The sequence below is a fragment of the Lepeophtheirus salmonis genome, chromosome 5 (genome assembly GCF_016086655.4).
Source record: "Lepeophtheirus salmonis chromosome 5, UVic_Lsal_1.4, whole genome shotgun sequence".
Taxonomy (NCBI): Eukaryota; Metazoa; Arthropoda; class Copepoda; order Siphonostomatoida; family Caligidae; genus Lepeophtheirus; species Lepeophtheirus salmonis.
The window spans coordinates 27,452,353-27,596,531 of record NC_052135.2 but is presented as its reverse complement, the minus strand read 5'-3'; the positions used below and the strand labels follow the sequence as shown (position 1 = coordinate 27,596,531).

Here is a 144,179-nt window from a genome sequence, read left to right as displayed (position 1 = left end):
GGTAACAAGCACTTAAAACAGGAGGCGCCTCTAGAAAATTTGGGGCCCAGGAAATGATATTAGATACAAACAGGGCTGCAGCTACCTAATACGCAGGGTGCGTTGTACCCCAAGTTCCAACAGGACCCCTGAAAACTAAGGTTGCTTAAGACAATGGTTTTCAAAGTGGGGGCCGTGAGGAGAGGCTAAGGGGGATACAGGAAGATGGAGAATTGAGGATTTAGTGTACACACATACATAGTTCATATGTTTCGGATAAAAGGGGCCTCAGCTCAAAATGTTTAAGTGTAGGGGGATCTTGTCATAGTAAAGTTCGGAGAACCCTGGCTTAAGAAATATTATAGTATTAATACTATACTATATATATATATATATAGTATAGTATTATACTATAGTATTAATATTATCATATTATAGGGGCCCGTCAAGCTTAGTAGCGCACCTGGATCCATAATTTACCCCACCCATCCCCTCTTTTATTTACACTGTCTTGTGCCTAAAACCACACTTTTACAGATCCATAAGAAGCTCTTAGCTATTTGGAACTCAAATGCAAATGTATCCCTGTCGATGCAAAAAAAAATCATTTGAAAACGCTGCAATTGCAGAAAAAAAACTCAGGAAATTGAGTTATTCATTTTAGCTAATTTATTTTCTATATAGCAACAAAAGCACAGGAACCAAGAACGATGAGCAATAAATTGCAGTCTCGGTTCGACTTTGTCAGTTCAGGTTCTAGCTATTCAAGAACAGGAACCGCTAGACCGATAAAGGGACAACCTTACTAAAACCAATAAGTATAATTGGTTTATAAATTTGGTTCTGTTAAAAAATTGTAATATCTGTATAGAGAATGAATTTATTTCAATTTAATGGATTTATGGGGATAAAAAGAAGCATTGAATAGAAAAAAGCAAACATGAAAAAAAGAAAATTTTGAGGGATCGATAAAAATGCATGTTCCCATCACATGTTGACAAAACCAGTAAATTTGATGTAAAAATGTGGCTTTCCATACCCTACAATTTGTTTCCAGGCATCAACTTTGTACATGCCCAGTTGCATTCAAATAAGTACTTTATTTTTATAATTTACTTTTCTACAAATTTAATTCATTCATACTCAGTTACATTTTTAATCATGGAGTTCATAACATCCTCAGGGGGAGACCTAAAGCTTTGTTATGAGGGCTTTATATATGTAAAGCAAAAGAATTTAGATAACCAAGTAACCTAATACGACCAATCGACCCTATCGAATGGTTTTATAATACCATGTGTATTTGCCCTCCTTCCAAATAAGAGACATTAGGGTGCTTAGAGCGCTGCATTCTCTAAGAACTAATTTATTACCTCAGATATTTATGATAGATTTTGAAATGTCATCAATGAATGCAATCAAATTAATATTTCCAACATTAAACATTAAAGGCTTCTTCAACTTGACACAATCTTTATCAAGAAAAGTTCAGCAATCAGGACTTCAAATTGAATATGTGGAAAATTCTGATTTAAGTCTTAAAATTAGAATACTAACAGCTTTGGCTTTCATACCACCAGAAGAAGTCATTGAGGCATTTGAAATTCTTACAATGTTATGCCCAAAATATCAATCCCAGTGGTTGATTAGATGGTCGCCTTCAACTTCATGGTCGACGTCAGCCCTCTTTTCCAATATTGATGTGGAACGTCTGGGGACTGGGGAAGGCCGCCTCCTTAAAGGTGAAAATACAAATCAATTAATAGAAGATTAAAAAACATTGTTGAAAATTATAATAATTTAACTAAATTAGAATTTTTAAGAGGCGGAGCTCTCAACATTCAGTTATAATTTTTTTTTTTTTTTGTAGAATAAACTAGTATTTTTCAGATTTTATTGTTTCAAATTTTAGGTTTTTTAATATTTAAAAACTCACTTGTCTCTCTTCAGTCCATACAAATGAAATCAGCTATGAGTCTAGGAATCTTCCATATTTTGACTCACAAAAACCAAGGTAGTTCAGCTAATGTTGCAGAATTGAACACTTTTGAGGATTGAGTCGTCTTGAGGTGATGATCCTTTGTCTTCAAGAAGATGACCACATAGTTCAATACTGAGCCGTAAAAAGACTATTCTAGGAGGAGCACCAAGAAAACAAATTCTTGGACTAAGAATGGGGCATTATTAACAGAAAACTAATTAGTAATTGGCAACTGAGCTAACTTGTAGCACTGCGTTGATATAGACGTTGAGTTCCACTATCTCCTCAAGGAGTTCTTCATATACACCCTACACAATTGCTGATATGAAAGCGAGGACATACAGTAATAAGGCGTAGCACTTAAAGAGACCCAAATGAGTGTTGAGAACTATGAAAAATGATTTGACTCTTTGTAGCATGAATTGGATAAAATTTTACCGAATAAGTCCCAATAATATCCGGAGGAACACAAGCTCCAATCAAGCAACCTGTTCGGTTTAAACATTATTTCTGATAAGAATTATAAAAAATCATATGAATTTTAAACTCATATGAATTTTGTACAATTATAAGGCCATAATATTTGTCGTTGTTGTAATATTTTCTGAACATTACGTGGTATTTTAGGCAACTCTTCAATTTTGGATAATATTTGAAATCCTAAAAAATTGTTTTTGAGCAAAAAATGCAGATGGATTGACGTGATATATAAAACTCAAGAACTAAGTTGATATATGTTTAAGAGTTTTCTAAAGTAAAATTTTAAAAAAGTATCAAACTAATCATCTAAACTGATGAATTTACCCTTAAATTAATTTCAACTTCAGATCGTGTTTGTAAAAGATTATATAGTAAGTTTTATTCAAATAATATGAAATATTAAATCTTCCATTGATTTTTGAATAATAATTTAATTAATTCATAACGATGATTATGTATTTATAAGTTAGTTTCCGAACAGTAAGAGATATGAAACTCCATATCTACTGTATCGATTGCTCATATTCCCAATTCTTGAGTTAAAAGGATAAAATAATACAATTTTAATTAATTACATTTAGTCGAGCAGGAGTTAGTAAAGTTTCATTTATTTACGCTCGGAGTTGAATGGATTTTGAATTATAATAAGTTTTGTTTAAATAATATGATATTCACCATTATTGTTGGATTAATAACGTAATTAATTCATTGGGATGAACAAGATTCTTATATTTGTCGCCGAAATTGAACTAATTGGAAACATCAGTGAGACTTTATCGATTTCTTATATCCCCATTCATGAGCTTAAAGGATCAAAATAATATAATTTTAAGTAACTAGGTACATCTAATTCCCATGAAGTAATAATTAAGTCTGACGAGCTTTTTTCTCACGGAATCAGTTTGGAACACATGGAATATGTATATATAATTTAGGGTCGCAAATTTTAAAATACCTGCAGATTCGGAGCCGGTATCTCTAAATATTATAATTCCAACCTCAAGAAACTATTCGAATCATACTCTAGAAATTAAATTTTTAGTCCCTAAAATAATAAAGCAGCATAAACAATTTAATAAAAGTACACACACCTAATAATCAATTGTTCTTAATTTATAGTTTGTAATAATATTTTGTGATTTTGGCTCTGAATCCAAACATTTGAATTATTTGATTCCAAATCCATTTGACAAATTGTGCAAATATACTGACTTTATAAATTAATCACATTAGTATTGAAAGATCAATTGAAGAATATTTCATATTAATTATTTATTTGAATGAAACTTACTACATAATGATCTTGCACAACCCCAAACTGAAGTTGATACTTTATTTTTGAAGGACAAATACATCAGTTTAAATAATTAATTTAATAATTCAGTTCAGTAAAAATAATATTTCACCCTGAATACAGAAATAAAATGCACATTAACTTGCTACAATATTATAGATACAATTATAATATTAAATACAATCATTTTTGGATATAGACACATAAAATTAATTCAAGATACATTTGACAGTTTATTCACTCTTCTATTTGCTCCAGGATCACTATGTTTTCTTTCGTTTTCTATTTTCTTGCAAATTAACAGAGGAACTTTAAACTATGAAATTATTTGTTTTCTAAGCTATTAATTCAATCAGTTTAAAAATCATAGCATAATTTTACTACGCACATAGCACTTAAAAACAAGGTCCATTATATATATTAGTCTTCCTGCACTTACGAGACATTAGAAGAAATGAATTCTTCAATTTTCCTAATCATCGCTTTTTGTTCCACATTATAGTCTTTCCACCTTTAAAATAAGCTATGGCGTTATGAATTACATTAACACATCACAAATATACACAAGCCTTGACAATGGAAGCTTCTTATGATAAAGATCAGGATAAAATTAAGGTTTTGCTCTAAGAGTAACCTTTATTGGATATGTGAAAAATTATTCAGTTGATTGGAGGAGTGAAACGAATCTATTTGTTCATTAAATGATTCCAATAATTTACTGCGCCTTGCTTCAGACGACGCCCAATTCATATTTCACCCCTAGCAAGAGTGTGTTTCAGTTACAAATATTGATCGAACTACATATATCTTTTTTTTAGTTTACTTCATTTTACTAGTCCATGACATGTAAAAAGCCAGGATTTGTTATCTGATAGGTCGTCTTCTAAGTCCTTATTCACAAATATAATGAGGCCACACTTGAATTATAGTAGGTGTATATCTATTTCTACATATGTTTAACCCATAGATTCCAAAGATTTTGGAGTGTCGTTTCCACTCCTGCAGCTTATGACACAGCATTAATCAGAGGAGGGAAAAAGTCCTTATCCTGCAAGTCCACGTCGAACCTCAAGTCATGTAAAAGTCCTTGAATATTTTTATCGCATACTCACTTTTCATTCAAGCTCATTTCAAGTTCATAACTATGATATGGGGTCTAAAGTGTCATGCTTTTCTTGAGTGCACAATATACTAGCTTCGGAGTCAAATTCCAGTCGCAAGTCCTAGTCAAGTCTCGAGTCTTTATTTGTGAGATCATCTTCAAAATATGGACTCAACTCCAAATATAGGCCTCAGTCCAAGTTCCCACCTCCGCCAGTAATCGACCATTGTATCTTAAATTATACATTTATTGTACTATTATTATTATAATAACAATTAATAAATCATAAATAATTGTATTATTGAAACTCCTATTGACTATTTCATATTTGACATTAAATAGGTGACAAGTGATGACGTCAAGATAAGTCCGAAACATCACTAATACTTACGTCATTAAGTTGAATCAGGGGAAGGACAGTACTCCTAGGGTCTAATGCTTTAGGGAGTATTAAACCAAGTAGCGGATCGAGTACCGTTCTTTGCTTTAGCCTGAGGAAAGAGTATCTGTATTGTCAATATAAAGCGTTACTTTAACCTTTAGGTCAATATTTGCCATACTATTTTCACAGATGTCGCTTTTCTATACGTCACAAATTTATTTATTGTACGTATGACGCAAGGTTAATATAAATACATTTATACATGTATTATATTAACCTTGAAACTACGTAGTATTAATAAGTTTGAATAAGTAATAATACGTATATAATTTATTATATTCTTAAATATTTTATATTCGCATATTATTATAAAGTAAATTTGAAACAAATTACTCCAAAATAAGGGAGAAATCTTCTTCTTTCTAAAGATATTATTTTATCAGAGGATACTGTTACCTCAGAAAATCTTCCCTCTAGTACTATTTCTTTAAGCCATTTTCAAATTGTAGCAGATTTTCTAAAAAACTTAGTTTTAAAACCTTCTTTCAAATTTGAAAAATCTAAAATATAAGTCAGTAGATATGATAAAATGAAGGTTGGGCCAGTTTTAAATTTTTGGTTTCATGATGTAAGTAAGACAATTAGATATATGGTCGAAGAGAATGAATTTGATAAGAATATTTTAGTCACTGCTTGGTTTATTGATACATTAAGAAAATGTTATGATTAAATTTGTTCAAGAAAATTAATATTTGCTATTAGTCATAAGGATAAATCTCTATTTGAAGAAGCTATTGGATTTCTTATGAAATTTATAAATATAATTAAACAATTAAAAGTTAATTTCAAGGACTACCTATTGTATCAGTTAGAAACCAGCTCAAACTGGATCAATTTTAACAACAATGTCTATTATTGACCTACAATAAATATTAATTAATCCAAGTTTAAGTTTTGTAATGACTGCTCATTTCTCATCAGACTGTATTGAAAATATATTTACCATGGTAAGAGCAACCAATCCTTCTCTTACTGCTAAGGAGTTAAAATATATTTGAAGGTTAATATGTTTAAGTCAATTTATGAAGGATTTTAAATCAAGTAATTATCATTAGGATGATTCATCCTTCCTGGCTGAGGTATAAGACTTTAAAAAATCTTATATCGATCATAACCAAAATTTAGTGAAACATGATTTTATTCCACAATTCATATCCAAACTATGAATGAAACCATAACTATCAATACAAAGAGTCAATATATTGTATTACTAATACAGTATTAGTATACAGTATACAGTATTACTTAGCAGGTTATATTATATATAAAATTGAAAAGTATGATTCTCATTGTAAATCTTGTCTACATATGTTAAAAACAGCAAAAAGTGATTCCTACGATGATAAAATCACAAAAATATTGCAGATTACACTGGAAATAACCTCGTTTATTGTTCACATAGAGTATTTAAAAATATTATTTTACCAATGGATAATTCAATCTGAAAATTAAATCAATCTTCCTATTAAGGGGAAAAGAAAAATTTAGCTATTAAAATTAAAATAGCAAGTTATACAATAACTAAAGATTTTGACCAAATACCTCTTTGTCACTCATTAAAAGACAAATTAATGAATAGATTCATAAGATTGAGGTTAGTAATATTTGCAAAGACTTTAAAAAAGGAACAAGAAATTAGAAATGACGGTAAAGATAACGGTCAACATAGTTCTAAAAGTATGGCAATGAGATTGGCTGTTAATAAAATAAAATTACCAAATAATTATTTTTTTTATGTTGAGTTAAATCATGCTACTCCTAATTGCTATTCATATTGTATCTCGGTCTTATGTGGGAAACAACCTCGATAGAGGTATCCCTTCCATCAGGAAAAAAGATTTCGGAGAGTCAATTCCATTCCTTCAGCTTACGACACAGCATTAATCAGAATAGGGAAAAAGTCATTATACTGCGAGTCCACGTTACATCTCAAGTCATACCTAAGTCTTTGAATATTTCCATGATCATTTCAAGTCAATAACTAGACGAGTAATTTAGGGTTCATAGTGTTAAAGCTTTTCTTGAGTCCATAATATAATAGCTTTAGAGTCCAAGCGGAGTCACAAGACTTAGCTATGGAGTCCAAGTCAAGTCTCGAGTCTTTGATTGTGAGATCGTCTTCAAATATGGACTCAAGTCTCGAGTCCAAGTTCCCGTTTCTGGCAATAATTGGTCATTGTATCTTAAATTATACATTTATTATTATAATAAATAATAACAATTATAAAATGATATGTCAATATGTATTAAATAAGGAAGGCAGAGACTTGAAACTTGCAGAAACACGGCCCTCTTTTCTGTTGGGAATGGACCACCCCTGTCCCGCTAGGGGGGTTTCTGTTTTGGAATTTTTTTTTATTTTCGGGACGGGGACTTATTTTGGTCTTTTAATCATTTTTTGGTTCCCTAAACTTGTGGACCATGTTCCCCATAGTTATTTGCTCTCTGACTCCCTTTTTATATTCTGTTCTAGTACAAATATTTATATTCATATATGGAAATTTAAAAAGTTGAGAAATATATATATAAAATAAAAACAATGTACAATAAAATAAAATGTATCAAAGGGATAATCAGAAAGAATTTTTGGAATAGTTTAATATTAAAATAAGAGTTTAAAACGGCATTGGCTCCCACTTGTCCATCATGTTATTAAGCATCAGATGGCTGTACTGATGTCATTTATAGAAATACATATAAAAATGTTATGAGTCATCCATACCAAATGACGATCAAGTTATCAGTAAGAAGTATACATAAAATATTTACTAATTTCGAAATTGAACTCTGAATTTTGTACTATCTAACAGTAAGTATTCAATTTTTTTTTAAATCTAACCATAAAATATGATTCTATTTTAGCTAAACATATCAAGAATTATGATGCACAACTCATTAAATGGCAAAAACAACTGCTTAAACAGTCACAACAACGGGGGTAGTAGCTTTGGATGGTTCGCCACTAGTTTGTCCGAGACTAGTTTCCTCACTTAAAGACTTGGGTATGATCATTAGGTATTCCATCTATGACATTGTCAATAAATATTCCTTTTTTATCACTTAAGGCTTAGCTATGGTTGATAGGCTCCAAAAAATGGTGTTCAGAAAACTCATAAAAGGCAAAAACAACTGCTTAAATGGTCACAACAACGGGGGTAGTTGCATTGGGTGTAGCAATATAATTAGCAATTAGCAATATCCTTCATGATAATAGTATGTTGTTATATAAGCATAAATAACGGGGGGGAAAAAATCTTTTTGGATGCTCTTAATAAGTAGTAATATCGCCGGATATTACTAAATAATTAGCTTTTGCTCTAAATCTTTAAGACAGATTTATTTATAACATTTTTTTATTAGTATATTTATTGTCTAATTTTATGATTTTGATATTTATTATTATTATTTGGATCAATCTATTATTTCAATATTCTGTATATATAATTTATTGTTATTAGTCATATGATTCCAATTGTTTAATTTTGTATATTTAACATAAATTTATGATGGTATATTTTTTAGTATGTAGATTATATTTAATTAAAGCCTTCTTTTTTAAACCTGGAACTTCAAATATATTTCGAAATACTCTACTTTGTCGTTTCATTAGCTATTCTGAGAATAAGGTTCATAATGAATTACAATTTCATGGAGTGTGACGTTTTCAAATCTACTGTAACGGATAAAAAATGTCTAAGTAGTATATCTTCATTAAACATTTTGCTAACAAATACTTTCGTTATATCCTTAAAAATCATAATAAAGCAGGCAGATGATAATCACATCAGTATTTTAAACAATGATACCATATTTTTTTTTCCCCTTCTCATTGCACGCGTTTTTCTCTATAATATTATCAACTTTAATTATGGGACTTCTTCCGTTGTCCTTGTTCTATCCTTCACCCCCATCTATACATATATATCTTTGGTACTCTAATACTAAAGCACTCCGCTAGGGGTAACATATATATACAACATCATCCCTCTTTATTATATGAATCCCAGTGTATAATAAATAAAATATAATAAAATATTTATTGTAATAAGGGGTGAAATGCTGGGGTGGTAGATGGCCTGGGGGGGTGAAATGTTTGGGTATAATTAGCAATTGATTAATTACACCATGCAACAGCATTTTAGCCCACAGGCTGAAACCCACATCTATTATTGTTCTTAAGTCGTAGAATACGAATATGACCATTAACACTTTCAAATAATACAGCTTTGGCGTTTAAAGGCTTTTTATTAAATCAAGTTTTTAGTATTACTACGATTCAGTGGCATATTTCGCTATGAAAGCACTATATAAACGAAAATCAAAGTAAATAATAAATTGATACAAATATTTCAACATTTGAAAAATGAATTATTTATTACTTTATCTTGATTACAATTAATAAAAAAATGTATAAAACCAGAAAAAAATCAAGTAAAATGAAGAACCTTAATTAGAAGCTTATATCTTCTTTTTTTTTTCTAGTGCTTCATATCCTAGCTTAAATTACAAGTTAGACCTTATATTTCAATTTAAAAAAGGTCAATTTTAATTGATTTTTGGTCAATTTAGTTTTTAAAAACGTGATTAAAAAAAAGGCCTTAAAGGCCAAACCTGTATTGGTTGAAAAATATTCAAGAAATCGCCAATTTTTGTGGGCAAGGAAATTTTCCACGTAATTTTAAACACACTGTACATGTACAGTGTTTATGGTATTAAAACCAGTATTGTTAAAAACAAAGAGTTAGATTCAAAGTTAAATATAAAAAAATTTCATGAACTTCAGTATTTATTCAATATACACACATGAAGGTATTCTGTTGAATAGGAAGCGAAAAGTTATGATCTGTAACATTCCTGAAGGTATGAGAAAGAAAGAAATGCATTGTTATGGTTATCAGAAAAAATAGAATTTATGTGTCTAATGTCTATACATGAATACGTAAGAAAACAACACTAATAAATTTATGTGTTTCTTAGGTACACACATATTTATATACACTAGGGTTATAACGACTCACTTGGTAGCTTTGTATAAAGCCTAGACATTGAATTCTTCCTATGTTAAACTACATAAATATTGTGTTTTTTTTGTTCGATACAGGAACAATTTCTATGGCTTATGTTATCTTCTAAATCCAATCAACCATTTATATAAATACATACATACTAGTAATATGAAACTCTTGGTATGTTGGTATGAAGTGCAATGTCCCGTATATTTTTATAGTATGTATACTTACTAACAGTATAATATTTTTTTTTTTACTTGTTGAAGTTGGCGTACTCCATATGTAATACTTTTCAACATTGTTCATGTACACAGGAACATGGGCACATATAAAGAGTTGGAATCTTAAATTTGCTTAATTTCTTAAAATTGAACTTCTACAGCAATTACCTACAATTCAAGTTAAATATTTTGGTAAATAAGTCTCAACACAGAAATGTAACAAATAGCTATGTACTTGTACAGGGCCAGTGCTAGGATGATTCTGTGTTTCAAATTTTTCGACTTACATTTCATTTTTTCATACTCAAATATGTTATGACTTTTTCTGAAATAAGCCTTTTCATTTTGCCCAATATTAGTAAAGACCAGTAGAATATTCTGGAGTAGTTTGCCCGGCATTGTAAGAGATATTAAGAAATTAAAATTAATTATGAACGCTTCTTCTACATATAAAACAAAAAATAAATACCATAAAATTCTAAGACTTATTCTCGCTTCATATAGGCCTGTATCTTTGAATTTTTTTTTTCAAAAGGACATCATAAGGTGAGAGAAGAAAAAATATTCAATCAGCGACTGTCGTTCGTGTTGAGTATACCGTGACGACTAAGGACCCCTTATAATACACCCCTGCCCATGGGTTATGCAAGTGAACCGCTGGTCCAAAAGGTGGGTCAAAACCCACTACTCCCGAAGATCAAAGACCCTCGATATTTTAGAAAACTCAGGGGTTCTACTATGTTTTGTATTATACTTAGAGGGCTCTATAAAAGGTATGTGAAGCATTGGTGGCAGTTAATGACCAACAAGCGGAGGTTTTAAGTTTGTTTTAATACTAAAATGTATGCCAAACAGGTGAGCAATTTGAATAAAAATGATAAAATGTAGGTATATCCGGATGACTACAGCAACAAGTAATGATGTAATAAAAAATTTAATTAGAATTGTTGATCCTATTCAATAATATTCGAACTACACAGTCTATATATTTTATATAAATTTAAGTTGTTTCTTCAAAATAAACAAAAACAAAAGGCTTATTTCAAGATAATATTTAATATCAAATGTAATAATTTCAAAAAATCTATTTTGTACACAGATTTTTGTTATATAAATAATTTTATATATATCATAAACATAAACAAATTAACCAAATAAACTCGTTGCAACATGTAGTTTTATTATGACTAGGTACCAACTGTCCACCTCCACAACCTGTTGTCCGGGATATATCACAGGAAATTAGAAGGGAAAAAATAAGTATAATATATAAGAAGCATTGTATAAAAGAAATTAAATCTTGTAGGTATCTAGCTTAACTCCTATTAAAATAGAAAAAAGCGGGAAGTACTTTATATATAATGTCACTCTTTTATTATTCTTGAAGAGAGAACGTCTAAGTATTGAGTGAGTAGCTACATGTGAGTGTGCTCATGAAAAACGATAGGTAACACGAAGGATTTGTTAGGGTCTATATTATTAGAGCAAAATTTGAATGTTATTTGATGCCTAATAATCCAGGCCGAGTACTCCACTGTATTAAACAGTTTTACAGAATACTATACTGTAATGATATTTTTAAACATTTCTTTTAACAAATTTGAATAATGTTTCTTTATAAATTAATTAATATTAAAAATATATACTATGTGTGTCTATTTTTTACAATCAAGTCTGGGGTCTAAAACAAGTTGCCTTAATAAAAAAAAGAGCAATCCATGATAATTGAACAATTATTCAGTCGAATATTTTGTCATTTTTGCAGCTAAAAGCTGACTCATTTATATATTTTATCATTTAAGGTCTCAGATATCGAAAACATTATTATTTGTATAGTTCCGTGGATGGAATGTTCAACATTGAGCCACACTGAGAACTTTTTCATTTGCCTACAAAAAAGTGACGTTTTTAATTTATTACAGAAATAAAAAAGCCAAATTCAAATGTCAACCATTGCTGAACGACCAAACAAATTAAGTAAACATTGATGCATTAATCAATAGCAGTAATCATCTTAGTCACTTCATGCCTAATCAACTACATCAGAATTAAGAAATGACATTTTGTATGTAAAGGGAAGGCATTATATTGTATATTTAGATGGTATATAGGTGATATAAAGAAATAACATGGATATCATATTTCATATACTTATAGGATATGATGTAAAACTCCAATTTAAAATAAATAAATTTTCTCAATCAATATTGTAATAATAATGAATTCAAATGCCAAATATTTGAAATTAATGAATGCATTTTGAACAGCATTCACCCTTTTCTAGATCATTTGTTCATTTTATTTAAATATTCCACAAAATGACAACCACGTTCAATTCTTTCCCAAATTTAGTTGCCTACGAAACGAATAATTACTTGCGAGTTGTCCTTTTTGAATTAGAGATGACACTACTGTTTATACTTCCAGCATAAAATTAATATAATTGTTGCACATATTGTAAATTAATTTCTACCCCTTATGAAAGGAAAAAAAATGAAAATGACGATGAAATTAATGAAATAAATTATGATTGATGAAAAATTTAAAAAATACTTTAATAAACTTCTTTACTCTGTATTGAAAGATTTGAAACTGCTTTACATAAGTTCTCGAATAATGAATTTGAAGTAAATGGTTTTCAATTTCTTAAATAAAACCTAAATATACTGTTAATCAAATTGAAAAATAAACCGTTATGAAGCAGTAGACATAGAAATATGAAGTTTTTCCACTAAAAACTAAGATAGTTAATACTTAATTAGATTTGCGTGCAATAAGGATTTATCTTTTTAATTTAAGGCAAACAAATCTCAAAGAAAGCATGATCATAGAAAAGAAGTTGAAGATTTCGAATCAAACCCCATCCAAATACGGCAGAATCCATTGAACAGCACTGACATTTTTATATATAACTAATACTGGTTTTTATTATTCATGGAACATCAGTGATATCGTTCTTGCAAAAAAATAGGGATCTCTTAAAATTAAATAGATAAATTGTTGATGACGTCATATTTGTTTTGGAATTGTGAACATCGGTATAATGACGTCATATAAAGTTAAATATGTCACAAAAATCATATTTCTACAATAAATCAATCAGGAATGGGGAGAAAATCCATGCATAAATTGAAGTATGTGAAGCCAATTTTATTTGAAATATTTTTTTCCTTTACTATCAGTGATTCCAGTACTTCCTATATTTGAAATATGGGACGAAGTAATTTGAATTTTTCAACTGAAACTCCAAATTCTTCTCAGCATTTACAATTTCAGATCCTATGAAGAATTGCAAATTCTGCCCATTCTTGAACATCAAACAGTACATTTAGAGTAATTTATGATATCTTTATTCTTGTCCCTAACATACAAAAAGTATTCTTTTAGCCAACTAAATTTAGACAAAAATTGATAACGTGGTTTTCGTTTCACCACCTGATTTTTGCCTAAGGAGGTAAGAATTGAACGCCGTTCAAAGATGTTTTCCGTTAATCCTTCAAAATTTTCCGTTCAGGCTTTCAATCGTTAAAAATAAACGTAAAATGAACTACCCTCATTTTTCGCTGAATAAGCATATTTGATTTTGAATTATATTATTTTGTTTTGGGATTGTAAACATCGGTACAACCACGTAATATAAAGTTAAATTTGTTTCATAAATCATATATGTAAAATTCATAAATCAGGATAAGGGAGAAATCGGTTGATAAATTGAGGCTGAAAAATCTGTCTACGATTTGAAAACGATTAAACTTCGGTCTACTGTCCAAGATCACGGTCTAGACCAAAATAGTGGTCTAAATCGGCTAGAAAAAACCACTTAATACAAATGATTAGAAAATATTTAGTCTTGGACAAAATATTTTGCATTCTAACATCATGGGTGAGATTTGAAAGGTGAATCAAACTGTGTTAGTTTTTTATTTGATCGAGAAGAGATATTTAAACACTGAAAAAGGAAAGCTTTCTTCCTTAACTTTTCAAGATTTACTTCCGTAGAGTGCATTTATTTTATATATGAAAAAAATATTTTTCCTGCTTTAAAATATAGGGAGATATAGATTTAAGCGTCTTCCTTTCGGTATCTCCATTGGTCCAGTGGTATTCCAGGCACGATTAACACAGATGTTATATTCCGTCAAAGTTCTAAAAGTTAATATAGATGATATCCAAATAACAAGTGAGATAGACCATGAACATGACAAGCGTTTGGGGAAGGTCATTGATATTATGAAAAAAAATTATATTAAGTTAAATAAGGAAAAGTATGTGTTAAGATTGGAGAAAAAAGATACTTAATGAGATTGGCTCAAGTAAGGAAAATATAGACCATGGACTCAGAGAGAAGATAAAATATTTGTATATAATTAAGAAATTATACTATAGAATTGTGTTATAAGGTTAAATTATTATTAATACTTTTATATAGACAAAGTTATATATTTAATAAGTATTTGTAAAGGGGTTGCTGTGTACGTAAAATTTATATGGTACCCCTGACGCCAGAATATTAAGAAAGAAACTAGTCAGTAATCATCTAACTTTAAGAGACTCAACAGCTTCAAACCAAGTAACAAAACTCGAACGTGACCTTGGGAGATACAATGGTGCAGCGTTTTAATATTTTTTTCGAAAGATGTCGTTTTTCATATGGCGTCACTCTGTTATTTTTCTAACTGATGTAAACTCATTGACATTGTTTATCACTGCATTATTAGTCAAAGTGAGTCATAACTCATAAGTAAGGTTGATAATTTTGGTAAGAATACAAAAACGTGCTAGGAGAAGGGAAGAAATACTTATGGCATGATTGATTAAATAATATACATCTTCTTCTATCAAGAATGTTATCATTCCCGCCATTATTATTCAATGTTAATATAATATTAGATGCTGATAGTCCATAGAGAACTGAATAAAATGCTTAAAATAACGTCGCCTTCTGTCTGGATTTCTGAAAATGGAGGCCCAGGAATTTAGAAAATACTTACTAGATGAGAAACAGATGGCTTGTCGGATTTATTGATATAAATGTGCCTTTAGTTCCCTGTCTAGAATTACACTCCACTCATTATCCTCATCTCATATCACTGTATGGATATTCATCTATAAAATCAAGTTAACGATGAATAAAATCAATGAATCGATGAATAATCATCAAGTCAGACTTTAATTATGATCTCACAAAGATGCTTATTGTATTTATATAACCTTATCCATTGCTAATCATCCTACGTTCAAAAAAATTATGGAGAAATACACCGGTAAATTCTTCCCTTCCCGAGGAACCATCATTAATTAATAGAAGATGTCGGTAATTATGTCAGATATTCATTTTTTTTTTTTTAAATCTAGTCATAAAATATGATTTTATTTTAGCTAAAAATATCAATAAATATGATACACAACTCATTAAATGGTCACAACAACGAGGGTACTAGCCTTGGATGGTTCGCAAATAGTTTGTCTGATACTATTTTCTTCACTTAAAGACTTGGATATGATCATTGGGTTTTCCAATATTACATAGTTAATAAATATTACTTTTTTATCACTTAAGAATTAGCTATGGTTCATAAGCTCCAACAACTGGTGTTCCTTTAACTTATAAAAGGCAAAAACAAGCTGAAATGGTCACAATAATGGGGGTAGTTACATTGGGTGTAGCATTATAATTAACAATTGTACGTATCCTTCATGATAATAGTAGATAAAAGTAGTAAAAGATCATCACCCTTTTTTCCTAAAGTGGAAGTTGCTATATACAATTATGCACATGATAGATATATCTCAACGGATGAGATCTAAATAATTATTAATTGTTAATTAAATGTCAAAATCATAAAATTAGACAATAAATATACTAATAAAAAAATGTTAGAACTAAATCCATTTTAAAAATTTAGTACAAAAGCTAATTATGTAGTAATGTCTGGCGATATTACTCCTTATTAAGGGCATCAAAAAATATTATTTCGCCGTTATTTATGCTTAGATAACAACATACTATTATCAGGAAGGATACGCATAATTGCTAATTATAATGCTACACCCAATTTAACTACCCCTGTTGTTGTTTGAATTCTTGCTGTACCACAAATATGGACAATGATGCATCTTGAATACTTCAAGCCTCACTCCCAATTTCCTTATTACTCATAACACCAAATATAATTAGAGAACATAAAACCCATCATTACATCACGTACTCGGTAGTGCTTAAAAAGTATATCTTATCATCATTAGACCTAAGATACAAACATAACCTTTCTATTTGAAAGAGCATTCAAGGATGATGTTTAACAAATTGACCGGAGTCTGAAAGTATAGAGATGCATAATTAAGATTATTTGATGATGCAAATAAAATATATTAAGTATACCTATATTAATCGAGAATAGTAGAAACGGCAAAGAACAATCAAAATAGTCTAAATGATTTAGTATTAAAGGGGGTGAACGTAAATACAAAGTCATGTGGATCCAATATAAATAGAAGAAATCAAAGCAGTAGAAGATCGTGGAACAAGAGCCAAGAAAAATTGTGTAGACAGTGGTTTCCAATTTCCTCATAAGAATGGGAAAGTTTGCCTTGTGCAAAAAGTGTCGAATGCATAAGATGTGGTAAGAGAGACCACTATGCAAGAGTGTGCAGGTGTCTAAAAGAAAACTATATTTCTATCATCAACTCTATTCAAAAATTTGAACCGAATAAATTACCCATCGAGACATTACGATGGGAATTACTTCAGAAATATCATAGCTACATATGAGAGTGGTGCAGTTGTATTTGTTGTTGGATAGAGAGTTCAAAGTAAATATCGACTCCAACCCAATTAAAAGAGTATCGTTTAGAATATATCCTTAACTTGATTTTTTTATTTATTATTTACACATGAAGGAAGAGGGATTGTTTTATACTATTAATATATAACTTCCCTATAGATAACTTTATAAATGTATATTATATTCTGTAAATTTATGCCACACAAAATGTATTTTTAGTTAGAGAACATCAAACCCATCATTACAGGAAGTATACTCATAACTACTTAGTTACCACTGATCATAAAGGATGAATAGATAACTTTGGCACGAAATCTAAAGAATAGAAATGAGGCAATAAAGTAACAAATTATTTAAAAATATTATTAATATTTACGTGCTGACAATTAAATGATAACAAAACATTCATTCCATTTAGTGATCAACAATTCCTTCAATTTCTTAGTACTTAGTTTGGACCTCCTTTTCGTATACATAATATTCATCATACAAAAGACTCTCTCAGCATCACAATTGACAATTGGAGTATTTTTGACACACTTCCCCCAACCAAGTTGTTAACGACCCATCAACCTGGAGAAGTTCTTCACTATATTTTTCAATAAACTTGGAGAATTTGAGATGATCCAGAATATTTAAAGAGATGTTAAAAGACACAAATAACTTTGCTACGTCGAAATTGAATGATGAACCGTTTAATTCTCCTTCGTCTCCTTGAGTCTTGTGTTTCTTGAAGATGATGTTGTTGATGTGATGAAAGGTTTTGGAGTGGCGGATTACTTACCATAAAGAACGAGATGGACACGAGAAATCGCAAAAACCATAAGATATACTTTTATCTTCAAAATCATTATTCCACACATCAGTACCCCTGTTGTTAGACACCCATGAAAAAAGGCACGTTTTCTTCGGCATGATGATGATACACGTGAGAGAGCAGTAAGTTGAAGTTACTTTGCTGATGATTAATACAATACTTATGATAATTTGTTTAGAAGATGCAAGAGTACCAACTTATTTTATACCTTTTTTTTAAATAATATCTTCAAACCAATCAAATTCGTTCTTTTTCTACGATTCCAACAACTCTAAATATTATATTATTATTGAATAATAAAGGCAGGAATGATAACGTTCTTGATAGAAGAAGATGTATATTATTTAATCAATGATGCCATAAGTATTTCTTTTCTTCTCCTCGCACCCTTTTGTATTCTTACCAAAATTATCAACCTTAACTATTGATAAAGAGGGATGATTGATGAAGCGCGTACGCCTCACATTCTAAAATTGCTCAGGGGAAAGAAGAAATTATTTATTCGTTAATTTTTCCGTAATATCCTACCAAAGAGAAGTTTTAACACATTTATGATTTATGACTTGTTATTATAATTAATAGTGGGTTAACAAAACTCCATAACATTTAGATAACATCATAACTCCTAATTATATACTGACATCAAAAATGTCTTGTCGCTTCTTCATATTCGAACACTTTTTTTACAAATGCAGCTGCGGCGGCTGCTATCAATGTTCAACGCTTTTCCTTCAAATAAGAAAACTATCTACAGATCAGTAGATGAATCACTACATATATAGTATAATTGTTGGTAATTTTCCTGCACACAATTTCTCTGCTCGTAATTTTCTACAAATGACAATTTTCCTGAGGGCGATTTCCCGATGACAATCAGGAACCCTAATGATCTATCTATAATATCTTAACGACTAAGAATAGGAATGCTCTCACAGCCTGGCTCTCTTCTCGGAATGACACTAAAGGATACAAACACAATAATGACAGAACAGTAAAAACCCAAAAAATAGTCGAAATAATCAAAAATATTGAATAAACTAAACGGATAAATATTAAACAATAATACAAAAACCATTGCATTTATTTTGTTATATTTTAATTACTTTCTTCTATAAAACAACTTTTAATACATTCTAAAAACTATTATAGGAAACATTAAACTATAGTCTCTAAATAATTTATTTGTGTAGATATACAATTTCCTCACATTAGTAATATTCCAAATTAGTGAACAGCAATTTAGTAATTAAGTAGATTCACTTAGTTTTGAAATTGCAATAGTATTCGATTGAAGTTAAGAAGTCCCTTATATTTTCTCTCTCACATAATCACGTAAAAGTTCCCATGAACTATAATAAAGAATAATAAGAATAAACTTTTAGATATAATTAGATGTTAGTTTTGTATTTATGTATTATAGCAATGAATACTCTAAGAAAATGAAAAAAAGAGAAGCTTGAACTGTGTGTTAATTTTACCAAGGATGTTTGATCGTGCTGATTTATTAATTAGTTAGTTTATCTTTGAATGTTGAGGATCGTCTTAGACTTTTTTCAATGACTAAAAAGTAAATAAAAAGTGAATAAAAGTAATAATAGAGTTAGGAGTGAGGCTTGAAGTGTCTAGTCCAGGCTGTACATAATTATATGTACAAACTACAGACCATACAATACGAACTAAGTTTATAAATTGTACGGATACTATATATAATATATTTTATATAAATAAAATATGTAGTAAAACACGTTATTTTTTTTAAAGTACATAGAACTTTAAGTTTTAGATAGTTAGCTACATATTAAAACCAATAAAATCCAACTATACTTCACTTTTAATTTTTACGACAATGACTGCTCTTAGTAACATGACACCTTTTGATTTTACAAAAAAAACTACATAAAAACCCCCATAGCCTATTAAACAATTTGAACAATTGATTATAGATTTCTGTACATCAATTCTAAATACATACATACTATGTAATAGTCCTTATTATCCACAACGTGCTGACGATTATTAATTAAATAATATGCTGAAACAACTTTTTGAAGAAATTGCACTTGTCGTTATTAATTATTATTGAGTATTCTAAAATCATACTCTAATCTTTAAATTCTCAGTTGAACCCATGGTTCCAATCGGTTTTTTAAAAAAATTAATAATAAGTCGCAAGATCTATTGAATTGTTTACATAGATATACAAATATTTAGGTATATAATTTACAATGCACATATAACATCAATCTGCATGAATAATTCATTTGACGTAAATAACAATAATATATGTACTTATAAAATACATTAATACAAAAGTGGAATAAAACAGTTACTAGGCGAAGGTTTATCAAGGAGGTGTGGTAGGTTGATCAATATCATACAAGTTTTTTTATTAATAATGTATCCTACTGGTTTTTAAGTTGTTTCACTATTGACTCAAGTTACGTATATATGATCATTGAGTGGAAAATGCCATGCCCAATTGTGTAGGAACACCCCCATTATTAAAAGAGTAGGAGCCGTAATTGCCTCCTCGCGCAAAAATAATATGGGGCCATCCAATATTAAATATAACAATGAAATGATAATTATTGCTTTTAAAAGGTAGTTAAATTAAAAACATATTCTTTACAAAACTACAACTAAATTAAATGATAAAACTAAGGACGTCCTTGCATAAAACTACGACCACGTGATCAATTTATGTGCCGTGTAGTTAACCCATTACTTCCCGAGAGTAGAAATCGATTAAATATTTCAATGAAATTTTGTTGAGTAACTTCTATAAGTACATATATTACAATTCCATTTTTTTTTTTCATCAAAAAAATTAACAATTGAGCCGTTGATGGGCACGTACATATATGTACGCTTGGGAAGATCAAAAACAAAAAACAAAACTAACAACAAATAAACAAAAATTTATATTAATAAATTAATATGATGCAATAATAATAAATAGAGTTATGAGTCATAACCCAATATATTATCACTTATGAGTTATGACTAATTTTTGTATTTTTTTATTCTAAGTTAACTTTATTTTGATAAATATAATAAAAATATTTTCTGATATACATTGACACATATTATTTACAAGTTTTGAATATGATATTTTTCAAAACAATTAGCGGACAAACCCACGTCACACTTTATGCATCTTGACGTACAATATGCACAAATGTTTCATTTATTTGTTTTGACAATTAGATGTCCTAAATTGCCGTAACGAACAGAAGAAATATTTGCTCATGTTTTAAGTTTGGCAGTATAGTGGTGTTTATATTTTCACCATGATTGGGTACCTAAGATTCTGTACAAGCTCGTGTAAAATCAAGTAACGAAATCTTTTGTCTCTCATTTAAATTTAAAATTCCACCACTTTTTCTATAAAGACGCAAGGCTTGAACCATTTGGACATTTAGAAACCAATTATAAAGGCACCAATACCATTCTTTCCTTCGTAAACTGATTGCATAGTTTGCAATCATATTATCCAATAAGTCAACTCCTCCCATAGTATTGTTGTAAACTTTGCAAAGATGAGGCTGATTTACTTCAAGGTTTTTCTTCACATCTCTGAATTTTCGTCTGCACTTTCCAATAAAATTGCTTACAATATAAACAGGTCCTCCGTCCTTCCAAACAATAATTACTTTATAATCATCTATATAATTGCACTCAATTTCCCCTTTTTTCCTTGATTACTTTTTTGATGGGATGGAAATTGAATGAAGTCTATTGGATCTCAAAGTAACTAGTACTCCAACTTTTTGTTTTGTCCCTCAAATTGTCCGTGAGGTCAAAACTAGTAAAAAGGTTATCCATGGCCACCTTCGGATTTTTGTGATTTTTCAATTAGTCCATAAACAACATCAGGACCTTGTCCCAATCCATAACCATTTAACTACGTTTTGGCTCCTTCATAAGGAATGCAATGAATACCCTCACCCGAAGATGTAGCTAAAACCCAAATTTTAAACCCAAATCGTGTTGGTTTTGCTTTGACGTATTGTTTCATACTGTGGGGTCCAAAGTACTTTACCATAGACTCATCCAAACAAATATATTCAGACTTTTCCACATATTTTTTGCAGTCTCGTTAATGGTTTCAATGAGCATTGCAACTTTCCAAAAGGGATCGTTCAGATTCGGATGGTCATTGTTGGCAAAATGTGTGTACCGTAGAAGTTTATCAAATCTATTTCAGGACATTGCTTTTTTTTATTAAAGTGTTACTTGAGTCTTCCCGTCTTTGCCCATACATATTTCTTTGGGCTGCTTTGAGACAGCCACTTAAGTACATGATGGCATGAGTCGCTCGAATTGTATTACGGTTCACCTTGTCACTAAAAGTTGGATTGTTTGAGTGACAGGCATATCGTTTCGTCTCCAGTGATATTTTTTCTAATTGAATTATTTTAAGAAGTTGTAAGGAGTTGTGGTAGAATCGGCATCAAATGGAATTATGGACTTATTCCATTTTGAACTTTTATAAGGTGGAATTTTACATTGGAAGCGATATTTGGAAACGGATTGTTTTCTCATAACATTTTTAATTCGTTTTAGTTTTCCACTATCAGTTGAAATATGGTTTTCTCTTTTTACTTGTCTACAAATAAAAATCAAAAACATTTAATGTGCATATATGTTTATATGTAAAAGTAATTTGTTTTTCTACATACATGGATTGAGTTTCATCGAAATTAGGGTTATCTAAGTCATCTTGGTGATGAGTACAAAGCTCAGTATCTGAGCTCAACAAACCTTTTCCAAGACAATTAGGATATTTTTCAATTGCTTCTTCGTTATTACTATCTCCATCGGTTTGCTCATAAGGATCTTTGGAGGGAATTAGATAAACACTTGTAGATGCATCTGGAGGGTCATCCTCCAAAATTAAAAGAATCTCTTGAAGATTCAACTTTTTTTCCCTATAATTATTAGGTATAATAAATTTCAACATCGATGTTAATTAATTTATATTAAGGTTTCTTTAGATTAATTTCAAAATTAATAACGTATGCAAAAGTAGGAACAACAAGGTATTTCTAGGGCTTATTCCCAAACGTATATATACCTACGTACAAATTAAGACATTATTATCTATTAATAATTATAAAATAAAACTTTAGCAAAAATAATTCATGTATAAGGTGCATACAATACTTAATTTTAAAGCATTAAAATCAATAATAAAGCGTATGTTTGTACCTTTATAGCTCAAAATGTTCGATCTTGCTCCAGAAAGATCCATACTGCAAAGATCTACAAACTATACTGCACTTATTGCGTACAAATTAAACAAAAAAGGAAAAAAATGATATAATAATGATATCGGTGGTCATTATGTTTAATTAAGAACAAACAAAGTGATGTTTAGAGTACATTTTGTGGATAAAAAAATAATTTTAACGTACATATATGTACGTGTGGGAAGTAATGGGTTAACTTCAAGACAATTTTTTTTGTTCACTAGCTAGTGAACAAAAAATTTGTAGAGGGTTGAGTATACTTGAATATTCCTTTATAACTAACTAAAAAACCCCTTGAATTCCCCCTTTAACTGAATTAAAAAGGTGAATTATTCGAAAAGAAAAAAAATTGTATTCGTCACGAGAAAAATGATCAAATAACGTCATCTTTAGTTTCATAAAAAGAGAAATATTGTGGGGAGATTTCACGAAGACAAAAGAATTTACTCTATGTAACAAGGCTGTTTTACCGTTTAGTTTGTGGCTTTGGTTATTTATTCCAATTACCAAATCACAATAAAAATTAATCTTAATAAAAGTTGATTTTTTCACTTTTGTCTGAGTGTATTTGGGTACATACAGCAGTATGCATATTTTTAATATTACAAAAAATAAAACATACTAATATAGTAATGAATCTTTTATTACATTAAACTCGTATATGCGGCCTGTCACACCAAAAAGCAAGCTAGCAGGTTTTTTTTCAAAATTGGGTGTACTCTTCGACGAATTATTCCCAATTTCTGTCAATAAATTATTCATATTAACCATTTGGAGAACCTGCAAATTGTACTTAAAGTAGCCAAAATTGAATGACACAATAAAAAAGTGACAAATTGACAGATTATATTTTAAAGAACATATCGGGGCTAATATCTTAAATAAAATAAAGGTTCTAAAATATTCTCAAAATTCTTAGGTATCTTCAATTATCCTACAAATTTGAAATATAAGCCTATAATTAACTCAAATATGTCTATAAAATCTTGGGCTATATCTAAGATGTGAAGTAAAAAATAAATTGAGAATTTCTCCGTTTCTTGATTTTTGTTCAATGATATTTTTATGTAGACACACCACATATATATAAGTTAGATCCATCAATTTATTATTGCATTCAAATATATATTTTAAGGAAGAGTCCTTATTTATGTTATTTCTGTTCTATTTCTGTAGTATTTCTGTTTAGGAAATATATTCTAATTTCGATAATGCTCATTTTTGAGCGCCTAAAGGGGGGGGAGGGGTCAAGGGATTCACGAAAAAATTATTTAATAACGCACTAAAAACGTGGCCAAAAATGAACTCTACGATTTGGACTAGAAATTTTGGTTTAGATAGGGAACTTCGACATTGGATCAATATTTAATCATTTTCAAATCGTAAACCGACGTTTTTGAAAAAATATATTGGTCAATTTTTTTTTTTATCTCAATTGATAGAACAATTTTCACACTTATCCAGATTATGCAAAATATTTAACTTCATATGACATCATTGTGCCGATATTCACAATTTTGAAATCCACATGACGTCATCAATTATTGATCTATGGAATTGGCGTAGACTGAATTTTAAATGATACTGATCCATACCTCTTTTTTTTGTAAGAGAGATCTATACTGAATTTTTTTTTAGACCAGTCCAGACCGAACATCATTAAAGGACCAAAATAGTTTCGCCTACTAAAAAACATACAGGTATCAGACTGAAACTCAAAATAAACGTTACTTTTATTGTATTAGGCAACTTCAAATTAGTATTTAGACAATTTTCCCCAACTATGGAATCACTAAATTTATTAAAATTGCTGTGAATAATTTGCAACCTAACAAAAGCTAATTCGAATTAAACCAAAAGTGAGGTAACACGTGTTAAGCAAAGTAATCTTCAAAACGAATTTGTGTACCAATATTACAATACATCAATTATTATACAGTATTGGTACAATAATCGTGCACACATATTTTTAATATTTTTTGACCAAATTGGAAGTCTGTCAAAAAGTTATTTCATTGTTTTTTTTTCACTATATATATATATGTTTAAATAAGAAATATTTTTAATTTATTTAATATATTCACTTTGTTTTTGAATTACAGCCTCCAAACCGTTCTTCAGAGCGTTGCAGGAGTCATGAATATAACTTTTTGGGAATTTTGTATTCCCGTAGAATAGAAGTTTTAAAGAGATAATGATAGGAGTATAACCTTTATCAGAAGGCTGCCAAATTTCCTTATGCCCAAATTGTATATTCGATGCCAACCAATGCTGTTTTTTTGTTTGTTTTTTGGAGCCATGATGGGTGCAGAATCTATGGCCATCATCTCTTATGAGTTAATCAATATCAACCATCAAAATTTTCTGTTGTAATGCGTTGAACGTTATGGCTCTTTCCAATCAAATTAAAGATCATATTTGCACTTACTAAATTGGCAAAAATATTTGCAAAAATTTAAAAAAAATAACATCAACTATTATATCCCAATCTCTTGGATCAATATTTATATTTCGTTAAATATGCTTTGTAAGTATTTTTCAATGTCAGAGGCAAAAAAAAAAAAAAAAAAAACGCCCTCAACTATAAATAAGTTTGTGAATCCCACGCTACATCCTTGGAAAACTATTTAGGTAGTTGATATTGTTTATCCTAAGCTCTGTTACATATGGAAACAAAATTACTCGTCTATTTTTTTATTTATTCTTTTTTCATTGTTCACCAGCATTTCAAATAGCTGATTATCATTCGATACAAAGTATTTTTGACAAAGAACCTCTCATAAATAAATACCTATAATTTATTATGTTGGGGTTGAAAAAAAAATTCATTTAATGTTTTTTTGTTGAACTTTTTATCTGCAAATAAGTTTTTTAAGGATTTCCAACAAAATAATAAATAATAATTAATTTAGGAACTCTAAAAACATCAGTCAAATTTTTCTCTCGAGATACATCATTAGATTATTTGGTTGGTTGTTTATTTACAAAAACTAATGATTATTTTGCGACCATAAACGCGTTGTTAGTCAATTCTTATTACATTTGGGTATAAACCCATAGTCATAACTGTGCAAAAGATCTGAGATCTGTTGCTAAATTACTTCAAAGATCAGGGTTGTTGGTTCGAGACCTTCAACAAATAACTATACAAAAGACCAGAGATCTTGTTGCTAAATTACGAAAAAGGTGATGATTGTTAGTCCGAATCTTAAACAAAAAACTGGGTTAATTGAAATTGTGAGACCAGCTTCTGAGATCTCCCCACTCGTTAAGAAAAACCGTCAGTTAGATTTAGAAAAAGAAACTTTTGATGACCCTTTCAATCCCGAAATACAAATCTCCTCCGATAGCAAGAAAGATCTATTATGGTGGGAAGAACTAACACTAGCCTCTGCACCAGTAAGAATAATATTTAATCCAACGCTAGAAGTTGCTTCCTTGCCAAGTTATGACATTTCATTCTGTACCATTTTGGGGCCATTAATATTCTGTTAGTTTGCTGATATTCAGTGGTGTATAAAAAATGTATATCCTGCCGCTACATTAAAAATAAAAGAAAACAAAAATGAACTTAGTAAACCTGACAGTTTGAAAAATGTTTGGGAGTAAAACAGCTTAACTGTCATGACGTTTCATTAAATCAGATGCAAGAAACCCTAAGAGAAAGGAAATAAACATAAATCCCACTTCTTATATAGCAAGAGAATATAATATATATATACATATAATATAACTGAAGCAACCATGTGTGAGCAGATATTCGTATGATATTGATGTTGGATCAGCACACACACTATACAGTTAATTAGTCCATAAAAAACATTTTAGGGTTTAAGCATATTTGTATATCTAATTCAGAATAAGTGTGACTATTTATTTTATTTTATAATTAATAACTTCTATTAAACCAATCAATATAATAGTCAATTAAAGAAAATCATCATTAGGCACAAACTATCATCTACGAATAATCAAAATTTCTCAAAAATTACTAAATTATTAAAAAAGTTCCACAAAGACAATTTCATCTAGGTCGTTCACAGGTTTCCTATCAATAATCTGAATGATAATAATCGAAAAACAATTACATTTTAAATAAATAATAGGGAAAATCTATAGTTTATTTGTCCTTTAAGAATTTCTACATTCTATGAAGCTAGCGGAGTGATGAAAAAGCACCCAAAGGAACTGTCCCAACTCCTGTGAAGCCATCTCCTAAAAGAACGATTTTTATCAAATATGACATTAATACGGTATACTTATTTAATTTCTACTATTTTGTAATAGCGTAGCTATACATTTGTAATCCTACGAAGTTGTTTTTTATTCCAAACGAGTTGGAAAGATGGAACACAAATTAAATTACTATTATAATATACTTTACAAAATCTCCATTTGCAATACTTCGTAAACTTTGTATTTTAATACCGGCCGCTATCGAGTAAAATAATATTTTATTAATTATTAATTAACTATTTTAATTTTATTATAAGCTCGTGATTCATCACACCAAAAGCCTTGCTTAATAAATTCCTCAACTGAACTGTCATTAGCTTTTTTTTAAAGCTACAACATCCCCTCAAAGCTATGAGCTTTAAAAAACTTTAAATAACTGTCATTTGCATGATCTCTGAACCACCTATTTGCAGTCTAAGTTGCAAAGGGGGACAATTCCCCCTTAAAGTTACAAACAATTTATTTTTTAATTCTAGTCTTATTTACATACATATCTGACTGGATCCAGTCTCCCGTCTGAGAAAAACTTGCTAAATTAATTCGACTTCTGACAAAGCCTAAATTTGAATTTTTCTATATTAAAAAAGAGGAGGAAAATAGAAAATCGCCATCTATTCATTAGCTCGAACTTAATAAAGTTAAAGAACTAGCTCTAGCTATACTCGCTAAATTTATTATAGCAAGGGTCTTTTTTGCCAGTGTTTTATTTGATAAAACTATCCAGACACATTGAATCTTTATATTTATTAAGGATCATTTTAACATTCCACGTATCTTGATATTAAAGTAACGAAGAATTTAAATGGGAACCTTACAAGAATCTGATCAACAACTTATCTGATGATAACACCTCCGGCTTTAATTGATTCTTTACTAAAGTAACTTTTGTTGTTGCAAATGCGTTATAGGAAGACGTGGAATGTGATACTAAGTAATTCATTACCACATTCTCTGACACGTTAAAGGGAAATAAACCCTTTCCGAATTAAAAACTTAAAAAATGTTTAAAACACCGAGGTGTAAGTCGTCTTAGTTGAGGAACAAATATTAGAAAAATTATATTATTTGCCTTAAATTCGAAGCCTTTATGTAATAAAGGCCACTCTAAATCAACCATGCTATCAGAATCTCTAATTCTGTGAGGTTCTGAGTGTCAAGGCACGAGAAAATTCTCCTCGCTCTCCCCAATCTTAGTGACTCCCTTGATACCTCCTGCAACTGTAGGAACAATTTTGCCCCTATTCACTCGGGAGTTATCAGAAGTGGGGGGGAGTAATTTAGTTTTTCCGTCTGCTTGTAACTCTTAAATGCAGTGGAACTGTAGGTAAGAAGTTACCCGTCTTCTTCCACTTGATGGAGTACGGATCTAAGATCTTCACTTGATCGTTTGAAATTTTGCACCAGTTGTAACAATTTTGATAAAGCCATATATTATATTGTCAGAACAAAATGTAGAATAAGACACTCAATAAAGACAGGTTTCATGATTCCAATATTTTTAGGCAAATTATTTTCAATAACAATGTAAATGAGTAGTCTTCGTGACTACGCACAAACCATATTGCCCAATCTCTACTTCAAACCAAGGTTATACCATAACGCGTGTACGGTTTAACTTCCACTACACTTTTAATATTGACGTCATCGTAGATGATTGGTAATGTATTTTGTCAAAATCTGTTTTTCTTGCCCAGCAGTCGGTGAAATACGTTAAATTGAGAAAATTCTAGCAATAGTGACGCCATAAACTATGAGTGGTTGCGTGTTTTGTTAAAATCTGCCTGTCTTGCCCAGCAGTCGGTACAATACATCAGATTGAAATTTCTAGCAAGCCCGATTTCATGATGGTCTAACATTGTATTTCTATTAACCTTGCTTAAAACTTCAAATTTATAATATTGCAACATATCCCTTTTTATGAATGTGCAAACAGTTGTTTTTCTCATGAAGCGCACATAAGGAAATAATTAAAAATATGTAAGATTATTTTTTTATAAAAAATATATAGCATTTACCTAGATAAAATTGGAGGACAAATTATGCTGAAGCTGTAAATAAAAATGTCGATTTATAAATAGGAACAACTAGGAGGTTAACACATGCTCTTGAAGATATTATGTATATTTGTGTTGGCATTACATGTATAAAAAAAATTATAACGTGAATGTTAAATGAATGTTTAAGAAGCCTAGCTGGTGATAATACATTATATATACATATGTTTACGGTAGATAACATCTTCTATAAGTATTGCACTCTTTGTTATTGATTATAAATAGGATCGTAAATCGTAACTATATACGTTATAAAATAAAAAATAAACGTAAAACTAACATAGCAATCCTGACAATTTGAATAATATTTGAGAGTAGAAAGCTTATCTTTCACGACGTTTCATTAAGTTAACTTTCAGCATTTATTTAGATGAAATAGATTCATACAAGTTCCACTCAGTATCTAGCAAGTAAAATAGCCAATAGTTACTCCGTTATTAATCCTACTCTCAATCCAACAAAGACTTACACTTACAACTAAAGGTGATATTTATGTAAGAGAGTAAGGAGAAGGAGGGAGCAAGACATATGTTAGAAAATGAATTATTACTATAAAGAAGAGAACCTTCTACATTTAAAATAACATTAGTACAGAGAAAATTTTGTTATTATATTTAAATTTATATATATATTTTTTTTATTATGTATGTTAAATCAATTTACTCAAAAAATAGGCGATAATTCTTCTTTTAGAGGGAGATATTAACACCGCACATCTTATTAAATAATGAGCAAAAAAGTAGCATGAACCATTTTTCGTTTTTTAATTGCTATACTTAGTTTTTTCTTTACACAGATCCCTTCTTTACTTATAACTCCACCAACAAATCATCAACGTAAGACTAAATTTTGTGTTTATATTTAAAAATAAATAAGGGAAACCTCATTGGGAGGGTCGGGACGGGTACTTTTTTTAAAAATACGGGAACAGTAAGTCACACACTTACACAGATTTATGTATATCAATCTTGATGAGCACTACGACAAAAAGATAAAAACTCTCTTTTATGTTCTGCAAAATGGTTCACATACAAAAGTATATGAACAATAGAAACCTAAATAATACAGTTTTGATTTTCATTAAAACGGAAGATAAAAAAACTTCAATACTAAATATTTTCGTTTTGATTATGTATATTTAGAAATTATACATTAGAAAAAGTAATTAACAAGTATTTAAATATTTCAGTTTGCTCTTAAGATTGCATTTAGTAGATCATCCTTCATTGATGACCTATGGTCTCTTAAATGAATTTCAATGGAGAGAAAAATCGATGAATTTAGGAAATAAATTGCATTAAAAACAAGGTTGTGCCCAGTTCAGGTTCAGTGGTTCTATCGGTCTCGTTTCTTTCCTTTAAATGATATTCCATACCAACAGGGCTGCAGCTACATTATATTTAGAGTGCGTTCCAACAGTGGCCCTGAAAACTCGTACGAAGAGGGCCTCAGTTTAAAATGTATTAGTGTAGGGTGAGCTTAGCTAGTGAAGTTTGGGAAACCCTGGCTTAAGAAATATTATAGTTATCATATTATAGACCCCTGACAAGGTTAGTAGCGAACCTGGATCCATAATCTACCCCACCCTTCCGTCTTGTATTTGCATTGTTTGGTACCTAAAACTTGGAATATTCTCTATAGAAAGACGCTGTATTTTGGACATAAAAAGAAGGGCATTCTTAGGGAGCGCATTCCCAGAGGTAAATATGATAGCTTTGAGATTCGTAAGAGAATTTGCGGTGTTTTTATAATAATGGGGAAAATTGGATTAACAGGTCTAAGAGAAGAAACATTATTAGGAACAAAGCACACATTATTGGTATTTGCAGATTTGTCAGAGTTCCTCCTGGAAACGGGGGAATTTGAAAATGTTCTACAAGCAATATTTCAATCGTATTCACTAGATATAAAAATTGGCTGGTACAGTAATCTAGCGGTAGTAATTATTTCATAAGTGTGGGACAAATTCTCGAGACCAAAAAAAATGACAGTTCTTGTCCCTAATGAAATTTTCAGAACTGGATTTTACTCAAATTAAGGAACTACTTGGCGATGACAACGACTATAATTCTAAAATCCTACTTCCTGACTGGAAACCTTACTAAATGGAGACAATTTCATCTATCGGAGAGAACAGTGCTGTATAGGTATTTGTTGCTGAATATATTGGGGTTTCTCTCCAGAAAAAGGTTCAGTGTACATCTTGGAGAAGATGTATAAATTTAATAAAAGATACTCCTCCAGAGAGTATAATTAGGTTTGAAACAGAATCAAGCCAAAAGAAAATTGAATTGGGAATATTCATCAAATATATCCTCCTTTTCACATGTGTGCATGCCTTCTGGTAATTTGATTTTATATTTGATCGTGAAGAAGAAAAAAACCCCTCTAATGAACTCTTAGAATCCAAGAAAAAAAAAAGTTTGATGTAACTTTTATCAAAATAATGACTGAGAGCTCAGATATGGTTGTTGAGATCATTTGAACACAACTTATTTTGACCGTTACTTTTGCCTTAAACTATTTTGCCTTAATATACAAATAAATTAGGTTCATACGTCGTTATTGTTTATTTTTAGTTTAACTAATTTAAACATAGCGGGTACTCCGGCTATATCTAATAAAATAATTTCTACCTATTTGACTGCAGTAATTGTAATTGTGTAATTGTAATTGGTAATTGTGGATCCGCAGAATTTAAAAATCAAGACCCCTGATTAGCTTGGAATGAGGTATACAAGTATTTACTGAGACTTAGACTTGTGATTTTATTTAACTTCCAACATTAGTTTCAGTAATCCAAGAGTTTCAAAAGCAACATTGATCTAAAAAATAAAATAAGTTTTGCAATTTTATGTAAAAGAAAAAAAAGTATTAGATAATTTTCTTTAAGATTATTATATACATCATATTAGAAAAATAATAATAATAGGTATATGTAGAACAGTATTAAAGCTAATTACTAAATGCATTCCCGTATATTCCTCCTAGAAAAATGGGAGTCCTTGAATGGAATCTTTTGCGAGATCTCTTAGAATCTAAATGTCACACCGGATTACTTCATTTTTAAACACTCTTTTATGACTGAACTGTTACTTAACTGTTAGCATGATCAAATATGAGTAGCACATCAAATCTATGTATCATGGGTGCGGGTGGTTTATGCCCCTCCCATATTTTCCATAATTCATGTAGTGATATCCTGAATGCCCCCTCAGTTTAAAAATTAACTACTGTTATATATCATACTAACAATGAAATATTTGCTAATTATGAATATTTTTTAGTTAAATGGACATAAGAAAGATTCTGAACTTTCTAAAATTTGAATTGATTTTTCATGATAAAAACAAATATAAAACACACTACAATAACGTAATAATTACAATATATCAAAAAATACATATAGTTATCCAAATGTATTAATTTTGAACATCATTTGGAATACAATATAAAGTCAAATCTATATAAAATCAATCCCGACAATAGGAAAAATTTGCTTATATGCAACTATTTCTCAGACATACTAAATAAATATTCAAAGCTTCATGATGTTAAAAAATCTGGATTAGTGCAACTTCTGGTCGTAAAATTCTTAAAAATCACAACTTTAATTTTTTTTTTTTTAATTCCTAACGAGCATTATTTTTTTCTTTTCTTATTTGTCCTTTTTATTATAATGTTCCAAGAAGATTCGTTCAATACATTGAACATGACAATCTCACTAATGAGGAAATTGATTTTTTTTTTCTAAAATTTTTTTTTGTAAAAACAGAGAAAAATGACTATATGAAATGCTTAGATATTACTAAAAAATTGTCTCATTTCATTTTATAGGTCACATACTTAAGTAATCAAAAAATGGCATTTTTTATTTCTTCACTTCTAGTAAGAGCAACATTTTGCTGAAACTGAGGAGTTACTCTTATTATTATTTGACTGGATACATAATATCTATATTAATAAAGCAAAGTTTTATAGGATGTTTGCCGTAAAGTCATTTTTGAGTATACCTTAAAACTGCGTAACTACTTGACCTAAGAAATAATAGTGTAGCAACGAACTTGTGTAGCTAAAGTTCAGTGCCTCATATAAAAAAATAATTTACATTGATATAGCTATATTGGGTTGTAAATGTTAAACATTTTTTAGCGTCTAATTTTTGTTGTTCTTGGCAGCCTGAACAATGTTTTATATCTGTTATAAATATTATTTAGCTCTTGAGAAGATAACACCTTTGTATTGAGTCACTAGGTGTGAATTTGTTAATCAACCCCAGATGATTTGTTAGAAAGTTATTTTCTATATTAATAAATGTAATCCGGCAAAGTTTCTCTGTTCGTCGAAGTATAATAACTCCGAACAATGTCGAGTACTACAGCTATTATATTTATTTATATATAAATATAATAACAATATATATATGTAATCAATGAAGTGGTGAACATTTTCATAAACATTCTCATAAATCATCATATTTCTTTGTTACACATTTTTTAGTGAATTCAAATGCATGTCATTTGTGCTTCTTCTATCAAAACTATTTGTAATTTATAAATGTACAAATGCCAAAATGATAGTTTACTTGATATAATTTATATAAAAAATGCATTAAGTATATAATGCAAAAAAAAATAAAAATATTATGCGTATATAAATGGTTTTTGAAGATTGCTTTTATGTTGACGTGCCACATGTCATAAAATAAAAATGTTTACTTCATATAATAAAAAGTGTTTTGGGTCGGGAGAGGCCTGTTGAATTCCTTACTCCATCCCTCAAATTATTGTTGTTGAACATAAGGCATAAGGGCAGTGACTTAAAACTGATCTTGTTTAGTTTGATCAAACTCTTTGATTAATCTGTAGCACCTGTTATGTGCTAAATTATAAATTTATAATTTTTTTGTAACTTTCAAAAATTAACTTTTTAAATTTGACACGCTATTTAAATTTACCGTTCAAAATCCTTCAGATATAAATGGTGGAACATTTATTTGTATACATTTATCGAATAATATTTTACATTATACTTACAAAGAAAAACAAGCTTTATTTTATTTTTTTCTTAAAAGATATATACCCACAAATGAAGCAATGACTGTTTTTTATTACTGTTTAACCTTGATAATAGGATAAAAACATATGAGCAACAACTTAAAAAAGGGCGGTTCCACTGTTCTATACTTTGTGTTTGCTAATATTACCTTATCAACGTAAAAAAAAAGGATTTTTAATTTCTTATTTTTGAAAGTAAATTAATATACATATTTATCAAATTATCAAAGCTATATTTAATAAGTAACCAGTTAATTTGTTACGGAGAACTAAGTTAATGTATCCAATAAATAAGATTAAGACATTGAAAAAATGTTTTAACAAATCATAGCATCAACATTTCTGATTACGTGCTTGTTTGCATGCTGGCCCTAAACATATGGAATATCGTCGTCGAATATGAGAATGCGCCTTTTATTTTCCACACACGCGATGAGTTTTTGAAGGATTATATAAACTCGATGTTTTTCGAAACTCACCAGTCACTTCACTCCTTAAAACTCAAACACTAATAACCATGAAAACCTTTGTCATTCTTGTATGTTATGCAGTTTTATCAACTGCTGTCATATTGGACAAAGAACCATTTAAAAGAATAATTCCTGCCGATCGTCTCAGAGGTATTTAAATCCTAATAGGACTATTTCGTATATTAAAAAATATCAAATCATATTGTTTCAGATTTCCCTGGACACTGCTTCGCTGCTACTTTATGCAAAAACGTTAAGCCCGGTGAGACCTGGTCCTTATCTCCTTTTTGTGGAGAGTCCAGATGTGCCCCACTTTTAGACAGTAAGTAAAAAATAATTCAAACGAGTGAATATCTTAAATTAGAATTACCATTTTAATTTAGAAAAAAACCGCACCATCTTGGCTGAGGAAGTTACTGACTGCGGACCTTTGATCGATCTTGAGAAGTCACCAGGTTGTAAGTTAATGAAAGAAGATACAGATACTACAGCCCCCTTCCCTGAATGCTGCCCTGTGTATGACTGTGAAGAAGACACCGAAGTCATTTATGCCAATCCTCCAAAAAGCAAAAAAAACAAATCTGAATAATTTAATCACTCAAAGCTATACACCAAAAACATGCAACCATATTTCTCTCAAATTACAAGAATGATATACGGCACAAAAATACTCGCCTTCTGAGTGAGAAATATTTGTCATTTATTCTCATAAAGCAAGAAGATACAAATATTAAATAATATTATTTAAAAACTGAAATATAATTATTTTTATTTCACTTAAATTTAATCACTATTTAATGAATTACAAGAAAGGTTAATACGAATATAAAATAAGTTAAATACTTTTAAATAATAATAGCAATACGAGACACAAGACTGTCTCTTAACCTTAATAATATTTCACATGGTACGCACCACTTATTAATTACCATATAATAGGTCCGTAATTTAAAAAAAAACAACAGTTGAAATTGAATATTTTGGGTCCTTTGATATTGAATCGTTTAGCTATATGCATGCATTTATATAGAAATCCCCATGTCCCAGAAGTGAGCCGATTGATAGATAAATTTAAAAAGCAAACATACAAGACAAGTAAAAGCAAAGACGCATTTGCTTCCATTGATGAAGAGAAAAAAAAAATATTCAGCAGAAAGTAGTATACATTAAAAAATATATAAATATAGAATTGATATGAGCTATCCGATATATAATTAATTGAAGGACAAAAAATTACAGAGGGAAGAATGAATTATAGTCATAATGTTGTACATAAATAAATTTTATTTTTTCTTTGATCCCACTTTTTCCTTCCTTTTCTTGATGTGTTTCTTCACCTTGCATTTCCTTTTTTCAGCATGTGAATCCTTAACGGCCTTTTTCCGCTCCTACATGTTAGAAAATACATGAAAACTAGTAAGTATAAAATAAAAAACATACACACTTTTTTACTATCCGGAGATTCAATCCTAGGACGACGACTACTTCGAAATGGGATCTTATCCTCATCTTCAGGTGAACTGTTTTCGTCATCTGAGTCTGTATCACCTGAAGATGAGACACATTCGTCACTTCCACGTCTAACTCGGATACCAGTAACCGATTGGTATGAAGGTTCATCACCCTGTCCATTTTTAGCTCTAGATATTTCCCGCTCAGGTTTATCCACTTCATTCAATCGCCTGGGGATAAATATACGTTTAAAAACTTCTTCATCCATTAAATCTTGGGCAGTTTGTTCTTCCTCTGTACGAGAAGATGCTTTAGCATCTAGTTCTTCCAAAACAAATTCCTCCTTTCCACTAATCAAGGGATCAACGACGAAATCAAAAAGTTCTTTGACGCTGAGTACATTCACTTTTTGGCGACGAAAAAAATCGTTGATGTTGGTAATATCCTTCCTCAGAAATTCTAGAGCATGAGGATGTTCATGTTCAACAGATTGAGAAACATCAATGACGTAGACTTTACCTATAGAAAAATAGATATATGTAAATCCAACATATTGAACCAACTTACCTTCATGATAAAGCAAGTTGTATTCACTTAAATCCCCATGAACTAATTTGCACAATTGATAAATTTTTCTGACAATGAGGGATAAATCCCAATAGAGCTCTCTAGCCTTTGACTCTGATATATCAACATCATGCAATCTGGGCGCAGGCCATCCCTCTGAGCCAATGAAGCTCATAAGTAAAACATGGGACCGAAGTAAAATTGGTTCAGGGCACGGAATCCCAGCATTGTATAGCCTTGTTAGATTCCTCATTTCTTTTTCCGCCCAAGTTCTAACCATTTTTCGTGGATTTTTTTTCCCATATCCTATACAATAATTTGTTACTATCATATGAAAAAGTGGAGGGATAATTTTTTAATTCACCTTTTCTGAATCGAAATTCTCCTGTAACATATTTGTCTCGATCTTTAAAAACTAGAATTGAAGTCTTGTATATCTTTACGGCTTTGTCAACCACAGTTTTATCTGTACAATGATATACATTTGCCTCTTTACCAGTAGAGATGCATCCATTGATTTCTGTTATGAGACCTCTGTTCAAAAATTTGAAAATAATCATTCGGGTTCGAGGATCCAATACTTGCTCCATTGTTGCTCTGTCAGCTTTATCTTTGAGCCGTACTCTACATCAAATAAATATATTGGTTTTTATTTAAAGCATTAAAGCAAAACTATTACATTTACCTTTCTTTATCTGCCTGCTTCGTATGCTCAAGGAGATTTGAGACGGCTGACCCGATTAGTTTTGGTCCTGCATATTTTTCCACATTAATTTTATCTACATATTTATAGAGAATCTTGTCAGCTGGTTGGAATTTGGAAACTTTATTGCTCATGGATTGGGAATTGGGAGCTCTGGAAACAATGAGTCTGCCCTTTTCATCCCAATGATCCTCATTTTCTTCCTCATCAAAGTCGAAGTCGTCTTCGTCATGGGATGAATAAGTGGGCGTAGATGATGAAGAGGCGATAGGAGCAGGGTAGGCCTCCTTCCCATTGTTCATCTTCAGAGACGACAACTCAATCCTAAAAGAAACACATAAACCGGATTAATTGGTTACGTCAAATACAAATTGCTAATTAGTATTCGATTATATTCGCACAGTATACTTACCTTATGCTCTCGTCTTCCTTGAAATCGTCTTCTGCATCGCTAAATTGTCCGTCCATGATACTCATGTTTAATTTTGACGATCTAATAATTTAAAATACATTCAGATTATGAACTACGTACGTACATATTTAATTAATAATTGTAATTTAAATGCTATTTCTCCGCATGCGCACAATAGCCAATAGCATTAACACATAGCTATAGCTCGATAGTCGATAGCAACAAATCAATAAGTTCTATACTATCTCGAGGAACACCACCTCTAACCACGCAACCTGTTGTGGGGAAAACATCATTTTTGATGGATTGACTAAATTATTACAATTCTATGATATATCTAGATATATGTTGAATTTAATAATTTTTGAGCATTTATCTTAGAAAATGTAATTTTATTCTGAGTTAAAATTATGCAATAAGTAGAGGCTTTTGGCCTCAAGAACAATTTTTTAGGGATTTCAAATATTATCCCAAAAAAACAGAATTGATTAAAATACCACTTGATGTTTGATATAAAATTACAATTATGATAAATATTATAACGATATAATTAAACAAAATTTATAATAGTTTACCAACACGAATTTCTAACAAAATCAGGTTGCGTGATTAAAGCTTGTGATCCTCCAGAAATAGCTTATCCCATATATATTCCTACTAAAAAATAATAAACAACAAAAAACGTGGGATACTACGGGGTTATATTGCTCAAGATACTTAGAGACTTGTATCTATGTATCTCGATCTCGCTAACAGAAAAATACGCTATTATGTATTTTGTTGTCAGCTATCGATTTTCTCTTCTCACTTGATATATCATAGCTATTTCATTATTTATTATTTTTCATAAATACACAAAGTAATAAGTTATTCTATACGTATGCTCTGTTTCCAAAAAAACAGAAATACAATTTCTTGTTGCTCCCTCGTCGTTCATATAATATATATATTGGCCATTTCATTATTTCTATGAAGGATATTTTTTTCATAGAAATAATATATATGTTGTGTAAGACAATACCTGGATAAATAGATATGATTAATATCATGATTGTGATAAGGGGCCAGGAGAACTGGACGCTCCGTGAGGAGCATAAGGGAAGAAGGTACAAGAAGAAGGGGGCAGGAGGAAAGAAAGTAATACTCTGATAAAGGGTTAAAACAGAACTATATTCTAATAATAAAATATTGTACATTAAAGGAGAATACTTAAAATATGAGATCAACATCAGCTTTATATTTATATGTCACATATTAATAATATGTCATTTATTTTAAAAAGGGCGAAGAAAAAATATGACTGATATTCTGCGAGTATTTAAAATATAGATAGGAGTGGTATGATTCACTAATTTGACTAACTACCAGATGATTTCGGGCCATTTTTTCTGTTTCTTTTAAAAAGAAGGGTTGCGGGATACAAATAAATGACGTCATAGACTGTGATTGGTTGCGTAATTGTCGAAATTATCTTGCCCAGCTGTCGGTACGATACATCAAATTGAAAATTCTATAAAGTCCGATCACATGACGGTCTCGATTTTAGGAAAAATGGCAAGATTCTTTTAAACTGATATAATATCTATCACCAATATAGTATATAATAAGATTAAAGAAAAATAAACAAACACAACAGTGCTTCCAATGAAAGGAGTGCTTATCACTTAATTCTCAGTTATTTATTACAATATCATTAGACTATTCATATTGGACAAGACTCTTGGATTGACGGACAAGTATTTGCAAAATACTATCCAAGAGCAGCGATTTCCACTTCGTTATGATCCAGGATGTGAACCAGTGAGAGGTTTCCTGCAGGTAGTCAAAGTTCAAGTCGTTGGAGAGTGCGAGGGGAACTGTAAAGCTTAGTACAGTTGGAGCAATCTGAAATTTCAATAGAACGATGGTCTCTTCATAAACCTTCTTTCTTTCCCAAAGAGAACGAAACAGGCTTCATTACGTAGTTATCAAAAGGACTCGAATTCTCGAAGTTGTTTATCTAGGACTGTGAGTTCTTACTTCCAATGTATCAAGCCATGTATGAGAACCATAAAAAGTGACTTATAGACTCTTTCAACGAATTTTTAAGTGTATTTTTTTAGTTTGATACAATGACATTTGAATATGTAACTACGTTTGTAATAAATAATAATGGTCTTCAGTGATATTTATCAGAGAATATGAATGTTATAACTCTTTCATTTCACTTTAGAATGAGAATCCAGCTCCAGCTTCATTAACTTGTAAAACAAATATTAATGTGAATTCCTGACCTTTGTCATTGTTTAATTTCATCAATTAATCTATTTATTGAATAAATGTAAATGCATATTTTATGACGATGAAAAGGCTCTAAAAAAATTTATTCGACACTCATGTAATTATCTAATTTGGTTAATTTAGGTACATATAGTTAGAGCCAACTCTATGGGAAGGTTTCATGCTATCAAAGATTTCAGGTGCCTTAAATTTCTCTTAACTATGTTGTATTTCCAAACTCAGGTTTACCTTTCAACTACAGAGAAATACAATCTTTTTTATTTCTTTTGATCATGTTGAGTATTATTCCACTTCGGGTGATCATAAATTGTTACTTAAATAAATACACTTATATTTTTTCAAAGGCCCTTAAAAAGTTCGTTTTATGAATAAATTATATATCAACAAATTTGTAATTTCAATCGTTATTTTAGGCTTATGGATGTTTAAATAATGCGTAACTTTTAAGTAATTTAGATCTTATTCCATGGGAAAAAATCAATAATAAAATCATAAAAGTAATAGATAATATCAATACATAATAGATGTATCAATTTGGGATAAAATAAATATGTTTATTTAAGATAATCACATCATGAATATGATATATTAGTTATTATTTTAATGTTGAAACATATCAAACATAATACACACAAACAATTGGATAAATGGAGCGACACATTTTTAATTTTGAAGTGTTTTTCATATGCTTAGATCGATCTTCCTTAATTAAAGACAGAAATAGTTTCATGTTCTTTAAGAAATAGTACAAAAGAAGGGATTCGAGATACTTTATCCTCAACAGGAGATGCTTGAATTCCAATTTCTACGGGAATGATGGCAGATTAAAACTTTATCCGAAGAAGAAACCTTGACCAAGCTAAGCCTCAAAAGAGAAGAGTCGACTCCTTCAATCTTCTATGTGTTTGCTTGTAAATCCCTATAAAATATAAGATCACTCAAGAAATAAAAAATCAAACAAAAATATTTAAAGATGCATATTTTGTAAATAGGGCTTTTAAAAAAATAATAAAATATGGAATAATTTTCTATGATATTCCTTATCATTGAATGATGAATAACTTAAAAAGGTCTAAAGATAAGAGTGTCGCTTTTCATCATTTTTCACCCAAAAAAAAGAAAATATCTCGAGTTCAATAAAAGATACAGGATCAATGAAACCAGTTTATTTATAAACAAATTACAATTGAACATAAATATAATTAATTGTACTTTTATTATTAAAAATTTTAAGAAATTCTTCCCTTGTTTTAGACATGAAATCGGATATTGTAACCAGCACCTGACAGGAACTGGGATATAGTCTTATGCCCAGCGACATAGCTTTCGCATAAGTTTTTAAGCTATGTTGCTCAATGTATATCCTTTTGCGCTTTATTTAGGAAGTTGACCAATCGCTTCTTGAACAAGGGTGGTGGAAACTGTCGATTCTTCCTTTGATATGGCGGTATGCATTTCCAAATTGATGGGTAGTAGTGTCAAACGAGATGAAAGAAACGGAAGTTCCATCTTTCATACTGGTTGTTAGTCCTCGTGAAGTCAATGATAGTGGCACGATGGATGTTCCAGAGTGCGGGAGGAAAGCGCGGAGGAATATGACACAATACACCTCTGACATCATACGGAGCGGGGTAATGAGCAAAGCGATTTCTTTCCTCTCACACTCTGGAACGTCCATCGTGCCACTATCACTGACTGCCCGAGAACTAACAACCAGTGTGAAGGATGGAACTGCCGTTTCGTTCTCTTTGGACAAGAAAGAAGGTTTATGAAGAGACGAAGACCATCATTCTATTGTAATTTCAGAAAACTCCAACTGTACTGAGCTATACAGTTTTCCTCGCACTCTCCAACGACTCGACCTTTGACTACCTGCAGGAAACCTCTTAGTGGTTCACATCCTGGATCATAACGAAGTGGAAATCGCTGCTCTTGGATAGTATTTTGCAAATACTTGTCCGTCAATCCAAGAGTCTTGTCCAATATGAATAGTCTATCATGTCTAATGCTATTGTAATTAATAACGGAGAATTAAGTGATTAGCACTCCTTCCATTGGAAGCACTGTTGTGTTTGTTTATTTTTCTTTTATCTTATAATATATTATATTGGTGATAAGATATTAAAACAGTTTAAAAGTATCTTGCCATTTTTTCCGTTTAGAGACTTTTCCTTTTTTTTATCTTGCCATTTTTTCCTGACACCAACGGTCTCACCTTATATTTCTATAAACCTTCCATAACCAATGCTGTAATTAATTAATGCATATTAAGACGAAGAAATTACCTCTTATACAAGTTACAACTTTGTACCTTGGATTAGTTAACATAGATGTTAAATAATAATCAATGTCTGGACAGCATTGCAAACTTGTACACAATTGGAAAATGTTCTTATTTCAATTCATTGTTAAAATTTTGATGATTTGGTTTAGATACATATTATGCCACGTGGCCTATAAATAATAAGGAGACAATTAATTAATGAATAATAAAAAAATCTACATACTGACTAAGAACCTGCTAGCGACTTATTTTTTTCTTTAAGATGCTATTAGAAATATCGATGAGGTTACACAGTAAATCTGGTGCCACTCCAGATAGTCTATATAACTTATAAGTCTAATCAGGACCCTGTGGCACTAATATTCACCTTGTCTTTAGCCTGGTACCATATAAAGGAAGGCTTTTATCATAAAATTTTATTTTTTTACTGTGTCTAAGTAGGATAGTATAAGAATGGGCATACATTTAAGAATGTAAATGTGATTATCAAAGAAAATAGAATAGCTTCTTCTACTTTCGTAAGACGTGTGTATGTGAAATTGAGTAAGTTGAATAAATTATTATTAAAGTAAGTATTCTATTTTTTCATAATAATTGAGTTCAATAAAATTATTGTTTTAGTACTAATTTATTGTATTAAGGTTTTTTGGGCCATTTGATATCTGTCACAAGGGGGCGCTGAAATCTTGTGACGTAACTCTTCTTATAGAGCTCAAGGCTAGTACTCCCTGAGTCCTAAGAAAATTAATGAAAACAGCTGAAAGGAAAATACTACATCTTTGTTTGTTTTGAACAGATAATACTGAAATAAGCTCTGCAATTACTAACACTTCACTGACCTGTGCCATGTAGCAATAATTATATTAATATAATTAATCCTTATAATATTATATTTATACTGTCAATTGTATTTCCAGTGAAATTTAACATGTCGGAAGATAGTATAGAGGAGTCCAAGGGATTGGAGTGTAGTATATATCAAAATTATACAGCATCTGAAGTATTCATTCAGGGCCTTGCAGGAATTGTCAACCAACAGGATATTGCATCCATTGTTATTGCTCAAAAGAAAATGTAATTCTCTCTATTCAATGGTAAACATAAACTTAATACATTTCGTCTATTTCAGGCTTCAACGTTTTGAAAAAACAAATGAAATGTTGGCCAATTGTAATAGTCTTTCCATGACTCGGTATGAGAAATCTTTGAAGGACTTCAAAAATCACACTAAATTAGTTACTGACATGAGAAAAGACTTGGATTCCATCTTTAAACGTATCAAAGTAATCAAGTCAAAGATGGTTATACGTTATCCAGAAGCTGTCAAAGGTGAGGAAGTAAATGCAATATCTCGTTTGACTTGGGATCCGTTACATATTTATTCATTTATTAGACAACTTAGAGTATCGAATTCAAATTTAAAATTAATATCCGTAATCATTGATCCAATTGTATTGAGAAGAATGAATAGAAAAATAATTAATTTGGGAAAATATCTCATCAAATATGTAAAAAATTTAAGGCTCTTGAATAGTTGAAAAGTAATTAATTAGTTTTCCACCCTTGAGATAGTTCATATCAAATAAATTTATTTATTATGTTTGTATTTGATCTTATCAGAAGGTTATAATGAATGATAAATTTCACAAACCAATTTCTTTAATCGAAAGTTATCTAGAACTGTCCCAAATCTGGTAAACAATATATTTTATAAGTTAAGGTTTTTCTCGTTAAGGAATAATTAATATCTCTTTATTCCTGAGTTTTAAATCTTCTTTAATCATATTTCTAAGTTCTAATATACTAAGTCCGAGTCAAATGTTAAATAGACTTATGTTTAAATCCAAAGTTGCAGTCGATATATATCATTCCAAGCTACTCAAGATTCTTGATTTCTAAAATTCTGCTACTGCACTATTATCAACAATATTTTAGTCAAATAAGTAAAGTAAGTAAGTTCTAAATGTATAATTTGACATTTATGTGATAATTGAACATTATTTTGAGAATATAAAACTGAATAAAAATATATATAAAATTTAGATAGATCCATTTATCAGTTTAACCTGAAATTATTTCTGATATAGACATAAAATACTTGATAGTTGTTGAATGGAGACATTTGGAATAAAGACGTACGTAGTAGCATGCCTTTATTTATTTATTGGAAATCTTCGAACCATCCATGGTGCAGTCTGTAGGATTATACATCACACTAACAATAACAGTTTCATATTCTCAAAGTAATGTTTGACGGTCCAACAATTCAAAATTTTGTCTAATTAAGTATTTAAGACTTACTTACTCTACTTATTTGACATTTGTGATAATAGTGTAGTAGCATAATTTTTTAGATGGAAATAATATTAATTAGCTTGGAATGAGATATATATACTATAATTTAGCATTTAATATAGATCAAAAGATAATTTTACTTAAAATTTTACTCAGACTTCTTCTTCGAGATAATTTAAAAATATACTTATAAATTTGAAACCCAGGAAATAGGAATTGTATTCCATATATGTATCTAATTTATGTATAAAGAAGAAGAAAGCATATCAATAACTATTTTCAGGCATTTCATAATTATTCTATGGTGTGTTTTAATTTTATCCTAAATGGAGTTGCAAATTATGACTTTGTGCTTGAATGATAATAAGAATCATATGTTGCCTTCATTATAATTTTATTTGCCATTATTTTTTGTACTCAGATAACTAATTGTAAGTTGATAAACATTCGAAATTGACTTTTTTAAACTTATTTAATTCTTAAGTTATATGGTAATTGATAAATGCTAGAGATAGAACGAACTTACTAATTTTCAAATAATTAATTTCAAATTCAAGTTGAGCCTTTCAAACTTACTTATACATTTATTAACCTATGTATTTACTAAATAGGTGACTATACGAGTAAATATATAATTTCACTTCACCTCGTAGATATACAATTGTTATGTCCGCATCCCATTTGCTCAGAGAACAACAACAAATATTACTGAAAACATCTCTTCCTATCCCCACATACCCCACTATATCCGTTTCTTCTCCTGTCGTGGCTCCATTTGCTTCAACGTCAGAAGTATGATTATTTGTTAATTATTTTTTGTTTCGAATAAAGTATGGAAAATCAAAATTTAGATCCTTCCTATGATTACTCCAATGTTGAGTAGTTAAATTTATCATTCGAGGGAGTTGTGGAAAATAATTGGGCCAAAACCATCGAAGCCGCCAAACAGCATGGCTTCAATCAAAGAGCCAGTGGCTTTGGAATATCGTCTACCGAAAAATATTGATATGGCAACTTTTCCTTGGTTCATTCCATTGATACTGGTGTTTCAAGAAACCTATGTATAACAAGGTAAACCTCATTTCTGACATCTTTGATATCAAATATAAATCAGGAGGACATAAGTGCTTTTTTACCTATTTATTCGATTAAATAATCATATAAGAGCCTGTTAACTCTTTTTGAGGACCTTGGCTGACTTTTGACTTATGGATTTTTATTATGAAATCAATTCAAAAATGATTTTTTCCTAGAAATATTGTCGTGGCCTTATCTTAAATTGACAACGATATAGAGCGTTTTTGGAGAGGCTCATTTTTTAAAATCAAAGTTCATACTTTCAGCTATCCAATGAGATTCTTATAAACTTTTGAATCTATTCGTCTTGAAGCTACGTGCCTCTTTATACGAAACACCTATATTCCACTTTAAACAAAGATTATTCAAGTTAAAAGTATGATGTAGTCATTTTAAAAATAGTTTTAGAATTTTTTAACATTCACCTTTAAAATATATTAACATAATTTATCCTAATCTTCAACACTGAGGTATTAAAACAGCTTTGAACCTTAAAAAGAGTCAAAAATAACATAAAATGTATGCCCTTTTTCTGAAGGCCACGAGGCTATGAGAGAAAAAATAAGACCATATTTGGAATCAGGGAATCAAATTGTACTAAGTTGAGCATATGCTGTTCTTATGCATAAAAAAAAAGTGGGATTTTGTTGGATAGTGTAATCAGATCAGACTCCCCATCAGTAATTGCTACAATCTTTAATCCACTTACTACTAGTAAGGAAGTTTTAAAATGTAAAGAAACCATTATCATAGGAATGAGTGAGAAAAATATACATACGGAATGGTGCAAAGGATATGCTGACATTACAGGAAACGAATTTGCAGACCATCTTGTGAAGAAGGGTAGTGAGAGCCAAAACCAGTTTTTCTCCCAAGCTACATAAAGAAGGTAATTCATGACTTCTTGTATCAATATTGGTGTGACCAATGTAAAAAAGATCAAACTATGAAACATACACACTAGTCAACATTAGATGTTGATCTTGGCAAGGGGAATATTATCAGAGACAAAGGTATTCATTAGATTGGTATTGAAGACGCCATCACTGTAATCGTTGGAGGGAATGATGTTGAGCACCTTGTATATAGCTTTGTCTTCCTTGTTGTTTAAATCTACATTCTTTTTGTGTATGGTGCACTGTCCATGCTGTTCTAGAACACTCTTCCTTTTGGCTTTAGCGATAAGTTGCAAAGCTTGTATAGCAAATACTCTGTTTCAGGCACACAAGTATCGAGTGTCCACCTCCTCATTATTTCTAAATAAGTCACTCTGAGATGTAACGAAGAGGAGTTGCTCCTTCTGTGGATTAGAAACCATGACAAATATTCTACAAGGATTCAAGGTATTAGGGAGGCCTAAGCGAGGAATATTCTTGCAGAGTACACGGTGAAACTAGACGTCCTAGACAGGCTCATAACGATGTCGATCCGGCAAGCGAACTGCAGAAAAATTGAGTTTGGTTGTGAGCGTCCTTCTCAATCCTCTTTGCGATTCTGTGTTAAGGGAAGGGGATCCCAGGTGGTTTCGAGAAATATATGGAGCAATTGATCCATATTCTTGGATACTTCACAGATGTGGGATTCCTACTTAGATCGGGAGAATGGACGGACGGATGTGTATAGGAAAAGGATAGATTGATTTATTTTCGACACCTCGGGATCTTAATGTCCTTGCTAAGTTAGACGATATGAAAGTCGTTAAAGCTAACATTAAAATTGAAGATCTAGTAGGATTTCCATAAATAACTCCCATATTAGACAATGACCCACTAGATGTTCCTTTTGAAAACATCGAATTATCGATATGAAGCAAATAATGATGTGTCTTTGCTCAGTATTTACAAAATCCGAACATACAACCATAATATATGTGACCTCTATGAAGACAATTATAACAAAGATTGTTTGAACCTGTAATCTTAAAACGCTTTGTTAAAGATTTAATCTTAAATAAATTACGTTGCTAAAGAGGATGAAGCTCGCCAGAACATAAAAAACAAAACTTATCCTTTACACTGACTTTGTAAAATGATGATTTAGACTTTTAGATAAATGTTCAAGCTTGACTCCAGTCTCAGTCACTCTGACTGCTATATCCAAATGTTCCATAGCTTCTCAATGGTACAATAAGAAGAATCATTTGAGCTAAGAAGATGCTCCGATCCTTCTCTCAATATTTGTAGGAGTTTATTTTCTATATTTGGTATTACAAATCTTCTAGCATTTTCTTCATCAATTAGTAAGTCTTTAGTTTATTATTAGTTATCTCTAAAGATCTTTTGACAAATGATACTCTGTCATAAAATTGACTGATATATCTATAATTATTTTTACAAAGAGGTAAATCAATTAATTTGTGAACGAACTATCAGCTTCTATCATACAAACGTTCCATTAGCTTCGTAGCCTCGTCAGAACACTTTTCATTGATAGGTAGCGAGACTACTTTACCCAAAGGTTCTCCCTTTAAACAGCTATTCTTCTCTCTATCTTGAAAATTCCGTTAACGCTACATCAAATGAAGCAAACTGAAGCCTTGGAACCGCATTAAGTACAGAGGTAACATAACGAAAATTCGTAGACTGAATGGATACAAGTTCCTTTACATGTTTCAACTCTGCTTCTCGTTCACCTTTAATTGATTTTCCTTCAATCAACTTTATAGCTCTTTTTTCTTCCTTAAGCATCTTCTCATACTTGTTTTGTATACTATTGTGTTAATCTACTACGTCCGACACAATCTTCATATTTGCTGATTCTTCCATTGCATTATATGATTGGGACGACCGCCCATAAGCAAGACTAATAACTCAATTAACAGACCGACTGAATGGAATTTTATTCACCCACCCTAATTTCACTTTCTAGATTATCACATGCCTCTAAAAAAAACCTTTTTATTTTTGCTCAAAATAGACAAACCTTTACATCTTTAGTGGAGCCATAGTACAATAAATATACTTTACAGAATAATCTTATGTATATTTCATAAATACACATACAAATAAAGAATTACAGGGGGAACAATTAGAGGGTCAAAATTTCTACCAATGAATTGAAGCCAAGAATATAATTTATATTTGAGTGCAAAATTCAAAACTAATCTCAGTTTTTTTCGGGGTCGTCAGGTTTCAGAAATATTTGAGATTATAGTAGTTCGGGACTAATATCGTTCACAGACATTTTTCATCTTTAAGACCATCACCAAATTCAAGTACAATGATTAAAACTGATGTAAAAGGGTTTTTTCATTATCATAAAAATGCTTGTATTGATTCTGTATCTTGTTCTGACCTCGACATATTCCCATTTTTTAGGGTGAAAAATGATGAAAAAAGACACTCTTATTTAAGCACCTATATCATCATAGTGATAACGAATATCATAACTTATATTATAGAAAAATATTCCATGTTTTATTTTAAAAAAATACCTATTTAAAAAATATGCATATCCAATGATTTTGGTTCGATTTTGTATTTTTGAGTGATCCTATTTTTTATAAGGGTGTACATTGTACAAGCAAATATGCAACATAATGATGAAAAATGTCTCTGAACGATAATATTCCCGAATTATTATAATCTCAAATATTTTTGGAAACCTGAAGACCCACAAAAAAACTGAGATCAGTTTTGGATTTTGCGCTCTAAGATAAATTATATTCTTGGCTTCAATTCATTTGTTAGAAATTTGGTATTTCCCTAAGTTACGGATGACTGGCAAATGGTAACCCGGGGTTACTCGAGCAAGGAGACGAAAAATAACATTGACAATGGTCAATGTTATTTCTTCTTATTGTTTAAGCCCCAGGAGTAACTTTTTGTGTTAAAACTCAACCCCCTATCTAGTCTTCTTGAGCTCCAAAAAAAGAACTTTATTGTTTTGGGTATAGAATAAGCCCCCTTATATCTCAAAAAATCAGGACTCTTGTCTTAGCCTGACCAAGGTTGAAGGTGGAACCCATGCAAAATTTCAGCCTCCTAGGTCCAACGGTGTTAGCACCCATTTAGTACACGCACAAACTCTATTATATATATAGACATAATGATAGACAATAGCGAATCAAACGAAACACGTAAATGAAATAATTCATTTCTAAATTCAAACCGATGTTACTTGTAAATTGAACGACGATAATACTTAGCGATCGCGGGTTCCAATCCAAGACTACAAATCCATAGAAAATCACGACAATATTTACTCAATCGCTGCCATCCAGCCCTAAGGACGATATTGTGTTTCCACATGAAACACCACTCAACAATATGGGCCTAAGTAATTGAAATACCATTATACTCCCAAACACGTGTCTTTATTGCAAATCAAAACATGATAATCACTTACTTTATATGAATAAGACGCAAAATCTGTATATATAGGTATAATAGTGGTTTTTTTTGTATGTTCTTTATGAGTGTTGGACCCTCTAGGCTGAAATTTTGCATACATGCATCATTTGAACATGGCCAGGTTAAGATGGGGGGAGCCGATTTTCGGTGTAGTAAAAAAGGCCAAAAACAACTATACGAATAACGGCGTTTTCTTTATTTATTAAAAATCAAAAAGTTATGGGCAAAAAAGAAATTGGTGATAATTGTTCCTTTTTTTTCCGGTGCAAAAAAATGTATTTCCAATGCAGTATTGGATTTGTAGATAAAATAAAGTTTGTAAAAATTTGTCTGGGCATACGTTTTCATTTTTGTAATTTTTGTATTTTTTTTTTTTTCTAAGTTAGTGCAAAATAGTGTTTTGCAATTTTCTTCGCGAATTTTGATTAAACAATTTTTGACAAATATAGAAGAATCTGGACATTTTTTTTGATTTGATGATTATAATTTTTTTAAAGCTCATAATCTTCTGTATATATATATATATATAAATATAATTGGTGTATGGTCCCTACACTGTTGAACCAAATTGACTGAAATTTTGCATAGGTATCTCTTATGAACCAAGTCTGGCTAAGACGGGGGTTCCTATTTTCGGGAGGGGGGAGTCATTTAAAGGGAGTTTATTCTATACCCAAAACACATAAGTTGTTTTTTGGAGCTCAAAGAGACCAGATTGGGGGTTGAAATTTAAATAAAAACAGTTACTGGAGTCTCAAAAAAACTACTACAGTGTAGGGCAGCAAAATGTGGACTGTTAGTTAGTGTTTATTATCTCCTTACTACTAAAAGGTTTCGTCATTATTTTTAAATTCTGTTTCTACCGTCCTTTTTACATAAACAAACTATATTTATCATTTAGTCATTTCATCATCATAGGCGAGCAACAAGAAAAAAGGCTGCGTACCTTAGATCTCCTATACGCTGAAGTTGATGTGATGAAGATTACGGACATTGATTTGTGTTCAAGGAGTGTTTATTAAATTGGCCAAAATGAAAAAAATGGAGAAAACCTCCCCAGTATGTCAAGAAGTGGAGGGCATAATTTAAAGAGGGATAATATGTTCTTTTTGTTTGGAGAAGAATATAAAGGAATATGCCACTAAGTCGATAAATCGCCTCGCCAACGACTTCTCTGTGGCTCCTAGGATCATCAGGAGGGCTATACAGCACAACTTCGAATTAGTTTCTTTCACAAGGACCACATGCTACCCTCTGACAGAGGGTATGAAAGCCAGGAGGTTCGAAAGGTGCAAGAAAATCCTAACATGGATCAAGGCAAATGGGTCAATTGTGAAAATTTTATTGGAGAAGAAGCTTTTCACCGTTTATCAACTCCATAAATGCCGTAAAAACCACTGGCTTCTGGAAACAAAACCACAACAAATATTTGGTTCAAACAATGGTACTCGGGGTTGTAACCTCTAATTGGAAAGAAGATGCCTCCGTTATTTTAGGTTCTCAGGTACCCCATCTTGCTATGACGGAAGACCAACTACCCCCAGGTTAACTACGTGTGGACTTAGGTCGGTGCCCCCTCTCACACGTCCGCCAAGTGCAAAACTTCTCCGCTAACAACATAGCTCGATTTTGGTTCAAAGAAATATGCCCCCCTTCCTTACCAGATTTGAAACAACTGGACTTTCATATATGGGCACTTTGGAGAGGGAACCCAACAGGAACTCACACCCAAATGTGGACTCGCCGAAGTTTTCTATTGTGGCTGCATTGGAAAACTTGTTAGAGGAGGGTGTCATCAAATCCTGCATGGCCTTCTGGAGACGTGTAAAGGCTGTGATTGAAAATGAAGGTGGCCATATTGAGTGAAAAAAGTTTTGCCTTGTCAACATTATGTTTTTGCCTATTATTGAAAATATAAAAGTATTTATGTATGACTAAATCCATCACTCGAGTCCACGTTTTGTTTCCCCTACCCTGTATAAGAACGTTCTCTAAATTTATTCAAAATCAAAAAAGTTATGAGCTAAAAAATAAATCGGAGAAATTTTTTTCAGGTACAGAAAAATGAATTTTCAATGGAATATTGGATTCGTAGATAATATAAATTTTGTTTTTTTCTGGGAATTTGTTTGCATATAAATTTCACAGATAAAAATTGATGTTTAACTGAAATATTTGTCTTTTTCTGAATAATTTTTTGCTCTTTTATTCATCAAATGTCAATTTTCAATTTTTTAATAAGAAATGACAGAGAACGATGCATTTTGTACAAAAAAAATTATAATGTTAAAATTCTGGAACATTTTGTTATATAATTTTGCCATATTTACAACAAATGAACAAGGGTTATTTTTTCGACTACATTATTTTCCATAACTTTTTGGTTTTCCATGTACGAAAAAAATATTGGTGTGCCTCTTCACAATTGCAATAAATATTATTTACTACTATTTTTTTTGGTGCAAAATTTGTGCCATAATGTTTTTGCAATTTTCCTCTCAAATGTCGATTTCACAATTTTTGACTAAATAGAAAATTGACTTTTTATCTAGAAAATTTTTTCTGTGCATATATTTTGGCATGTTATTTGCAGTTAATAACACTTTTTTTAAAATTCATAATAGTATATATATTTTATTTCTTGCCTGCATCGAAGGACTCTAAATTTATTCAAAATCAAAAAAGTTATGAGCTAAAAAATAAATCGGAGAAATTTTTTTCAATGTATTACATTGACCTTTAATTTCCTGCTCACTCCTTGGGTTGAGCAATGCGAGCAGCCCTTTGCTGGTAAAACATATATGAAGAGGAAAATACAAATGCTATGTGGGAGGAGAGAATAATAGTTAACAACGACCGCTCTATTTTATTTAATGAATATGGGAGGAACAAGGAAAGCCAAACTGTAGAATATGCCTGTATAGATTTGGAAAAAACCGGAGGAGATGGAGATTGAACCATTTTTTGTGTGGATACCCTCAAAGGAAAATGAGGAGTTATACTTCTTATCAAGGGAGACTCTAAGCATATAAGCCCTTGTGCTATGGACACTGAGTTTCAATATAATAATGGAAGTGTGGTTCCTCCTGCAAACAAACTAATTTTGCTCTAAACTATGCCATCAGGTTCTTAGGTACTTTTCGTGGATACCACACAGGGAGGCAATGGATACATTTATGGTGATAAGAGAGCTGAAGGAATTGATATCTAGAGCCTGAATGGAAACAGATAAATAAAATAAAAACTGTTCCAGAGTAGCGATCGTTACATTTAAGTGTAATAACTTCAACTCAATATAGGATATTATGTAATCTGGATTATAGTCCAGAGCGTTGTACTTTCAAGACATTTTACAACGTTCCTCTTATTTCTGATAATAGGAAAACGCTTGAAAGGGAGGAGGAATATAGGATATGTTAAAATGTGATACATGTAATGTATTGTTATATAAATTATTTACGTTTGTAGAAAGTATCCGTATTTCATTTCTAAATCATTTGTTATATTACTAAAGATAGTATATTATATTTTATTACCATTGCTTAGGTAAACAGAATTCAGTTTTGAGGGAGATTGATGGAAGTTCGTAGAAAACAATTGTATTCTACGGGGCTAAGTGAAATGGAATAAAGAATAATTTCCTATTTAATGAGCAAAGTAGATATGTGGTGCTTGTAATTTGAATTATTTATACATACTAGTTGAGATCATGTTTTGGAGTCTATTTAATTTTCTTTTGTTTTCCTTGTTATTATTATTATTTTGTTGTTATATTGTGAGTGAGTTCGATATTTAGATTCTTAGAATAAACACGCATTTCAATAAATAAAAATGTTTAAATCTGAATTAAATTTTAATCCAAAATTGGATTTAACAGATATACAGGGTGGCCCTTAAGTCTTAGGACAACTTTAACAGCCAAGAAAGTACACGAATATGTATTTCTAGAAACATTTTGTTACACCATTGCAATTAACGTGAAATTTCCTTCAAAATGAGTGCAGTTAATTCCACATGCCCACCATTTGTGGCAACTATAGCTTTCAGACGCTTCGGAACTCCTTTAAACGCTGTAAGGATAGCCTCCTCCAATAAGTTGTCCCATACATACTCTATGGCGGCCTTCAAATTGTCAACGCTACATAGAAAGTCGCACTAACTTCCCTTTTCAGAATGTACAAAATGGAGAGGCCAATTACGTAGAGATCTGGGGAAGAAGCCCTTGCTCCAAAAGTACTCGAAAGTGATATGTCATGTTTTTAGTGATGTTGTTAGGTTTAGTGCTGTTCTCTGAGCAAATGGGATGCAGACATCACAATTGTATATCTACTTCGCTTGTGAAATAGTAAACTTATTTAATTTCTTCCATTAATTTCAATTCAATTAGGTATTAATTAGTTTTGAGTTAAGTATCTACTTAATGAAACATGCTTGTTTAGATGGCTATTACTGCAAGCCTGTAATTTCAAAGGCACTAATATAAACGTTAATTTTGTTAAACTATATGCACATTTGGTAAAGATTTGCCTATTTTATTTTGTAGCTTCTGGATATGACCCTGAAAAAATGGATAAAGAAGAAGATGATGAATATGATGTGGTCATTCGTAAAATGAAGGACATAAAGTCTACTGTTCCGGAATCCTTTCAACAAAGTGGAGACTTACATCTTCCCATTCAGTGAATTCTTAATTTGAACACTCAATTTCATATGTCTTATTTATTTGTATCAATTACTTACTGAAGTCATTTTTTTTTGTTGTCAGAATATTATTTGATTTCTTTTTCTATATAGTATGTACATAATTTTGTGTTTGCATTTACATCGAAATAAAGAAACATAAATCCCTAAAGGAGTAATTAACTCATCGTACAGCTCAATAAATGAAATAATGATTTTTCTCGCAAAACATTGCAGAACCTAATAAAATTTGAAATTTTGTGACATATTTTACTTTATCATAATTAATAATTACATAGTATTGTAAACTGAACTACTTTCCCTAAAACAATTAAAGTGACGTAAAATTTATTTAGGTATAAGCATATCCATCTTCGAAAATACATAATTTAAAAGCAAATTGGTTTTTACACATTAAAAGTTATTAATTTAGAGGTCTCAAAATAGTACCTTTTGGAAAAATATGACTTTAAAAAAAAGAAAAGTAGATACGCCCAATATCTTTGTTTTCTCCACATTTAGTCGGAAGGTTTCCGTGTAAAGTGAAACTTTTTTTAATATCTTAGAAAGTAATTTTTTTTAGAAATATTAGGTTCAGTTGTATTAAAAACCTTTGAAATCATGTTTTTTTATTGTTCCCAGCAGAAAAGTTGGGAAGTTTTTTTAACCCATATTGCATATAGCACCAATAAATATTTAATTAAATCTCTTCCAATATATCTCAAAGCAAGGTTGATATATACATAAACAGGACTGTTTTTTGTTTTTTTTCTTTGGGGAGGGGGTTATGATGATTTGGGTCATAAAAGTTGGGGGCTGTAAAGTATACACACATATTCGCTACAAGTAGCAGCTATGAGAGGAAGGAATTAAATACGTGTCCCACTCTGTGTCAAGCAAGGACATGGGCAAAGATTACACTTTTTTCAATCCTCAATTCTATTCTCGGACAAGTGGGACTTATACTTATAATTCCCTAAGAGATCCTGAGTGCTACTCTTGTCATTATTCATTAATGAGGATACCAGATAGTTGAAGTTGTATTTGCGGGCGCGCTTGCCCAAAACACGATTTCCATAACTACCCATATGTTTCCCATTTGTATAAGGCTTTTGATTATTCTTGATGTGTTCAATGTTATATCATAAATATATCTTCCAGGCATGAATCCCTTCTGTTCTTCAGGAATAGTTGTAGTTAAAATAGTATAATCTTTTGGGTAATTGCTCTAGTTATGATTTTATAAAGAATTTCCAAAAGTGTGATTGGTCTCAGATTGTGATCAGATTCATTGCTCCCGGTTTTGGTATAAGAGTTATGATTCCATTTTTTGGAACTGGTGGCATGTTTCCCGTGTTCTTTATTCTCTACGCCAGAAGATATGCTATTTCCGCGGTTTCATTACAGAAAACCTTGAATAATGCAGCCGTTATTCCACTAGGGACTTTTCCTCTTTTAGTTTTGTCTGAATATTTAAAATCACAATAGCTAAAAACACTATTGTTACTTTCAAAGTTCTTTTTTTTCATTCTGAGGGATTTTCCTGATACAATATTCCTATAAACTTTTTCGGCATCATCAATATCAATTTTTATAGGTTAGAGAAGTGTTTTCTTCTTTTTTCAATTATGACACAGTCTTTTCCAAAAAGTGTGAATCCCCACGTATTTCCTTCAAATACTCCAGATATTTTTTAAATGTCCGTTTTTTATATGAGTACAAATTTTTTTGTGAGATTTGAATCTGTTCGAAGTAATTTCTAGTAGTTTGCAATTGAGCTTCCAAGGTTTTTATGTTTTTATCCCTTTTCAATCGTTCACTCCGAGATATTTCGATTGCAATCTTCTTAATGCCAGTAAACATACCCTTAATATACATATTGACATTACTGTCGTAGTTTCTCAGCTTCTCTATTGTTCTATTTAATATTATTAAGGTTATTTTAACAAATTTCTTATTATCTGGAACCTTCCTTGGTAGAATCGATCTCTTCTTTTGTTTACTTAAATTCAATTCCATAGTCAAAGTGCTGTGATCGGAGCGACAATTTTTGAATATATTAAACTTTTTTGATAAGTTTTTATCCAAAATAATATGATTTATTCTGCTTGCCTTTACTTTTGTGGAACCACGTTGCCATAAATCTATCTCCGTACCAATATTTAACTGCGTCTATCATCGTCAAACCTTCCATCAAATATTCTAGAAAAGCCCTAGATTTTATATTATATTCACCACGATAGTTTATAGAATCAGATTCTTTATTAAAAAATAAGTTGAGATCACCTAGAAGGACTATTTTTCCCTTAAGATATTATATTTCTCCATAATCTTCCATGTCTTCATTTGGTCCATAAACTTTTGTTATAATTAATTTCCATCCTTCTAACTTTTACCAATGATTATTTTTGTTTGTATACTAGGCCATTTTCTAATTAACGTCCATGCCCCTTTTTTATTTCCTAGACAATTTCTGTAACTAATAAATTCACTTAGGTCACATTTACCACATTCTTCATGGCATTTATACTCATTTTCAGTTATTTTTTGGTCTTGAAGGCAGAATATGTCTTCATGTCTGTTCCTTATATATTCAACATAATCATGGCGCCTTTGAAAGTTCTTGAGAGATCTAACATTTTGTGAAAACAAACTAAAATTTGATTTTGTACTAAGGTATTCCAACGGCTGTCTTGTGTTCATTAAATTTAATATGATTTACTTTTTGCTGATTTCGAATGTTTTAAATTTATACAACGGACTTATAACATACTTATCATAATAGCTATTTGTCTTCTTTTAATGTCTTCGTCTCATCCTCTCCAGGACTTCCCAACATTTGTTTATGTGGAGCATCAGTTTTGGGTGTGTTTTTTTTTTTTGGTACACATTTGTTTTCTTTAGACCTTCCTCCACTCATCCTTCAGTCTCTGTCCTCCCCTGCCCACATTGCCTCCATCGATTGCCTCACCGGCTTTACTATCTTCAGCATTGCTGCATTCATTGTCCATATCGTCTTGAATATCCGCTCCTGACATCATTTTGTTATTTCCTGCTTCATTAATGTACTCCCTATTCGTTCGTTCAACAGGGATATCCGAAATTAGCTCGTTTCTAACAGACGGGGTTTCACTTATTTATGTCTCGTCAAGAGTTTGCTTACCGTTTTGGATTTTTTCGTGTATCTTTACTACCTCATCATTCGATGAAGAACCCCGATTATTCCTACTCAGTAAAAGCCACTTTCCTTTATTAATTTTGTACGTCAGTTTTAATTTTTCAAAATATTCTGACGGAGAGACTCTAGGCAAACCTTTTTTTCTTGCTACGCACTCGGTATAAATGTGACCAATTTTTATGCAATAAGATCATTGCTTGTCAATGAGACTGCGTTCGGTCTTAACCAATTTATTTTTAATTGGGATGGACTGTGGAATATTAATGGTTTTGACTTTCATAACGATATTCATTGATGATCTCAGGATTTTTAAATATCTTTTTTGCAAATTCACCATCATATTCTTCTATTTTTGGTGTCTGGTAATATACTTCTACTTCCCTCCCTATGGAATCGATCACTGTTTTAACCTCTTCAGGATTTGTGATCAATATTTGGAATTACAAAGGTCTTTTTTTTAAATCCTGTTGCTGCTTTAATCAGCTCATAGTCTTTTACTCCAGTTGCAACACTTTTTTCATTCTTGTCTTTACCACAACATTTGATTATAAAACAGTTTCCTTTTCTATCATTTTCTATTATCTTTTGAACATTTTTTATCTTAATTACTATTTCTCCATAATTCCAGAACTTTGAATAAGAAATCATTTCATCTGCTTCAATGCCAACCTCGAGAAGGATTTGAGCAATTATATCCATATTTATACTGATATCAATACACCTTCCTCCTTCCCTTTGCCTCGTTTCTAAATTCAGAAAACAAAAATTCCTTTACTCATACGCTTGGCACCTTCCTTGTCCTTATTTGTCTTCTTTTCCATTCCTGATTATTCTTTCTTTTGTTGGATTATTTAATCTTTTTGCTATCTGAGCGTATGAGAAATCACTACGACTTCTACCTTCAGTCTTGAAGGAAGAAAAAAATGAAAAACTTTACCGGAGATATTAATTTAATATATGAACTAATGAAGAATCAAGCATAAATTATTTATATTACATCATAATTGCTGTGGCATGTAATTATGGTGTTATTTATAATTTAAATTATCATTAAAAAAATTATTGTTAAAGTGAACGATTGTCTTTCATTTAATCACTATAGAAATAGTCACCTTAAATCCAAGAATATTTGAAACACCTATTTGTATTATTTGAGTTGCGCATTTACCTCCCATCTCTTCAATCGTATTCCCTATTGTGTTGTTCAATTTTTCTTGTAAAATCCTACTAAAAATGATAATTCAGTCTTTTACCTGAAAATTGTCTTGAATTGTCATCATAACAATAAAAATAATGTACTTAAGTCTTAACTTTGTTATTATTAGTAAGGCTATTTTATTTTTTTTAATTTTTTTTAACATCACTAGCAACTAGAAGAATCAAAATCAAATCTAAAAATATCAAAATCCTCCGCCTTTTGCTTTGATTTTTTTATTTATCGCAATTTAACGATGATGTTCTGCTATTAAAGACATAAAAAGTTATGTCAGACATTTTACATCTAAGTTTTATTAGGACATTGAAATAAAGAAGTGCTAGCCTTCAATTACCACGTTTAATTCCTGAAACACAAAACTGGTGATCCCAACATGAGTAAATGTATGCCAAGGGTTTAAGTCCTTCAATAAAAAATTTCCTCGTTTTCTCAGAATAATTATATTTTTTTTCGATATTATTTCCTTTCTTCTGTTAAGATGTTTTTCAAATAAATAATATTCAGAAATCAAAATTGTTAATTCTTTACATGAAATATTATTTTTTAATAGCCTTTACGATTTAATTTCAAAATTGAAAATGGAATAAACTTGTATTCTTCCAGTAAATTATCATCTACTTTGATCAACAAATTATTCTTAATAACCCATTGCGGGTACCGTAAATTCCAGTTTAAGTAGCTAAAATTGATTGTCGCAATGAAAGAATGAGAAATTGATAGATTCTGTTTAAAAGGCTATATCGGGATCAATATAAGTCTCTGAAATCAAGTATAAATTTAAAACTATAGCTAAAATTCTTAACTTATTCCACAAATTTAAATATAAAGTATAATAGACTCAAACATATCTATTAAACATTGAGCTATATATACATAATAGGGCTGTTACGGTACAAAATTGTACAATATCAATAGCCAAATGAAAGATATATCAATTTAAATTCTTAATAAGGGATTGTAATAATATAAAATACAAATTTTTGGAATTAAACTTATGAAAATACTCCCTGCAGGAATATAATCTTGAATAAATTTTCTGTATTTGTTCTATACAGAATAAAATCAAGTGTAAATAGCTTTTAATTGACCAGTTTGCAAGATAAAGGTAATGAAATATTTCTTCTGTTCCCCAAAAATTCACTTATTTATCATTCTTTAACAATAATGAGATCTTAAGACTATAAAAATGAAAATATTTATGTGTATATATGTTATATAAGTTTCAAAAAAGATTCTTCGTATATTATTTGTCAAAGTAAACCAAAAGTTCATACAATACATAGTAGAAACCGAATTATTCTTCGGTCTCATAAAAAAATATATGAAAACGTTTACCCAAAGTGTAAGATATACGCATACTATTATCCATATAATAAAAGAGTTAATTAAAAAAATATATATAATAGTTATTTCAAACCAATTAGTTCTTTGAAAATATATTCAAAACCATAATTAGTCAAAAATTGTTGAAACTCGCCAAAATCCATGTGGTAGTCTCTTGTTTGATCCGATTTAAGAAAGTTAATTTCTGTAAAATCATTAAATTTACAAAAAGTTTTTTCATCCTCAATGGGTTTTGATACCTCCTGAATTTTAACCCTTATTTTTTTCCAATTCCAAGACTTGATTATGTTCCACATGTCTTCAACAAATTGTCCTTCTAAACAAATGATTCCAGGTTTTCCAGGCATACTAAATCCGTTCACCTTATAGTCCTTAGAGAGATTTAGAATGTTTTTTCTTTTGATCTTACTATAAATATGATGACTATAAATCCAAAGTCTAGAAAAAGGTTTTTGAAGAGAGGGCTTCAAAGTTTTGTCTGGAATGGCTAATTTATCAGTTTTATTAAAATATTGGACTCCGTTTTCTTGAATCCATGATATAACAACTCCCATGAGCAAATCTCCAACTTCACAAGATTCCTTAATATATTGCATGATATCTAAATTTATCCTTGATTGGGATTCTCGATCAAAATCATCAGATCTCAGATGCACCTCAATCTTTTTATCTGAAGGATAATGAGTGGGATAATTCGTTGAGAGTGATATTCCCTTGCCCACGTCTTCAAACCATATAGAAAGACGAAATGATATTTGAAAACCATCTACAAATGAACCTGATTTAAGAATGCCTACCATTTCAGGTTCATCATATTTAATTTTATCTGGAAACATTGATTCTAGCATTTCCAATTCTGATATTTGTAATTCAGTGTCCATTATGCAGTGCTTCAAACATTACATGAAAATAAAATATTTTCTTGAATTAGACGAAGATAAATTGACTAATTATTGGATTATTATTCGCACATAAATTTTCTTACTATTTTTTTTTTTTTCTTCACTTTTTAATGTATAAAAACTGCAATAATTATAACTATACTGTTACAAGTTCTTTAAATATCTTGCTTAGAACAGTGATAGACGGAGATCCATAAAGTAGTTGCATTTTTGTGTTCATTTGAAAAATATTTAAGTTGAACGATGGCACAAACATAACTTCATTTGTGAAACATACATATTATGTAGATGCAAAACTCGTTGGTAAAAATATACAAAGAGTCTTAGAAATCCCAATATTATGTTCGTTTAGGTTTGAGTATAAATTATAACCACTACTATTTAAACAATGATAAAAACGGTAATATGGGAATTTTAAGAATTTATTAATTGATGTCAGAAACATACTTCAAATGTCAACTATAACGAATATTTGAGAGAAAGAGTCATTTTCATGAATTTGCATTGCAGAGTAAGTAATAGCTTTAATTTCGGTCCCTGGTGTATGTTTAGACAAATCAAAAGTTTCCCCAATGAGACGCGCGGTTATAGAGAGTGATTCAGTTTCCTTGGGTCGGCGGTCAAAGTCAATGATTTCTATCTCGGATGCAACAAAATATTCCTCTGCATGAAAATGGTAAAGGCACTCATCAAGAAAATTATACAAGAGGCTCTCCAAATCGTGGCCATCTGCTTTTAGTACGAGTATTGACTTGGATTCTACTTTTTGAAGATCTGTCATGTAGTTGAACAATCCAAGAGCGGACTGTTCAATAGCTTCTCTTAGAGTAGAAGCCCAAGAGTGGATTTGGACGTCAGCAGTATGGTCTAAATATTCATATCCAACCGTAGAGCGATCCGGATCTGACTCCTGAGTAGCGTGGACTTGTTCCATATGAACACAAAATACGTCTTCTTCTTATAGGTAGGTTACAAAAATAACTTAATCAAGTACTTTAAATAGATTCCTACTATGCAAAAGGACTTCTATTTGTTGGATAAGCACTGAGTTATTGCACTTTATCTAAGCCGAAAATTGAATTTTCTTCTCATAGCTCCTCAAGTAATGACGTCACTTGTACTTTGAATTTTATGTTTATATAGGCAAGATAAAGAGACAAAGTAGTACAGATACGTTTCTTTCAACCTACCAGTGCCGAAAAGGCAAAATGACGTCACAAAGTAGGTCTTTATTATTAAAAAGTAATTTTCTTAAAATGAACTAAATACAAATAGCTTTGAAAAAAGTTCTTGATAAAAATTAATTATTCTAGGCACTTTTTTTAATATATTTTTTTTACATACCTAATAACATGTGAAAATTTTTAAATATCCTCCATTGAAAGATAGCTATTCCTGATTTGAAAAGTGGAGATATGGTAGTTTTTTTTTTAATGAATGGCATTGTATTTTCAATACATTTCAAATTACTTATTTGATGTTTAAATTTGTATTATTTACGTGCTTAATTCAGAAAAATATAAGCTGTTAAAATTTACTTTAAGTGTTTTTTTAATAAAATACTAAAAATAGGTATTAGCTTATATTTTTCTGAATTAAGCACGTAAATATTACAAATCTAAATTCTTCAATTTCATTTACCAAATGGGTTTGAGTGAAATCAGACAGTTTTCTTCGTAGATTGTATTGACGGACTTTGAGAAGGGAGGCTCAGGACTCCCAATTCTTAGGAATAAAAGAGATTTTTTTTTTCTTTGTGACAGTCTTTCATTTTTCAATAAATGTTTAGGATGATTTCATACAAGATACAATATCTATTTATATGTAATAGCAGAATATAATATGCTTTACAGTCCAAACTATAGACAATAAAGAGGCACATTATCTTAAAGATTCTAGAATGATTTTGCACTTGTTTTTGAGTGAGAAAAGAGTCCAGCTTCTATAATTGACTATGCAGACGACCGTACATCACGGACTCCACCTAATAAATGAAATTAATATAAATATGATAAAGACAATTTATTTCTCCGTGATCGACATCAAGGACACAGATCGCAGATGTTGGTGTGAAGGGTATCTGTCCTCTCTAGGGTCCTTCTCTACAAGGAGATAATATCCCATACAGGGAGTGAGGAAGGAAGAATCCTTTGAACGGAACCTGACGTTGTAGATAGGAGAGGAAGGCGTTTGACTCGCCTGAAACCATTTGACGGATGTGGATCTCTATATCATATTTAGAGGAAAACTTTTTAAGAAGATCTATTGTGTGAAATCCCTCTGAATACATTTTCTTTGGGATCCAGGGAGTTCTCCAGTTCTTTTCTCTCGCATTCCTCCTTCTCCTGAGTAATGAATAACTAATAGTTGCTATAATTCTAAGCCTAGCTACTAGTGTCTACAGGGTGTCCACGATAAATTGGAACTATCTTAAAATTCAACCTGGTTGATAAAAATGGAATTTGGAGTGTATTTGTTTATATGAAAAAGTTAGACATGATATTAAACAATAATTGGGATTGAAGAAAAAAGGAGGCATCACCTCACCGGTGCTGCAGATGACACCCCGGGTCATCGCGGAGGCCGGGAACTTTGTGGTGAAGACCGCAGGGACCTCTTCTCTCTCCTTGTCAAGCTACCTGTCATTCTGGACGTTGTAGCTTCTGTCGAAAGTCCAGTTCTTCTCGTCGAAGAAGAAGATGATTCTTCCTCCATGGCTCTTCAGCTCATTGAGGAGACGCTTGCCGTTGGTGAGCCTGGTGACCTTCATGGATGCCGTGAGGATGTGTTGTTTGGCCATTCGTTATGACCTGTACCCGAGGTCCTCATTCACAGCCTTGGAGACCAGCTGCTTGCTCACTCCACGGTTCTTGGCCAACCTGGACAAGGAAGTCCCCGGCGAAGCATTGATGGACTTCCGGAGGCCTTCAAGGAAGCGGGGAGTGTGGATTCGGTCACTTCTCATGTTGTGAGCCTTGCGGCAGATTCCCCTCAACCTCCCAGGCATTGAAGACCCGGTACACCGTGGTCTCGGGGTAGTTAAGAAGCTTGTAGATAGCAGAGGGCTAGTGTCCCGCGCGAGCCAATTCGAGGATGGCGTCTCTGCTTGCTTGTTCCATGATGACTATTGTTTGTTGTCAAAACAATTGTGGTGGAAGTTATAGTGTATTGTTCACGGAAATATTAGTATGATTTAACCCCGAATATCCACATTATGGATCTGGATGAAGTTTAAAGTAGTTCCAATTTATCGTGGACACCCTGCATAAGTTGTACGAGTGAAAAAGTAGTCGAAATACCTCAATTATATAGTCCCAGTCTTTTAAATTACTTATTAGTATTACTATTAATCAATTAGCCTATTACTTTTAAATTTGAAAAATTAGGATTAAAAAATTATTAATTATTTATCTACTCAGCTGTTGGTTCATTCATTCTTTCCACTCTAATAATAAAAAATTATGAAGAAATAGTCTTTGATGCGCCACTTTCTTTTAATGCTTTAGGGCCAACTAGTTGACGCAACCGCAAAAAGAAATTTTTCAAGAGTCTTGATTACAACGAGAAGTCATCATAAATTCGATTCCATAACGGTCCTTGACATGAGGAAACATTTGTATAAGGGCATTTGTTGTCATTATATTTCCTTTTGGAAAGACCAAATATGTTGAGGAGTACCGAATTTTCGTAATTCCTACATTTGTTTCCGGACTTCTTCAACTACATACTGTTGTTCATGTAGAAGAACCCCACCATAACCACATTTAAGTTTTTTGCTATTGTATTTTCGTCTGGATGAAAAAATAGAGTACCACTTATTGATTAAATATATAAATTCTTATTGTTCTTTTAATTCGGGCCAATGAAGTTTAACAAAACTTGCCACTTCATGACTCAGTAATTCAGTAGCTATGTATACACGTTGACGACGATCATTTGTTTACAATTAATGTGAAGGGGCTTTCATTTATGAAGTGGTGTTAGGTCTCCTACAGATTGCGCTCCAAGTACATTTTAAATAATTTTTTATCCAAATTTCCACGGTTCGGAAGTCGAAATCCACTTGAAAGTAAATTGTTTCGAACAAGTTTTATCAGATGTGGAGGATCCGCCATGTAAAAAAAAATTATATCAAAATCTTCTAAAAAAGAAAAAAAAACATAATAATAAATTATTAACAAATATGTTGATTAGTTTCCTGGATGAGTAAAATATGATTAATTTTTTTTGATATGCACAACTCTGCCCAAAGTTTTTGATTATCATATCGCTTACTATTTGAATCTCTTTACCGCCGTTCTTCTCAATTTCTATTATGTCTTGAAATAAAATATATTTTACCATAGGTTGATCAAAGCCCAAGCATATGGACTACTTCCATGGACAAAGTAATCCACGCGCATACATAACTTGTAACTGTTTAAATCGACCAAAGACTTGATCTATATTCAATGGTTTCAGAAATTTTAACTTGTTCGAATGATAAAACTGTTAGATAAAAATTGTTAGTATCACTAAACCCTAAAAAAGTATTTTTCATAACTTCAAGCCCATTCCACAAAAATTCTACGTCAACCTTAAAGTCTTTAATTCAACTTTAGAGAGTAGATGGAGCAGGAAGGTAAATAAGTTTTCTATCCCTAAGAAACTTGTGTCCCCTTAAAGATATGATTCTGAGCAGAAGTCAATCAATGATTTCTTCCTCTGTGAAATTTTCAGGGCAATATTTTTCCCAATAAAAAGTTGACTTTTGTTTTACTGTGACCTTTCTCACGCAGGACATATTTGACTAACTGAGAAGCATTAGGTCTTTTTCTTTTCTTCTCAAGCGTTAAAGCTCTTTTGAACTTGTTATTTGAAGTTTCAACTGAATCATTTCCTGTCGACATTTTTGATTAGCACATTTTTCCTTTGACGATTAAGGTACTAAAATATCAGACACTAATTTTTCAGTTGATGCATTCCAGCAGATTTAGATTCTTGAGTTTCTTCCACAACGCTCAAAATTTCAATTGACACCTTCTTTTTAATACTATCTTCATTGGCTTTTTCAAGTCTATTCACTAGGTCAATCTTATTACCAGTAACTGGTAAGCCGTAGTCTTATAGTTGCTACTTAATGCTATGTCGTAAGCTGCAGGAGTGGAACCACCTAAAAAAGATATAGTTCCATTACTTTTTGTACCCAAAACACACTCCTTAATCTTGCGAAAGTTGAAATACGAATTGGGCTGAGTTGTATATGTTACTCGGTGTTATGTTTATGTTTGATTTTAGAAAGTAATTTAAACCATTAAATGCTTGTTTTAGCTCTCTCAGTGTTTGCATATTTTTTAAATGATTTTTATTTCGCATTCCTCCTAATTTATTTTTCATAATATTATCTATGTTTGATATATACTTTTTTGAAATAAGGCCCATAAGAAAAAATAAAAAAATATCTATCCAAATTCAAAATATACAGATTTTTACTACTGGTATCTACAAACAAATTGTAACAATTAATTCCTCAAGCTAAATGATCTCAAATAATTTTAATCATATTAGGAGTTCAGTTCATTGAAGGGAGTCCTAACAATTCCTATATAGACACAACATTCTCCTTATTTAGTTGTTGAATTCCAAGTACCTATAGGGCAGAGGGAGGATACATGTTACAATTTTTTTTTTTTTTTTAAACTGTCATAATTTTCACAATTTAAAAGATAATTCAACGCCAGGGAATCATGACCAAAGTCAAATAATTCCAAAGTATTTTTGATGTAGTGCAATAATTAATAATCATTTTTTTGTATTATCTATTTTCCCAAAAGCATTTATGTTGCTAATATTAATTTCATCTCTCTTATTCAGAAGATGATGGGAATTCTCTGATACATTCAGACCTTTTCAATAATTTAGATTATTGGAAAATGCAGATTTTAACCCATCTCCAGTAACAGAGTTTGACATGGTAATTTAATCAGAATTTTTCTAAGGTTCATTATTAAAATTATTGTTAATAATTCTTAACATATTATCCACCACACTTTGTGTAATTGTTAGATTTGAATATTTTACATGGAACAAAAATGAAAGAGTCATTCGTATAATTTTTACGTGAATTTTTATCTCTATGATTAATTTTCTTACAATTTTCTTTATCTTTTTGATGATTTTTTTCCTCTTGAGAAGTAATAAAACTTTTTAAGTGATTATTAGTAGCATGCAGAGATTTAAGAATCTCCTTAAGCATATTGGTCATAACAGGACGCTTAGCTCTGCTATTAGATCTGCTGCCCCTCTCTAGCATCCTTTTCTAAGGAATTCCTTTGGGATTCGTTGCTCTCCTATTCTGATTTTTGTTGCATACAACGATGTAGTGACGATCTCTGCACAAAGGACACGAACCCAAGCACTCCTTTTTATGTTCCTCATTGAATATAGGCAAACAGAAGGCGCATTTCTAAAGACCAATGGAAGCTTAAATCCATTATGATGGAGAAAATACCAATGCTTTAGCACAAGTCTCGGTGGAACTACTATCACCATGGAAAATACATCCTCCTTTAAACTCCGAGACACGAAAGTCGGATTTTACATACTTCTATTCGGGTGGTTTTTATGCCGAGTAGCATAAGCCTCCAGCCAAACACAATTTTTTTATATTGAGGTTCAATCCTGGGTTCCAAGCGGTATCAGGTACTTCTTGAACCTTTTCCTTTTGTGTTTCTCTTCTTTTGCAAGAAGAGGAGCCTCCCAATTTGACACCGGTCTCAAAAATTCCATTGATTATGTATATTATAAGAAAAAATTAACGGGGTTAACTCCACCCCCGTATGTGTGTCTTCTAGAATTGACTGTACTTGGTACAAAGCGGTTATAGAGGATTTTTGGATGTCTTAGATCGGCATGCCCAGCTTTATTTCATCAAGGTATGCCTTGGTCAGTTTAAAGTTGTTCTGATAGGTCCGATCAAGTTCTTCAATGACTTATTCGTAAGAAACGGCCTCATTAGCGAGGAGATGTGCCTGGACCTCCAAATAGTCCTTGATCTTTTCGAATACGATAGTTGGTGAACATCGACCATAATTAGCCTCGATATCTACCTTCTTTTGAGCCCACTTCTTTTTAAAGACAGAGTAGAGGCGGAGAACTTCCGTGGAAGGGCCTTCACTGTCAAATTTGAGTCCAATGACTTTCCTGGCATCTTAATGCAGAGCAGGTTTCCTTTGTCTTTCCACCGTGACGGTAGTAAGGGTTTTGTCCTTAGGAGAGTCGGCTCAAATCCAGCCGGTGATTATCTGCAGCTTCCGCTTCTCTCACAGACTACTCCAACTTATCAAACACTTGTATGAAGGCCATTGTAGATGGCTTATCGCCGATGTTATACTAGTATCTGGATGCAGTGTTTGTGAGGGCCATGAGATCATTGGCTTCAATTCTAGCTCTACCGAGCTTTGGAAAGAATAACGTCACACCGAATAGGCTACTTTAGACTTGATGATATACTCCTCCATTCTTCGAAGAAGTGCCTTTACCCCCAATAAGGCCACTCGGCAATCTGAAAACACCTTCTCATACTCGGAGTAACGAGATGCGGCAAAGTGGAAATTACCCTTAATGAGACTCTCAATGTTTTCCTTAAAACTCTCAGTGTGGACCTGAGATAACAGTCTCCTCAAGGTTAATGTTGTGTCTTGACGAGGGAGAGACACAAACTTATTTATAAGGTGGAGAGATCCAGGATGACCGAGAGACAAATGAGAAGAAAGAAGAAATGGCGTGGAGGAATAAGACTACACTGTTTATAAGATCATATGTCTTCTTATTAATACAAAAACCTACTCGTAATTTATTTACACAATACGAGCCTATTTATACTACGTAAAACACAGTACTTTAATACACTAAAGAACATACAAGAAAATAAGAACAAGAAAGGAAATATGAAATACATAACATCACCCCCCAAGCACCAAATCCATGGCGGTGCTTACACAGGTTCCTCTCCATGAACAGCAACCTATAGATCCGCTCCATCCATGTCTAGGCGCGGACAAACCGTTTGTTCTTGCACATAAAAATTTTATCTCCATAGACGTGCCGTGCTCTCAGCACGCACACCGGAGAAAGGAGGACAATACTCCTCATAGAGATTTTAAGGACCCGAGCACCCTGCTCGTCCCTGGGAGACATACCGTTCACCCTTATTGAGGTTTTAAGGACCCGATCACCCTGCTCGTCCCTGGGAGAAATAACCTTCACCCTTAACGAAGTTTCAGAGACACGAGCACCCTGCTCGTTCCTGGGAGACATCTTGCTCGATGTACCCTCATGATGATCCAGGAGAGAGACCGTTGCACATCCATTAACCAATGATGTGAACGGGAGAGTAGGAGCAGCAGAGAACCAAAATTGCGTAGGACTAAATCCACTTTTAATTAGGTGGTCCCTGACCCGAACACACACTTCACTTTTTGAAAGTGACCAAGGTTCTCTTCCTTCCTCCACGAGGCCCAAACTGAGGCACAGTCCATATTGCTCCGCCTTCCGCAGACGAACGAGCGTTCTCCCTATCGACGAAAAAGGGCTACCCAACTCCAACAGGGTTAGCTTCGCCGACGATCCCACAGCAGGGAGGTCACGTGATCCTGATCCCATCCTCGTCGCCAATGTTACGTCTTGACGAACGAGAGAGTCAAACTTATTTATAGTAGGAGAGATCCAGGATGACCGAGAGACAAATGAGAAGAAGAAATGGCGTGGAGGCATAAGACTACACTGTTTATAAGATCATATGTCTTCTTATTAATACAAAAACCTACTCGTAAATTATTTACACAATACGAGACTATTTATACAACGTAAAACACAGTACTTTAATACACTAAAGAACATCCAAGAAAATAAGAACAAGAAAGGAAATATGAAATACATAACAGTTAATCAGGACTTGCAGATTAAAATATCAGATTCAAATCCCTTGAAACCACATCTAGAGTTTCTAGGCCTTTTCAATAGAGGAAGTGAATTCGGGAGTCAGGATCAGTAATCAAACTCCAAGAAGCCAGATAGCCACTAACTTATACAGGCACAGGATACTGGACTTGCAGACTTGATTCTTGCCGATAAAATATCAGATTCGACTGCGATTTTTTAATAGAACGATGGTTTTCGTCTCTTCATATACCTCCTTTCTCGAAGTTGTATATCTAAGGCTGTGAATTCACACTTCCAATGGATCAAGCCACGTTATGAGAACCATAACAGCTGACTTATAGCCTCTTTCAATGAATTTTTATGTGTATTTTTCTAGTATGATAGAATTTCATTTGCATATGTAACTAGGATTGTAATAAATAATAATGTTCTTAGATATACAACTTCGAGAATCGGATCGAGAATTGGATAAATTGAGTTACGATTAAATGTTGATCTATCAAAATCTAAAAAAGACAATAAATCATTCTATACTTTATTCAACCTTACACATTATCTTTTGTCATTTGTTAACGTTTTAATGAATTCATTTAACAAGAAAAATATTTTTTCCCCTCGACATAAACACAAAAGTCATGATGAATTTGAATTAATGATAAACATCCAAATCATTGTTTAAAAAAATATGGAAATCTCATGCATTTTATAACTTTCCTTTTTCTTCTACTTCTCACAACTCTTGAAAGGTTATTATTTTTTTCAGTAGAGATGAAAAACGGATAGAATGTTATTATTCGGGAGTTGATATTGAAAAAAAGAGACTTTTTATGGTAGAAAATATATTTACCAAGCGTGCCACATATAATAAGGATTCATTTGATTAATTTTATACAGAAAAGGAGTTCTGGTCTACTATTGGCCATAAGTAATTAAGCACCAGTGAAGCCAAATCCAAACACGGTCTTCAAATCATACTAAAAGTCTCATTTCATAAATAAAAATTAGCAAAATTGAATTTGCACCCCTAAAATCCTCTAGTTAAGATTAAATATAATATTTTGTAGAATGATGAGACATAAAATAAAATGATATACTCCGTGCCAAACTGACAAATAGGAATATATGTATTTTACATACATATGTGGGTTTAAGCTTCCATTGGTCTTTAAAAATGCGCCTTCTGTTTGTCTATGTTCAATAAGGAACATAAAAAGGAGTACTTGGGGGTTGTATCCTTTGTAGCTTGCGAAATTATGGATAAAATGACTTATATGGACGATATTTATAATACCTAGGATACTCCGGAAGAAGCCTTTCTAATAACTTCAGAGATACTGAAAATTCTGAAAAATGGAGTTTTTACGGTCATAAGATTGCATTTTCTCATCCAGAGATTCTTTCGCAGTTTGAACAAGAAAGAATGGCCCTTCCAAGGAAGGAGATTTCCATTCTTGGTTTAAAGTTGGACACATGTACAGATGAATTTATGTTTGATCTTGCAGAGAAATTTGAAAGATTTAATCCTGATTGTGCTTCATTATCAAGAAGGGATATTGTATTTCTAGCAAGTCAAGTCTTTGACACATAAACCATTTAGAATGTAATTTGAACTGATTCTTCCTTTATCATGGGAAGAAAAGCTTAAGTGGGACGAAAACCTTAAGTCAAATGGGTTGAAGAGATCCCTTTGATGAAAGATCTCCGCTTCTCATGTTATAATTGGGGAAACATCAAGGTTCTTGCTGTCTTCAGAGATGCCTCCAAAGTAGAAATGGGTGTCGCTTCCTATCTACTCCTCTCTCTCGAAAATAATATTTCATTCCACCCCAGTTTGCAGCATTGCAAGAGAATGGAGAATTTTTTCACTATATGATTCAGGCAAAAATGAACAAAATCGGATTTTTATATTCGATACAAATCCAGGATTGGAAGACCTTGCAAAGCATAAAAAATGGGAAATAGATGGGACTTTGAAAATCACACAAGAAATATATTATCAAGTCGTTACAGTTCACTCAATCGTTCAAAACTCTTCTATCCCAAGAATATTTGCACTTCTACCAAGTAAAACAGAAGAGGTATACTTAATATTTCATTAAAAATTAAATTAAATGATTTCAGAAGCTCCTGACTCTGTTTTAGCTGATTTTGAAATTGCCCCTATCAGTGCACTTCAGACTATTTTCCCCAATTGTGAATTAACCTGTTTTTTTTTCATTTCTCTAAAAATTTATTTAAAAAAATTGGTGATCTTGGGTTTGAACAACGTTATCCAGAGAAAGTGACTTCAGTTTAAGAATTACACAATTTTTCTCCCTCGTATTTCTACCACCAAATAATGGGATCGATATATTTGAAGAACTAACTGAAGATGAAATAATCCCCCTTGAATTTATTGGATATTTCGAATTGATATACGTTGGAAAACTAAAAAGAAGAAGAAACACCATGCGTAGAGATGTACCAAGATACCCCATCAAATTAGGGAATGTGTTTGATCGAACAAAAAATGGGGAGCCCAGAACAAACAATGGAGCGAAGGGATTCCATAATGCAATTAATAAGTGTGTCCATTTTTTTTTTCTTTTTTTTTTTGTCCAGATCGATAGAGTTGATATTTTTCAACAAAAAATATAAAGAAAATAATAAACGTATTCTCAATATTGTTAGAAAATTAGACGATGAAATTTTACACTTAAAATACTTATCATATAATTTGCATTTACTTTAGGTCTTTCAAAATTATTTTGAGAAATTTATTGTATTATTTTATGTAAGAATTTATAAAATTGATATAAAAATTTATATAATTGTTGAAAAAAAATTATAATCCTTAAAATTTTATTTTATTTATCATTTACTCACAGGATTACATCAATTATTTCTAATAGAAATCAGTTAGATACTCTAACCTTTCCAAAAAGAAAAACAAAAAAGTAATTTAAAATTGAGTGTACCCATTACAAAATTTTAAAAAAACAATTATATATATGACTATTGAAATATAAATAATGTTATTTGCATGTAACGTAGCAGCCATACTATGAAAGAGTTAATTGTCGTAAAAACATAGAAAAAATGCAGTTTTCAATTTGAAAACCAGGGCCTTAAACTATTTTTGGTATAAGAGTGTTCCTTGGATGTATTGGATGAATGGGCGGGAGTTTTTAATTATCCAGGGGTACCCCCAATACTATGTGGAACACAAACACCTCGCACAACCCGAAGGCTCTGGACTATTTCTTTGTATTTAAGGTATTCCTTGGATGTATTGTTCGATGGCTTTTAGCAATCCCAGACTACCCCCAGACCAATCTGAGGGTGGAGGGTATTCAATCATATTTTATGAGGCCCTAAACTATTTATTCCCCCCCCCCTTGCCCTCCTTACCAATCTTCTCGATCCATTTCTTAGAAGATTAGATGCAAGGAAATTATATTGCAATAATAACGGGTGGCCCATCTAGCGGTTGCATTTTGAACTACCACTTTTTGACATTTGACAGCTGTCATAACATTCTCATTATGTTTAATATATTTGTAAAAGATCTCCGGTTTACGAAATGGTTAAGTTTACGCTAGAAGAAAATTGGGAAATACTGAAGACTTACTTCCAAAATGGAGAGTCTTCAAACGAAACTACTAAAAATTACGTCGGTCGAAATAAAGCGCCTTCCAGGCAGTTTGTAGATAAATTTGTGAAGTGTGTGCGCAAAACTGGTTCGTTAATGGATAAAACAACGCGTTCCCGTGTTCGTCCAGTGCACTCAATCGAAAACATTGCTGCTGTTGCCAAAAGCGAAAAAACGAGCAAGGAGCTGCCGTTACGGTCAATGGTGAGCGCTATCGGGGCATGTTGGAAGATTTTTTGTTTCCCCAAATGGAAAAAGAAGACATCAACGACATCCGGTTTCAACAGGATGGCGCTACGTGCCACACAGCCAACGTGACAGTGGATCTTTTGCGCACTCTTTATTACTAAGGGTGATAATTTTGGTAAGAATAGAAAAGCGTGCGAGAGGAAGAGAAGAAATACTTATGGCATCATTGATTAAATAATATATATCTTCTTCTATCAATCAAGAACGTTATCATTCCCGCCTTTATTATTCAATATTAATATAATATTAGATAATGATGGTCGATAGAGAACTGAATATAATCCCTAAAATAACGTCTCCTTCTGTCTGGATTTCTGAAAATGGAGGCCCAGGAATGTGGAAAATACTTACCAGATGAGAAACAGATGGTTTGTCGGATTTGTCGATATAAATGGGCCTTTAGTCCCCTGTCTAGAATTACACGCCACTCATTATCCTCATCTTATATCAAGAGCATGGATATTCATCTAAAAAATCAAGTTAATACATCTAATCAGAATTTAACTCTGATCTCACAAAGAAGTTTATTGCATGTAATATAACCTTATCCATTACTAATCATCTACGTTCAAAAAATTTATGGATAAATACACGGGTAAACCTATCCCTTCCCGAGGAACCATCGTTAAATTAATGGGGGATGTTGGTACTGATGTCATATATAGAAATACATATAAAAATGTTATGAGTCATCCATACAAAATTACGATCAAGTTATCAGTAAAAAGTATATACTAATATCGAAATGGAACTCTGAATTTTGTACTATCTCACAGTAAGCATTCAATTTTTTTTTAAATCTAACCATAAAATATGATTCTATTTTAGCTAAACCTATCAAGAATTATAATACACAACTCATTAAATGGCAAGAGCAACTGCTTAAATGGTCACAACAACGGGGGTAGTAGCTTTGGATGGTTTGCAAATAGTTTGTCTGAGACTAGTTTCTTCGCTTAAAGACTTGGGTATGATCATTAGGTTTTCCAATATTACATAGTCAATAAATATCACTTTTTTATCAATTGACGCTTAGCTATGGTTGATAGGCTCAAGGAATGGTGTTCAGAAAACTCATAAAAGGCAAAAACAACTGCTTAAATGGTCACATCAACGGGGGTAGTTACATTGGGTGTAGCATTATAATTAGCAATTGTGTATATCCTTCATGATAATAGTATGTTGTTATATAAGCATAAATAACGGGGAAAAAATCTTTTTTTGATGCTCTTAATAAGCCGGACATTACTACATAGTTAGCTTTTGCTCTAAATCTTTAAGATGGATTTATTTCTAACATTTTTTTTATTAGTACATTTATTGTCTAATTTTATGATTTTGACATTTACTTTATTATTAATAATTAGTTATATCTCATCGGTAGAGATATATCTATCCTGCGCACAATTGTATATAGCAACTTCCACATGAAGAAGAGGGGTGAATATATTTTTGATTAAACTCCACGTCTCGTTTGTATCTTGCAACCTAATGTTATGACATATTTAACTGGATTCCGATGTCAGAACAAGAAAATATTATTTGGATCAATCTATTATTTCAATATTCTGTATATATAATTTATTGTTATTAGTTATATGATTCCAATTGTTTCATTTTGTATATTTAACATAAATGTATGGTGGTATATTTTTTATTAAGTAGATTATATTTAATTAAAGCCTTCTTTTTTAAACTTGGAACTTCAAATATATTTCGAAATACTCTACTTTGTTGCTTCATTAGCTATTATTCTGAGAATAAGGTTCATAATGAATTACAATTTCATGGAGTGTGACGTTATAAAATCTACTGTGACGGATAAAATACGTCTAAGTCAATTATACGTAGTATATCTTCATTAAACATTTTGCTAATAAATACTTTCGTTATACCCTCAAAAAACATAATAAAGAGGCAGATGATAATCACATTAGTATTTTAAACAATGATACTATATATATTCCCCCCCCCCCTTCTCCTTGCATGCGTTTTTCTCTACAATATTATCAACTTTATTTATTACTTACAAATAACGGTACTCCCTTGGGGGATGGAACAAACAAATACATTTAGATATTTGTTATAAGTAATATTTAGCGAATTTATAATGTGTTATTATTCATCATGAAGTCTGAACAAAACATGGGCAATTTTCCTAACTGGCATTTTTCTTCCTTGGTAATTTTCCCCAGGGCAATTTTGCTAGTACCCTGCAAAACGCAAGATTGTCTCAGGATCACCTCTCAGGAATCTTCCAGTTTTCTATGACAAAAACTATTACTTTTAACATTACTAATCATGTTACCCATTACTAATGGATCTTAGGCTGAGAAACTCGTACTATATACTCATCAAAGTCTCTTTCATTACTCACAGAAACAAAAGTTCAATACGCTTAAAGATCGGTATTGGTTCACAAGTAATTATGAATATGTCAAATCTTTAGTTAGGAAGTTATGCAAAGTTTCTAGGTGTCGATATGTAAAGTTTGAGTTCTCAAGGATGACTCCTTTACTATGAGAATGGATAATACAAGTCCATGGCGAAATGTCGGAATCGACTATCTATATCCATTACATTGTAAACATTAATGTGATGAACCATATGTGAATTGTTGTCCACCAATGTTCTAAATATGGATGGCTTTATTTACATGCTTTTATACGAGAGCTATCCACGTCGAGATAATTAAATCTTGTTCCGCCCAAGAGTTTCTATAAGCTTTCAGAAGATTCGTTGGCCGATATGGCAAACCGGCAATTATCTACTCAAATAATGCTTGTCATTTTGTAGCCGCAAGTAAGCAACTACAAACTTTTAAAAATATGGACTTTAAGAAAGTTCCAGAGGAGAATATATTGAATGGAAATTCAGTACCCCTGAAGCCCCTTGGAACAATGGAGTCACAGAACATATGGTGGCTACCTAAAAAAACAATTAAAAGTGTTAATTCAGAAGAACAAATTACCCATTAAAGAGCTCCAAATGGTTATTTCTGAATTAATTGGTGCCATAAATGATCACCCACTTGGAACAACTTTAGATGGGGAATAAAGTACATATATCTCCGAACATGCTACAGTATGACTGAAATTTCAACACCTTTAACACACCTTCAGATAAGGTGATGGAAAATGTCCCGTGTTCTGAGATGTGGCTCACTAGAAAACGGATATTAAATTCCTTTCGGGGTATATAGCAAAAGGAATACTTACAAGAATTAATATCCCTACAAAGTTGATTAAACAATTTACTCTCCAAAAAAATATCCAACAAGGGGACTTAGTTCTGCTTAAACCAGACACCCCAGAGAAAAATCAAAAGTCGTAGAAATCCGCAGTAGTAACCAAGGTGTTACTTTGACCGTATCGATAAAACTACGGTTATCATAAGATCCGTTAGGCAAGTAGCTTTGCATGAGTCTTCGCCATTTTCCGTCGAGACGGACAATAAGAGTAAAGACCTGGGAAATCTGAATATAGATATTGGATATGTCGGAAGCAGACGGCAGATGTTGAGCTTTTCATTCTGACTTATAGTTCTCATCCGTGAACAGTCAATAGAAACGCACGGATAAAGTTAAATCATATAGTAGTCGGAACTGCCGAGGACCAGAAGACTTACAACCTTCTGACCAGAGGTTCTATATGGGATTTAAGAAACCCCATTGAATCCAAATTCCTTGATCTTGAGTACAGCTGAATGAATTTTAATCCCGGTTGAGACTCAGGATCCTGCAAGATACATGACAAGCAAGCGTTCCCCATTTACACATACTCCGTTTTTTCGAGTTATAAGTTTTCTTTGTAGTGTTAAATTTTTCTCCTTAGTCAGGAGACTCCTTAGTAGTATATGATATCAGTCTATTTCAACAAGGATGGTAAGGTTTTGAGGTCAACCATCTGGTTTGAGATGTATTTCGATTGTTTTCCGATGATGGAGGGGGAGCATATTTTTATTATTTTTTAGTTTTCGACAATATAATATTATCTAGCGTTTGGGTTTCATCGGATCGATTGTCGAGTTGTATTTCGGACTTATACGTTGGCTGCCATGTAAAAACTTTGTAGGAAAGTCCGCAACTACCAGCACTATTTTATCAAAGCCTAACGAGTGTACAACGTCATTGGTCCAATTAAAAAAATGATACATAACCCTGCCTTTGGGTAACTATGCGTACGTTAACTCGACAACATCTAGGTATCCGCATATTCCCTAATATGAATTTGTTTTTCATTATGATACCTTTATATCTCTTAAGATCGGTGAACGTCTCATGGAGGGAGTGTCGAGGCATACGTTAGCATAATTAATTATGACAAGTTTGACCTTGTTCAATTTTGTCCTTTTGTCTATTTTGTGCCAAAAGAGAAGACGAATTCTAAGTTGGCGCACTACTACTGCACACATTAAAAGAAGTTCTTCCCTATGACTAAATATATATTTTTTCTTTTTTTTTGTGAGTGCTATTTTGTTGCTATTATCAATAAGAAATCGCAAATTGTTTATCTGTATTCAATAAAATAGTTTTATTCTCATAAAATGAATTTATAATGATAATAATGATTTATCATAATTTTTATAATCATGAATATATAAATAGCTTACTCCGTGAAAATAAAATGTATTACATTAACCCTAACATTACTCAACTTGTCAATTTATATCAATACACAATTTTGTAATATTCAAAACTTGCCGGGAACAGCTCTTTTTCACTTAATTTCCTCACACTCTATTGAATGTAAAAAAAATTGCAAATCCAAAATATGCTTATAACCATGGTCAGCACATCCAATATGTCACTAACAAAACAATCTAATATATTATATGTATAGAGATAATGCATGTACTGTTCTATATGTAAACAACTTTTTATACATTAAGTAAAGGTATTTATTAACAGATTATAATATTATGTACAATATAAATAATAATATATCTACATTTTGTATGTAATTTCAATAACAATACGAACCAATGATACCTTGAATTGGGGTTCAATATCTTGACTATCCGGTTTGAAACACAATGAAGAGATTTAAAAACATCTGTCTAAAATTAGAAGTCATCCTTAAAAATATAAATGCATTGAAGATAATTTGATATATTTGATGAGTATAAAACCCATTCTAAATATTATTACGCAATATGCATATGCGTAGGACAGTCTGCGATAGATTCCTACTGGATGTACAGACTCCTTTTATTACCGAATAGGCATTTCCTTGACTCAAATATCCTTAAATAGTAACGTACAGCCCTAGAAGTATAAGTTAACTTTAAGTTTTTAAAGAGCTCTGCAGTGACGTAACTGCAATTTTGTTATTTGGAGTAGGAACGGTTTTAAAGGAGCAGGTATCCCAAGCAGGATAAAATGTTGTAAATCACTTTAAAAAAAATTTATACTATAAAAGTTATAATAAAAAAATAACTCCGCATTTTATTTTCTAAAAAATAAAATTTTAAATATCGAAAAAAAGAAAAGAGTCCCGCATATTTATCTTTGGCCCCAGCTCTCGTCAGAAACTGCCCTGATTGGAGTGACAATGGATTTACTTGTCATTAATAGAGGGCCGATAAATATTACTTCAATAAATATGATACTAAAAAGACAGCTTGAGTAGCCCGGTTTGGGTAATGATAATATGGGTACAATTCAAATAGGAAAATGGAAAATATAAATAAAGAGAGCTAACAAATAAACACTTTAAAGAATAAGGGATGGCAAAAAAATGTTATATATTTTCATAATTAGTCGAGGTTTTAAATAAGTTTTTTTTTACATTTACAAGAATGTATATCTATTTTATAAAGGGTGTATAAGTGTATAACAATGGGTGTTACCATTCTACGATCTCTTTCAGTTAAAACATATAGAAGCTACTTATTCATGAGCATCGTGTAACATATAAGGAGCAAAACAGATATTATGTATATTTGAAAATGTAAATTATGATTTATATAATAGTTGAATGAAGAAATATGGAATTTTGATTAATAAGAAATTATGTATTTATCTCATTTGTATATTTTATCATTTGCAATACACTCTTGTTTTGTTCTTGATACAAAAATTAAGGAATAAAGACCCTTTTAAAAAATAGTTACTCGTTTTTCGCTCAAGATATTCACAAAAAAAAGTAAAAAAAATATATATCTTCGACAATTTTTCCCACACTGTTGGCTGTGGAGCAACAAACCACTGAGAGGATTTGGGCAGGTAATCAAAGGACGAGTCGTTGAAGAGTGAGACAAAAACTGTAAAGCGCAGTACAGTTGGAGCAATCTGAAATTTCAATAGAACGATGGTCTTCGTCTCTTCATAAACCTTCTATCTTGACCAAAGAGAACGAAACAGGCTGCATTATGTAGTTATCTAAAGAACTCGAATTCTTGAAGTTGTTTATCTAGGGCTGTGAATTCATACTTCCAATGTATCAAGCCAAGTATGAGAACCATAAAAAGTAACTTATAGGCTCTTTCAACGAATTTTTAATTGTATTTTTCTAGTATGATACAATGACATATGAATATGTAACTACATTTGTAATAAATAGTAATGGTATTCAGTGATATTTATTGAAGAATATGAATATTATGACTTTATATATTCATTCATTTCAATTTAGAATGAGAATCCAGCTCCAACATCATTAACTTGTAAAACAAATATTAATGTAAATTCCTTTGTCAATGGTTAATTCCATCAATTAATTTATTTATAGAATAAATGTCAATCCATATGTTATGACGATAGAAACGGACATGAAAAAATTTATTCAACACTCATGTAATTATCTAATTTGGTTAATTTAGGTACGTATAGTTAGAGCCAACTCTATGGAAAGGTTTCAGGCCCTCAAAGATTTCAGATGCCTTATATTCCTCTTAACTATATTGTATTTTAAAAGTTTGGCATTTGTGAAACTGTTGTGTCTATTTAACTCAAGTTTACCGAGAACAGAGAAATACAATCTTTTTTATTTCTTTTGATCATGGTGGGTATTAGTCCACTTCTTTTGATCATAAATGCACATAAATGCACTAATATTTTTTCAAAGGCCCTTAAAAAGTTAGTTTTATGAATAAATATATATCATCAAATTAGTAATTTCTATCGTTATTTTCGGCTTATGGATGTTTAAAAAATGCGTAATTTTCAAGTAATTGAAATATTATTCCATGGGAAAAAATCAATAAAAAATCATAAAAGTTACATTTATCAATTTGTGATAAAATAAATATGTTTACATATAATTATGACAGCATGAATATGATATATTAGTTATTATTTTAATGTTGAAACATATCAAACATAATACAAACAAACAATTGGATAAATGGAGTGACACATTTTTAATTTAGAAGTATTTTTCATATCCTTAGATCGATTTTCATAATTTAGAAGTATTTTTTATATCCTTAGATCGATTTTCATTAATTAGAGACAGAAATCCTAAGAATTAATACAAAAGTAGTTTATCCTCAACAGGAGATGCTTGAATTTCAATTTCTACGCGAATAATGGCAGATTGAAACTTTATCTCAAGAAGAAAACCAAGCTAAGCCTCAAAAGAAAAGAGTCGACTCCTTCCTTGGGTGGGCAATCTTATCCAACATGAATATGAATAGTCCATCATGTCTAATGATATTGTAATTAATAAGGGAGAATTAAGTGATTGACACTCCTTCCATTGGAATCGCTGTCGTGTTTGTTTAGACACTTTTCCTTTTTTTTATCTTGCCATTTTTTCCTGACAACAAATTTATCTTTGTTATTGAAAAAAATGTTCATCATATTCATAACTTATTTCACTGTTTAAATTAGGTAAAAGAAGAACTAGAGTTTATATTATTGAATGCACGGTAGGCCACACTCTGAGTTGCGCGTTTTGAAGAACGCCATCCATATAGTAGAGACATCCTTGGTTTAAAAACTCCTTCCTATACAAAATATACATCAACAACATCAAGAGTGAGTAAAATTTAAACAAAGTAAAAAAGTTCCATGATATGCTTTCCTTAATTCCATTAGGTCTAACATGCAGAGTGAACAACAATGAAGAAGAATGGGATAATTTTTATTACATCATTCAATACCAAAAAAATTAATTCCATTAGACGTGTACACACACTATAGATGTAGTAACCCGCCTTCAGGATTTGTTGGAGAATTATAGCGAGTCTATTTCCTTGTTGAAGTCTGGGTAGAATTGAGTATTGAAAACGAAGTAATTCCTACCCACTGTCTGCTGGATACGGCGTACGATTTATGTTGACTTCCAGTGATGCATAATACATGTCCTACCGGTATATAAAAATAAAAGAAACCAACAAAGAACGTGGTAATTTTTAAAATTTGGAAAATGACTGGGTTGAAGGCAGCTTAGCTGTCCTGACGTTTTATTATATCAGCTGCAAGTAGCCGTGAGTGGAAGGAAATAAACACAAATCCCACTCTGTATATAGCAAATATACCCCCTAGTCCAACAAAGACTTAGACTTGCAACTCTCGACTTAATCATTATTGTTACTCTCCGTCCTTTCATGTACAGATACAGTAGTTATTACTTTATACATAGATGTTTCATTTTCAAGAATTCAATAATAATGACAGCAGCTTTGGAAAATAAAATAGCCCATTAAGATTGACAACTAGAAATAGCCCCTCCTACCTTCTAATACATATTTTATAAACCTATGTTTATTAACTTCCTTTCACGGCTGATATAATAAAATGTTATGACAGCAAAGCAACTCTACTCAAAAATATTCTCCAATTCGTCAAGATTACTACGTTCATTTTCAGTTTGTTTTATTTTGACATAACGACAGGTCATATTTTATACAACTCTAAGTACTAATACACATAGTGTGGGAGTAGCGTGTGGAAGGAAAAGAGCAAGAGGAAGGATGCTGCAATGATGAAATAAGGCTTCTGGGCTTACAAAAGGTCCCGATTTGGCAGGCTGAAAGTGTACAGGGTACATGAAAGAAAAAGGCAGGAATTGGAAAGAGGAGAAATGAGGAGTAGAAGGAGTAAAAGAAGAAGAGAGCGAGAGAGAGAGAGGAGGTAAAAAGAGTAGATCTATGGAGAGAGAGTAAGAGAGAATGAGGGGGGTAAAAGAGCAGAAGCATAAAGAGGAAGAGAAGGAGAGTGGAATTCAAAGGGATGAAGAAGAAGAAGGAGGACTCACCATGAACTCACGCCTCACTCACTCCCCTCTTCATTAAATCATCCCTCCATTTGAAATCAACTTGGTTATTGTTTTTTCTTATTGTTTTTGTTATTGGTGTCGCTGTTTCTGGGTTAGTTGTGTCGTTATTGCAGCTTACATCCAAGAATCCGGAATCCCATTCGAATGTTGATTTTGAGCTATTCCGTGTATTGAACCGTCTCACATTCAGAACATGTCTCGGAAAAAGCCGCAGGATTACAACGTCTATAAGGTAAGAAGAACTACAAGTATCTCATCTCCTGCCCTGTCTCGGACAGCCTCCAAGGCCTATACTTTGTATGCTCCCTATGCCCATTCTTATGCTGACATCCAAAGGAAGAAGGCAAGAGATGGATCATACATGCAATTGCCTATTGAGAATGTTTATGACTTATTTGATGATTCATTATTGGGCATTCGCCATGTTGAATGTGGCTGGACTGCCGTACTTTGCACTTGGGGTAGTAGTTAGTATCAAATCACAGATCACAAATCCATATTTACCTTCCTTTCAAAAAATGTATTTATGAATCTATATGCTTCAATTGAATCATAATTGAATTTGATACTTTTACTACGTAAAATGCACAAATTTCCAATAAATTTTGATAAAAATTCATCAAAGGGCTCTAAGAATAAAAAAAGGCGTATACTTGATGTCAACTTATTTAAAATAAATCAAAGTAATATCTACTAAAAATTCCTATGAAATGTCTAAATTGTACAATTATTATTCTTTTTTGTTCGATTGGGGACGAGAAAAGTAGGATACTTTTAGAAAAGTATAACTTATTCTTTCCATTGTATTATTTAGTTTTTCAATATGGAAGTAAGATTGTATAACGATGTAATAACTTATTTCTAATACATTTTAGGCTCAGATATATATTAAAACTAGGCAAAATATTTTTGGTAGACAGTAAGTTTTATGTCCTTCTAATTGTTGTTCTTATTTTGATGTCCAATAGTTCACTAATTTCCTTAATATTAATGAAAAAAGTGTTATAAAGCTTATTTGTTTAGGCCCCCAAAATGGCTGATATCGACAACACTGACGTCACATGAAAACCTATATTATTTTTGTATTTCAATTCGTGAACCAACTTATTAATTCTTACGCTCAATGTACTTTGACTCATGCTGAAGCATTCTGTATAATGTCAATCTAGGCTGTTACCTAACTTTTTAATATGCGACATGAGGTATACTACTAAGTAATTTGGTTTTGTTTTATTATAAATAAGTTAAAAACAAGGGAAATAGCCATAAATGACAGGTTTTCAATTGGGCATATCCATATTCTTAGTGAATATGAATATATTTGTATTACTTTGTCTTTATAATATGTAAACTTTTATGTGTAATGAATTCATTATCCAACCTAATTATTATATTAAGCTATGGACAAAAAGCTGAAATTTATTTCTGAAAGTTAGCAATTGATTTTTTTTTAAATTTTGTCAATTAACTTCATAACACTTAAAATACATTTTTAGTAATTCATTTTTGGGTTGAGTACACTGAAATTATAGTATTGATGTATGTAGTATATATGTTCTGCATACGTATTACATAACTCAATGGATTTACTAATATATTATGTATATTTATAATAACCCATGCATTCTATGAATTTACAAGGTTCATGCGGATCCTAATAACATTAAACATTGCAATTTTGCAAAACATAACTTTGAAAATAATACAAGGGACATTTTAAAAAATCGCACATGACGTTCTAGTGCGTATTAAGAAATAAATGTTTATGTTTGTAGATACATACATATTTGCAATCATATGAAAAATGAAGGGATTATGTTATAGATAAATAATCTAGAACATAATAAAAATAACATAATTTCTATTTACCATAGTTTCTCGATTCTTTCGACGTGTTACAAGTTAAGAATTTTAAAATGTACATTTACGTGAATTAATGAGAATTTTTTTATTGATGTTTCTCTGTTGGACATTTTAAATAGTCATAAAAGTTTAAGTAAGTGGTTCTACATGTTCTATTTACATGATCATAATTTTGATTACGCTTTATAAATAAGGATACAAATATTCATTATAATTAGAGATATTAATATTATAAATTGTGTATATGTCCTTTCCCATTATTGTGTTATAAATATCTCAATAACCTAAATGTTTCTGTTTTGAAGGTTGACATTTTTAAGAATGAATATTAGCTTGGTTTACCATCTAGTTAAGAGCAAAAGGGACTATTTTGAAGTGTAAGTAATATGTAATTGACCTTTCATTTTAATAGTATAAGACTCTGAATTGTTTATTTTAATAGTACAATTCTCTGAATTGTTTATTTTAAAAGGGAATTTTTATTTAATTACATTTTTTAGAGACACAGTTGTTGATATAATAATAATAATCATTCTATGATTTATTTTATTTTATTTGTTTATACTTATTTACTTCTTTAAATTAATTCAGTATAATTCATTTTTCAAGGAATTTTAAAAATTTGATCTCGAGTAATTTTTTGTTTAAAAAGTAGAACTTAAATAAATATTGCTCTTAACCCTCCTAAAATATCTTCTATTTTGAAAATAAATTATATAAAACTCATGCTTCAAATGAGTCTCTTTTGTTTTATAAATAAGAAAAAGCTGATGTTTAATTCATCCTCAAGAAAAAAGATGTATTTTCTAAGAAATGGCATGAAATATATACCCATATTTAGAATTGACATTGTAAGTACGTATTTTTTCTACTTAAAAAAAGTAGAAAGGTCGAATAAATCAAAAATTGTAGTGCACTTGACGTGATTAATTTCAAATTTGTAATTAACATGTCTGATTAAGTATCTAGATATTACCAGAAATAGACGTTAAATCTTTTGAATTATTGAAAAAGTAAAATTTTGTTGACTAATTATAAAAGTTAACAAATTAACTAAAAGAATCCTTACTCTGTGGGTTTTTTTGTATGATGAGTTAACTGGTTCAACGGTACTTATGGTAAAAACAATTAATGTAGTATTATTCTTCAAGGGACTTTTAATTAATTAATTATTTTTGTGTTTTTTTTTTGTTTTTTTTATTGGTAGGGATATTTATATTTTATTTATTTGTAAAAACCACGATTTTTTAAATAGCGTATTTATGACCAATATAGTGATTGTAAAACTCAGGATCCTCTTTAACATTTTTTTTAACATTTATGACAAGGACATAGGATCCGATAAAAACTGAATTATATCGAAAATGATTATTTAAGTATATATATGTAGATTGAATATAGTTTTAAGGTTTGTGATCTAAAGCAATAAGCTTATATGTTAATGATGCATTGATAGTTGAATCATTGGAAAAGAAGAGACAATTTATAAATGTAAGTGTACATAAAAAGTACAGCTATTCAGTTAAGAGTATCATCATTCTATTTTTATTTTACCGTATAGTTTAACGAAGGAGAAAGTGTTTATATGTATGTTTTTCTTCTGGTGTTTTCACTAAGAAATTTACTACAGAAAATTATATAGTGCAGATGTTGCCTTGAAAATATAAATCAAAGACCATATCAAATTAAAACAAAGTAAGTAATCCTAGCACGGATGTCCTCTTGCATATATATATATTTTTTTTTTTTTTGAGGGAAGATTAATGTTGAGACTCAGTGAGGAAATAGTAATGGATAAATTAATGGCCAGAAAGTATGATGATAATGATCCTAATAATTAGGAATTTATCGATGATTCGGTAGAAGTGATATTTTTTTTTCTTATTGTTAAAATTTCTTTTTCCTCTGAGTATATGAACGGTGGAGGAGGCCCTTAACAATACAATTACTTAGCGTGCGAGTATCTACAGTCATTTAAAAAAATAAGATAATATTAAAAAAAAAAAATGTACAAGTCATTTCGAAAAATGAAACTCAGAAGCATCAAAATCATATTAAATTGTTACTTTTAATTGTGAACATGATCTCGTAGAAGTGTTTAATTTATATTGTTATTTGTTTATATATTCCTTTTTCAATGTGAGATTGTTAAAACTATCATCATGGTTAAGAAACTGTTATTTAGACGAAAATCTAAGGATATATCCAAGTCCGAGTTATCCATCCTCGAAGAAAATGGCACTATTTTTCGTAAAAAGAAAAATCAATATAGCCGAAGTTTGAAAAAGCAACAGAGGCGAAAAATTATTAAGGAATTGATTTTTTCCAACAATAACGATAAAAGTCATAGTGCTTTAAGTAAAATGGACCTGAATGTAGAACATGAAGTTAAGTATGAAGAAGAAGAAAATATTTATGAATCTAAAAAGCTGTTGATTCGTCAAATGCAAGGCATGATCGCAAAGGAAGTAAAAAAAACTATTGATTCTGAATATGATTCTTGGTCTGACTTGGAGGAAAACTTTGCTAAAGTTTATGAACCCATTCCTCTTAATATATGTATGGAAACATGGGAAAAAATGTCTAAAAAGGATATTCTCAAGGAAGTTAATTCCCCAAATATCAGAAGGGAATTCGAAGATCTTCCAAAAAATGAAATACTATATAAGATCGAGAAGATGCACAAGAGTGCAGCTTATTTGAGTCAAAAGTTTGGAGTCCATCATTTAATTAAATCAGAAGAAGTTCAACCAAGCTATCCTAAGCTAAGAAATGAAGTACCTAAGAGAAGGATTCATGACTCTTGGTCTAGTCGAGCTAGTAGTATACTTAAAAACCCAGAGTCAATTTATGTTTCGAGAGAAGAAGTTATTAAGAAGCTATCAAATAATACTCTTACCGAAAACAAACACGAAGTATCATGTGGTTCTTGGTCGAGCCATGCATCTAGTGTATTGACCAACCTTAGTAGAGAACCTGTATACATGTCAAGAGTCGAACTAATTCGTAAACTTGATCCAAATCATAACGAAGTAATGGTAGGCTCCAAGAACTTTGAAGAGAGTTCGGATAATTCATTTACGGAAACAGAGTCAGATGTTTCTACTGTAAGAAATGCAACAATCGATTTTGTTAAAAACGAGAACTGTAAATCTGATTCTCATTGCTGTGAATCTTGTCATCAATTAGAGAGTGAGGATGAAACTTCCACTTCTTTAGACTCCGAGTGTGATTACTCAGAAGAGGAAACGTCATGTTCATGTTCATCTTGTGTATCGTATTCGGATTGTAGTTGTTGTATGAGTATGATAGATCACGAGAATAATTCTATTGAAGAGGAAGTAGAACTGAAAAAGGAAATTGGGTCATCTGACCCTAAAGTATCTTTGAAAAATCTTAAAATAAGTCTAGAAGAATTTCAAACTGAAGAGGAGGATTCAACAAATTTAACACATGATGTGAAAGAGTCTCATGACTCTCCTCCAATTCCTATAAAAGGAGTTTCTAAAGTGAAACAAATGCAACTTTTGATGGAAAAGAAAATATCCTTGGAAATTGATCCCTCAATTAGTATACCAAAGTCTATCAGTCAAGATAAGAGCTCTTCTGCTTCCTCTTATATAAAAATGTTACAGTCTGGTAAAAAATTTCTCTCATCCAAGGAAGTTGAAGTTCGCCGAGTTAAGAATCAAATACTTCTAAATAAACATTTAAAAGAATTGAGCATAGAGTGGGATAACACAGTTAACGATTTGAATACATTAAGACGTTCAAGAGTGCTTAAGGAGCTTCAAAAGTATTTAAAAGAAAAAATAGATTTCGATGCTGTTGAACCTGAGAATTTTGCTCAGGAGCTCAATGTTGCCTTAAGAAGAGCTTTGGACTCAAACTATGAAGCTTTCAGTAATTTAAATATTGGCCGTGTTTATGTTCCTATGGAAGAAAATCCTAGTAGACCTCCGCCGCCGAAGGAGCTTACTGATTATGATACATTTGGTTCTATTGACTCACTTATATTTGAACCCAAAACACCTTCTCACGACGATATAGTAGAAGTGCTGGAGGAATCTGAGATAGGAATTCAAGTTGATGATAAAGAAGAAGAACTTGAGGAATTAAATAAAGATGATATCGGTCCTGGTAAGACGACATTTGCTGAAAGAGTCAAATTGTTCCAAAATCTTGGTAATTCTAAAAAAGAAGGCTCTAGCAAAAAATCAAGTTTTCACATACAAACAAAAAAATTGAATTATCTTTCAAATTTGAATTCTAAAACAAGTAGTACTATCCCTAGCGTATCTGCCACAGCTACACAAACCTCTTTAATAGTTAATGAGAATGACATCAATTCTTCCAGTAATACATACAATAATATCAGTAATTCTGGACATGAAACCTCATGGAAAGAAGTGGCTGCAGTAAAGTCTTCAGTTTCTAGTAGTGATTTGTTTGCCGAGACTCTACTAGATAAATCTACTGTTACTTTTTGTGATCCTGTCACAAAAGTGATTCCTTCAGAACAGTCTTATTCAGGACCAAAATCTAAGGAAGAAGAAAATGGAACTTTTAATATTTTTTGTCCACATTGCCAAATGGATGTTAGTTTATGTACTCAATGTACCTTAGAGCAGCCCCCTTCTCATATTCTGAGTTCTGCAACAACGAGCTGGAATTATGTTAACTCTCTCAAAGTTACGGATGCAGCCGTAAGAAACGAACTTATAAGTCATGGAGAAATAAATGTATCTTTTAAACAATCTTTAGAGAACCACAATGATTTTTCGCTATCACCTTCTTTAAGTTTAAATTTTGTTGATTCAGCTAAACTCACAAAGAGTTCTGATCTAAGACAACAATTAAAAGACTCCTTTGGACTGGCTACCCATCTCCCTCCTCCTGCTCCACCTCTTCCGAAAGACAATAGATTAGCTATCGATTATTCCAAAAAAAATGGATCTTGTTGACAACTCTAGAACCAACAATGATAGTAACATCAGCCAATTCCCCGTTTTGATACGTGATGGAGAAACTGTAACCTTAACCGAAGAAATGTTTCGTGGGGAATCAATAAAGAAACTTGAATCAGAGATGGGAGATAGTGGTATTATGTCACCCCCATCTTCAAGACAGGTATTTGAAGACTCCTCTTTGCCTTCCCCTGAAGGCGAAGGAGTTGAGACAAAGGCTCAGGAAGAGGAAGAGGAAGAAGAAGAAGAAGAAGAAGAAGAAGAAGAAATTGGGTTAATTGAGTCCAAAAATAGTGAAGGGAACTCATCCAAATTTCCAACTGTACAGTTAGGGAAAACACTTGTATCCAGTTCCATGAAGCCACAAGACACCATGATCCGAGAATTAAAGTCTAAGGTTGCCACAATGAGCTTTGATTACGCTTGAGTTGACCTTTTTTTTAAATTTGCAACTTTTTCTTTACAAAAGTTTTATCTATTAATGGTAGGTGAATCAAAATCAATCATAGTACATATCAATAGAGCCACCGCCACAGAGTGTTTGTCCTTTTTTTTAGGCTTCACTGCATCTGATTAGGTTGCGATCATTGATATAAATCTTTTTTGAATCAAAAATGTGTTTTACATTACATGTATGCATTTTTTAATACATATATACATACTTAAAATGGCATAAAAGGAACCTTCATTTACGTCTTTTTTCTTCATTACTTACATTAGCTACACACATCTGCATGTATGTATACATATTAATAGGTAAAATCCTTGGAAGATCATTTGGTTAGAAATACTTTTCTTTTTCTTTTCCATTGGCTGTTCTCATCAGCTAACTCACTTTAATTCACTTTAAAAATGTAAATAAAGGTATTTACAAAGATATTGGAAAACTTTATTTTGGGCAGGGCTCACTAAATGAATTTAAATGATTAAGTAATAAGTAGGAGAGCATTGGCTACCCTTCTGTATATGTAGATTATATGAGGATTTTCCCTTTGTTAATTGTAATTGTTATTACTATTAATAGGTAATAATGACAAATTTATTTGAAAAGAGAAGGGAGCGAGGTAGGTAATACGTACTGTATAATGTACATGTTTGGTGAGTGTTTGAATTACGTCACACAAATTTGACATAATATAAAACTATATTTTGTGTATTATGCCATTTGTTTTGTCATTTGAAAAAAATCCTACTCTTTTTTTATATGGATAGATGTATGGAAGAATCAACTCTCTTTATTTGAAAAGATTTCAGGCTACTCTCATGCCAATTTACAGATGTGGATGCATGTTTTTGTATCGTTGTTATTATTCAAATTCATTCATTCATCAAAAGGGGCTTCCTAATATATTTGTGTTTTCTAACTTTCTACATAAATGAGTAAAAATCTGTAAGTGGGGGTGGGCTTCACTGTGTGGGAGTCAGTAAATAAATAAATATGCATGTTTTTAGGTATGAGGTGTTTTAGGTGGTGGTTTGAAGGACATATGTAAAAAAAAAATGAGAGCTGAATTTATGTCATTACTTGGTCCTAAAACACATCAAAGTCAATGATTTCTATCACCCTTGTTTCTCTTTCTCTTTTTTGAGGTGGATTATCAATTGTTATGCTATCAATGTTTGTATTTAGTAGGTCTACATATAACGACATACAAATGAAATTCCAGAGTTGTAGTTGAAAATGTAACCTTTATCATCATGCATAATCATAGCTCTCAAGTGTGTTCATATTATTATGTAGTTAAAAGAAAAATTCGAGGTTTTGCCCAACGAAAAAAAAGTTGGACATTAATATTGGTACTGTTGAGCTAGGAAGACAAACTCTGGGACCAAAGCTGTCAAAGATATTTGGGGATAGAAACTTCTCTCTCAAAGAAGGAAAGGCACCTCTCGTGAAGAATTCAAGCACTTCCATTGTCAGAAAACAAAGTATCACTTCTATAATTAAACCCTTCGTTCATCAAACTCAGTCTGAAGTAATTCTAAACACCCCCATTAATATTGAGGTCAAAGATAATGAGTACTCTGAATCTGTAGAAGCTACTCCTCTTTTCATTTCTCAATCTCAAGAGGAAAATGAGAAGAAGCTTCATATACCTGTTGTGAGGACTCAATCTGTAAGAGTTATGATGCCTCGAGATCCAAACATGGATTGTGATTCCTCAATCTATGATCCCTCTCTTCCTGAAGAGCTCTGTAAATCAGTTCATTCTGGAGTCATGTTCCATGGTAATCGACCTTTTACTCCTCCTCTAATAGAACGAAGCAGTCAATTCTCATTTGCACCATCGCTGGGTATTTCTAATAAAATAAGTGAGGAAATCAAAGAATTGAGTCTGACCAATAATGAAGATAGAGAAGTGTTATACGGTCCAGGAGGCGTGTATGGCCCTCATGGACCCTTCAGTACTCCTGAAGTGCGCTATCCAAATGGCGGGAAGAATATTAAGAGTGGGAGCAATTTCACTGAGAAGAAGCTTCGCTTTGTCCGTATACTCGAGAGCCACGAAGAAAAAGAGGAGGATAGTTCAAGGGCAGAAATTATGAAAATAATTCCAGAAATGAACCCTGCTAAGCCGAGTCAAATTAAGCCTTTGAGCCGCATGGAAAACTATAAGGAGAATTTTTTCTCTGAGGAAAAGTTACCTTTGGAGGGAGAGGATGTTTTGCAACAGGTAATGCCTGAGGATATAGCTCGATGGAAGGAAGAAAAGGCCAAGCGGATGCTCTTATGGATTAATAAGAGTCAGCTTGTCGGTTATTGGGGGTCTGAAATACCTCCTTGGTGGAAGGTAAAACAAAGAAATTATTATGCTAGTTTTTTTTAATTACACAAAAGTAGGTAAATTCTTTTATACATATATGTATATCGATTTAGTAGTATGTGGGGGTTTTCTCTGTTCTTCTGTGTGTGTAGGCAAAATGATAGTAGTAATAATGTCATATTATAACGCCTCTATTGAGATTGCAAACCAAACACACTCTTAAGGTAGTGGATATTTATCATCATATAAAAATAATAACAATGGAAGGTTAAAATGCTACATAAAAAAGATCTATTTTATTAATACTTATTAGTAGAGTAGAGTATATAATTAAAAGCTTTTGAAGAAGAAGAATGTTTAAAAGAGTTTCAAAGAGAGGATTTTTACCTTGAAGCTGATTTTTTATTAATTATTTATTTATTTTAAAGGAGGATAAAATAATTGGTTGTGAAATAGGTTAATATAACAATAATAATGTCAATATATAAGTACAACCATATTATCATCATCACAATAATGTCTATTTTATAGAAATTAACTAATGATGATGATGAAATAAAAAGGATGAACTGCTAAGAAAAATCTTTGAGCTGGAATGAACTTGAGTAGGTTGATATATTATAATATATATATATTTTATAGTATTATATTATACAAAGCTTCGAACAATAACTACTTCTAATGGTACTTCAATGTCAAAAGTTTTCAACTATTAGCAGTTCTGCAATTGTTCATCATTCGGCAAATTAAATATGTATGCTTTCAAAAAAAGGTACTTAGTAATAACATTCCTTGTAAGAATCTCATTCAAGTATTATTATTATTATGTTATATGTATGAGAGCGCTCCTTCTATGCGTTGGTGTATGTTTGGCCTTCCTATCTGAATATAATAAATTGAGGGGGCAGACTAGTCTTTTAGGTAAGACTGTATTTAAAAATAAAATAAAAAAGTGTTTGTTTAGTTGTATGAAACATTGAAACATAAGTAATTTTAGTATGATTTTTTCTGTTATCTTATTACTGTGACTCTGGTCTGTCGAATCCTTTTTCATTTAATAAACTTTTAAAAATATCGGTGACGGCACAAAATAATAATGATTGCTAGTGGTTTTACTCCGACTATTCATAGTGCCTTTTCTTTTCTTCTTTTATTGACAATTTGAAGCTACTAGCACTACAATAGCGAGAGAAAGAAATACATTCATATAAATAAATATAGAACATCTGTGATCAAACAAGGATTATCAGACCCTTAGCTTCTCTTCACCTTTGGATTATAATTATCATCATTTTATTAAATTGAAGGAAAAATAGAAAATGTTCACAAATGGTTGTTAACTTAGAGATGTCTCCTCGAATTATATCTTATAAAATGAGTCCTGAGTCTGGTTATTTTACTGTCAGACAAAGAAATAATAATGAGTTGCTCAAGGTATGTCATTTTTACATTAGTTATTTTTATGAAAAAATAATTTGACCATTATTTGTGAACAGATGTGTCGTTTTTTGGGGGTTTTTTTTTCGCTCTCTCTCTCTTGAAAAAGGGGTTCCTTTCACTCCCCCTTCATTATTATGATAATTAAGCTTGTTAATCAGGAGACTTGAAGTATGTCTTATAATTTACTTTCTCTTTTCCCATTAAGAATCTATATAGATTCTATAGATAGTAGGTCGGCCTATAGACTAAAAAAATCCCCTGAACTCTTCTAAATAGAACAGGTGTGCACATACTACTGTAATAGACATTCTATTTTAAAAGAAAAACGAATAAAAAAGTGATCTGAATGGATATACGGTTTATGTTTACTAACTGCTAATAATTAATCTTTAAGAGTATGGAAATAATTAGCATATACATACAGCATTATTTCCATTTCAAATGTGATGTAACATTACATTATGTAATAATTTCACGGAAGAATAAGTTGTACAGCACACAATATTTTTTTGATTTTATTTATTTCTTTGATTATGATTAACATCTTATGTATGTATTTATTTATTTCACTAGGCTAAACAACGTGCATCCATTAAATATCTACTGTCCAAAGCCTACAATCACAGAACTCCAGAGGAATTAGCAGAGCCTTTTTATAGTGATCATGATGTAAGTAGATACTTACGTACATACATACATTGATTAATACATTACATTTCCTACTTAATTTGATTATTGCGTATGGAAGGATAAGTTGTCTGAGGTAAATCATTATTATCATTGATGTTGTCTCGTTTGTTGTAAATCTAGATTTTTGTTTTGTATTTTTCATAACTACATATAACATATGCTTATTTAGACTTCAACTCTTACTTCTTCTTTTCCTATCGTAATTAAGTATACGCTTCCTTAATAGTATCATCTTTATTATCAATTATTACGATTTGGTATGTAAATTCGGTATAGGTACGATATAGACACATGATAAGCATGACTATATATCAAAATTATACATCATTGCACTTATGCTCTAGATGAAATATCAAAATTTATAGCTCTTTCAACAATAAGACCCACAAATCTTAAATATTGTTGTCGTCCTTCTCTTTTGATAGTCATCTGTACACTCAGACGTCTTTATTTGTTCATCTTATTACACACCTTTTTAAATCAATGAAAGGGAGGCATAATCATAATTAATGATGTTGTTATTGCTGTTAGTTTCATGTCTCCTCCACCTCAAGGATGGCATATCTATGTCTTTTTATGAATCATTATTTATATATATATATTCGTTGTACTAAGAACATAAAAAATGTGGGTTATCTTTTTTATTTTACTAATAAAATCTTCGTATTACTACTTATTTGTTTTTTTTTCTTCATTTATCTTCTAATAAACAGGATTTGGATCGTCTCAAGCCACATATTGTTCATGCTTTGGCAAATGCTGAACTATACTGTATGGCACTTTCCTATTTATATCAGGACCCTAATCTCCATAATTTGAACCATTGGGGAATCATTCAAGCTCTTGCACGTAAGGGTATCTATGTCGCCGAGCCATCTGATTGCAGTTTAACGGAAACAGTACTTATCCAAACGACACCTCTCAAAATGGTAATAAGGATCCTATAATTTTATGATATAGTCAACACCCTTTTATTTTTATTATCATTTTTGTTTTACAGAGTGCTCATATGGCTGTCACTGAAGCCGTTATGTCACTTTTCATTAAAGAAGCTGTTTCCTTAGAGTGTATCCAAAGTGCTACAAGACGAATTCTCTGCAACGAAAAGGATGTTACTCCTAGTAATGATCAAGAAGAGTCGTTACTAAATTGGGTCAATGCATGTTGTATTGCTCTCAAACATCAAGCGGAGGAGGACCTCGCCAATGATCTCGATAGTATAAACAAAAATGTTCCCTGTTTTACTCAGATTAAGGAAATATCGGATCTCTCTGATGGTATTGGACTCGCTGGAGTACTTGCTCACTATTGCCCTGACGAATTGATGTGGAGGGAAATAGCTCTAGGATCGCCTCCTTCCATGGCAGACTCCCTTTATAATATTCAACTTGTCCATCGGTTTTGTAAAGAGAGCCTTAACTTTAACATTTGTCATCTCTCAATCGAAGATATCGTGTATATGCATGACTCTATTAAATTAAATATCATATCCTTTCTGGCTGACTTATTCAATAACTTGGAAGTTAAGACCCGTAGTGTAGTGAGGCTCACTGGTATTAATAAGAATAACGTTATCGAAGTACCAGATCCAGGTAAATTTCTCAAAATGCTATTCTAATATATTTTACATTTTGTAAATCATTTTTTAAGAAACAAAAATTATACAATAACCTATTTATGTTTTTATTAAAGCATGCTGCTCATCTAAAGGAGTTCCCGTTTCTTTTAGAAGCGGAAATATGTCGGTGAAAGGTCAAATACCGGATTTAAGACCTTCGCTTGATCATGAGCCCACACGTCTTAGAACAGGTTCCATTGAAATTAAAATGTAGTATATGTAGTATTATTATATTTTGTTTGTAGCTGCATGTTGGTTTTTTCCCGTACACATTTTTTTTTTTTTTTTGTTTCTGTTGTTGGATCCTAAATAATGAAGTACATTGTGATGCGTCAACATAAAAAAATCTAAGCAATCTAAAGAAAAGCTAAGAAAATGAGGAACCACCAATTAATTTTTTACTTCATAAATACATACAACCCTATATTTAATTGACATATTTGAATTATTATAGACTTTTTATTAAGATTTGTAGGATTAGTGAAGATGCTCAAGAATTTTAGCTATTGGTCCTGATGTGGCTCCTTTCAAATAAAAGATATCAATATGAATAAGTAGTTTTGGTTGCTTTTGTGTTGACGGGCCACTTATTTTGTACATTACATTCACCTTCTTAGTTTTCCCCTTCCCTTTTTGAGTTTTATTAATTTCGTTTTTTTTTGTCAATATTTCAGATATGCATCGAATAAAGTCTCCTAATGGATTTAAGAGAAACAATTCCATTCATGACAAAAAAGGTAGGAAAGCAAGTATTTTTATTCAATGATAAATGTATAGGTAAACGTGCTACAATCCTTTTTGCTACTTTTTTATGTTCTTTTGTTATAGGTTCGAACTTTTAATTTAGACTTTACTATTAAAACATTTCTTTCTTTCTTACATTTCTTTAAGCACCAACTAAAATGATGAATATGATTTATTAAGGTGCCATTAGCCAATGAATCTTTTTGAAATAGACTCATGATTCTGGATACGTGACTCCTTACTCATTCGTACTTACAAACATTCCTCATTTTTTTACACACTTTTTTTCTTATTTATAGCTGAGATACAACAGTAAACACTAAAAATGAAGTTTGAACCTTTAAAATATAAATATAAAAGACTTCAAATATGTCATGCAGAAAAATCTGCAAAAGGCGAAATTACCTATAGCAAAAATGTTGACGGTAAAATTATCAGTCTCGGCTAAAGAGCTAGAGCTATTTTCTCATTCCTAGTCATGTGTGATCATGATAAGTAAAGATATGTATCTTCTCGGGCGTAGGAGGGATTCTTTGTACCTAGTTATAAATAATTAATTTTTCAAGACTATAATGAATAATTATGTTGCTAACACCATTACTTGATATGTTTTTTTATCATTTAGCCTAAACGTAATATATATATTTCTCCAATCAAGCCAACCTCGACAATTAAAAACCATAGACTTTTTAACATTATTACATTATACTTTGACAAGACACATACATCCCACGATGACTATAAAGAAAACGACGAATAACATTAACGCATTTTAAGTCTAATATAAACCTAATATATGGGGTAAGAAAACTAAAATATCAAGAAAAATTATCACTTCTTTTTTACCTACATATTATTTGTATTTTTGGTGGTTACTGGGAACATATCACATACAAAGTACAAATCAAATGATTTTCAGGTAGTACTTGCATTATAAACTACATATATAATGCAAGTACTACCTGAAAATCATTTGATTTTATATTTCCCACTTCTAGGCTTTTCTTAATCTATTAATTATATACATAATTAAAAGTTTTTGGTGGGGAGACTACAGATGAATAAAGGTATTTTGAACGGACACTTATACACATTTAGATCTATATAATTCATATAAGGCATAAACAATTATTATTTGATATAATGCACTTTTACAATGGAAACCCCACGATTCCAACTACAATGATATCTACATTAATACCTACATCTATGTATAATTTTTTTTAAAGTCTGTGATCTTTTGAGTCAGGTTTTTGTTTTTGTTTATTTGTGAGTCATAGTAATTCCTCATCACAAGTTAATGATTAAGAAAGTACGAGTCAAACGAAGTCTTATGAGAAAAAGTTAGCCCATTCGTGCAGATACTGAATACACGTCAATTCTACCGGCGATCTTATCCAATGATAATCCTCATTGATTGATTTCTTTCTTACATATGCATGCATACAAACGTACATTTACTTTTCAGTGGAAGAAAATAAAACACCGGCTTGCTACCTCCCCCTTCTTTGAATCCCCTTCCTTCCTTCTTATCGAAGCCACTTGTCGTCTCCTAGTTGTGCCTGTAAAAATGTATTTTATGCCTGTGTTTCTTGTGTGTAACTTACATATATTATTATACCTAACCTAAAGGTACTTTTATAATCCAAAAAATCTTTACATAGGTTATGAAGGAAGAAATGATATGCGTAAGGCCTGCTGGGCGTTGTTAGAAATTTATTTTATTTTCCAAAAAAATACCGTCATGCACTGTACACTTTCCTGTTTCTCTCACTTGTTTTAAAAGTGATTTTTTTTTTTTTTTCATTTTTGAATTAAAACTAATAATTACATGTTTCCTATTACTATTTTGTCGTGATGATTATGTGTGTAGTGTCTGGTTTTTGGTTCATGAGTGGTTTCGGGGTATTTAAGTGGTGAGTGGGCCTTATTTGTAGTTAAATCAATTTCCTCTCTTCAACGCAGATTATGAGTAGTATCAATATGCATATATAAATATGCTTGCCTATTTGTTTTACAAAATAAATATTTAGTAAATTTCCTTGGCACAAACAAGCACTTTTTGCGCTCTGATAGTATCTCAAAGAGAAATTGCTGCCATATAAGTGTTGATAACTGAGATTATTGGTAGAGGTTTATAAATACATACGTAGATTTTAGATTATTATTATTAACTTTTGACATTCAATCACTTACAAATAATAAATTGTAATAATAATAAACTGAAGGAGAAGTAATGATATCGATCTAATGATCTCACGACATTTTCTTGTAAATAATTTTTCTGGAAATTATTGTGATGACTCACATAGGTTATTTTCTTTCTTTCTTCAATGGAAAGGGTATTTCTTTTGACTTTATTTGTTCCATCTTTCTATGTATGTATCTAATATATATCATGCATTTATACATATTATAAAGTCAATCCGCTCTTATTTACCATTTCTTTTTCTATTTTGCAGACAAAAATGAAGATTATATTGTTCAAAGAGGCAAATCCATCATAACTTTATCCAGTTTTAATAAAGAAGACCAAAATACAGATACAAAATCTGATGAGCGAGGCGAAACTGGAGAATCCGTCTCGACAACAACGTCCTCTTCTCCTTCTAATGTATTTGAACAAATGAAAAGCATTCCAGTTGCTGGGAGACCTAGTGACTCGCCCGTTCGTCGTGTTCATTCATATGCCGGAAGGCGTTCGAGAAGAAATTCAGTTGATGATAACGCCTCGCAATTATCCCTTGAAAATTTGGGGGGGTCTTCAGAAAATCTCAAGCTCTTAGGAAGAAATCCAGACAAAGAAATGAGAGTGCACACTGGGAGAAAAACACCAAACAACGATAGAAATTCCATGATGGACAATCGAAATCTAGAGGAAATGGAAAGGAGAGAAAACTCATCTGTATCATCTCCTGGAGGTGGTGACAAAGTGTGTTTTGCAGATTTACGAAGGCAAAAAGCACGAGATCAATTTAGTGGCATCAACATCACTTATATGCAGCAAGAAAAAGAAGATTTTCCAAAGAAGAACTCTCCTCCAGGCAGTGATTCCATCCGATCCCGGACTTTTCAAGATTCAAATATAAGCAGCAGTACTAATAATACTCCTGCACCTATTACCACCAGCAGTAGCAATGAAAATGGGAATCCAGGTAATAGGAACATGCCATATTAATAGATTGAACGGTGCACATATATATGTATGTGTCACTTTTATAAATAGTATTGTTTTTTTTATCTCATCTCTTATTCTTGTTTTGTTTCAGAAGCCATGGCCTCACAGTTGAATAGTGTTAGGTTAAAGCTCGAACAGCGAAGAAAACGAATAGAGGAAGAAAAGAAAAGAATGGAGTCTGTTATGGCTAAACAGAGGGAAAAGGTCGGGCAAGAAGCTTTTTTGAGAGCCGTTGTAAAAGGGGTAAATTAACACGACTAATACACTTTCCATAACTTAATTCTGCAAGATCATTTATACATGTAATAAGAGAACTGGCTAGCAAATAGGCAGACAGTCAGGAAATAACAAAAATAATTTATTCAATGGCAGTTATTTGCATATTGATCATGTATGATCGATCCTTGAATTTTCCTTAAAAATATCCCATTAAGATATTGTATACAAAATGCGTAGACTATAATTTAATATAGTAGTTGTATATAAATATAACTGCAATAGCAACAACAGTCAGATTTTGCTGATATTAAATATTTTTATGATTCAAGAGTTATGTTTCGAAAGTAAAGTAATGCTATAACCTACATCCCTAAATATATAGATTTTGCTTTTTCTTTCTTTTTAATGATGTTTCAATTATGATCGTTGTTGTTGTTGTAGACAAATATGTGTGTATACTTATGTATTATTTAAAGCTAGCTGGCCTATACATAGAGTGATTATTTTAATATATCTTCCTCATTCTTACAATTTGACATATTTTTGTTGTTTAGAACAAAAAAGAAGAGGATGATAACAATTTAAAAGCGTCCGGAAATTCGCCTAATACTAACATAAAATCTAATCAAAACTCTTCTCAGACGCAAAGACCAATTTCGCTCAAGGTATCATCATATGTTTATCATAAGTAGTATTAATACCCTCCCTTTCAGCTAAAATTAAATTATTTAATTATTATGTTACAGTCGTTGCTCTATTTTTATAAATGCATAATTGAATTCAATTCCATCATTATTATTTGTATTTTTATTTTTCATGATGATGATAATGATTATTATTTTGTTTATTTAAGGACTTGAACGACGACTTGAATGCCGTCCAATCAAAATGGTGCAATGAACCTCAACAAAGTACTCAAAAAACTCCTGATATGGAATCCATGGACATAGAATCATACTCCCGATCTCTTCATGCTATGAATGATTCGTTACATGATCTACAAAGTGATATTCAACGCCTTACTCAACAGCAAGGACACATTCAGCAAATAATGCATACTAGCAACAAACCATCACCTCACCAAGTTCAACAGTCAAATCCCATGGATCCCCAACCCTTTTACATTGCTCCTCCAGATCAACCTTCACAGAGGAGGACATGGGGTCAGCCACAACCCATCAGCTTTGCTCATCAAGCTGCAATAGAACCCACTGCGTGGCAACAACAACAACCTTCCCCTAGACGTCCTCAATGGGGATCTCCTCATATGCAGCCAATGCAGAGATCTCATATGCCTCATGGGCATCCTGTTGGATATTATGGTCCTCAAAGTTCTCAGTATGATCCATATTCTAGTCCTATGAGGGATCAGTGGGGAAATCCAATACATCATCCACCCCCACCTCTTGCTCATCATCAAATGTATCCCAATAACTCCCATCAATATGACCCACAATATAATAACAATCAATACGGCTATGGTCCTATGCAACACCAACAACGTATGCAAGATGGTCCAACACATCCTATGTATTATGATCAATACAACAATCCTGGCCCTGCTCCAAGTCCTTATAATAATAGTAATAGTAACGCTAGTCCACTGGCATATATGTCGTCTCCTTCTCGAACACCTTTTCGCCTTCATGATAATAAATCCACTGTCAATTCATCCTCAAATCCATCGCCTTCAGTTTCATCTCCAAGGGTGTCTTCGTCCTTCGGAAATCGGGGTTCTAGTGAAATTGAGGTAGATTCGTCTCCTCCTCAGCAAGTCAACAGAACCTTGTCTCGTCAGTCTTCTCGAGATTCTACTGCATCGAGATCTGTCAATAATGATAATACTCCTCGTCGAGTTATTCATTCTAGTATCCCGGCGCCAGAGGAAGATGACATGGCTCCTCAAAATGTTTCATTCATTGAGGAAAGTAGTAGTGCGAATGATGAAGAAACTGAAACTCAAGATAGCAAACTTAGTGAAAGGTTGTCAAATCTAAATATTTCATCAGGTTCTAAAACGTATCGAGTAAGTGAGAATTCTCCATCACCTACTCGTCAAAGGCCTACAATCAGTTCAACTTTTAAACAAAATAGGTAGGTTTTGATTATCCCACTTATTTTTTAAATGTTTTTCTACCAATGAGTTTATCAATTGTATTTATGATTTAAATCCCTTATATCATAAAGATAATTTTATAAATTCATTCAATCGATTTGTATATGTTCAATTTATCTATTTGTGTAATATATAAAGTAATGATGAGTATTTTATCGTACTAATAGAAGAGGATCAGGTAGTGGTTCAGTTAATGCTGGAGAAACATCTGGTCCAGCATCCTTACGCTCTAATTCAGGAGCTAACGTATTGACTGAAGAAGAGGCTGAAATCCTTTCACAAATGAAAACGGAAAAACTTAAAGATGATGGTAATTCTGGATTGGGCTTTCTTATTTCTTTTGGAGATGATGCTCCTAAAAAACCCAAACCACAGCTCAAACAACGTAGGCTAAGTAATAAAAAGGCTAATGTAGCTTCAGAAATGTCATCGGATGGCTCTAACAGTTCTAGGAAAGAAAATGTTCCGCCTGACCTTATGATTTGTATTGTATGTAGTATTGTTATAATTGTAAAAATCATTATATAATAATTACTCTTTTTAGGACATGAATATGGGTGATGATCGTATGCAGTGTGCTAGTCCCTACAAAAAAATGCTGCAGAACGGAGATTCTCCTTCTCCTAATCGTAGCTTGGACTCACAATGGCACATTAATACCAATGCTATCGATCATGCAATTATTCCTAATGATTCATTACCCAAGTTTGAACTTGATCCAGAAGTTGAATTACAACCTATGATTCTTTTAAGACCAGAAAGTGGTTCAGAGTCTGACAACAGTAAGAGCAAAGGGTTAATAGTTGGGAATGTAGAGACAGATGCTACAGAACAAGACGAAATGCAGCGAAAGAAAGAGCGGATAATGATGCAAAGCTTGAAGAGGAAACAACAGTCTGAAGAGACCCGTATAAAAAAAGAAGAGCAAGCTCGGTTACGAAAAGCGGAAGATGCCTCTAAGGAGGAGGAGAAAGTGCGCAAAAAAGATGAAGAAAGGGCTCGAAGAGAAGCTATACTTGAGCAACATCGTCTGAAAAAAGAGATGGAGCGTTTAGAAATGGAAAATGTATTTCTCAGTTTACTATAGCCTATGCGATGTTTATATTTATACGCTTTTCCTATTTTGTAGGGGAGGATGCCCGAGCCTGTGAGTGCCAAACCCGTACCAAAAATGAGATCCAAGAATGTTGGAGGTTCTAAAGGTAGCCTTACTCGGCGTCCACGTCCCAAGACCATACATGTAGATGGTGCTGATGCTCAATCAATTATGGGGGTTGGCTCCAAAAGGGGATCTTCATCTAATATTTCCGGTATAATAATATTGATATTCGTATAAAGGAATAATAGTTTTCAAGTTTGCGTGCGTAATATTTCAACACTTTGATATACCGTATATTATTATGTAACTTTATTTATTTTCCTTGATATTTTCTTGTTTCTCGTAATTAGACAGTATTATTTTAAAGTTCTGCTGCAGTGTCCGCTCTTTACTTTCATTTATTAGCACGTTTGTCTTTCCTTTTTTTCTGCATGAACATTGGTTTTTTTTTTTTTTTTAAATACTTTAAACTCACATCGTTATAGGGTCCAACCTATATCGAACAGAATCTCGTAGCTCTGTTAATCATGACACCAACCCAACTTTAAGTTTAGCTAATATGGGTAAGAGTAAGATTTCAAATTCTCGTCCAAGTTCCAGAACTGCTTCTCGCAGAGGATCCTCCAATTATAGCAATGATGAAGGTTCATTGGGTAAGTCACTCTCATTTTTCTCATTTCAGTGCTCACTCACACAAATAAACTCTCACTCTGCCTTATTTTAATTTTCATGTTACATTTTTTTTTTTTTCAATTACTCTGGATGACGAACAATTTGACATTTTTGTGCTGATTTCTTACATTATTTTTTCTTTCTTTATCTTTCTTTAAAGCCATTCTTCAATCTCCTGGACTCCCAGGTCCAGATTGGGCTTTTAAACGAAAATTGTCTTCAGTTTCTGTTGAAGGTGCGTGTACTTTTTTTTGGAATGAGGGACTTTTACTTCCTTATGCAATGTACATGTTTTGTTTGTAATTGTTTTGTGTTTTCTCTTTCTTTTCCTTCTATCTTTATCCATATTAATTATATTTTTTGTCTTCGTATTTCAATACTCATTTTGTACATGAATGTTATGTTTATATCCCAGGTTCTCCTCGTTTATCACGCATTGATCGTACCATGCGTTCAGCTTCTCAACCAAGGGGGAAAAGGGACCCTAGTATCTCTTCAGCTTATGCGGGAGGTATTGATTTGATTAAAAGATTTTATAACAAAGTTAAAAGACATGGGGATTATTGGCATTACTTTTGATTTCTTCAGTACTAACTTATTTATATAACTAATTTTTTACTATCCTACTAATCACTTGGTTGCGGACACTAGCACATAACATTTTTAAAACTTATATTTCTGATAAATGTACGGTATACTTTTTGAAATCACCTTTTTGTAATCAATCATTGGGGAGTTGATGACATTACTTGACCTATCTTTGTTTAGGACACTTAAAAAAGATGAAAAAAATAGCTAGTATCACCTCAATCATCAATTCTTACATAGAACCCATACAATAGTACATTATCAAATACTTATATATCTAGTTTAATATAATTAATAATTACATTCTCCTCTTTAAAATAATTATTTCTTATTTATTTGTCCATTAATGAAGTATGCATGCACCAAGATAAATGTTAGCTATTTTTGGTTTTTATATCATTTTCCTTATTAGATGACATTAATCGGTTAAATGGTCGTATGCGAGGTGAAAGTTATCGAGGCTCTAGGGACAGTCTTACCTCTGGTATGACATATAGTGCTGCAAGAAGAGGATCCAACGCCTCTGTATATGATGGTATGTCATGGTTAATAACTTCTTTTTTTTTTTTTTTCTTTTTTTTGGGGGGCTTGTGTATCTCAGTTTTTTGTGTTATTCTTAGACCATGATTATTATTACGGTGGATCCATGCGTGATCTGAGTGGAAGACAACTAGGAAGGACTAGAAAAGCTTCTAGTTCTAGCCATATCGGTAAGTTGATTATTTCTTAAAGCATGCTTTGTAACCTCTCGGAAATGTATCAAAGTGGTGTTTCTTATAAAATTATATTCATTAATAGTACGCAATCCTTTGAAAAAAAAAAAGATTCCTTGATTAAACTCACTGAAATTATTTTCGTGTTCAGATTTTTATTCATCAACGACATCTAGTCGTTGGGGATCTTCATCTTCTTCCTCTCGATTTGGCTCAGGATCTCTTAGGACTCTGACACACATCAATTCCCTTCGACGAAATCATAGAAGGGTTTCTGCACATCTGTCAGGTTCGGCAGTAAATACTGGTGTCAGAGATGAAGAAGTTTCTTTTACATGTTATCGAACTTCTCCTGGTGGAGTATATGAAGGGGGACGCATTGCAAAATCTAAATCAATAGCTAATTTAAGTGGTAAATGTTGTTATCTTCATACACAAACACTCTAAATTTGCAAATATTTCATCAAATATCTATCCATTTTGTCAGAATTGATTAATTGAAGGAAAGTAAGAGATCTCTATAGTTTCAATTATTTCGAAGTAAATATATGAGGATTCTAATATATGTATACCCTCACTGTTTGAATCTCTTTTTTTTTTAATTATTATTATTCTTCGATCATGTTGATTTATCCTCCTGAATAGATTTGTATTTTTTTATTTAACGCTGCTTATAAAGGAATATCTAGTACTGAATTTGGATTGGACCCATTAACTACAACTCGAATCACTAAGTCATCGCTTACATCCCCGAGAGGTGCTCAAGGTTCAAATTTTTAAACACATAAAAACTTTTAGCTCTTTTTTGAAATCCATTATATTATGTATTTATGTTCCACAATTTAGGTCCTGGCTCCCTTCCTGGTTATTCAAGAAGAAGTAGAGTTGGAGGAGGCGATTTTGATGATGGAGCATCTGACATATCTTCAACAGCATCGGGCTTTTCAGCATATGGTTATAGACCAGGTAAAACATTATCAGAAAATATGTAACCGCATGGGTTAAATTAAAGCTTTTTGTTCTATTTTTAGGCACTCGATTATACAGAGAACCTGCAACAAAGTCTAATCGTCCCATAATTCTTAATGCCATAGAATTTGTTGTATTTCCTGGTGTTGTCAATGCAGAAACTCGTAATAGGGTCCTCAATGTTGTTGATCGTTGTGATTGCTCTCATTTCCTGTTACTGTTTAGAGATCAAAAATGTCAATTTAGAGGGTTATATGCATTCTATCCAGATACTGATGAAGTCTATAAAATATATGGAACTGGTCCAAAGTCAGTTACCGACAAAATGTTTGAAATTTACTTTAAGTAATTGAGAGCTCCTTTTTTCTGTCTATTTTTGTTTTTTTAATAAACCTTTTTTGTTTAGGTATAACTCTGGAGGAAAGAAATTTACTAAAATACACACTAAACATTTATCGGTTACTATTGACGCATTCACTATTCACAATTCACTCTGGCTGGGAAAAAAAAGCAAAACTACCCGATAAAAAGGATATGGCTTTAGTCATTTAAGGACACATAAATTACTTCTACTACTCTGAAAGCCAGATATTCATTCTGTTTACGAAAAAAAACCTTTGAAGATTTAAGGATTCAAAAAGGGACTTCCAATAAAAAGAAATTATTTCTTTACTATTATCGAAAAATGAACACTTAGATACTAATTTCCATATATTGCCGCAAAAGCATGCTGTCTCCTTTCTTCTTTAGCGATAAAGAAGTTGATTAACGCATAAAGGAATACTCATCTTCTTTTCGTTTCTTTCTTAAATTCTGAGTAATGTTTAAACAAACCATAACAAATTACATCTCTTGTCATAAGCAGCTTTTTGGAGGAAGAAAATTCCTTATATCTATAGGGATAAATCCATTTTCCGTGTGACAATCCTTTTTCTAATTTTTTGATTGTTATGACCTTTTAAAATTAACTCGTATTTTAATGTCTTCATTCATATTCACCGTGATTCATCATTGATTCAAGAAGTATTATGAGCATTTAAATTCTTGTGATAATATATATTTGAATATTAATATATTTTTTTTCCTGAATTTATTCTCTATATAAAAGTAGAGATTTCATTAAATTTAAATGTTTTATTAATATGTGATATGTACAAGAATCATAACCTAATTATTTTTAAACAGTTTTCTTAATGATGAAGTTACTCTTTTCAAATGAAGAAAAAAAAAAAAAAACTGAAACCTAATTGTAATGCTTTTAACATTGTCTATTTTTAATATTGTCATTCTTATTTTTAAAAATGGAAGGAGAAATCGCATGTTTATAGCTTTATATAACTTACATAAATATATATAAAAAGATAAAGTGCGAATTATTAGCTAAATAAAAATTTAACATCAATTAATTGCAAAATCATTTTGTTATCTATGTTTCATTTTCTCGTAGTACTAAAATAATGATTTTTACGATCTTTTTCTCGATTAAAGGTCATTTTTTAATCTCTCAAAACAAATATTGGGAAGTGTTAACTCTCTATAAAACCTATGAAATATAGCTAATAAAGATATGTTGTAGGTTGCATGAGCTTTAAATTTAAAGAGCTTAGAGGTAAACATTCAAAACTTTTACAATGAGATCTTATACTAATTCCTTAGTTGGAGTTTGTTTAAGTTTCAACGATAAAATTTGATGATCTATTGAAGGAAAAGTCAATGAGTTTATATACTATCTGGAGTAGCACAAGCTCCAATCACGCAACCTGTTGTGGTGATAAACATCAAATTTTTTGACAAATTCATGTTGGTAAACTCAAATGATCTTTGTCCAAATATAAAAGAGTAATAGTTTGTCGCTGTTGTAGTTTTTTAACAACATCACGTGGTGTTTTATTTAACTCTTCCATTTTGGATTAGCATTTTATATCCCCAAAAAAAGGTTTTCTAAAGTAAATCGTCAAAAAATAATTGAACCAATTATTTAAACTCATAAATTTGCCCTTCAAAAATAAAGTATCAACTTCAGTTCGTGTTTGAACAAGATTATCCAGCATCACTTTCATTCAATGATGTTATATTTATTTAATAGATATTAATCTTGTAATAATAAAATGATTCATTCATTATGGTAAACAAGTGTGTTTATGTTCAGTGTCGAACTGGAGCCGATAGGAAACTTCATGTAACATTTTTAATGTTTTAATAATGATGTCATATTGATAAGATGCTGACAACTTATCAATTTCAATGAGGGGATCTACATACTTTTATTAAAATGTTAACGAAGAAATAATCAATGTTAAAACTGATTTAACTGATGGGGATATATTCCCATCAACTTCTCCATAGCATTTTCCACTTGCAAACTCTATTGCAAAATAAACTATAATTTAAAAAAAAAAATAATCTTCATAAATTTACAAAATTAATTACCTTCATCTATCATCAAAATAATATATCGTTGGAAGCCGGATAATTCTTTTATTCTTTGTTTTTAAGAATATTTTAGTAAAATAATTTATTCCACATTCTACACAAGTTAGTTATTCTCGTCAGATAATTTTCTACGACGTAGCGATAAGAATTTTTTAACAACATTACACAAGCTTGGTGATGTTCTTAACCATATGGCACCCAATGAGTATTTCTCTTTATTTTGAAATAAATGAAAGAATTGCCCTTTTATAAAATTCATTTTAACTATAAGGTCATCAGACATTTCTTCTTCTAATTCACTCATCAGTTTATCTATTCTATTAATGGCTTTGGATTGAGATTACTCACCCAAATGATAAGCGCCAACGAAATACATTATTTTTAAAAATGTAGAGAAAAAAAGAATATCTTCTGTATAATTTATCTCCGTGACAAAATAAATTAAAAGTTACATGTCTAAATTTTTTGTATCGTATGATATTTCTGGTACACCTTCATTTTTGAGACAAAATAACATTATAAATTCTGTTTCGCTAATGAAACTGATATCTTTCGGAAGTTGCTTATTCATTGCCTTAAAAATAAGATCATCAAATGTGTTGTCTATTGTTGGGTTTAAAGTTATTTTCTTAACTACAGGAATAATTTTTTCACATCCGATAGAATTTCTTATAAGTGCAACTCAATTTTCCTATGATTTAATATATGAAATTAACTATTAAGCATTATTACACAAACTATAATTTAAAAAGATTTTATTAAGTTTTTTAAAAATGGTTTGTTGTTTTTTTTTGTAAAAAAATGCAATTCAATTACTGCTTAACAAAATGATTGGGACATCTTCTAACAAAAATACTATCCAGGATTTACTTCTTCAAATTTAACTATCTATTCAAACATTTCAATGATTATTACCTTAAAAATTATAAGTGTATTAGAAATTATTAACCTTGGTTCTTATATTATTATTTTGCTATTTTCTTCTATTAACCTAGGCTAGATAAACGAATGTATAACTATTAAACTAGCTACATCTTAGTGTGAATGTGAATAAATTACCTTTTCAGATTTATAACAGATATAATGTATTTTTACAAATACACTACTAATTATGCCTTTTATTTCATAAAACAAAATTAATAGTAATTTTCAGTGATGAAATGAAAAAAAAACCGGACACAATACTGTCTAATATAATATTAATATTATTAATCATCATTCAACCCTTTGATCCTCTCTCTCTTTCTTAATTTTCTATTAAGATTTAAGTTACACATATTGTACATCCTTTGCCAAAAAATGACTCCTAACTTTAACTGATAAAATGTTCAATCTAAACTTTACTTTTGTTAATTTTTTTCTATTTGTCTTATAGAAAAATGTTAATGTTAAATTTGTATCACTTTTCGATTGAAGCACTTACTCTACGCAAGTTTTCTTAATCAAAAATATTTTCTTGGTGGAAACAGGGATAGGGAACTTTTGAGACATGTAGTCCCAATTTCAACATTTCTAATCAATGAGTGTGTCACAATCAACAATAATGATAAAAAACCCACACATACTATAGGAATATGGTCTAATTTGTACGTACCAGTAAATATGCCTCCGCCTGGCAGAAGTGGCACGTGTGCCATAGGTCGCCGACCTCTGCTATTAAGTATCAAGCAAGGATATCGTCAAGTTTCATAACAATCGAAATAAGTATTAGAAATGATTTACTTTTACAGATATTAATGTCAATATAAGTTAAATGTTTTTGTTTTTATACTTTTTGGCATGGTCCAAAGTTTACCATTTTGTAATATAAATGTTATGTATTTCATATTTCCTTTCTTGTTCTTATTTTCTTGTATGTTCTTTAATGTATTAAAGTACTGTGTTTTACGTAGTATAAATAGTCTCGTATTGTGTAAATAAATAGTGTGGTTTTGTATAATAAATAATACAGATGTTCCTGTAAAAAGTGTTTTACTCCTCCACGCATTCCTACACCTCATTTCTCTCGGTCATCCTGGATTTCTCCTATTATAAATAAGTTTGTGTCTCTCCCTCGTCAAGACGCAACAATAAATGAATTTTAATTATATTTATTTACTTAATTTGTGTTGCCCTACAATGAATTAAATCTGGATTTTAAAATTATTACTTTACAATTAGTAAACAGAGTAAAGATACTTTAAAGGAAAGAGGAGTCATTTATATCAGAACCCTATACATTAAGACATATATATGTAGTCCGATACCTGAAGGAAGTTTCTTATCGGCTCCAGTTCGACACCAAACATAAACACACTTGTTTACCATAATGAATGAATTATTTTATTATTACAAGATTAATATCTATTAAATAAATATAACATCATTGAATGAAAGTGATGCTAGATAATCTTGTACAAACACAAATTTATTTTCCTTAGAAAAATAAATTCTGATCCACTGGAAATGCGTTTCGGAGGGAATAGTTATTATTGTTCCATTCAATGTTCAATTCATAAAGTAGAAAAAATAAATTGGGGTTACAAGCATATGTATGTAAGGCTGAATTGGTAGATTGAGGTGTACTAAATAGTGAATTAAAAATATATAGCTGATAATTAGTTTTTATTTTGGGAATAGTCATAGTTTCGAACGAATTTGGAATAGGATTTTATCCGATGGGCTTTCTTTAAACGCTTCTCTGGATTGATAACTATCACAAAACGTCAATCCAACAGACGTAAGTCCCCCAGAGGGCTCTTAGAGTCGATCCCTGAAAATGTTGGCATCACATCCCACGACCATTAGTTGCTTCCTCGTTGAAAGGACGGGGTCAGGCTTCCACGAATGAAGGATCAAGCCTTATTTTTTGCATTGATGGAGAGCCTAGGGATTTCATATAGACCAGTATATTTTGAAGCTTGTTTATAGAAGTAATCGTTTCTTCGATCGTTATATGGTAAATTATTTTAGGATTGACTGATATTTCAATACTTAAAGTGAATTTTATTTCAAGGAATGCATTGGATGAACCTTCCAAAAACTTAAGTTTAATGCAGTCCTCTGTTCTCTTAGAACATATATTTTCTGGAAGTTGTTCAATGACTAATTTGGAACATAAGTCCTCAAAATCCTCCACAAGATCCATTTTTAATAAATTTTCTTCCTTCTAGAAAAGGCATCAATTTTCATCAGAAAGCCTTGCTGATGATGTAGCTTTCGTTGTTATCCTCTTACGTTTTTCCGTAGATGAGGATTTTGGAAGATTAATGAAAATTCTTGGAAGAACAGATGGGTTTATATAACGGTTTCGGAGTTTAGGATCCATAGACAACAACTGCTTCTTTAGACTCTTTCGACGATCATCTTTACTCTCTGTAACAAAATCCTTATCTTGTAAATGAAGGGAACAAATTCTTGAATATTTTGAAGGTGCCTAAGCCTCGTCAGTTTACCTTAGTTATGAGTCATAACTAAGGTAAATTCTTAAAAAGTGCCTTGGAAAGAGTCATAACTTATGACTCTTACCAAGGCACTTTTTAAGAATTTATCGTGGGAAGGAGTGAAGAGAAACGATAGGATCTTTAGGTTCTTTTTTATATCCAGTCCAATAATTGGGTAAGCAACAACTAGCCGGCAGTATTTTGAAAACCCCTGAAACATAGCGTCAAATTTAGTATCATGATCTTCATTATAATAATAATATTATCATATAATAATAGGATCCTTATTATAATGAGAGAAAATGATGTCACAGAGTATTTGAAGAACCCATTTAATGAAATTACATTTTTTTTAGTTACACAACTCCTCAAAATTAACTATTAGTTATTCGACGATATTAGATACTTATCTTTAATGAGTCATTACCTTCCCATATATATACTTTGTTATTGTTCCTCATTAGTCATTTCTCATTACTAATGAGTAATGACTAATGAGGAACAATAACAAAGTTTGAATAAATATTAGCACTCACAAAAAAATGCGGGAAAAGAGAGAGAGCCTTCCATGTCCCTAGAATTCCATGGTTTTGAGTTAAATTTTTCCTACTATTATATACCAGACTAAATATAATCAACAATCATCACTAAACCTCAACGGCTAGCATATTTTTGTATGTTATAGAATTATTTAATTTTATATTAAATGAATAAAACTAAACGAATTAAAATTAGATTTTATCGATAAATAGTTATTAGTTAAAATACACACATTGTACTTATATTATTTATTGCTCATATGTAAGTAAATACAACATAAACCTATGACGTCAGTTAAGATACACTCATATTTCAGCATTGATCGAAAATTATTCATATAGTGGTGGATCTTTGATGCTGAAACTAACAAAGCAATGACCAAAACATCAAATGACGAGAAGGTATGATTTATATGTGATACACATAATTCATTTATCATTTAATTTTCTATGTTCTCATAGACTTCATTCGGTCCTTGTAACATGGATGAACAGCTTCTTATATTATCTAATTTGACAACCATAGAAATATCAAACCTATCAGTAGAGGATAAAAAGAATGCTCTCCGCACCTTAAATGTAATTCACTCTTTCAACTTAAAAGAAGCTCTAAAACGATCCAAAAGTTTAACACAGAAAGCTCTAGCAGATTTCAAGTGGCGTGTCAAATGCATTCCATCAAGTGATAACCTTGAGGAATCCTTTGTTGATCTTCATTTAGTCATTGAAACACGGGGATCTCCCCATCAGACTAAATTTGTGGCTCATGAGCTTGATACTAGTCTATTAAATAAGCTCATCCAAAAGATGGAAAGAATTGAGAGTCAAGTAAACTGAAGAATATATTATGTATTTAATAAAGTATAAGATTTTGTACTATAATATAGATTTGAAAAGTTATTATTAGAGACCCGGCATTATGTAGGCGACATTGTCCAGAATCGAGGATAGTTTATTTTGTGGTACAGTATTTAATTCCGGGACCTGCTGTGTAAGACACATCAGAGGCCCCATAGCACATATTAAAGAGTCTAAAAGAACAGATAAGGATCCTGAGACTGCTATTTGTCCTTCATGCTCAGTAAGGCGTTCGCCGATAATTGAAAGAGATTCGCCCAGGAGCTTAAGATGGGCAGCAGAGTCCATTGGCTCCGTTCCGACGACCTAAAGAAATGAAAATCATAATAGATGACCCACATCCTAAAAAAGCCGGTAGGATACTAATTTCTTACCTTGAATAACCCTGAATTTTGATTGGGGACGCTGGAAACTGGACTTAGTTCCATTGCTTTGAGTTGTTTTATTGTTGTTTTCCCAGTCTTATTTTTGAGGAAATTATTGAACCTTATTGCTCGGTTTTCCCAAACTAGCCTTTCTTTTCGACCGAGACTTGTCCAAGATTCTTGAAGACGTTGATTGAGCTTGTATGAATAAATTCGAGGTGAGGATTTTAGAATGTTTTCTCTAGCATCCTTGGCCCAAGATGTATATGCAGAGATATCACACAAATTTCTCCTCTTGGAAAAACTATTAGTTGAGGTTTGTCTTTTGATGCTCCTTGTACCTGGCGAAGAGAAAAGAAAAGAAGGGAAAATATGTCGCTTAGATAATGGCTTCTCTTGCATTACATTAGCAAGAGCATTCTTCCATTCATCACACTGTACAATGCTACAATATCAATGCTAATGCAATTCTCTGTAGCGCATCTCTAGGAAAGAACCTCTTCACAGAAAAATTCAGAGAGAAGGAACAAGAAAACGGAAAGCCAGTGCTGATTGTTAAGAAGGGAATGAGATCGTGACGTCAGAGAGTCTCATCTATACTCTGAGGATAGGAATCATGAGCAGCTCACTCTAGAAGTCTCACATCAACAAGCGGTAGGGGAGAGAGGGGGAGGAAATGGAGATAGCCGAGAGGTAGCAAAAAAGGTCGCTTATTTCAATTAACTAATTAAATAATTTCATGACCAGAAAAATGAGCATGTTTACTTGGAAATAAGTTTAAATTGCAGATGCAAGAAAGGGTCATAAATGAGTATGAATTAATCTAATTAGAAGTGAAATGGGAAATCCTTGTCAATTGTCATAATTCCTGAAGGCGGATAGTACCGAGAATGAGGGTCCTTAGTCCTTACCATCCTTTCTACTGCTGCTGCTATGGCGACTTATTGTAATTGAATCATCCAACATCAACATATCTTCCTCATCTGGATCATAATCCTCATTGTCCCATTCGGCTACAAAAAATCCCAAAAAATAAAAGTAGATTTTAATAAAATATTATTTAAATATATAATTAATTTGAGAAAGATATGAAAGAAATGAAACTACAATTAATTTATTGGATTGAGTAATTGACTTGTGTGTAAATGAAGTTGCGGGTTAAGGAGAGTATGGAGTGGATTGGAAGTCAATTCAAGAGTGATGTCAATTTTCATGATCATGTCATTTTTGATTTTCATGACTTCATGCACCTAATCAATATTCATGAATATTGATGGATGAATCCGAATATTACATGTCATACTCTCAAGGAGAAGAACTGTGTTTCAAATTATTTCAAGTATGAACATTATTCATAATATTTAATTACCTCCTAGATGTGGAATAGCTTCAAAGTCTTCATCTCTGATGATCTCTTCAGAGTCTCGGAATTCATCGGACCCACGCTTAATTTTCTCTGTATGACGAATGATTTGAGGTGGAGGAATTTCATCCACAGATTCATAATCTACTAACTTGCTAGATTTTTTACGAATCCTTCCTGAGCGCGAAACACCAGGATCTTCCATCTTACTCCTATATAAAGGCTATAGCCTATAATATATTTATAGCTATGTGAGATCTGCTATTTTTCTTTCTTTTATTTAGTTTGAAGTAGTGCATGTGTGACGCATGAATAAATAATCCATAGAGGTGAAGCGGTGACATGACAAGGTATGAGAAAGACTGTTCAATGGCTTTCAGCTATTAAGTTTCGTATGCAGCTGGGATAGGAACTTACAACTTCTTTTAGATTCACAAAACACTTCGACGCATGTAGGTATGAATTTCAGGGTATCCTGTATAAGTTGGCCCATACGTCATACTTTCTCTTTCTATCTTGAAATTAGAGAAGAGACAGAGGATAGTTGAAAGGCAACTCTCGCAACCTTTTAATAATAAGGAAATAAATTTGGTTAGTGAAGTGAAGGTTGAGGAATGAAGACGCGAAGTGAAGCGGAAGGATATCGACTTTTCCGAGTTGTTGGGTTAAATAGCGCTTCGAATGGTCACGAAAGTAGATGGAAGATCTCATTGTTTGGAAGAAGTTGTAAATTTGGCTGTTATGGAGTATTTGGAGGAGAGGGGGGATGAGTTCTCTCGGAGTCCGTCCGTTGAATGAGCGAGAAGGCCGGAGGAGATCATATCTATTTATGTAAGGCATTACGACTTTTTCTTATATCTACCATGATCATGACAGTAGAATTAATTCCAGGAATACTTTGCACGAGAGTCGTAGTGTGCAAATTCGTACTGGCGTTTTTCTTCTTGGACAGCGATGAATTCGGATAAGAGTGAATTAAAAGCATAATTGAATTATTTATGAATAAATAATCATGTTCCTTATTCAAACTTAATTATTTGTTATCTAATAATAAGTCTTAATATTATATTACATTAATTGTCATTTGATTTTGTGATGATTTTATCGATCCTAATTATTGGAATAAGTTTACAAGTAGGATTATAGAATCATAGTAGTTTGTATTGTAATATTACAATAATAGTAAATAAGCAATAACTAAAAAAATAAACATATCTACATAATTATGCAATTTAAATTAAGTAATAACTCGGAAAAGTCGACATCCTTCCGCTTCACTCAGCCAACTATATTCTTCACTTCGCGTACCAAATTTATTTCCTTTTCATTAAAAGGCTGCGAGAGTTGCATTTCAACTATCCTCTGTCGTTGTCTCTTATTTCGAGATAGAATTACTTGTGGCCAACTTAAACAGGATTCATATTTTTCCATTTGGATATCTAATATACATCTTCTGATCCTTTCTTCAATTTCATGTTGTTGCCTCTTTGTGCCTCACTCGGTGGTTTAAAGGAAAATCCCTTCAATATGAAAATGCACTTCACATCAAGGTCTCTGATAGTGACTTCTAACCTCTTGAATCATTGCCTCTATTCTCAAAAATACATAAATTCCTCTATATTTTCTACGGAATTATCGTATACTCCTAAATATAAGAAGAATGAAGTTCAATAAAACATCAGAATTATCGATTTTAAGATCCAGAGAGGAACAGGGAGAGTTCTTATCCTCCATCCACTCTTCCTTCATTGAAGTTCTTGAGCCCTTTTCTCCTTAAGTCAACTATAATTTCTCTCCTACTCCAAGAAAACTATTTCATTGATATGTGTCCTTGATGTATATAACGCAGAAATAACTCATCTCAATCACGTTGATATCAATTCAATTTATATGTTGGAGTTTAGGATGTATTGTCTATATGGATAATTATTATCTTTTCTCGATAGTTTTTTCTGCTAAGCATATTACATTCTGTTATTGCGCATAATTAGTTATTTTATTCTGTATCTAATCATCCTATACTTATAAGTTATATTATTGAAAAGAAGACTTACACAAAGAAAAATATAATGAAAAATACTGTGAGGAACCTTGATAAGAGTAATTTAAAACTCCTTTATCCCTATAACTCACGAATCACTACTGAATAGTCTCTATCACAAATATAAATTCCATTTATAAATTTGAATTCGTATTGTAATACCAATATGGATAAATATACATCTTGAAAACTGCAAGCCTAACTATCTATTACTTTGGAATTTTTAAGACTATTTTGCCTTTGAATAACAAGTAGAAGATTCTTTTAAACTCTGAAAGAAAATATGTTCCTCTTTTTCCATATTTCGGTCTGCAATGCATTATTTGATTATGCTATTATATATAAATAGTTATTGGGAACTGATAAGGGATTATGTGTATTAAAAAATATAACTAATTTCTGTAGATTTCTATTGGAATATCTTAATTTGGTTGCAATTTCCAAACTTATTTGAGTCAGGAATCCTCTTTTCAACAGCTAAATTGCTTGTTAGCATATTGGAATATTAATCTCGCTAAGGTCTAGGATCTTTACAAAATAAATACATAACTTAATGTGTGCTATACCAGCTAATTATAAGTTGTTTGATTGAAAATAATAGTTAAAATGTAACAAAGTATCAAATGTACAAATGTATCATACGATTGTTTGAGTGTGAATTGAACAAATAAAAAAAAATTAAATCAACTATGATATTTCTCTAAATTTAAATTCCCTATTTATGAGTTCTCCGTTATTTCATTTTTTTATATTACTGATTAATACAGTTTTATTTTGGACATGTAAATCCTATATCGTTATTGAAATTTTCGTCAGGCGAGTAGAAATTTCATAATCCTTCCTGTTATTAATTGAAGAACTATTATTGGTCTGTATTACAAGCTGTACGAAAGTGGGAATGGTTGAGAAAATTTGATTTTCCTAGTATTACTAAAACATATATATATATATCTCTAGAGAGAATAGTCAAAATCTCAAGGCAAAAGTGGTTTATTCAAGGCATCATATTCGGTTATGTTAGCAAAATAATTACATGGAACTCAATATTTATTAAATTCAAGATTAATGACAAATTAAGATCTTATTGTTAGTATATGTTTTTAACATGAGCATTTCATGTTTACTGCATAATATCCCCTTCCTTATTGATTTCTTTACTTTACTGATGTTTTTTTCTTTTTTATAAAATATACCTCATACTAAAACAATGATACCAATCCCTCATCTAACGAAAATATTTTAAAAAATACTCATAAATGACTTAAATACAGTTGTTCAAAGTTACAAGGTAACTAATAGTAGTCCACCGTGTTAATAAACTTAGATGTTCTCATTTTTTTACTTTTTCATACCTACAAGGGTATGGTATAAAGATAAGATCCAATCCTCCTTTATCTAGTCCAAGGAGTACGTTATTTATAAATAAGTAATAACTAATAACATAGTCCTTGTCTAGTCTTAGGCTTTAAGGATAGTATATTACCGAAATAACCTTCAATTTAATAGACTAATTTGTTCTCTTTGGATTTTAATATAATAATATCTTCTGGTAGACTATTCACAACAACTGCATTAAACTTTTCAAAATCAGAATCTTTATTATCCCTCTGCCTAACCAAGCTAAGTAAAAGTAAAAATCGTTATCACATATATTTTTTTCTTTCTCTATGTGACTTAATTGGCATTGACCTTTTCCAATTGTTTGAAGCGATTGTGAAAGTTGTTGGATACACTGTTCTTTGAATTAATTGATTTTATGAAGTAGGTAACGAGTTTTTTTTTTTAATTTCACAATTTTCTTGGAATTCTTCTGCGTCATTTCAATACATACCAGATAGTATACTATTTTCTTCATAATTATTTGTATTTCAATATTATATCTTTATATACAATTATGTATTGGGATGTCAATTTTAACATAATATAATTATAATAATAGTATTTTTAGTATAACAAACTGAGTTATTCAAAATATTGGGAATATATAAATCGTTCATATCCAGCAAGCTGGGGATTTTAACATACTACATAATATAACAAATATATAAGCGTGCTGAAAGAAAACAAATAAAATATATTAGTATTACACTAGCTTTAACAATGTGAATATAAATAATAGTCACCTTGAGCTTTAACGTTGCTGTTTAGTCAAATTTAATTTTAAGAGTAAGCCATGTTGTTTTCAGTAAGAATATCATGATTATCAATTAAATTTTACTAACTTGTTTTTAATTAAAGGATGCCAAAGAATTTATACTTATACCTCCAGAAATTTTAGTCAAAATATTTTGTAATTTACAATTTATTGATCTCTTGGCTTGCACTGAAACCTGTAAAAAATGGAATGATCTCATAAAATCCAGAATTTTCCCGAAAAGATCTATTCATTTGACTGCTTACTCAAACGATCAATTTACGACATTACAAAAAATACTGGACTCGACTTATCGTACCTTTCATGGCGGGATAACTCTAAAAAATCTCGAAAAAATCCCCAGTTTAAATTTTTATGAAGGTATTACTAATTTAAGACTTGAAAACTTAAGTTCTTCAATATTGGAAGATGAATTAATTGCCAATGTAAATCGGTATGATCATATATACAGTTTTAGTCTTCAAGGATCACACGTTCGTTTAACTACCATGGGGCTTTCAAAGCTAGCAGTCTTGGAAAAGTTAGTGTATCTTAACTTGAGCAACTACGACTTGCTTCACGATGAAATATTTCTCTTATTCTTAAGTAGAACACCAAACTTAAACAGTTTAATCTTGGACAATTGTTGTCTTAACTATGCAGGAGATTCAGGTATCAAACTTAAAAGTGATTCTATAATTCAAGTTTGTGGATATTTGCCTTTGAAGGAGCTATCACTTAACTCATCAGGTATTGACGATGAATTCATGAATCAGTTGGGGAAAGTTACTAATTTATCTAAATTGAGTATTTCTAATTGTTCTTCAGTTTCCTTAAGAGGTTTTTATCAGTTTTTTTCTAAACAAAATTCATTAGAATATCTCGATTTATCTTTTTGTCGACGAATTTTTATGGACTATAATCCATCAAATTCTCCTTATAATATTATATTTTTATCTAATTTAATATCAATCAATTTATCAGGTCTCTCAATCCATAATAAAGGGTTTCCTCTTATTATGAAAAATTTGAAATCCATCAAAAGGTTAGTTCTAAATAATGTAGATGTACCCAATTCCATAATATTTAACTCCATAACACAGATTTCAAACGAATTTGTTCAACTTGAACTCGGAAATTGTGAAATAACTGAGAAATATATAAGCTTAATTTCAAATCTATCCACGTTGAAAATTCTTAAATTAGATATAAGATCAGATGGTGTATACTCAAAGTTGTGTGATAATAATTTTTTCAACAGTTTAGAAGAGTTGTATCTGAATTTTAACTCAATAGAATCTGTGATAGTATTTAATTATCTTTGTAAATTTTCAACCTTAAAGATTCTGTGGTTAGAAAATGGAAAGTTTTTTCTAGAAAGTTATAATTCATCCATACCTAATTTGACTTACTTAAAGTTTGCTAATATTTTGTTTACTTCAAAAAAGGATATTATAAATATCTTAATTCATCAACCAAAATTAGAAACTCTTATTCTCCAAGGCATGGCTCAAATAAATAATGAAGTAATTCGAATCATTATATCTTCATTGAAATATTTAAAGTACATTGATTTATCAGATTGGACAAATATTGGTGGAGATTGTTTAAATTATATTTTAAAAGGAAATTGCAAGAGATTGAGAGTTTTAAACGGAATAAAATCGTTGAAAAATATGTTGTTACAAGAAAAAAATGACGAAACTCATAAGTTCATTTTTTTATAAATGATAAAAACTATATTATATCATATGTTTATTATTAAATGTTTGGTTGAAGAATCACCTTAACAAGAGATTTGTGAAATAAAATTATATAAACTTTAAATGAAAATAATAATTTTAGGTAGTATTCATTAGTTATGTTTCTTTTTCAAATAGAATGGAAATATTACAGGAAGTAAAAAACGAATCTGGAATAGAATATCGTGAACGAATGCTCTCAAGAATGTCTACCATTCCATTGTTCCAAAAATGTCCATATTTAGATGATCAAAATGAACATAAGAAGGAACGACTCATTATTTCTATCCGTGGCAATGCAAGGATTTTACTTCTTCGGCGAATAATAATAGACTTATCTCCCAAAAATGAAGATAATTTTGAAATATTGGTTATGATTAATTCTAAAATATTAAATCCTTTTCTGTTACCCTCTTCAAAAGGTACTATTTTAATTATTCCAATTGATGACAAAGATCGTTACTATCGTATAAGTGGTTTAAAGGATCTTTTGGTATCTCATTGTAGAATAAAATGCATAATTATCGAGGGACTCGGGAGAAATAAATTACGAAATAAGGATATTTACGCAGTGACAATTAATTCCATAATATCTAATTCCGAATTCACATCCATTCCAATTATCTATACCACTGAAGAATCTGATCTTGATAACGACAATCCTCGTAACACAATTCGTATCAATACTTCTTTCTCTGACCAAGATAATTTAATTTATTTGAATCATCATGATACAACAAAAAACTGTGGTTTTAAGGAGAAGATTTCATTGAAATTATAGAACTATTGATGATATACTGCTTGAATTGATTAATAATATTTTTTAAAGATCTTCTATAACTTCGCTTCGTTTCTCATCAAAACTTTTTTCTCAAAATTGTTATAGAGGTTATATTGTTAACAATATTCATTGAAAGAACACTTTTTATCCACCTTTATAGCAAATATACAACATATATATTCATATTATTTATTACTAATTATAATTAATATTTTTTTCAAATAAACCTGAAAAAGTTAATAGTTTTCGTCTATTGATATTGGAACATTAGGACAGAAATAGTCACAGCTCATGAGTAACTCATAGTCATATATGTACATAGGTTGCCTTAGTTTTAACAATCTTGAAATATTAGACAATTTCAATATCGATTCAGATACTGCTGAAAAATGTCCTTTAAATTCAGTACATGGCTGCGGTCAAATAGGTGTACCTGACTTTTTCTTTGCATAACTTTAAAAGATGATAACATTTAAAAAAATATATAGGTTATCTTTATCTAGAGACTCTTACCTACATTTTGATACCAAAGTTAATTATGTCACGTAAAGTTGATAATTTTGTAGAGAAAAACGAGAGAAGGAGAAGGGGGGGGGGGAGAAATACTTATGGTAACATTGTTATATAATTTATGTGTAAGGTTACCATTACAAATTTACTAAAATAACCTTTTTTTTATTTACAAACTACCCAGTTGTAGTATACTACAGTTTATACCTGTATTAAGCGTCAATCAAGGTATATATAATTATATATACCTTGATATGGACAAGTACTCCCCTTTTTCTTTTCTTTTTTTTGATTTGCTGGCTTCATCTACACCCCCTCTCGTTGGCAAACTTAAAATAAAGTCACATTCATTATTTTTATTTTATATATGTGACTCGTGAAGACAAAAGCAACCTAGAATGGATTTTCTCAAAATTTAGTGGGGATTACATTTATATTCATCGACAAATTATCGTCCATTTCTATCAACAAATTATTCTTATTGCCTCTTTTTGAGTGCCGCAAATTGTACTTAAGCTAACCTTAATTGATTGTTTTAATAAAAGATTGATAAGTTGATAGATTTTATTTGAAATGAGATATCGGGGTCTATTAAATCAAACAAATGTTCAAATTCTTGGGTATTTTAACTCATTCCACAAATTTGAATATAACGTCTATAATTTGCTCATATATCTCTACCTATGAAATATTGAAGTGTTTGTATATATATGTATGATGTTGTTATCGAGAAAGATCCTGATAATTATAATTCCCCTACTATGATAATAACGATGGAGCAGTATTAAGTTTATACTACATATACTAATCACAATCCAGTTAAGTAAGTTAATCCACAAAGTCTCATCAGAGCACCACCTCCCAACTACTCTTATTATTGGCTCTTATAACTCTTATAAAGTTATAAGTTATAACCTTAGTACTATTATTATTAATTTTAAAAAATATATTGTGATATAAACTTCAAATAACATACGAACATTTATGCAACAAAAAGTTGTCTAGACGAGAAGTCCATTTTTATTTTTGACAAAACATCGGCAAATCAAAATTCGCGTAGAAAATCGAAAATACATTTTCCCACTAATTTTGCAAAAAAAGGGCATTTATTCGCATTGTAAAGAGTGACAAACCAGTAGGTTGTAAACCTACCAATATTTTTTTCGTACATAAAAAACAAAGAAGTTCTGGAAAATAATGTTATCGAAAAAATAACACGTCATAACTGGTTCATTTGTCCAAATATTTAAGAAAATGATCGAAAATTGAAAATCCACCATTATTTTGTTGAATTCTAAATGTTTATGTTCAAATGCATCTCATTGTGGCATTTCTTTTGAAAAATTGACGTTTGATGAAAAAAACAGGAAAAAATAGTAAAAAAAATTTCAAAAAATTACAGATATTTGAGTTAAAAATAAATTTTATGTGTCATATTTATATACAAACGAATTTCCAGACAAATTTCTACAAACTTTTTTTTTTTTTTGACCTAGAAAGAAACAAAAGACAAATACAATATTCACTGATTTATTTTCTTACCCACCATAAATTTTTTAATTTTGTATAAATTTAGAAAATGCCTGTATTCTTATAGTTGTTTTTTTTGAGACACCAGGCACTTATTGATTTATAGCTCAACCCCCAATCTAGTCTCCTTGAGCAAAATAATAATAACATTTTGTGTTTTGACTTTTAAATAAGCCCACGTTAAATGACCCCCACCCCCCCAATAATCGTGTTCCCCATCTTATCTTGACCAAATTCAAAAGAGGTACCCATGCAAAATTTCAGCCTCCTAGGTTCAAGTGTAGAATCAATAAAAATACTATTATAATCATGAGTTTTTTTTTACATAAGTTTTTTTATCCCTACTTTTAATTTGGTGATAATTTTAGTGTGGTGAAAAGTGAATCTGAACGATAATATCCCGCATTACTATAATCCCAGATATGTCAGAATCCAGAAAACTCAGCGAAAGACTAAGATCAGTTTTGGATTTTGCACTTAAAAGATAAATTCGATTTTTGGCTTCAATTTAATTGTACAAAATCCTCCCTCCCCCCCTAATTGTTCCCTTGTGAATTATCTAAGGGCGAAGTTACTGCTTATCATACAAAATAAATGCTAATTTAAACTATTATTTATTACTAGTTTCATAAGTATATTTCTAGGTATATGCCATGAAAATCAAATAAAAAATTGTATAATTTTTAACAAATAGGATTCTAATATCATCTTATTTTATGAAATAAGCCCCCACCTACTGATTTAGTCTTTTATTTATTCTGCACAGAAGTAACTTTACTAAAAATACGATATTTTAAGACTGATGATATTTTTATGAAGATACAAACGGGTTTTTTTGTGACCTAGTGCTTAAATAACTTAATCACTATGAACAAGAAACACATTAATATCAGAATATCTATAGCGTAACTTTCATTGCCTTCCTTGATGCAAAGTCATTGTCCATTGATTACATTATTGTATGAGATCTACTCAGCAACGGTGATAGTCAGACCAACAAGGCGATCTTGTAACATGGTTGACCTGAAGTAAGTTTTGATGAGTTTTAGTTATAAAAAGCTCATTCCTGCGTCAGCAACAGTGACTGAAAGAATGATAGTAATTCTGATAGCAGTCCACACATTTGGAAATATTTCAGGGATTTCCTTAAAAAAATGTCAGAAGCTCAAACAAGGATATTATCTTTGATGGCAAGTAAGATAAGTTCTTCAGATCCTGAGCAAGCTCTCTGCCATCAAGGTAAGATTATCCCTTTAAATATAGTGTAGTGCTGAGGGTAACACATTGTTATGGCAATTCCTCACCTGTGAGTCTTTCGAAATTTGTCTGCACTCCAAACTTGTCTACCAACTTTCCCGATGTGAAAAATCTTTCCTCAATGGCTGATGTTGCAGCATCAACAGTTGCATTGAAAAATGTAATCTCCATTTTTTTTCGAACTAATTGAAATAGTTTTTCCTTGGCTCATCGAATGCTTCTTAGCAAAAGTACCGCTTTGTGTACCTCGGTTGTTTTTTACTCATACTACACCACTAAACAATAACCACTTCACTAGAAGTGGTATGACCCTATATGCTCTGACAGACGCACTAACCGTTTTTCCTAAATTAAATCTCATAACTGTTATTTTCTCTACGTTTTGCTCGACCCTACTAATTAGCTTAGTTTTATTAAATATGTTAAAAATAAAAGAAACCGAAAATTAACGTTGTTATCCTGAAAATTTGAAGAATGTTTACAAGAAGAACAGCTTAGATAAGTACAAATATAGTCCATTCATGAATTACTAATTTATACTTAGTATAGGAAAGTGACCAACATTTCTTCTCACGAAAGTCAAAATAATTTTTATTGAGGAATCATTACTTTCTAGCTCCGAAATAAACTCAACGACAACAGTTATAAAGAATTTATCTTCATACAATTTATAGAAATCTAAATACTATGTTTATTGGAGCTCTCTGATCTCTTGTGCAATAGAAAGAAATACCTATTTTTTAATAATTTGTTGTAAATTTTCTAACATTTTTGAACGAGATACTCAGGATTCATACTTAACAATTTGACTTTTCTTTTTTAATGTAAATATTTTTTATATACATTATGATATTCAGAAGGTCCTTTTAAACATATGTTTGTATTTTAAAATCCATGTCAATTTATTTATTTATTATTTACCCTATTATTGCTTTTATTAAATTAGGTGTATAAATGCAATTATTTATCTTAGAATCCATTGGTTGTGGCTAATATCAAATGAATAAAAAAATAGTTATTTCTATACTATTTACACAATTTCTCAACATCTATTCTTTTAGAAGTAATTTTTCTGTCATTAATCTTTTGCTAAGTCAATAAACTTTTACTGTATTACTGTTCTTGTAGGAACTCCACATTGCTCTATGAACTGCAATATTTCTTGGTTTGTTGATTTTGACCACCGTGGCATCCAAGATCATTCTCGTATTTGGGAATTTTGACTTAAAGTTATCAGGCATGTAGAGGCCTATGAGGTCATTCAGCAAGACAATATCAACTTGCTTAAATTGATAATATATAAAGTTCAAACATGTTTTAAAGACTTTTCGGACTGATGTACTGTGCATTTTAAACATTTTTATAGTTTAGATGGATGATCAACAAACAGTCCAAGAGAAAAAATACAAATATTTGAAGTGACTTTAGTTACTCAGTCCTGAGAAGTAGGCGATTGCTGAATTAAATTAAATTGTTTACTATCAATTTCACACTAGTCTATCGGATAGGTCATGAATACTTTCAAGAGAGATAAATATTCTTTTTTTTTAAAATAGGAATAGTGATATAAGAACAAATGTGTTTTACCATTTTCTTTTACAAAACCAGAGATGCTGATTTAAAATACAACTTTAGTATCCTACTATAGAATATTAACTAAGTTTTGGATCGATAACATATGTCAAAGGAGTCTTCTTTGGTAAAAGTAGTTTCAACATATTGATCATTTGTGGTCAACGGATCTGATTGGTCACCCTCGTCTTGTGTGGTACTTAAAATACCGTCATTGATATTCTTAGTTTGTACCACCTCCACTTACACATCCAAGTATTGATCAGAACTCATACTCATGATGTTACCATTCTATAAAAAAGTATGGGTATTATGGGATTACCATAAGACCAATTAAATAATATAACGTAATCTTATGTAATTAATAGGTATTTATTCTCTAATTTCTCACGTGTTCATCTCTTTACTCATAACACAATAATAATACTAATGAATACTGATAGAATGTTCTAGTCATCGTCAGAGATGTTCTCTGACGTCAGAGCATCGTATAATTAGGGATGAGGCGATAGCTCACGAGCCGAGCTCTTAACGTCTATCCTCACAAGTATTAAGATTATATTTTTTAAGGACGATTTAATGACGTTAATGCCTCATTTTCAATTTTTATCAAACGAAGATTTTTTCAACTGGATATAACTTCTTTGTGACCAAGGTAATGGGATAGGACTGCATCTCGTTTCAAATGCCGATGTGCTTTTCCTCCAACGAAAGTTAAAGTTTACTTTTCCACTCGGAGTATGGTGATGGCTTCCAGAGTGAACATTTACACCTTCTTGGAGGGGTTCTATCAACCTTTTGAGACACATACTTTCATTTGAAGGGAATCGTAATGATTCTCCTCTCGAGCACCTAAGGATAACACAAGACGATGGCATATGTATAAATTATAATAATTACTAACTTACAACATACAAATATCGCAATATTGTAATTTGTCAATATGAAATATTATTAATAAGCATCACTATTAACTGTCTATAAATCTTATAAGTTATTTTAGCCAAATTTGTCTTCATTATCCTTGACACGAATAACTTGTTCATCCTTGTCTTGGAAGATGTTGAGACTCTTATTGAGATCCTCATCGAACAGACTTGGCCATCTATATTAGAGAGATAAAAGAGAGAGATCATATTAAAACAATTATTGAAATACAACAGTTGGCGTAATCTTACCCAACAATAGCGCACTCAAGTAATCAATACTTTTATTAGCACAAGTAACAGTGAGTCACACCACCTTGCAGATAATAAATTTTTTTAGTTTGCTCGTGCCCTATTTAAATCATGAACTCATATCGATATTTTCCTCAATAATGTGATTTTTATGCTTAAAAATTCAAATATTAACATCGATTTATCATAAAACTCATTATAAATAAGAAAAATTTAGCTTTGTTATTTCAAATTTTATTAAATACAAATTTTTAATATCTTGTTGTATATTAAGGGTAAACGTATTATGATGTTTCGAAAAAATAGAACCTGTTTAGTCATCCTTGCTTAAAATAGAAGATAGGTGCTATAAAACCCTCTCATCTGAATTCTTACCAGCTTATATATTTCTATATATCATACAAAAGTATGTTAAAATGGGAATAAAGATTCTGATTTATTCAATAATTATTAGAATATATTTTTCAATGAGTAGAAGTGATAGATATATAATCAATTTCAAGAAAGTACAATTCTTTTGGATCCAAATTATTCAACGAATCTTCCTTTTGAATCCTCCACCATCATCAGGATAAATATGTCCTTGAGAGTAAGGTAATATCATGTCCAAAATTTGAATTTGTGACCAATTTACCCCAAAAATGACAGTTTTTGCGTGACAAAAAATTTGAAATCACAATTTTGTAGACTTACAATGTACATTAAAATATTTATGTTCAAATGATAGATAGTGGCCAGGACTTTAAAATAAAACTGTTTTGTTTAGTTGTTTCTTCCATAAATTTTGTACAATGGTCGTTTAAAAAATATGTATCAAGTAACAAACTGAATCGAAAAATCGACTTTTTTTGCATTACGAGAGGCCGCAACAAAAATACGGAATGAACAATATTCTTGAAAAGTTAATCGATTATACCTAGGAAATAATTGTCTATGAAAATGATGCCCAATTTAAGTCAAATTACTCAATATTTGTGATTTTTTTTAGTGTATTTATGTTCACCAGAAGTGGACTACTACCCACCATGATCAAAAGGAATAAAAAAAGATTGTATTTCTTTTCAATTGAAAGGTAAACCTGAGTTAAATATACACAACAGTTTCACAAATGCCAAACTTTTAAAATACGATATAGTTAAGAGAAATATAAGGTAACTGAAACCTTCCCAAAGAGTTGGATCTTATTATAGGTACCTAAATTAACCAAATGAGACAATTACATGAGTATCGAATAAATTTTTTTCAGAGCCTTTTCACCGTCATAAAATATGTATTTATATTTATTCAATAAATTAATTAATTGATGGAATCAACATTGACAAAGGAATTCACATTAATATTTGTTTTACAAGTTAATGAAGTTGGAGCTGGATTCTAATTCTAAATTGAAATGAATTAATATATAGAGTTATAATATTCATATTCTTTGATAAATATCACTGAATACCATTATTATTTTTTACAAACGTGGTTACATATTCAAATGTGATAGTATCATACTAGAAAAATACACTTAAAAATTCGTAGAAAGAGTCTATAAGTAACTTTTTATGGTTCTCATAAATGGCTTGATACATTGGAAGTAAGAACTCACAGTCCTAGATAAACAACTTCGAGAATTCGAGTCCTTTTGATAACTACATAATGCAGCCTGTTTCGTTCTCTTTGACAAGAAAGAAGGTTTATGAAGAGACGAAGACCCCCGTTCTATTGCAATTTCAGATTGCTCCAACTGTACTGAGCTTTACAGTTTTCCTCACACTCTCCAACGACTCGTCCTTTGACTACCTGCCCGAATCCTCTCAGTGGTTTGTCGCTCCACAGCCAACCAACTCTTCTTCTGACACGTCTTGGATCATAACGAATGCTTTTGCATAGTATTTTTCAAATGCCTGTCCGTCAATCCAAGAGTCTTGTCCAGTATGAATAGTCCATCATGTCCAATGATATTGTAATTAATAACGAAGAATTAAGTGATTAGCATTCCTTCCCATGAAACCCCTGTCGTGTTTGTTTATTTTTCTTTTCTCTTATTATATATTATATTGGTGATAGATCAGTTTAAAAGGATCTTGCCATTTTTTCCATTTAGACACTTTTCCTTTTTTTTTTCTTTCCATTTTTTTCGTTGCCATTTTTTCCTGACACCAGTTGGGGCAGTTTGGCCATAGGGCAGTATTACATCTGTTTTGAGGTACCTGTAAAAGAAGGACAGTTATAAGCATCCTATCTTCCCAACATTTTTTACAAATTATCAATTGCGAAAACGGCAATCCGTACAGAACGCATCAAAAGTGAGCAGCTGTCTTACCTCTTCTTTAGAGCCTTGTCAAGGGTCTCCCTTCTTTTGACTCAAAGATGAAATCAGAGTCGTTGAAATGCAGGGAACACAGCCTTGTACTTTTGAATGGTGCTTAATCTGTCTCCTTCAGATCTGCTTCTCTTGGAATGGCTCTCAGCCAGGCGGTCTCAAGTTCGGGGGTTCTCTCTTTCTTTGGCCACAGATGGATCGTAACACCAGACTGTTGTTGCTTTTAGTGGGCATGATTGGAATTACAAAACACAATATAGATGGCGTCCACAAAGTAACTAATAGTTATTGGTTATTACTTATTAATTATTATCATACCAAATACGTTGCATTGTTTTTTTTCTCAATAGACCCATGGGCCATGTTGCAAGAGTATTTGAATTCATGTTTGCGCGTGCCCGGTCCTGCTTACAGGAGTCCTTGATACTGCCTATGTAAATGCTATAGACAAGAGCTTTTCTATATTTAATTTATTTGACCAGTGCCCTAGGTGATTGTGCCATCTAGCTTTGTAATTATTTTTTTAAAGTTTGTTCATCCCCCCCTCCTGATTCACCCTCCCATGATTATTGGTTTGTGGATGTCAGTTTTTGCCATAAAACACCATTAAGGCTAATTATACCAGCATCAAATACATAACTTCGAACAAATAATTCATATATTTTTATTTTATAAAATTATTGTTATTAAATAATTTTTACACGCCGTATGAAATGCACTCGTACCCTGTACTTGGGCTGCCTGTAAAGAATCCCAAAACTATATAATTGTAATAAATATTTTGTACTCGTAGCTTTTTTTGATGTTTGAGAAAATAATGTTGCAACGGTCTACAAGCTTTCCTTACAAATATGAAGATTCTTGAGGAGTATTACAAAAAATAAATTGTTTATAATAAGTTTAAACGAATTATGATACTAATAGTTAATAATTAGGTTTTACTTTTTTGAGATTCATATTGATAAAAATTATAATATATAATAATAATAAGGATTTATTTTTTCATTGAAATGGGGATGGATCTTTGACCTTCGATAAAGGCTTGTTTGATTTTAGGTGCTGTGATGACCAGAATTCCATCAGATGATAAATTAGATGATACACTTTCAGCTTTAGAATTTTTGGGAAGAGTATAACTCCTTAGAAACTGCCTGGATACAAAGTTGCACCCATCAGATGATTTTTCCTCATGTTTTGCCTCAATACAAATGACACCATTCTTGATGTTGACCTTCACCTCATCTGGTCTGTACTGATGAGTATCTAAACTAATTTCAAATTTGTCTTCATTATCCTTGACACGAATAACTTGTTCATCCTTGTCTTGGAAGATGTTGAGACTCTTATTGAGATCCTCATCGAACAGACTTGGCCATCTATATTAGAGAGATAAAAGAGATAGATCATATTAAAACAATTATTGAAATACAAGAGTTGATAAAACATACCCCCTGGAGAAAAAGAAGGGATTTAAGGTTCGGCCTAGTGGACTCAAAGCAGTATCAAAGGTTTCACTTGACAAAGTTTGGTTATTATTTTTATTCATAGAGTCTTTTTGTATATCTGAAGAAGAGGAACTAGAGGACTGTTTAACGGAGTAGGATTGACCACTGCTACTATTGGACAACATATTCTGTTCCATTTTCTTCATTTCATCTTGAAATGAATTCATCATTTTATGGGATCTTTGCATCATTTGTTCACGAACTTGATTAAAATCATCCCATGTGGAGGAAAAGAAAGGATCGCTCCAAAACATATCCCGGAGTGTCACGGGAACACGACTACCTTGTTGAATTTCAATAGACATCTTGTATGTAAATAGTTGTTAATCAAATAAATTTTAATATATAAAATGAAAGAATCACTTTTCCCAAGCTTGGTACTACAGTCACTATGTCAACTGTTTGTATCGAATTGAGTTACGAACGAATTTATAAGATATCTGAAGGAATATTCGAGAGTGAAAAAGCGTAGATTTAGACAAGCAAGTAAAAAAAAAAAAAAAAAAAAAAAAAAAAAAGAAGAAAAGAGTGCATATGAGTAACAATTTTCAAGTTGCTTCAAAGACAATTTGCTCCAGTAAAACAATTGAAATATATGTTTATTTGAGGTATCTGAAAGGAAAACCATATGAGGACTCTAACCATGACTCATTAAAAATCTTAGAGTAGGGAATTGAAATAATTCCGGTAATTTCTAGAAACTTTATGAGGCTCATAGGATAACAAATTAGATATCATTCCTATGAGTCAGTAAGTTAATATTGTGTATGGAGATAATTTTAGTTAGTATAAGTAGAACCTGAAGAGTCAAGGGGTAACGGACTTGTTCTTTGACCTTCAAATGTTTTTTTATTAACTTATTGTCTATTGCTAAGAAATAAGTACTTTCAATAAAGACGTCAATTTCTTTTTATAACTAACTTAATAATATATAATATCTATTTTATTTTTCTAACACATGCCAATTATTTGTCTGTAGGCATGATATTACTTTTGTTATCCAGAAACATGTATGTAAGTACCTAATTTTTTTATTCATACATAAAAAGAACCTGCTGCTTGTAAAAATCGATTTGAAATAAGTACCATTCTGTCAAAGATATCTTCATCAAGCTACTGTCTAGAAGAATTGTTTTTCGATTTAAAAAGTAGGAAAAGTGATTGCTTTTTTTTATTTAAAATAAATCTAGTGCAATGTTATTGTTATTTTTCCAATTTAGCCCAGTTGCACCAATTCAACATAAGCTTAAACTATTAAATTATGATGTCACTATAAAAGATTAAAAATAACTTTTAACATCAACTGATAAACTAGTGTTTTCAACCATACCAGTTCCTGTACCAATATTTATATTCTATTTCGATACTTTTTTGAGAAAAGATTAAACAAAAATATCGGGGAGGGGGGAATTCACAAAACACTTACGGAGACGTCTTTGGGATTTATGTTTGTGGTGGGGAAGGTAAAGGATTTTTCATTAACAGCGCTCCCACTTTTTTTTAAAATAAAACGAAGACGGTTTGAGATATCGAGGATTTCTTTATTTGCTGTTTAAATACATTCAAGTTAACTTATAAATGATATTCGATGTCGTGTGAATGACCACCATGTGCACGTTTTACGAAGTCCAATTGTTGAACCCAATTTTCGACTACTTTTCCGTATAAATTGGCTGAAACTGCAGCAATTTCGCGTTGAATATTTGTTCTGAGCTCTTCTAACTTCGACGGATTATTGGTGTAGACCAAGGCTTTCACGTGACCTAAAAGAAAATAGTCTAGAGACGTTAAATTGCACGAGCGAGGTGGACAACTGACTGGTCCATTTCTGGAGATAAGACGCTCACCAAACTTACTCTTCAATAAATCGATTGTAACATTTGCTGTGTGTGAAGTGTTGTTGAAACCACATATCGTCTAAGTCCATATCTTCCAATTCAGGCCAAAAAAAATCGGTTATCATGGCGCGGTAACGATTTCTATTCACAGTAACGTAGCGATTGTCATCGTCGACGAAAAAGTACAGCCCAATGACACCACCAGCATGCAATCCACACCAAAAAGTAATTTTTGGGGGATGTAATGGCGCCTCATAAATCACGTGTGGATTTTTTCCATCCCAATAGCGCATATTTTGCTTGTTAACAAAGCCATTGAGCCAAAAATGTGCCTCATCGCTGAAGATAATTTACGTTGGAAATCAGGATCATTTTCGAATATTCCTTCAGCCCATTTTACGAATTCCCGACGTTTGAAGTGGTCAAGCGGCTTCAGTTCTTGTGTCAACTTGATCTTATACGGGTGTAGGCCAAGACCTTTTCGCAAAATTCGCCACAACGATATCACAGAGATGCCCAACGATTGAGAACGGCGTGTAAGAGACAAATTTGGGTCATCTTGAATTGATGCGTTTGCGGCAGCAATATTTTTACACTTCGTGCATTTTTTTTGGTCTCACTGGCACAGGAACATTATGTAACGTGTATGTGGACTCAAATTTTTCACCAAACGTTGAATTGTTGATTTTGCAGGTCGATTACGTTGACCATAAATTGGCGTTAACGCACTTAAAGTTTGGATCAAAGACTCGCCACTTTTGTAATAAATTTTAATAATTTGCAAGCGTTACTCGAGTGTGTACTTCTTCATGATGAAACTACAATTATTTTTTTATGAGCATTATTGTTTAAAGAAACAATAACAAATATGACGTCGTTTTGAAACCTATCAACGTAAAGTGTGAGCGTTCCTATTGAAAAACCCTTTCCAATCTAGAAATAGGATCATTTGAAGCCATAATTTTTTTTTATTTTTAAATAATAAAGTATAAATTTGGAGAAGGGTCAATATTTTTATAACAAAATAGCACTGCAAATACAGATTCCAAAACCAATTAAGTATTGTACCATTAAAAAATGTGTCAGTATCCGATATCATTAAACTACTGATATATCAACAAGCACTATTATGGACACGATCTAGATGAGCAAAATTAGTAGTTACAATTACTTAATAAAAATTACGAATACAAGCAGATCAATTGCATAATTTATGTGGATGAACTGATGATACTTTGATGTTTACTTTTTAGATATATTTGCATATTTATACATAATTGTATTTATCTTCACAGACATACCATATTCCAAGTATACTAAGATAATTTCACACAGTGTTTCTCACTAACACCAAAATTTTCACACTACTTTGTTGTCAGCTGCTCATTTTTCTGTATTTTGAACGTTGATTGGCTAAGTTAGTCATTCGTTAAATCCCAAAAATTATGGATTAATAATTCCATAATTTGGGAATAATTGGTGTATGTACATACATAACAATTGATTTGGGGCCTATTTTTCCTGTTTCTTTTTGAATAAAAGCTTGTGATAGCTAGCGAATGGTTAAAATACTAATATTGAGTTTATTGTTCTTCGAGAATGTTCTAAACCAAAATTTTAAAAATTATGCTACATAAACATCACTTTCAGTTTTTATGTATCAACCTACATAATATACCAAATCGGTGTATTCCTCATGAATATGTATATACATACACCTTCAATACGTGGGTGTAAGACTATGTTGAAGCAGAAGACGTCAAAACAAATAATAAAGGGCAAACACACTCTCAAATGACGTAATTTCTAATATAGGTTTGTATTATGTTCATATTTTATGAAGGTGTGTGCATAAGGAGGTAGATAGATTTGAAACAAATGTATTTGTGATGACAGGGTGACCCATAAGTCTTAGAAAAGCTTCAACAGCCAAGAAAGTACACAAATATTTATTTTTCGAAACATCTTTTTACACAATTGCAATCAGCATGAAATTTTCTTCAAAATGAGTGCCTGTTCATCCTACATGACCTTTATTTGCAGCAACTACAGCTCTCAGACTCTTTGGAACTCCTTTAGACGCTATTAGGATGGTCTCATCCGACAAGTTGTTCCATGCAGATACTATGGTGGGGCTTGTAGGAAGCCACACTAACTTCCCTCTCCAGAATGGAATGTATAGAGAAGTCTAATCAGTTGAGATCTGGGACAGAAGGGGCCACATGTCCTTGCTCCAAAAGTGTTCGAAAATATGTGTAGTAGCACCACTCATTATGTGAAGGTGCTCTGTTCTGTTGGAAGTATTAAGACCCTTCCCAGTGCTGTTCCTAGATTGAGGGATGTACTTGAGACTGTAACATGTCCAGATAGACATGTGAATTGACTTTCACAACCTCAGTAAAGAAGATCAAGGGTTATTCATCCCACAGAAGGTGACGCCCACACATAACATCACCGAGGCCGGTTGTTGGCCCCTAACAAGCTGCACTTGTTCAGGAGAATTTCAACGATACTCCGATACATCATCTGGTCATTGTGGCTGCTGTAATCCAGCTCCATGGTGAAGATCTTCTCGTTAGTCTAAATGATTGAAACGTGCATAAAAGAAATGAGGAATTTCAGAAACACCTTCGCTCAGGGCCAGTCTCTTAGCCTTGCGGCCTCGCTGAGAAAGTGCATCATTTGTTGATGATACTGCATACGCCCTACGCATGGTTTCTCGAGATACACCAGTTTCCTGAGCCACCTTTATCATAGAGCACTTCTATTTACGGCCAATCTTCGATTTCGTTGCCTCAACCAACCTGAGTTTCATCATGGACCTTGAGCGACCACCCCGGGACCTATCATCGACACTCTTGGTCTCCTTGTACCACTTGATTGTGTAGTGGACCAATGACATGAACACATTAAGGTCTTTCAGGGCCTTGGTAATGCCCTAAAGCTCTTCCTTTCCAAATGAAGCGAAATGATGGCGCGCTTTGGGTTCTTGTCGTCAGAGGCCCAAGAACACGTTATAAAAAAAAAATTAATATGATAAATATTAAGTTGAAGTTACGCCCTCAGACTTAGGGGTCACCCTGTCATATATACTAAAAAAATGTAAGATCTTCTTCCTAATTTTTTAAAAATTACATATTATATTCTTTTAGGTAGTAGTCCATAGTATAGTGTAATGTTATTTGTTCTAAGAGAATGCATTATTTAAACATGTACAATGTACATACATTTGTCATCCATTAAAAATATGCATGTATGTATTGTATTTACTCGTACACATTAAATCTGTTTGTTGTAATCAATTGTCCATACTTATGTCCTTATTAGACAATAAGTTTGAAATGGCTTAATTGACAAACATGAGATAAGTTAGATTGCATCTACATATTCTATTGGTCAATTTAGATTTTATTTATTGAATCTTGTATTTTTAGCAGAATAGTTTTTAATCGCAAATAAATCAGGCACTTCTATGAATTTATTAAAACCAGATTCCAAAAGTTGACAGTTGGCCGTCTTTAGAAATTTTTTAAAGTTTATTTAATCAACACAGAAGAAAGATTTCTTTAAAAATTGTATATATGTAATTGATATTTTTACTTTTTCTGTAAAAATTTTCTCAATTGTAAGTTTAAAGGCGAGTTATAACCTAATACATGTAATATGTAAAATGTGTTTTGTTTCTATGAGTGAAAATTCCATGATAAATTAAATTTTGGATGTACGAAAAATACTTACGTGGCTTTTTCATAACAATCAAAATAAGTATTGGAAAGGATTTACTTTTATTCATATTAATATAAGTTAAATATTTTTATAGTTTACCATTTTGTACTATAAATGAATTTTAATTATATTTACTTAATTAATTTGTGTTGCCTTACAATGAATTAAGTCTGGATTTTAAAATTATCATTTTACAATTATATAAAATAAGAGTGCTTTGTGACTCAACAGTGACGTCATTAAATTTTCCTTCTTCTCTTGATAAAAGAAAAAAAAAACACGAGTGTAAAATTTCCTTGCTGCCTCACCTTTATATATACTCACCTTGGATAAACCCCATTTACAAAAATATAACAATTGTATTTTATCGTCAGTTATCAATTTCTCAGCTTCATTCCCCCTAATATCAGTATTCTGAATGTTTTTTTTTTTTTTTTAATGTTCCTCTAATTGGTCAGATGGTTTTTTCAATGATTAAGCATTAGTAAACATTATATTATTTTAATTATTCCATCTGACTTAGGAGTTGTTTTTGTAGAAGTATAGTAGAAATAAATTTTCTCCTATCGAAAATTATATAACAGGGAGCTAATGTTAACAAGGTCTTAACTCAGTAATACCATAAGGAGAGATGAAAAAAATATAATATTAGAAAAGTGTCTTTTTGTATTTGCAACCTGAAAAGATGTTTTATATTTTTCAAACCTTTTATTATTGTTATTTTATTCTTGGAAAGAGAACATTAAGAATAATTATATTGGTGCGTGAAAGACAAAGGGTAAAACTAAGGATTTGATGCGATGTCATAAGTATAAGAATATAATTGAGGATTGGCATTGGAGCAATTTCTGCTTATATCATTCCTAGATACGGAAATGGGGTGTGTGTTTATTTCCTTCATTTTATAACCGTTCGCAGCTAATATAATGAAACGTCATGAGAGCTAAGCTGCCCTTCTCCCGAACATTATTCAAATTGTCAGGGAATCACTAACCATAAGTCTCACTATCTTCTTCTTCTTGTGCTCTGTAAAATGTCCATTTATAGTTATACAGTATTATACTAATATATATATATAGACACTCTTCTTTCACACAATGAGGAAGTAGTTGCTATTTCTGGGTCAGATGTCGAACTCGGTGTCTCTCAACCGCTTCCATAAGGATCAAGGAAACCTCATTGTTGTGTATTGACGAAGGTTCACGAGGTACAAACTGTTTAAATAAAAGAATCCAGGATGACCGAGAGAAATGAGGAGAAAAAAGACGTGGAGGAATAAGGCAAGGATTGTTAAATAGGAACACGTATATTCTTAATAATACATAATACACTACTTTGATATAGATACACGGCTATTTATTCTGATAAAAGTACTGAGACTATACTTTACATATACATATATATATATATATATATACACGACAATACTAGAAAAGTAAGCGAAATAATAATAGAATAACAGGGAAGGAGAAAGGAGACACGAATACATTACATTCATAATATCCCAAAATACATCCTGGCTCTCTAATTGTCCAGGTGAAGTAACGGACCAAAATACAGTTTGATATCCACCGCTGCTGCGTTTCTAGGTATCAAGGAACCCTTCTAATATTATATAATACACCCGAGCCACGAGTTGTTCAGGTGAACTGTTAGGTCAGAGTCCAGTTAAATTTATCCGCCACCGCTTCCCTGAGTATCAAGAAACCCAGCTAATATCCCAGAACCATCCCCCTGCCGGATCTCAGATTGTACAGGTGGGTGTCTGGAGAGCTGGCATACGGGAAAAAGGTTATACCATGACGTGTTTACGACTGATGTTTGACTTCCACTACGCTTTTAATATTGACGTCATAGTAGATGAGTGGGTACGTGTTTTGTCAAAATCTGTTTTTCTTGCCAAGCAGTCAGTACGATACATTGAATTGAAAATTCTACTGATTGTGACGTCATAAATTATTAGTGGTTGCATGTTTTGTCAAAATCTTCCTGTCTTGCTCAGCAATCGGTACAATACATCAGATTGGAAATTCTAGCAAGCCCGACTACATGATGGTCTAAGCTTGCATTTCTATTAACCTTGGTATAGGAAAAGTTTGTACTGGGATAACTCACACTGGGAAAATTCGTATAGGATAAAGCTCGTCGGGGGGAAAGACTCGCATCCTTTATTTAATGTAAATAATAATCTCATTTATTTATATTATAATGTGTTCGAACCAGAGACAAAATAACTAATATTAGTAAATATATGATTAAATAAAAATAAACAAACACGAAAGTAATTCGTATGGAAGAAGTGCTATTCATTTAATTATCAATTATCATTAGACTTTAGACATCATGGATTAATCATATTTGAAAAGACTCATAGCTGGATGAACAACCATAACATCAGATTTAATAAGAGCAGAGATTTCCTCTTCTATATGAGCCAGGATCTATAGTAGAAGAGGTGGTTGGATGTGGTGAGACAAATGACTGAGAAGATTCGAGGAGGTACTCAGAGGTCGGATCGTAGGAGAGTTCGAGGAAATGAGATATTAAGAGAGGAAAATATACATTTGGAGCAACCTAGAATTGAAATAGAGAGATGAGAACGATGTTCTTCGTCTCTTCATTAGTCTTCTTTCTTATTTGAAGAGTAGAAAGCAGGCTGCACTACGTAGTCACTCAAAGGACTTGAATCACCAGAGTTATATATCTAGAACTGGGAATTAATACTTCCAATGGATCTCAAGCCAAGTTATGAGACCTTAACAAGTAACTTATACACTCCTTCAAATAATTTTTGAGTTTATTTTCATAATTTGATTAAATGACATTTGAATATGGGATATTTATCAAACAATATTTTTAATACAACTTTATATATTCATTAACTCCAATTCAGAATGAGAATCCGGCTCCCACTTTATTCATGTGTATAACTAATATTAATGTCCATTCCTTGGTCAATGTTTAATTCCATTAATTAATTTATTTGTTTTTATATTTACATCAAATGGACAGAAGCAACAAAAAATGTCATATGCAAGGAGGTTTTACAATAGAAATTTATCTATTATGTGGTTATAGTTTATAGTAAATCGTTTTAGTTTAAAATTTTAAGATAAATAAGCTATTTTTCATTGGCTATCTTTACGATAGCGTGTTCGTGCTGGTATTTATCAATATTACTTATTTTGTCTCTGGTTCGAACACATTAGTCATTACATAAGTGAGATAATTATTTTCATTTAATAAAAGAAGGCGAGTCTTCCGCCTTTATCCTATACGAATTTTCCCAATGCGAGTAATCCCAATACAACTTTTCCCTATACAAGTTTTCCATAGGCGAGCTTTCCTAGATCCGTATAGGTGATTTGCTGGGCCAAAATATAGTTTAAACTCTACCCCCTCTACTCTAGGCACCAAGAACCCCTTCTAATATTTTAGAATACACCCCCGCCCACAGGTTGTATATATAAGCTACTGGTACTTGAGAAAGGTTAAATTCTTCAATCGCCGCTTCCCTGAGTATCAAAGAACCCTTCTAATTTACAAAATACACCACGGCCCTCAGGTTGTACATGTACTAGACCAAAATACAGTTTGAAATATACCGCATCTGAGATTATAGAGATCAAGGAACCCTTCTAACATAACAGAGCCCGTAGGTTGTGCAGGTGAACTGCTGGGCCAGAGTCCAGTTAAATTTCTCCGCCACCACTTTCCTGAGCATCAAGCAGTGTTAACTTTATAAAGCCTAACGATACAAAATAATTTTGTCAACGAAACTTTTTATCATGACGAATACGAAACTGAAGAAAACGAAACTCTGACCAAGGCAAAATTCTGACGAAGACAAAACTCCTACGAATACGAGACGAAGACGGAATAAAAGATAACTACGACGAAACAATGATGATGTCTGAGGAAGATAATATTATGACACTCACGAAATTCTAACAAATCTAAGGACTTACAATTACGAAGACAAAAAATATCAATGCTATATCTGATACTGATCGCCCGTGCAACATGCCCCCATGGTATTACAACAAACTCATAACACAAAACTTTTCATAAAGACTATAAAGTTTAATTAATATTTAAGTGTATGTGTGTATGTATGTCTTTCATTAAGCCAAAAATTGTACAGTATGTTAGTTTTTTGATGCCAGTGTTAACTTCATCAGCTATTTTCAGCTATTCAGAATAATTGTAATTGGAAGAGGAAACCCTTATTCGAGATTCCATTTACTTTTCTGCCTACAGGTTGAGCAATATACCAGTGGAGCATTTTCCTCCTAAAAAATTTTAAGTTTTTTTATATTAAGCATGATTATTTTTTTTTATAAATTGATAAAATGGAATAAATATTCATTAGTTTCATAAAAAAGTTGCTCAATTGGAAATAGAAAATTAGACATCCCCCTCATCCATAGACAAAATGTTAAGTTTTTTAAAGAGGGCCCAAAAGTTTTATCTGGGCGGAAAAATTGAAAATTGAAAATTTTCTTAGGATGATATGGGAAACTTTATTCTGGCCCGATATTGCCCTTTCAAATACAATACTTCTTATCTTTTCTCTATATCTGATATATAATTACTTATTCAATCTTAAAGAGGTACCCCGAATGATTTATCAAAATAACTTATTAATAGAAAATGTAAGTTAGTTGAATGAAGACTACAAATCGTAGAGTATGATCCAAATTGTTGCAACTCAAATATTTATTTTACAGAATTAAGTCTTGTAACTCTAAATTCTTTCATTATGAGTTATGAGTTTTCTAATTTTTTACAATGAAAGGTTCTAAGAAATGGATCTAAATAGTCTGAATTTCTATGTTTTGAAGTATTAACATTTAATATACGATTTCTAGGATGACATAATATAAGTAATTTTTGACTTACGCCAATTGGAGAAATGTCACCCAGACTCACTTTTGAGAAAAATAATTCCAACTTATTTTTGTGTCATATGTACTGGCAACATCAACATAATTTTTCTCCTAGATATATTTCTTGTATATTTTTTAATTCCGTTTCTTGCATATAATTCAAACAACTTTGTTTGTTTGTCTTTGTTTGTTGTGTTCCATGTGGGTACTATGGTGGGCTTCAAGTTGTCGACGCTACAGTAGGAAATCCTACTAACCTTTCAGGAGAAATATTAAAATGAAGTTGTTGTTCTAAGACTTATGGGTCACCCTATATTTGGGGGGATCAGTATTATAATATTTTATATTCATTACACATTTCTACTTATAATAAGTAGGAAGGAAGGTACATTAAACTCCTGTAATCCATACGCAAAGTCAATAGAATGTATAATAGTTTTAATCTACATGGATTAATAGAGCAAAGATTTCTGTCGTACAGTCTTTTTTGAGTATGCACTTAATATCTTCGAACTACCTGACTACTTGATCTAAGAAATAGCAATCTAACAATGAGCTTGTGTAGCTGAAGTTCCCCATATATATCAAGAAAAATAT

At 31.5% G+C, this 144,179-nt stretch overlaps 10 protein-coding genes and 13 long non-coding RNA genes across 43 annotated transcripts; 9 read left to right on the top strand and 14 right to left on the bottom strand.

Moving 5' to 3' along the window:
• Positions 1–1,312: 1,312 nt before the first annotated feature.
• LOC121118429 (uncharacterized) lies at positions 1,313–5,414 on the bottom strand. Of its 2 annotated transcripts, XR_005864444.2 has the most exons (3): positions 5,228–5,414; positions 1,916–5,068; positions 1,313–1,714 (listed from the first exon to the last, which is right to left on the bottom strand). It is a non-coding gene; the product is annotated as an uncharacterized lncRNA (long non-coding RNA). The 2 variants fall into 2 exon arrangements; XR_011780098.1 differs by lacking the exon at positions 5,228–5,414 and having other exon boundaries at positions 1,916–5,213.
• A 15,604-nt stretch (positions 5,415–21,018) lies between these two features.
• Positions 21,019–23,568, bottom strand: LOC121118660 (uncharacterized). Its single transcript, XM_040713251.2, has 3 exons — positions 23,323–23,568; positions 22,793–23,043; positions 21,019–22,719 (listed from the first exon to the last, which is right to left on the bottom strand). The coding sequence occupies exons 1-3, from the start codon at positions 23,362–23,364 to the stop codon at positions 22,524–22,526; spliced, it is 489 nt and encodes a 162-aa protein (XP_040569185.1). The 5' UTR covers positions 23,365–23,568; the 3' UTR covers positions 21,019–22,523.
• An 11,600-nt stretch (positions 23,569–35,168) lies between these two features.
• On the top strand, positions 35,169–35,961 carry LOC121117417 (uncharacterized). The gene is made up of 3 exons (XM_040711840.2): positions 35,169–35,329; positions 35,391–35,501; positions 35,563–35,961. Exons 1-3 carry the CDS (start codon positions 35,227–35,229, stop codon positions 35,766–35,768), a joined length of 420 nt encoding a protein of 139 aa, XP_040567774.1. The 5' UTR covers positions 35,169–35,226; the 3' UTR covers positions 35,769–35,961.
• RIOK1 (RIO kinase 1) lies at positions 35,932–38,595 on the bottom strand. The gene is made up of 6 exons (XM_040711839.2): positions 38,314–38,595; positions 37,884–38,225; positions 37,563–37,822; positions 37,199–37,504; positions 36,624–37,150; positions 35,932–36,567 (listed from the first exon to the last, which is right to left on the bottom strand). The coding sequence occupies exons 1-6, from the start codon at positions 38,376–38,378 to the stop codon at positions 36,463–36,465; spliced, it is 1,605 nt and encodes a 534-aa protein (XP_040567773.1). The 5' UTR covers positions 38,379–38,595; the 3' UTR covers positions 35,932–36,462.
• A 2,531-nt stretch (positions 38,596–41,126) lies between these two features.
• On the bottom strand, positions 41,127–50,601 carry LOC139905394 (uncharacterized). The gene is made up of 2 exons (XR_011780097.1): positions 47,028–50,601; positions 41,127–41,512 (listed from the first exon to the last, which is right to left on the bottom strand). It is a non-coding gene; the product is annotated as an uncharacterized lncRNA (long non-coding RNA).
• On the bottom strand, positions 41,745–43,245 carry LOC121117318 (uncharacterized). Its single transcript, XR_005864152.2, has 3 exons — positions 43,105–43,245; positions 42,905–43,047; positions 41,745–42,840 (listed from the first exon to the last, which is right to left on the bottom strand). It is a non-coding gene; the product is annotated as an uncharacterized lncRNA (long non-coding RNA).
• On the top strand, positions 43,282–55,453 carry LOC121117317 (kxDL motif-containing protein CG10681). 12 transcript variants are annotated; one of them, XR_011780095.1, is made up of 6 exons: positions 43,282–43,420; positions 43,795–43,951; positions 44,007–44,206; positions 45,784–45,964; positions 46,024–46,243; positions 55,145–55,453. XR_011780095.1 is itself a non-coding variant. In XM_040711712.2 (4 exons), coding segments are annotated over exons 1-4 (498 nt in total). In that variant the 5' UTR covers positions 43,282–43,419; the 3' UTR covers positions 55,285–55,453. The 12 variants fall into 12 exon arrangements, 7 of the variants coding, with proteins under 7 accessions (XP_040567646.1, XP_040567649.1, XP_071744609.1 ...); XR_011780092.1 differs by lacking the exon at positions 55,145–55,453 and adding an exon at positions 51,520–52,544; XR_011780096.1 differs by lacking the exons at positions 45,784–45,964; positions 46,024–46,243 and adding an exon at positions 54,148–54,946 and having other exon boundaries at positions 55,145–55,283.
• Positions 55,454–60,882: 5,429 nt separating this feature from the next.
• Positions 60,883–66,062, bottom strand: LOC121117900 (RWD domain-containing protein 2A). 4 transcript variants are annotated; one of them, XR_011780118.1, is made up of 3 exons: positions 63,963–66,062; positions 63,563–63,905; positions 60,883–61,909 (listed from the first exon to the last, which is right to left on the bottom strand). XR_011780118.1 is itself a non-coding variant. In XM_071888528.1 (2 exons), the coding sequence occupies exon 2, from the start codon at positions 61,898–61,900 to the stop codon at positions 61,082–61,084; it is 819 nt and encodes a 272-aa protein (XP_071744629.1). In that variant the 5' UTR covers positions 61,901–61,909; positions 63,563–63,682; the 3' UTR covers positions 60,883–61,081. The 4 variants fall into 4 exon arrangements, 3 of the variants coding, with proteins under 3 accessions (XP_071744629.1, XP_071744628.1, XP_040568359.1); XM_071888528.1 differs by lacking the exon at positions 63,963–66,062 and having other exon boundaries at positions 63,563–63,682; XM_071888527.1 differs by lacking the exons at positions 63,563–63,905; positions 63,963–66,062 and adding an exon at positions 63,266–63,379.
• On the bottom strand, positions 62,328–63,007 carry Archease (protein archease). Its single transcript, XM_071888529.1, has one exon. The coding sequence runs from the start codon at positions 62,853–62,855 to the stop codon at positions 62,370–62,372; it is 486 nt and encodes a 161-aa protein (XP_071744630.1). The 5' UTR covers positions 62,856–63,007; the 3' UTR covers positions 62,328–62,369.
• Positions 66,063–75,211: 9,149 nt separating the features above from the next.
• LOC139905393 (uncharacterized) lies at positions 75,212–76,409 on the top strand. Its single transcript, XR_011780091.1, has 3 exons — positions 75,212–75,498; positions 75,552–75,691; positions 75,760–76,409. It is a non-coding gene; the product is annotated as an uncharacterized lncRNA (long non-coding RNA).
• A 15,990-nt stretch (positions 76,410–92,399) lies between these two features.
• Positions 92,400–108,274, top strand: Patronin (calmodulin-regulated spectrin-associated protein patronin). The gene is given in 22 exon segments (XM_040712272.2): positions 92,400–93,569; positions 95,556–95,651; positions 96,386–96,601; positions 96,673–97,264; positions 97,365–97,481; positions 97,965–98,027; positions 100,497–101,189; positions 101,304–101,455; positions 101,986–102,096; positions 102,285–103,525; positions 103,715–104,036; positions 104,092–104,613; positions 104,677–104,857; positions 105,132–105,299; positions 105,479–105,553; positions 105,734–105,829; positions 106,319–106,441; positions 106,527–106,616; positions 107,466–107,585; positions 107,651–107,933; positions 107,995–108,091; positions 108,093–108,274. Coding segments are annotated over 22 exon segments (6,072 nt in total). The 5' UTR covers positions 92,400–92,903; the 3' UTR covers positions 108,141–108,274.
• Positions 108,275–113,486: 5,212 nt separating this feature from the next.
• On the top strand, positions 113,487–114,882 carry LOC121117268 (uncharacterized). 2 transcript variants are annotated; one of them, XR_011780112.1, is made up of 3 exons: positions 113,487–113,618; positions 114,300–114,384; positions 114,445–114,882. It is a non-coding gene; the product is annotated as an uncharacterized lncRNA (long non-coding RNA). The 2 variants fall into 2 exon arrangements; XR_011780111.1 differs by lacking the exon at positions 113,487–113,618 and adding an exon at positions 114,101–114,244.
• On the bottom strand, positions 113,547–114,118 carry LOC121117269 (uncharacterized). Its single transcript, XR_005864139.2, has 2 exons — positions 113,980–114,118; positions 113,547–113,654 (listed from the first exon to the last, which is right to left on the bottom strand). It is a non-coding gene; the product is annotated as an uncharacterized lncRNA (long non-coding RNA).
• Positions 114,812–116,859, bottom strand: LOC139905404 (HMG box-containing protein 4). The gene is made up of 4 exons (XM_071888525.1): positions 116,575–116,859; positions 116,117–116,218; positions 115,215–115,546; positions 114,812–115,146 (listed from the first exon to the last, which is right to left on the bottom strand). Exons 1-4 carry the CDS (start codon positions 116,771–116,773, stop codon positions 114,886–114,888), a joined length of 894 nt encoding a protein of 297 aa, XP_071744626.1. The 5' UTR covers positions 116,774–116,859; the 3' UTR covers positions 114,812–114,885.
• Positions 115,609–116,596, top strand: LOC139905406 (uncharacterized). Its single transcript, XR_011780114.1, has 3 exons — positions 115,609–115,898; positions 115,953–116,243; positions 116,292–116,596. It is a non-coding gene; the product is annotated as an uncharacterized lncRNA (long non-coding RNA).
• On the top strand, positions 116,844–117,791 carry LOC139905405 (uncharacterized). Its single transcript, XR_011780113.1, has 3 exons — positions 116,844–117,020; positions 117,095–117,399; positions 117,460–117,791. It is a non-coding gene; the product is annotated as an uncharacterized lncRNA (long non-coding RNA).
• Positions 117,792–120,658: 2,867 nt separating this feature from the next.
• On the top strand, positions 120,659–123,506 carry LOC121118117 (uncharacterized). Of its 5 annotated transcripts, XM_071888524.1 has the most exons (4): positions 120,689–120,794; positions 120,848–121,493; positions 121,728–121,788; positions 122,624–123,506. In XM_071888524.1, exons 1-4 carry the CDS (start codon positions 120,783–120,785, stop codon positions 123,264–123,266), a joined length of 1,362 nt encoding a protein of 453 aa, XP_071744625.1. In that variant the 5' UTR covers positions 120,689–120,782; the 3' UTR covers positions 123,267–123,506. The 5 variants fall into 5 exon arrangements, 4 of the variants coding, with proteins under 4 accessions (XP_071744622.1, XP_071744625.1, XP_071744623.1 ...); XR_011780110.1 differs by lacking the exon at positions 121,728–121,788; XM_071888522.1 differs by having other exon boundaries at positions 120,848–121,788.
• Positions 123,420–123,935, bottom strand: LOC139905407 (uncharacterized). The gene is made up of 2 exons (XR_011780115.1): positions 123,780–123,935; positions 123,420–123,719 (listed from the first exon to the last, which is right to left on the bottom strand). It is a non-coding gene; the product is annotated as an uncharacterized lncRNA (long non-coding RNA).
• A 3,265-nt stretch (positions 123,936–127,200) lies between these two features.
• On the bottom strand, positions 127,201–127,733 carry LOC139905409 (uncharacterized). Its single transcript, XR_011780117.1, has 2 exons — positions 127,598–127,733; positions 127,201–127,296 (listed from the first exon to the last, which is right to left on the bottom strand). It is a non-coding gene; the product is annotated as an uncharacterized lncRNA (long non-coding RNA).
• A 755-nt stretch (positions 127,734–128,488) lies between these two features.
• LOC121118383 (uncharacterized) lies at positions 128,489–131,325 on the bottom strand. The gene is made up of 2 exons (XR_005864425.2): positions 129,044–131,325; positions 128,489–128,987 (listed from the first exon to the last, which is right to left on the bottom strand). It is a non-coding gene; the product is annotated as an uncharacterized lncRNA (long non-coding RNA).
• Positions 131,326–131,526: 201 nt separating this feature from the next.
• On the top strand, positions 131,527–132,617 carry LOC121117583 (uncharacterized). Its single transcript, XR_005864203.2, has 2 exons — positions 131,527–131,898; positions 131,975–132,617. It is a non-coding gene; the product is annotated as an uncharacterized lncRNA (long non-coding RNA).
• Positions 132,543–133,434, bottom strand: LOC121117582 (alpha-crystallin A chain). Its single transcript, XM_040712029.2, has 2 exons — positions 133,073–133,434; positions 132,543–133,000 (listed from the first exon to the last, which is right to left on the bottom strand). Exons 1-2 carry the CDS (start codon positions 133,432–133,434, stop codon positions 132,619–132,621), a joined length of 744 nt encoding a protein of 247 aa, XP_040567963.1. The 3' UTR covers positions 132,543–132,618.
• A 1,215-nt stretch (positions 133,435–134,649) lies between these two features.
• LOC139905408 (uncharacterized) lies at positions 134,650–136,540 on the bottom strand. Its single transcript, XR_011780116.1, has 2 exons — positions 134,977–136,540; positions 134,650–134,892 (listed from the first exon to the last, which is right to left on the bottom strand). It is a non-coding gene; the product is annotated as an uncharacterized lncRNA (long non-coding RNA).
• Positions 136,541–144,179: the final 7,639 nt, after the last annotated feature.

Coding starts and splice junctions, on each gene's coding strand:
- LOC121118660 (XM_040713251.2), bottom strand. CDS start 23,364: ATGGATCTTTCTGGAGCAAGATCGAACATTTTGAGCTATAAA. Junction 23,044..23,322: donor CGAACATTTTGAGCTATAAA/GGTACAAACATA, acceptor CCTAATAATTAT/AGGGAAAAAAAGTTGAATCT. Junction 22,720..22,792: donor TTCGATGAAACTCAATCCAT/GTATGTAGAAAA, acceptor TTTTATTTGTAG/ACAAGTAAAAAGAGAAAACC.
- LOC121117417 (XM_040711840.2), top strand. CDS start 35,227: ATGAAAACCTTTGTCATTCTTGTATGTTATGCAGTTTTATCAACTGCT. Junction 35,330..35,390: donor TCCTGCCGATCGTCTCAGAG/GTATTTAAATCC, acceptor ATATTGTTTCAG/ATTTCCCTGGACACTGCTTC. Junction 35,502..35,562: donor ATGTGCCCCACTTTTAGACA/GTAAGTAAAAAA, acceptor ATTTTAATTTAG/AAAAAAACCGCACCATCTTG.
- RIOK1 (XM_040711839.2), bottom strand. CDS start 38,378: ATGAGTATCATGGACGGACAATTTAGCGATGCAGAAGACGATTTCAAG. Junction 37,823..37,883: donor AAGCAGGCAGATAAAGAAAG/GTAAATGTAATA, acceptor TATTTGATGTAG/AGTACGGCTCAAAGATAAAG. Junction 37,505..37,562: donor AGAATTTCGATTCAGAAAAG/GTGAATTAAAAA, acceptor ATTATTGTATAG/GATATGGGAAAAAAAATCCA.
- LOC121117317 (XM_040711712.2), top strand. Junction 43,952..44,006: donor GTTATTGCTCAAAAGAAAAT/GTAATTCTCTCT, acceptor CGTCTATTTCAG/GCTTCAACGTTTTGAAAAAA. Junction 44,207..55,144: donor TTATCCAGAAGCTGTCAAAG/GTGAGGAAGTAA, acceptor TTTATTTTGTAG/CTTCTGGATATGACCCTGAA.
- LOC121117900 (XM_071888528.1), bottom strand. CDS start 61,900: ATGGACACTGAATTACAAATATCAGAATTGGAAATGCTAGAATCAATG.
- Archease (XM_071888529.1), bottom strand. CDS start 62,855: ATGGAACAAGTCCACGCTACTCAGGAGTCAGATCCGGATCGCTCTACG.
- LOC139905404 (XM_071888525.1), bottom strand. CDS start 116,773: ATGGAAGATCCTGGTGTTTCGCGCTCAGGAAGGATTCGTAAAAAATCT. Junction 115,547..116,116: donor CAGCAGCAGTAGAAAGGATG/GTAAGGACTAAG, acceptor TCTCTTCGCCAG/GTACAAGGAGCATCAAAAGA. Junction 115,147..115,214: donor AAAATTCAGGGTTATTCAAG/GTAAGAAATTAG, acceptor TCATTTCTTTAG/GTCGTCGGAACGGAGCCAAT.
- LOC121117582 (XM_040712029.2), bottom strand. CDS start 133,434: ATGTCTATTGAAATTCAACAAGGTAGTCGTGTTCCCGTGACACTCCGG. Junction 133,001..133,072: donor CCCTTCTTTTTCTCCAGGGG/GTATGTTTTATC, acceptor TCTCTAATATAG/ATGGCCAAGTCTGTTCGATG.